At 38.8% G+C, this 115,534-nt stretch overlaps 2 protein-coding genes across 4 annotated transcripts; one reads left to right on the top strand and one right to left on the bottom strand.

The window, feature by feature from the left end:
- Positions 1–9,885: 9,885 nt before the first annotated feature.
- METTL21C (methyltransferase 21C, AARS1 lysine) lies at positions 9,886–18,310 on the top strand. The gene is made up of 4 exons (XM_012440987.2): positions 9,886–10,015; positions 13,409–13,560; positions 17,245–17,362; positions 17,855–18,310. The coding sequence occupies exons 1-4, from the start codon at positions 9,886–9,888 to the stop codon at positions 18,247–18,249; spliced, it is 795 nt and encodes a 264-aa protein (XP_012296410.2). The 3' UTR covers positions 18,250–18,310.
- A 4,398-nt stretch (positions 18,311–22,708) lies between these two features.
- On the bottom strand, positions 22,709–101,334 carry TPP2 (tripeptidyl peptidase 2). Of its 3 annotated transcripts, XM_012440957.2 has the most exons (30): positions 101,155–101,334; positions 92,760–92,888; positions 84,192–84,287; positions 82,290–82,394; positions 79,150–79,274; positions 74,993–75,156; positions 71,152–71,306; positions 70,341–70,417; positions 68,589–68,716; positions 68,039–68,138; positions 64,232–64,380; positions 62,537–62,652; positions 61,844–62,012; positions 61,020–61,177; positions 59,954–60,030; positions 57,562–57,668; positions 54,871–55,025; positions 53,593–53,709; positions 53,255–53,355; positions 51,765–51,861; positions 51,140–51,277; positions 49,375–49,619; positions 49,042–49,120; positions 47,202–47,240; positions 41,445–41,596; positions 34,769–34,865; positions 33,578–33,708; positions 28,231–28,438; positions 26,518–26,637; positions 22,709–24,789 (listed from the first exon to the last, which is right to left on the bottom strand). In XM_012440957.2, the coding sequence occupies exons 1-30, from the start codon at positions 101,317–101,319 to the stop codon at positions 24,700–24,702; spliced, it is 3,789 nt and encodes a 1,262-aa protein (XP_012296380.2). In that variant the 5' UTR covers positions 101,320–101,334; the 3' UTR covers positions 22,709–24,699. The 3 variants fall into 3 exon arrangements, with proteins under 3 accessions (XP_012296380.2, XP_012296381.2, XP_064227845.1); XM_012440958.3 differs by lacking the exon at positions 47,202–47,240; XM_064371775.1 differs by lacking the exons at positions 22,709–24,789; positions 26,518–26,637 and having other exon boundaries at positions 28,319–28,438; positions 33,567–33,708.
- Positions 101,335–115,534: the final 14,200 nt, after the last annotated feature.

The raw sequence follows: 115,534 nt of genomic DNA, 5'->3' as shown, positions 1-115,534 counted from the left end.
GGTAAATGTCAGAACCAGGTGGTTTATGATAGCTCATGTTACTTCTATCCCACTGTAACAATAGTATTTATTTGAAGCTGTCTCTCCATCAATTACCGGGAAAGATCTTGAGAAAAAGACAAGTTTTTGTAACATTTTTCAATATAGTTATTCCATGGTACTTTAGAGTTTTTGCTATACAGCAAATGGTATATTTTAAAAATTACTCTTTCTAAATTTTTATTGTTGGTGTATAAGAATGCTGTTTTTGTACAGGATCTTATACACACTTGATTAAACTCCTTCATTAGTTCCAAATAGTTTGTCTATAGAATTTATTGCATATTCTATATAGAAAATCAGGTCATCTATAAACATGAAACTTTCCAATTATTACAGCTCTTATTTCATTTTCTTGCTTTTATGTCACTCTCCAGACTCATATACAATGCTAAATAGGAACAGGGACAGTGGATATCATTCTTTTTCCTGTCTTTGTAATTTTCCTCCATTGAATGTGTGTTTTGTGTATAAATAATGAATATATTTAATGTGGGCTTTCAATGGACACAGATCATGTTTATGAAGTCCCCTCATATATATATTTATACTATATGTAATATAGTATGTATTTTAATATCTTATATATAGTATGTATTATACATATATTATATATAATATTATTGCATATATTTATATATTATATATGTGTGTGTGTGTGTATATATATATATAGAGAGAGAGAGAGAGTCTTGCTCTGTCACCCAGGATGCAATGCAGTGGCACTATCTTGGCTCCTACAAACTCTGCCTCCCAGGTTCAAGTGATTCTCCTGCCTCAGCCTCCTGAAGAGCTGGGAGTATAGGCACCTGCCACCATCCAGACTAATTTTTGTATTGGTAGTAGAGACGAGGTTTCACCATGTTGTTCAGGCTGGCCTCAAACTCCTGACTTCAAGTGATCTGTCCACCTCGGCCTTCCAAACTGCTAGGATTATATGTGTGAGCCATTGGGCCCAGCCAAAGTCCCCTCATATTTATGTTGGTTTAAAAATATTATGAATGATGTTGACTTGTACCACGCCTTTTTTGTCCTTCAAGATGATCATATAGTTTTTCTTCTTTAGTCTGTTAAAGGGAAGAATTACAAACAAATTCCCTCTTTATCAGCTCCCACTAATGTCACAGGACGTGCCTTGTACTTCTCTTCATGCTTATAGAATCATCACTTGACAAGAGTGTACACACAGCCACACATGCACGCACACACACATAAACTACCGGTAAGGCTAGACTAGAGACGTGTGATAACAAACCTCCAGCATCTCAGTGGTTTGTCTCCTAAAGCTTTGTCTTGGTCATATAAGACCTGCAGGCAAGGGGCAGTGGTTGACTATGAGAAGGTACAGCTATGGAGGCAGCTGCCTTGAATCCGGCTTCATTATTTCTCCACCCAAAGACTTTGCTTTTTACTAGAGAATGGGGGAGAAACAGACTGGAGAAGTTGCCAGAGGCTTTTCCTTCCTGAACTGTGGAGTGGGTTTGTGAAAGGTGTTATGTCTCTCAGAGATGAAGGAAACAGAACCGCAGAGCTGAAGTGACCCACCTAGGCCACTCATTTGGAAAGGGGGAGGTCTAAGCTTCCAAGGAATAGGCAGCTCTTTTCTGCTGCTTCTCACCTGGATCGATATTTAAATTATTCATCTTATTTCCCCCAAAACCTTGACAGCACAGCCTCATGGGAGAACATGTCTCTCCAACTGACTCTGCCCTAGAATGGGGGAAGGAATGAAAGGAATTCCATGTTGTGGCGCATCCCAGAATAGTTCCACCAGGTAAACACATTCTTTCCTAATAGAAATCTGTTGGGAAAAAAATGATCTTTCTGAACAGTGGTCAACTGCTGTTGCTAAAATCAGAGTATGATTAGTTACAACTAAGTCCCCTCTCAAAAGCGTCACGTCCAAGCAGCAGACAGCTCTGTGGAAAGAACGGACAGCGTTGGAGGCATCTGCTCCTGGCTGATAGTCGTAGGGTGTTAAGAGTCATGGGGCAGCCTCTTCTGCTGCTTCCCAGGCCTCATGGTAAAATAGGAACCGAGGCATCCCCGCCCCTCCTCGACTTCAAAGATGACTCACTGTGAATAGATGGTGTTTCCATACTCATACATTTATTTGGCTTCATTTATCTTAGGATTAAAGTGAACTTCAGAAAGGTATCATTTATTAAAGGGGAAAACAGAATAAATTTCATTACCGGAGTATCTCTTATTTCAAGCACATTTTCTGTGTCAGACTTTTTCATCCAGACTTGTTTCCCAAGCACAGCGTTCCTCCATGTAATTAATATCACATGCTTATAGCTCAGCTGCAAAGCATTCTTGGCTATTTTGATAACATGAAACCTGACAGTTACCAGTTGCAGTTGGAGATTTTTCTAAAATTACAATAAAATTTCTTTGAGGGGAAGTCTGTTTTAAGGATTGGATTGGGGAAAGAAAATTGAAGATAGAAGTGAACAACTAAGTATGTATCTATTCTCCAAAATGTATATAAGTCCATCAGGGCAATGCATTGGCCTTTGATCAGAGCCACTTTACAAGGCAGATGATTTATGGAGAGCCAGGACGTCCCCTGCAGTGAAGCATGGGGCTTGAATGCTTAGGGACAGGCATGTGCTATTTTTAAAATATTTTAAAAATAAAATGATTATAACTTCACTGCTGTTTCCAAACCTATTGGATTATTTTACTCTAGAGAGAAGAAAGAAAGGAGGGTTATTCTTTCTTTCTTGCTTCACTGGTAATGTTTATCATCTAAGATGAAACAGAAGTAAAATTTTCCATGTCTGACAAATTTTAGTTTACAAGTCTGACAAATTTTAGTTTACAAAATTCCTTTCTCTGCAGGTGGAGATTTGACATTGTACCTGAGTGGGTACAGGATGTAATTGTTACCAGAGCCAAATCCAAGGCAGGAAGAATCTCATCTTAAGATCCCGAGGCACAAGTGTTCTATGTGGCCTCAATCTTTGCATCCCACAGAGAAGCAGCTGGCACTCTCAGGGGCAGACTCCCCAGAAGTCTGGCTAATGCAGGGCTGGGTGGGGAGGCATTGCAGCAGCCCTGGACCATTTGACAGAAACAGTTCTGACCTTTGGGCCACTGTGTTACAAGCTAATTGAGGGACCACAAGTCATGAAATTGCATGATTTCACTATGACCTTTTCTCCATTACACACTGAAAATCACACACATTGAATGTTAGTGGTTCCCAGGGTTCTTAAAGAATGTCTACGTCTCCAGTGAAACCCTCACTTCTCGGAATGAATTCCCACTGAGTCTCCCTTATAAGTAAGCATGGTGGATGTGTCTTTCATTTGTCTGATCAGTGTCTCTTCCTTTGTGGAACTTTTGGGAAAGATCAGTGTGGAAAGCAATGAGCCTCCTACACATATTCTGGGATGGGAACAGGAATAACAGCCCATGGCAAGCTGTGGTGAAACAGCCAATCAAGTTATTGTCAGTGGTCCCCTGGGATCATGTGCCTATTATGGAAGAAACAATGGAACCAGGGAAGAAATGGACATCATCTAGAGGTTTGGACCTGGGGAAGTGCAACTCCATTCCCTTTAGTTGCAATAGCTGGAGGAGACTTCAGGTTATTTTCCCTTGTAGAGTGGGTGGGTCTCCATTGTGAAATTATATTTATGGAAATAAGGAAATGTGTATGCACAGGGTGAGAAGAAGGGTAGGAGGGCTACTATAACCCTTGCTTCTTATGGGTTATGGCCCTGCATCCCTTCTTTGAGTTGCCAGCCTTCTCCTCGTGATTTGGTGCAAGGCTTCCCATACAACCCAGCCCTGATTACAGAGGTGAATTTAGGATTAAGTTAGAGCACTCAGAATCTTTTCCCCTAAACATTGAATCTTGACCATAAACACACAGCAATGGTGACTGCAGTTGTGACCTTCAATCACAATGTTTAAAAAGAAGGTCCATGAACTCTTGCTGCTGAGAGCTCTGGAATCTGAGCCTCCGTGGACCCTTTATATTTAAAGGTGGGATGTGTTATAGTACCAACAGGTTTATATGTCCACTGTGTAGTAGCATACCAATATGCTGAGACAGCAGGGAGGCAGCAGAGAAAGAGTTTAATGATTGCAAGGCTCCTAGCGAGGAGATAGAAGGAGACCCTTAAATCTATCTCCCCAAGACTTCTGAGTTGAGGTCTTAAAGGGGATCTTGGAGGGTGAGGGACTGGAAAATTGGGGTCATTGATTGGTCAGAGTGAGGAGGATGAAATCATCAGGATGTGGAACCTGTATCCTTTGGTGAGTCAGCTTCTTATGAGGTCCTTCAGACCTGCTGATGTCGGTGGTTTTAGTGGCATGCAGGTCGTGAAAGAATATGTCAAAGGGAAAGAAACATTTCATAAGGTTCCAGTGTTATCTCTAGAGCACATAAGGGAATCTATAATCTTGTAACAGGGTCTAGGTGATTTTAGGACAACAGACAAACAACTACGAGGAAGCGGGTCAGAGAGCAGGCTGACCTCATCATCAGTGCTGGACATGCTGCAAGCTTGTTTAGTCTCATTTCCCTACCTCCCTTCTCCCCTGATTACTTTAATAAAGTTTCTTGGGACAGTTTCAGATGCTCAGCTTTTCCGTATGATTAGGTGAGCGATTCAGGACCCTTCCAAAGAACGCTGTGACTCAACCCTCTGCTTGAACAACATGCAAGATGATATGAGACATTTACTTATTGAGGACCTTCTGAGCACCTGGCACGGTGCCAGATTCTTTCAGATATATAAAATTTCACTTGCTCCTGATGATTCTGGAAAGGAATGATGGCATCTTATGAAGCTGCAGCAGATGCTATTCTGGCCTCTCTCACACCTGTCAGACGTGTTGGAGTGCCCTGGCTGCTGCTCTGCACGTGTAGCTGAGGTCCTGGTGGAAAAACACCACAGGAGCTCTCTGAAGCTGGAGTGGAGCAATTCTGAAGTGTATGTTCTGCCTCCTTTCCCAGTATCTCCCCATGGGATTAAGCTCTGGTCGCCTGCTGCTGTTGTTGGTCTTGTGGCACACATGTGGCAAGATGTCACCTTTCCATGGGTTGCATCCACTTTCCTTGCTGTATTATTCATACTCTCTAAATTAAATACTTTCACTCAAATCCCTGCCTTTGTGTCTGCTTCTTCGAGAAACCAGACTAAGTAAGGTGGGGGCTGCTGGGATGCTTGGAAGATGCAGCTCAGGGTTGGTCCCTGGATCAGTGTGAATCCACCTTCACCATATGGATGAGAACGCTGAGACACAGGGGAGGTGGGAACAACTCACCTGAGATCACTCAGTCAGTAGACACCTAGGATGGCAACTGGGGTTTACCCTTCATGGCAATGCCGATCCTTTGCCTGTCCCAAGGTGGCTTGATCTTTGCACTGTAGACATTGTGAGCCGGGTAATTCTTTGCTGTGAGGGGCTGTCCTGTGCATTGTAGGAGGTTTCACAGCATCCTCTATTCACTAGATGCCAGGAGCATCCCACCTGCTATTGTGATAACCAAAAATGTCTCCCTCAGATTTGCTGAATGTCCCTTTGGCAGAAGGGGAGTCTTCTCCCTTGAGAACCACAGCCCAAAAGAGCCAGATTCCATAGGAAAAAGGGCAGTGCTCATACTGATGGACAGAGGCGAGTGACAGCACATGAACAGCCTCCTTATTGAGCCTTTGATCCAATCTAGTATCGTCTGACTCCAAATCTGGCCCACTTTCCATTATGTAGGCTTCTTGTGATCAATTGTTCCATTGCTCTACTTGTTAGATAGAAAGTTCTTTCCTGTTGAGCCCAAATCTACTTCCCGGTAACTGACTTAATCAGCGTGCCCTCCGGAGCTGTGCGAGAGGACTAATCCTTTTCATGGGCTGCACTTCAACTATTTGAAAACAACTTGTGTGTCCCTGCTCTGTTCCCTCCCTGCCCTGCCCCCCACCAACCCCTCCGTGAACCTTTGGAGTCTTCCCACGGCTGCTTGGGTACTCAAAGCTTTGCTCAACAAGAAATTCAGCAACTACACCACCTATTATGTGCCAGGTGCTACCACATGTCAGGAAACAATTCTCAGACAGGGAATTCAAACTTCTTGGTTCCTTCTCAAACCTGTGAACAAGAATTGCCAGAGTCTAGAGTTCATGCACGTTAAAGCTTCCGGGCGATTTGGACCATGTGAAATGTTGTTTTCTGTTTAAGATGTTCCTTGACATCCTGCATGCCAACAAAGCCACTGGCATCAGCAGGTCTGAAGGACCCCACAAGAAGCAGAGTCACCAAAGGACACAGGTTCTACATCCTGATGATTTCATCCTCCTCACCCTGACCAATCAATGACCCCAATTTTCTAGCCCCTCATCCTCCAGGACACACACACATGCATTCATTCTACAAGACTGTCTACATTTAAGTCCAGCATTTAAGAGCCTTTGATCTACTGTGCTCGAGCTCCAGGCAATAGAGCTCTGATATCTTAAAGCAGCTATGTAAAAGATGACTTTGAAGAAAGTATTAAAAGGAACTCTTAATAGGATGCTAAGCTAAAGAGGCAAATGTTTCTATCCAGTCACATTTTCAGTAAAATCGCTTTTAAAAAGCTTATACCAAAAAAAAGCCTAGAAGTTGACCCCCCAAAAAAAAAATTAGTGAGGTTTCTTTCTCTAGATAGTAGAATTAAAGGAAATTCAATATTTTCCTTTGTCCTTTGCTTTATTTTAAAGCTTGTAGAATGAATGCAAATGCGTGTCTGTGTGTATATATGTATATAAACATATACACACTATTCATGTACATAGCAATCAGTTTTAAAAAGGTTTTTGTAAAATTGCACTGATGACCATCTTTTTACTATTTCCCATAGGGACTGATGATACCTGGAAGAAATAAGGGATAGAGATGCAGAATGCAATCATAGAACTGGATGCATTTGGGGACTAAGAAAGTATGGAAACGACAGAGCTGGAACAAATGCCGGCTCATCCCTCATCACTGAAGAATGCGGGAAAGATGATTTATATGGGGCCGCAGCTCATCTAGATGAACATCCTGAGTGAAAGGAAACTGACAGAGAGAACACAAAATAGTGACACCAGAGAAACGAGCACCAAGGGTGGGTAAAAAAACAAAATGGGCTTTTATAGTTACTGGAGTTAAAACACCATTCGTCCAACTCCCTGGTTGAATGTAGCCTATCACAAATGATGCTTTCATTCCCATTCGTCTGCGGCTTTACTTTACATGACCTATATTCTATTTTAAGGGTTTCTGAGCTTCACAAATGAGCACATGACATGATTTTCCTCTTTCCCTTTGAACTTTCCCTTTTTCAATTAAATAAATCACAATGGCTTACTTTTTCTTGGAAGAGCTTTTCTGATTTCCTATTTGCTCTGCTCCTTCTAAATCTCCCAGATTCAACTTCAAGCCTTTGACTCCTGTCCCTTCTCATGGATAGATGTTCTCCTTTCTTCCTCCCAGAAGCATTCCCTTCCTCTTGGTACATCCTTGTGTTCTTTCTGGCTGCCAGGATATGGGTCCTAGGCAGAGGCTGGGCAGGCATGTCCTCCCTGTGGCTACCGGAGTTTGGCAAATGAGCACAAAATTTGCAGGTCTGTGCAACTGCCCACGCCCACTTCTTTTAAAAGTGAACTGGAAGTCTAACGTTTCCAGCCATGTCACACCAACTGGATGCCACGGGGCAGCCTCTGCTCTACTGGAGTGATATTCCTGTATCTTTTGAGGGCAATTCCATTTAATGTTGCTAGGACTGTGCGTATGTGCTTGTGTATGAGAGAGAGAGAAAGAAAGAGAGAGAATTCTAGCAAAGTAATGTGTCTATGAGGACTGGTAGATAATGCTACCCTAAATAACTTGGACTTCCACTGGCTGGCTTTTGTTCATAAAATGCTAATCCTTTCAGGTGTAGGCCTATATAAAACACTGGGGATTAAAGGGTGCACAGAACCCTGAAATCTCATCTGCCGCATAAGGTAAAGCTATGTTTAAACTAACAGTTCAAAATGATTTTGGGCATACTAACAAGGAGTCATTGCTAATTCTTTATTAAATACAAATGTGATGTAGATCATAGATGTGCTGAAGTAATAACAGTCAGTCAGTAGATTACAGCAGTTCTTTTCTAGATTGCTTTTCAATGCACAGCTGTCTTTGGGAAAAATTAATTTATCATGTCTACAATGATGGGGAGGTTATCATTTCATTTCACGAGGAAAACTGTCACTGGCATTTGACTGAAAATGGTTCTTTTCTTGCATGAGAAATGGAGATGTCTTAGATTTAACGTGCAGGGTCCATGGAGTCAGGTTGAATTCGGTATACAATGTCATGCTATGTGTCACCTCTGTAACGGTGGGGACGATAACAGCAGTCGATATTGTATGTGCAGGAGGCTTTGCATGGGCTTAATTCCCACAACCATAGTATGAACCAGGTGTCACCATCATCTGCATCATTTACAAGGATTGTACAGGCCACAGCCAAGAGTCAAAGGCAGGCAGGTTTCTCACCACAGTGCTGAGATGTCTACACTGCGGACCCTCCAGGTACTTTCTAACCACCAGTCTGCTAATTTCTAGGGGAACAATTAACTTGCTGGAGTTATGGGAAAGCTGGAAAGAAGGAGCAAGTGAGCATCTGCAAGAGAAACAGATTCTCCTGTGAAGCACAGCCTGGTAGAGCATTCTTGGCTGGCTTGGTGAGCTGGAAAATTGGGGTGAATAGTTGATTGTTTGTAAAACTGTACTGATGACCATCTTTGAAATGCCACATTACTTCCACCACAGTCACATTTCTTTGAAATCTGTTGTGTAGACATGTGTGGGGCATGCGGTCTCCCAGGTGTAGATGGAATTACCCACACAGTGGGGGCCTGGCTGCTTTCTTGTGCTTTGTTCCCCGAGGGCAATTTCGAGCCTGAATTTATCTCATCTGAGATAGGCGTCATGTCAGTGTCTACTTCATAGGGTTGTTGTGAGGATTCAATGAATATACACCAAGCCCTTCAAGAACTATGTGCAGCAACAATGTGGGAATTCCTCCAGCAATGTCAGGCATTGTTATTTTGGGACCAATCAATGATCCCAATAGCTAGGTCTCTTGTTCTGTGCCAGGTACCATTTCCTGTACTTTAATCATCACGTTCACTCTTCTGTGTCTCACAACGGCCTTAGGAGGTAGGCGGATATTATGATCGCTTTTTCACTGATGACAGACTGGTCCCTGAGAGGACTGAGTGAGTTGCCCAGTTTTAGGGCAGGAGCCAAATCGAGCTCCTGGTCCCAGCCCCAGTGCTTTCCACTGTCTTGCAACAGAGCCCCGAGGAAAGCAGAGCAGCCTTGTGTTTGCTCCAAAATCCAGCTTCTCATCCATGATGTCATTAACCCCAGAATCCACACGTACCACCAGTGGCATGCAAGTCTGGACAGATTTCACGATTCAGTCCAAAAGTTATTAGAGACACAGTTTCGAGTCCCAGAACCTAGTGATGGGCTACAATATTTGGAGTGGGGAGGAGGATGGCAAAGAATAACTTTTCAAAAGAACAAAAACTTGCTATAGGCCCCTGAGCAGCATAAAACCAGTTTCCAGGTCACAGCTGCTGTTTCTTCACGCACATAGGTTCAGTAATGCTTCATGGTTTCCCTGTATCTTGCTCTGGGAAGCCAGGATGACAGCTCCTTGGGTGGCTGCTTTGCTCACTCAGAGAAGTAAGCTGAAAAGCAGGCGTTCTTTTCAGCTCAGATAAGCTACACCTTTCAGAGCCCTCAGGGAATGTCTTGGGCTGAGCGCCTCGGGCCCTGTCCAGCTCTTTCCTCTCAGCAGGCTCCGGCTATGGACGTGTGTCTGAGCTCTGCACAGCAGCCTGAGCGCCAGGGGGAAGAACCGAGCTCGCCGGGTGGCTGGTTAGAAGTCGAGAAGAAGGGGGTTCTGCAGAAAGACAGCACCGGCGGACCCGTAGAAGGTAACCTCCTTCTTCATCACCTCAGCAGTTTTCCTCAGTTGCTTTCCTGGCAACGACGTTCTCAAGTAAATTTCAGTGACAAGAATTTCAATTTCCTTTTACCACTAGATTTTTTACTATAATGAAGCTTAGTGGAAAAATGATGTTTTGCAAGCATAAACATAGCATTAAAAGTAATTCCTGTTTTTTCATGATTTACTTATCAAAGTTCACACATTTGTTTTTTTCATACGTATAGATCTAAGATTGCTATATTTTTGTAACAAGAACTTAAAGGAAAAAATCTAGATTTGTTTCTGTTTTTCACCAAAATGCATCTTGGCAGCTTTGTCAGACAGTGAATCTTTATAAATCAAACTGTGTTTTCCCATTAGGACAATATAACAGTTTAGGGTTACATTTCTGGGCATGAATTCAGTTGTAAATAGATAACAGACATAACAAATGATCTAATAAAAGCCGAGATGCAACATTTAGAGTGTTTAAAATTAAAAGTGGTAAAAAAATATATCCCAACACTAATAAATGGGAATGGTGTCTATTTTTACTGAATTGTTTACACAAAAATGCAACCCTACCTTATCTGAAAATCTGATTTCTATAAAACTATCAGAAGAGTCCAGCTAGAATAAATGAAACTGTTTAAGGCGCGATAAACATACATTTGTTTATCTTTGTAGAACTTCACAGGGTCTTATAGAAGACGTGCACGTCCATGTTTCTTTACAGTGCTGATTGGAAAAGTGTAGTTGTCAAGCTTAATTGTCAGTTTATTTACCTCTGAAATGATGAGCCATTCAAAATCAGCCCCCTACTTACTTTTCCTAGTCTCTAGAGAAAGATAAGTCCCCAGATGGTGACATGTGGGAGGAGGGACAGGCATGGCTTGGATGAGAGTGGGGCAGGGCAGGGAAGCTGGCAGGGGCTGGTACGGGTCCCTGATGCTTTGAGCCACCACCCAGTGGTGTGCTGGAGATGGCTTGTATCAGCACTTGAATTTCAGCAACTTTTCCAGCTGGTTGTTAATTATGATCATCATTCAATTTAAGTTAGAATATTATGATTAAATAGATTATATCAAAGACGAAGGCATATTAAAAGCAAAGGTGATAAATACTCAAAACTAATCATCAATTATTCTCCTACATCTTCCTAATATCTGTGCTCTCGAGATTAATCATGTATATGGTGTCTGTATGGTAGGAACCCTACATGGTGGTGAGGTGCTGCACGTCTTTTCTAAGTGACGTCACGATGCTCCTCTGAAATTGGCCAGGGTGGGAGTATTTACTCCAGAGCAATGATCAAACCCTGTCAATCAACGCTTCTTTCCCTCCGGCTGAACTGGTTATTAAACATTAATCAGCCTATACTTTTCTGCCTTCTTCCTGCCTCTAAGCCAGAATTCAGGGTCATCTTCTCAGCCATGTGGTGGGAGCTAGGGTTCCGTTAAATATCAGTGGCTTCCCAAAAAAGGTGGGGAAAGCTACAGGGCTCCCTCCTTACCCTACAATCTCCCTACAACCTCCTAGCCGGGCAGGTGACAGAAAGGACAGGGTCTCAGGACTGAATTGGCTACCTTTTATAGCGGGGTCTTGCAAGTTCACTGAGGTCCCAGGTTTCTGTCAGGGCAGAGAATTCTCCTTCAAAGTGGTAGGACATACTAAATCAAAGTCACAGCCAAAAGCAACACTCCGAAGAGCGGAAGGCACCCGTGATGCTCATTTACAAATGAATCACTTCATTCATATATTTTTTAGTGTGCTGCACACTGATACTTTTGTAATATAAAACAAAAATGAATTTCTAGGGAAACTAAATGAAAATATATACAAACATATAAAATACAAGCTCCAGGTTTTGTTCTTAATTAGATTCAACAGACATTGTCAAATGTTGTGACTATTTCTAAAGGCTCCCTCCAAATTCCTCTACTTACTGTGGAGCTGTCAGCAGCCTTTGCAGAGCGGTGGCAAGGAACCGTTCCAGTGTGTATGGGATGAGTGAGACTTCAAACACCCGGGGGGCAGCCGCCCCCGACCTGGGGAACGCCCTGCCGACCGCGTTTCTTCCAGGGTCCGCTTCCCTTCGCCTCTCATTCACCTCCTCCTGCCTTCCGCCTTCCACCCGGAGTGTCTATTTCAGATTGAAACACTTCCAATGTTCGCCGGCTGCCCCTTCCAGATTTTTTCAAAGCTCATATTTTACCCCCAGTTAAAAATTTTCCAGTCATATCCCAGGCCACAAAGGCAGGTTTCATGCAAACAGAAGTGACCTTCTTCCCTGCCCGCTCCACTCCGTCCCCAACAGTCTCCACACTGTTATTTCTTTCCCACCGCTGGGACCAACACCTTCTCCTCTGCTCCTGATCCTTCTTCCCCACACTTTGACTCACTGCTCTTTTTATTCCAACACTCTGGGAAACCTGCAAACACTTGTGATCCCATGTCAGCCCGATCAGGTGCTCTTTTCCTCTCATTTTATATGCCATTTGAGAGCTGCTAGTGTGTGTCATGGGTTTAAAGGAGTATTTAAAGCAATAGTAACTTAATAGCCAGAGCTCAGCTGCCAACCTCCCCCAGGGCTGTGGGGCTGGCTGGGCTTGGGTGGCCTCTCCCTTTTGAGGGGCAATTGTAGGAAAGGTTGAAGGAACAGGCTCCAGGCAACATGTGGGAATGTTACCTCACTTCAAGACCTAAAAATAGGCAGGTCTGTCTGGGCGTGGTGGCTTATGCCTGTAATCCCAGCACTTTGGGAGGCTGAGGCAGGTGGATCACATGGTCAAGTGTTCAAGACCAGCCTGGTCAACGTGGTGAAACTCTGTCTCTATTAAAAATACAAAAATTAGCCGGGTGTGGTGGTGCATGCCTGTAATCCCAGCTACTCAGGAGGCTCAGGCAGGAGAATCGCTTGAACCCGGGAGGTGGAGGTTGCAGTGAGCTGAGATAGCGCCACTGCACTCCAGCCTGAGTGACAGAGCAAGACTCTGACTCTAAATAAATAAATAAAGGCAAGTCTGTGTTTACCTAGTTCCTCTGTATCCAGACAGCTCATTCGTGCCATTTTGCTGGTAAGTTTGCCATTTTTCCATCAGAAAAACATAGGTTGGGAGCGAATCCGTACCTCTTCTATCCTCCCCTAAATAAGGAAAAGGCCCAGAGCATCCTTTGGCATTTTGCCATTCTATAAAAATGTCACATTCAAATTTCATGTCCCCATCACCTCATAAAATTCGATTTTATGCCAGTTTACAGCCATTCTCCTTCGCAGCATTATCCTCTCTGTTTATAGGAAGATCGCTGAATCTAATGCCATCTTAGCAATTGTACCAAGTGTGTCTTTGCACTGGATTTTAACAAATTATAAACCCCATTTTATTTTTCTGCTTCACAGATTCCAACAAGATAGAACAATCTCTTCATAGCCTCCAGAAATTTGTTCCTACAGATTACGCCAGCTACACTCAGGAGCATTATCGGTTTGCAGGAAAGGAGATTGTCATCCAGGAATCCATAGAGAGTTACGGAGCGGTGGTGTGGCCAGGGGTGAGAGAACTGTCACGTTTGTGATGTCAGGATTTCTGGAGATAACAATTGCGTACTTCCGAGTTGCCTTGGACAATATGTCAAGTTCCTTCATATCCTGTGTCTCTCAATTTGAGGTTCAATTGCTCATGCCCTGGGGGATGTTGGTGGTGTGCATGGGATCAGCAAAAACAGTATTTCTTTCAGAAGCACTAGTTTTGCCTTAAGCTCTGTTTCTTGAAATATTATTTTTATATTAAACAAACTCAGCTATATGAGGAAGTGAATGCAAAATTTATATGAACTGTTAAGAAAAAACCCAGGGGTTTAGAGTTTAGACTTTGCAGTGGGCATCTCCGAGCCACTCCCCCACCGACCCTCAGCCATTCATCTCTCTCTCTTTTTTTTTTTTTTTTTGAGACAGAGTCTTGCTCTGTCGCCCAGGCTGGAGTGCAGCAACATCATATTGGCTCACTGCAACCTCTACCTCCCTGGTTTAAGCGATTCTTCTGCCTCAGCCTCCCAAGTAGCCAGGACTACAGGTACCTGCCACCATGCTTGGCTAATTTTTGTATTTTTAGTAGAGACAGGGTTTCACTATATTGACCAGGCTGGTCTTGAACTCCTGACCTTAAGTGATCCTCCCTCCTCGGCCTCCCAAAATGCTGGGATTACAGGCATGAGCCACTGCACCCGGCCAGCCATTCTTCTCTTTTCGACCCAGGCTGTGTCAGTAGGGACGTTTAGGAGGCATGACTTCGTGACATGTCACTGCTGCCACAGCCTTGAGAGCATGGCGCTGAAATGGGGGCAATCCTCTGGATTTTGAGTCGGAAAAGCTTTCATTTCCAGCCTGGGTGGTCACAAACGTTCACCTCACTTCCGTTTGCCTTCGTTACTATTTTTAAAACTAGGGTAGTGGTAATGCCTGCAGCACTCCTGACGTGATTCTCAAAATTGCAAGAATTAATTTCAGGTTGTGAGATTAAATGAAGTCCTAGTGTAAGCTCACATGAGCTGTGGTCGTTAATGTAATATTCTTTCTTTCCACCTTTCAGTTGAGGAAATGGGGATGCAGGCCAGTCCGCTGGTGTGGTACAGCTCCTGACAGGGTGCAGGGCAGAGCCAAGCTGGGCAGTGGCCCTTGGAGCCAGCGCCATCGCTTTTCCCATTGCAGACGTTGTCAATGCTTAGAGAGGCTCCAGATCAGAACTCAATCTGCAGTCTTGTTAAAATGCAGATTCTGATTCAAGAGGTCTGGAGTGGGGCGCATTTCTTACATGTTCCCAGGTGATGAGCATCTGCTGGGCCACAGCCGCCATATTGAGTAGTCCTGGTTATCGGTTCCATGGAGCTCCCTCAGGAACCCCGTGGATGACACAGGATGGGGAGAAGGGTAGCAGAAGGGCTCCAGGCTCTTAGGGGGTCCACCTTCACCCACTCTCAAACAGGAAGCTCTATTTTTACACCTTATGCATATAATTTCCTTCAACCAAAGGCTTTTATTTGCCTTGAAAACAAGTTTGAAAATCAAACAACTCACAGCTTTCTCTTATAATACATTAGGCAAATAGACGACAGCAGTGGTGTATTGACAAAGTGGCGAGTGAGAGATCAGAGGCCGGGCGTGTGGCTTACGCCTGTCATCCCGGCACTTTGTGAGGCAGAGGCAAGAGGACTGCGTGAACTCAGGAGTTTGAGACCAGTCTGGGCAGCACAGTGAGACCCCCATCTCTCTTAAAACAAAAAAATTTAAAAAGAGATCAGAAATTAAAAAAAGAGTATTTGCCCACCTGACTGTTTCATTCTGAACGAGGCATGATTCATGCACCAAACACCAGCCTCTCACGAAACCTGTTTCCTGAAAGCCACACAAGAAGGTTATCTAAAGTGAGACAGTGCCCTTTCCGTGTGACTTCAGGTGCAGCTCTGTGAAAAGATCCCTTCAGAGTTTGCTAACAGGACTAGGGGCTGGGGGAGAATGGATGTCAAAAGACATGGCTGTCCCCAAGAAAAGCTTTGTCTCCAGATGACACCCCTGGGGCCAGCCTCTCCCAGGACAGGGCACCAGGAAGGAGGCCTGCGGCCATCTGCAGGAAGTTCCTCAGAGCTGCCCTCTAGATGGCTCTAGGTGACACTCTCTTCCTGATATTGACTCCTTTCCCTCAGCCGCCACAGCAAATACTTACCTTCTCTCCTTAAGGACCAAAGAACTCTTTTCTCCAAAACTTCCCTTCTAAACTCTGGAGCTCCTTGCAGCTTGCTGCGGTTGGTGCTGGAAGTTGGCCCCGACTCCTCGGCGGCTCCGTGGAGACCCCTCTCCCCTCACCCTGCTGTATGCCTCCTCTCCAGCACTTACCTGCCGGAATGAAGTTTGTACTTGGCTTACCTGGCCCCTCAGCCCCACCCCTGAGTTCCCAGACAGTCGAGGTGTTCACCTTTGCCTGTGGAAGTTCAATATGAACAGATGAGGATGAAATGGAGTGACTTACAGGGTCAAGTTGGCAACTAAACCTCCCGTTGGTAATCCTAGGAGGGGCACATCTCCAATCATCCTGGCTGCCCCCACTCCAAACTGGGCCCCAAATAGAAAGTAGAGTCCAGAGGAAGATGGGGCATATCTTTAGCTAGGGCCTAAATGGATAAGTAAATTATAGAGTTTATTGTTTTTTTAAATCACAGTGTTCACATTCCTGACTCTAGGCTATTCATACTCAAATTTAAGTAACTTTGTCATCTTCTTCTCATAACTCTTCCTAATCTCTCAGGTCCAGGGCACTGCTAGTTGATGCCTCATTGCCATAAATGTAAACATCTCATCAATCAATGCAAATCAAATACTCTTTACTCTTCGCAGAAGGGTTAGGGGAAGGTGGAGGCAGAAGGGAAGGAATAAAGAAGAAAGGGATGTTTGATTTCCTGTATAAAAAACTAACAAGATTTTTCATATATAAAACATTTTAAAAAATCTCCTTGCTACTACTCAAAGCGCTGTCCGTGGGCCAGCAGATGAGCACCATGTCAGGGCTTGTTTAGACGTGCAGCATCTGAGCCCCATTCTCAACCGACTGAATGAGGATCTGCATCTATAACAAGCTACCCAGGGGATTTGTTTGCACACTGGAGTCTGAGAAGCAGTTTCTCAACAGTCTGTTTCTTAGATGAACCACTTAAAAAGTCACTGCCCCATTGCTCCAGACGCCAATGCATTAGCCAACCTGAATTTTGGTAAAGGAGTCAAGAAAGAGGTGGTCAAGTTTATAAATGACATTAAAAAATTATTTCTATAATTTAAAAAACTCTCTTACAAGAAAGAAGTCTAATATAAAACAACATTCTTAAAGGAGTTGGAGACCCGACACGATTAAACCAGAGGAAGAAATTGCTGTTTCTTTAGCCCAACATTGTCCTGATTGGAAAGAGCTGAGCTGATCTGCTGTTCCTCCTGTTCTTTGGAGATTGAGCAAATATGATGGAGGCAATTTAACAAATCTGCTTCCCCAGTTCCTTAGATGCAATTTACTATAACTTCTTTATTTCAGAGGTCCAAATATGGCATTGAGTGCACATTTGGGTTCTTATGAATATAAACTGAACATATTTAATAACGTGTCTTTTAGTATTTAAATTTGAGTGCCAGAAAGGGTTGCTACTGGTTTCCAATGTTCCAATGCCCACATGAAAAGTTATAATTATTTCTTTTAGGCTACAGCTTTGTGTCAATATTTGGAGGAACATGCTGAGGAACTGAATTTCCAAGATGCAAAAATACTTGAAATTGGTGCTGGACCAGGCCTTGTTTCCACTGTGGCCAGTATTTTAGGTTTGTTTGTTTATTCCTGACCTAGTGTCCAGAACTTTACTGTAACCTCACAGGTTGTGGTTTAGGTGCCTGGCCTTGACTTTACTCAGTGAATTTTCCCCAAATGCCATGTGGCAGGAATTACTGTTATCCACAGAGATTATCAAGTCTCAGGGAGGTTAATCTCTAATCAACCAGTTTTCATGGGACAAAGCTGAGTCCAGAGGCATGACTCTGATCTCTGTTGTCAAGCCCGGGGGTGGGTGAGGTGGGGGAGCTACTGACATCAGGTGGTTGGAGGCCAGGGAGGCTGCTCACCGTCTTACAGTGCACAGGGCAAGAGTGCTCACAAGAAAGTTTAGCCAGTCCGCATTGAGTCACACATGTTCAGCCCACCCAATACAGCCAAGGCTAAGGAATCCAGTTGTTTCTCCTGTTTCTCCCTGGGTATATGTACACTGTGGCTGCCCAACTGTTTCCAGATCATTATTGCAATTTTTCTTTTTCTCTTAGGAGCTCAAGTCACAGCAACGGATTTGCCTGATGTCCTGGGAAACCTTCAATACAATCTTCTAAAAAACACGCTACAATGTACAGCACATCTGCCTGAAGTGAAAGAACTGGTATGGGGTGAAGACCTAGAAAAAAACTTTCCCAAGTCAGCTTTTTACTATGATTATGTCCTCGCCTCGGATGTGGTCTACCATCACTACTTCCTGGACAAGCTGCTCACCACCATGGTGTACCTTTCCCAGCCAGGGACGGTGCTGCTTTGGGCAAACAAGTTCAGATTCAGCACCGACTATGAATTTTTAGATAAATTCAAGCAAGTTTTTGACACAACACTGTTGGCTGAATATCCAGAGTCATCAGTCAAACTTTTTAAGGGGATATTAAAATGGGACTAAATCCAATCTTTGGAGTAATGTGTTAGAAATTGCTTTGGTAATAAAGACTTCTTTTATAGGACTGAGGAGGTAGTACAGAGAAACAACTTGTATACTTAGAACAAATGTAACAATACTGCAGAAACCTTCTCAAGTAACTTATTTAAGAGGATCTGGTTAATCTAAATATCTAGAAAGAATACCATAAAAATATGAAAGTAGCTTTGTTGGTTCCAAAGTCTTGGTTACATCTTTAATAAATCTTACATGGATAAATTACTAAGTAAATTTCTTCCCTATTTCTGCTATAGTACATTTTTAAACTTCTCAATATATTGTCACATGCTTTTTGAAACTGGGCTTGACAGGGTCACTATATTTAAGTTTGAAGAATCTATTTTTACAGATTTTTTAACTGCAGCAAAAAAAAAAAAAGGATATTGAGTGATAGAAAAGTTAATAGGCTTAAAAGTAAAAAGTAAAACTGCTAAAATGAGAAAATGGATGTTGTTTTAGGAACTTCTTAAGATAATTTACAAATACTCTCCCTCCGTGTCAACTATCTTTAATAATTTCTAGTTAATTTCTGTATTGTCTTTTTTTTAACAATAAATATTTTAGGCTCTCCAGGGCACAGGTCACATACTGTTCTACATCAAATTCTTTTTCTTTTACAACCATTTATGAAATGGTAAGAACCTTTTTAGCCTGTTAGATTTGGCTCACAGTGCATAGTTTGCCAACCTCTGGAACTGCAGGCAATCCACATTGATACGGGAATTTGTAAGAGTTTGGCAAAGTGGCCAAATGTCAATATTGAAAGCTCAATTTTATTTGTAAATTCCAACTACAAATAGAAAATGAAGTTTAAATAAAGATACCACTTACAATTGCAATATTGAATACTTAGGAATAAATCTAACAAAGCAAGAAGTTCATGCAAATGTATCTAGCATTATTGAGGCAAATTAAAACTAACCTAAATGGGGAGACATCAAGTTTGTGCATTAGGAGACATTGTAAATATGTCAGTTTTCTCCAAATTGATCAATAGCTTATGTGAAATCATTGTAAAAATCCCAATATACTTTCCTGTGGAATTTGTCAAGCTAATTCTAAAATCATGTGAAAATAAAAAGGCCAAGAAGAATCAAGACACGCCTCAAGACACTGGTGGGAAGATCTGATTCACAAGAAGTAGTACTTTAAAGAAGTAACTGAGACAGCAATTAGTATCATTTACTAATGTTCATACATATTGGTATACTGGTATTTCTTAGTGATCTCTAAATCTGCCTGTAAAACAAGAAGTACCTGTAAGTTTAAGGAACAAATGGATATTCTAGCCATAATTCCAAATACTTGTCTCTATTTTCTCCTTTATTGATAATTGCCTACTGAGAATATGAGCCTATGGGTCTCTAAGGTAAATTTGGTGATTCATGTTTTTGAATACTCTTCAATTCCTCTGGATGGTGATTTTCTCTCTCTTTCTCCATACACACACACACACACACAACCAATAGAATGGCCAAAGTTAAGAAGGTGATATCGTCAAGTGTTGCTGAGGATGTGCAAAGCTTACAACTCTCACATACTGCTAGTGGGAATGTCGAATGGTGGACATTTTGAAAATGGTCTGCTAGTTTCTTACAATGTAAAAAGAAATATACCATGTCTTGGCAATTTCATTCCTAGATATCTACCCTACATTACTTTAAAAGATATGTCCACACAAAGACTTGTAAACAAACGTTCACAGCAGTACAGCAGCATTATTCGTAATAGCCTCAAATATAAACAAACATCCATCAACTAGTGAATGAACAAAATGTGGTACATCTCACAATGCAGTATACGCAGCAGCAACAGAGAATGAACAGATACACACAAAGTGGCTGAAACTCAGGAACACTACGCTAAGTGAAAGACAAAAAATTACATATTGTATGATTCCGTGCATATGAAATTTCTAGAAAAACTACAGAATTAGAAAGCAGATCACTGGCTGTCTAGGGTTAGGGGTGGGAATGTAGACTGGCTACAAATGAGCTTGAGGGAGTTCTTCCAGATGATTGGCAATTGCTAAAAACCCAGATTGTGCTGATGGCTGCATTCTAGACATTAGACTGCACAGTTGAAATGGCTAAACTCTATGATAGGTACATTACACTTCAATAAAGCCATTAAAAAAATCCGATGGTTTGTCCCAAATGTTATGCAAATTTTTCTTTCAAATCCTCTACCTTTCAAATACACAATGCAGAGGAATCTATTAAGAAAATTATAGCAATGAAACTCAATCCCTTAAATCTCTTCTCAAACTTTTCACATTTCCAGGGCAAAGGAATATGATCTTATGCTTATTTTGTAAATGAAGTGTCCTTTTAGAATGGCTGAATTGATGTTCTTTTTCTTTACACTATTCCAGAAATTTTTAAATAGAGGAAAATAGGCTAATTGTACATTTTAAATTTGTGCGGTTTATTATATGGCAACTATAGGCCAATATTCCGCTAAATAAGTACATTTCAACTTATGGAAAATCATGCTTAATCTAAACCATTCCTTTCTCTGTTCCCCTATTAATCTGAATCAGATAAATCACTCCTTCTGTAAATTCAGCTTGTATCTATACAAGATACATAATCATAATACTATCACATCTAAAATATTTTATATTAAATATTAAGTAATGTATTAAAATATGCAGTGTTCAAATGTTCAATTGTCTCAAAGTGTTATGACATTTATTTTTAGTTTCAATCAGAATCCAATGAGGTCCGAATTGGATTAACTAGTATGTCTCTGAAATCTGATCCTCATCTTAGTTTTTTGTAGAATTTCATACTACTGCATTACGCACACTGCATCATTAGAGTGCCCTCTAACTTGTTCCTCTAGCCTCTGCTGTTTCTGTAAATTGTACATCTTAATGACTCAGGCTTGGAACCATCTAGCCCAAGCCCAGTTTAGATCTGCCAAATTCCAGGCATATGACTTACTAGTGAAAATAAATTACTGTAGACAGCTGAGTTCTGAGGTGGCTTAAAATCACAAAATGAAATTACAAAATACATTTTTAGTTGCTTTTTCTTCTATTCGCATTTTGGGTAAGACCTGGCTGATTCTAGAGTGAATCTGGTTTACGTGACTGGGTATGCAGGCAGCCCCAGCTGCACAGTGAAAACCTGACCCTTGGCACTGACACTGGAACTGTAGTTCTATATGTTTGTCCCTTGAGAGGAACGACTCAGCTTGAATTCACTGTTGTTTGAAATCCTCTTACAAAAGCAGGGGTTTTAAATGAAACTAAAGCAGTTTACTTGCAGAACTGAGTGCAGAGGCATTTTACAGCAAAGTGCTGGCAGGTACTGCACCATCACATCCTGACCTGGCTCTCTCAGGGTATCAGGAGGGCAGGTGGAGATTCTGCTGATGGGATGGATGCCCAAGAACCCTTCATGTTAGAGCAGCACTTACATCTTTCTATTGCAGCTTCCAGGGTTTTACTTAGTCGGCTTCCTTTTTTCAGTTTACCACCCATGACTACTGGTACATTTTTCTCCCCTTGGTTTACTATGTTCAGACTCAGACTCATGAAGTTGTTTCCCACTTTATTCCTCAAAACCTTTTCTCCATTCAAGGTTTCCTCCCCTCCCACTTCAGGGGAGATGGCAAGGATACCTCTTATTTATCTCCCTTTGCAGGCTTCTCTGATTTAAATCCTACACGGAAAGACAAAGACGCATGTATTCTGAATGCTGGGTTTGTAGGGAGGACAGAGAAGGAAACACAGTGGAGGAAAAGACTCAGTTAATTCAAATGAAATAATTTTTTAGTTGTAACAGACACATTGAACCCACACCGTAATTTTCTTAAGGAGATTCACGGGGGTCAAGTGATTTGGCTTGTCAGAAGAGACCCAAGCTGCGGCTTCTAGTCATCCAGCCCCTGCACATTTCATTAGAGCTGGGGGTAGAGGGAGAAAGGGTTTGAGATTTGTGGTGCCTAAGAAGAGGAGCAGGTGGGACTCTTCTGGGGTAAAGAGAAGTTCTCCCAGGAAGCAGGCTAACATGAGGAAGGAAAGAAATCCCATGAGAGGGGACCTGCCTCTTATCATTGGAAAGGGGCCACAGAACTAATACTAGGCACACATTCTGTACTGTCTCTAATATTTCTTTAAAACGTTATTTTTACCTAGTTTTTTCAGTTGTTTTCAGTGGGTGTGCACAAACATTGGCTACTGTGATCAGAAACAGGAAAACTGCTTGACTTTTTAAAGTACCATCCTATTGCTTGTGTTATTTTTAATGTAATCACATAGAAACAGTAATGATTCTACTGAGGACATCTAGAACTTACTTGGGTCCACTTTCACCACAGAAATGCAGAATGATCCAGACAGGAAGCAGGAGCTAACATGGCAGCTTTGTGTAACTGCCTCCAGTTACAGGAGTCATAAATGAATAGGCATGGCTCTGTTCCAATAAAACTTTATTTACAAAAACAGGCAGCAGTCCAGTTCGGGTTAAAGGGCCAAACGTTACTGATTCCTGCTATATGTAGTACTTACTTGAAATAGCAAAACCTGGGTTATAAAACAAGGTCTGTAACTAATTACCAATCAGTCCATCAGCAGTATAACCTTGGGAAGTCATCCTACCTTTACTGAGCTTCTCCACTCTCTTACTGGACTAAATCTATACAAATGGGGATCTGTATGTTTGTAAGGTGGAAAGTCCATGAATGCATGAGACACAACATGCACGTAGCTGTTCATGGATGGAATTTAGGCCCTAGATATCCCAGAAGTTGTGTACAATATACTTATACGTGTATTTATTTTTCTCATAAAGGCTCTAACAATTTCATGAGATAAAGCAAAAACAGTTATGAATGACTAGACAGGGTTACTGGTAGGCCTTTTGCAGGGGTAAATTTGAAAAGAACAAGATTAAAAAATCATACACACACACACACACACACACACACACACAATTTGCCATTAGATAATGGATTATAACCTTTTGAATATTACTTGTATCTGTTTATTCGGTGGAAGAATGATGAGAGATGCACATGTAGTAGCCAAAGATAAAAATAATAAAAAGTGGCCGGGCACGGTGGCCCATGCCTGTAATCCCAGTACTTTGGGAGGCCGAGGCGGGCGGATCACGAGGTCAAGAGATCGAGACCATCCTCGCCATGATGAAACCCCGTCTCTACTAAAAATAGAAAAATTAGCCGGGTATGGTGGCGCGTGCCTGTAGTCCCAGCTGCTCGGGAGGCTGAGGTGGAAGAATCGCTTGAACCCAGGAGGCAGAGGTTTCAGTGAGCCAAGATCGCACCACTGCACTCCAGCCTGCAGACAGAGCAAGACTCTGTCTCAAAAAAAAACAACAAAAACAAAAACAAACAAACAAACAAAAAATAAAAAGTTAGATGTACACAAAAGTTAATCACACGCAACAATTGGAAATATATTGAAATACCTGTAAGCCTATAAGAAACACTGTAAAATAGATTACCTTATGTTTAACATTTTTTGTCTATGTATTTAATGTATTATTTCTGTTATAACCCCAAATTTTATTTATGAAAAATTAAGGCCAACTTTAAGAAGCTTCAATATTCACTTTTATTATTTGTAAAAAAAAAAAAAAAAAAATTAAGGTACCAGAGTGCATATGGTGTACTGTGATCTTGGTTTTGCACATTTACTCACGTGTTTTACATTATTTTAATTTTAATAAACATATCATATGTGTATCTTTACAATACCTGATAAAGATTCAGCTGTCTGGCACTTACGCATGTATTCACAGAGTTCATTCTGATGCTTTGCACTTCAAGAGGATGTGAAAATGACTTGCCTGTAATTACCCCAAGGTAAAGATCCATTGAAGCAATTGTGCTCCAGCAATTGCCACTCATTTGTGCTGGTTCTATTTTTTCCCCTTAATTGAATGTAAACATTTGCCAAAAAAAAAAAATCTGGAAATGAAGTTCTGTTAATTTTTAGTCCAATAAATAATTTTAGCTACATTTAATGCAGCTTTTTTAAGGCCTTCACACAATTGAAAAAAACTAAAGTTGAGTATGTTAAAACCCTGTTCATTTATAAAATAAAAAATAGAACTTTACAGGTTTGCAGTTACAAGTTACCTTTCAAAACCTGTCATGCATGTAATAAGCTGCAACCCAACTCCAAGGCCTACGTACTGGCAGGTAGGGCACATCCCTGTGCCAGCAATGAGAGGCATTAAGAAAACACCATGATGTCAGAAGTCTAGATTTACATGTATTAAGCCACACGTCAGTGAATTCTCTGATAAACATACGCCATTTTAATAATCAGTATTGGATAGTGGATGAAAACATGCATTAGACTAAAAATGCCACAAATTGTTCTTATATCCATTCACTATAAAACTTTCTTTTTTAAAATTTAAAGTCTTGTTTCCTATTTTAGAATACACAATAATCGGGAGGATACATGATGGGGAGCCAGTTTTCAGTGAAAGATGCACAATGGGTCCATCCAAGTAACTTCATCAGCTACAACAAAATATAATAATATTTTTAAAAAAGTGACAGTTGAAAGCTCAATGTTTAGAATAAATTCTGTATTAAATATTTAGTAACAATAAGGTAGTAGCACACTGAACCTTCCTTCCACTAACCAACTGCTACCCACGCACTGATCTTCCTTTCCAGCAACCAACTTTCCTACCAACCAGCCAACCAATTCTTCTCATTTTATCCTCTTTCCCTCTTTCCTATTAACCTGTCTTCTCTTCTTCCTTTCAACTTAACTTACTAGTTCCTTTACTTCCTACCAACCTAATTTCCTTTCATTCATATTTTCTGAGTTAACTATCATGTCAAACATTGGGAAAACAGCGCTGAACAAATTCACCTCTCATTTTTAGGGAGAACAAAGAATAAGCAAATTAATAAACAGATGAATAAACAAGATATTTTTCAGGTGTACAGTAGAAATAATATTTGATATAAACTAAGTGGGGAGGAGTCAGATGGTTAAGAAAGGATCTCTACGGAGGTGACACTTAAGTTGAGTTTGAATGACAAGAAGAAATCTGTGTGAAAATCTGGGAAAGACATTCCATCTGGCCGGAGCAGTTAGTGCTAAGGTCCTCTGGTAGGAAAAGGTATGGCTGTTTCTGCCAAGCAGAGATGCTGGTGTGGCAGAAGCAGAGTTGAGAGGGCTAAGTATGATATGAAATAAAGCTGGAGAGGTAGGCAGGGGGCTTATGGGCCACAGGGGAGTGTTTAGATTTTATTCCAAATGTGATGGAGATTCAACAGTAGGGGTCAAAAAGCATCTTTTCCAGCTGCTGTGTGGAGAACAGGCAGCAGGGGGGCAAAGTGGAGGGTAGACAAGTTATGAAACACTCCCTGATGTGAAAGTCTGCAGAGATCACTGGCTTTACAAACCTAAGTGCTCACGGATCAGGTTCCATGTGATGAGAACCACATTAGACACATCAACACCTCGTTCCAGAAAGAGTTCTCTCAATCTAGTCAAAGATCCGAAGGAGCTAATTTAAAATATCTTACAATTTGGACTGACTGGTGAAGGTTAACAAAAAGCTCTCAGAGTAAATATGAACTATAGCTTACTCTAATTATCAAACATTTTCTACTGGTCAGTTTTACATTCAAAGCATGCCTTACATATAAAGTATAACTGACCTACGCTTGCCCTTCTGGAACCACCAAACTCCCCTGCCTTCACGTATCCTCTAGGTATAAACCAATTATGTATGTACAAAGACGAGGTCAGACTAAAATAATTTCTGTAGAATTCAATTACATTTTTTAACGTGACAACTAACTTGTGCAGAAAGCTCAACTATAGAAATTCTCTGCACATAATATGACATATGGTAAAATAATTTTAAAAATGCCTACCATCTCAAATGAAGAATAAAATCAAATATAAACTCCAAAAGGAACTGTTTTCTTCATGAAGAAAAACTGGCTTTTACTTCTACAAAATTCACAATGCATTTTGCCCTTGTTGAAAATATTTAAGGCTAATATCAGTTTTTTGGATAGCAGTGAACAGTGTTTTTAAAATTTAAATAGCATATTTACTGTCTCTCATATATTTATTCTATAGTTCACATTACTCTTATTAGTGTAATAACTGCTCACAATAAAACCAGCATTGCTGTGTCACAACCCGAATCCTTTCTACTTATCTTGTCACTATGCAATATCAAAGTGATGCTGAACAGTGACATTGTAAATACCACTTACTTGAATACAATTTTTCCAGTTTTCTTTTGTTGGTTTTTCTTCCACAAGTTTAGTTGCAAATTTAAGGCCTCTCCCATACATTTTATTTACTAATGCATGCTTATATGCAAATGTCAAAACCTATAATATAAAACATGATAAAGCTTGTTTATAAAATAATTTACATTTTAAGGCATTAGCTTTAACAATAAAATTAAGACTTTAACAGAAGTGTAGCTTTTGAAATAAATACGGTATATCGAGTACAATTTTTAAAAATCTGTAAAAAGAAAATTAGTATTCCATAGATGGAACCATGTTTTTTTGGGGGAAGAAAACGAATATGAGAAATTATTAGCTGTGGAAATTCATTTAAAAATACCTCTTCATGCATAAGAAATCAGAGCTAACATAATTACAAAGATGCAAATCAGGATAGAAATACAAAAATGTAGAGTCAGTATAAACTGCCAAAACTGCAAATGAGGATAGAAGTCAAAAAACAAGTATTAGATTATATAAACATGGTTTCTTTGGTACAAGGTTTTACTTGTAATTATTGCATCTGTCAAATATACCTGTAGTCATTTATACATATTTTTCGTCTTTACTTTGGAATGTGGGGAATGTACTCAAAGAAAGTCCTATGACACTGATTTGTACTCTAAAGCCAACTAAAGTATTCAACAATTGTTGCCATAAACACAGTAAACAGACAGGTAATAGAATGCATAGCCCCTAATACAGTAGCATTACTGCAAAAATAGAATGCTCTATAACAATTTTATTATGATGGTCATCAAGTGTTTTTCAATCTCCGTTACATTTCTCAAAGACAGAAACCAGGTTCTTATTCATCTTCATGTTTCCAGTAGTAAGTAGTGTTTGGCACACAGTAGGCCTTCAATAATTGTTCGCAATAACAGCAAGTATGTTTGGGGACCTTGCATGTACTTAATACCCATTCATCACAGCCTATGGAAGACTGTGTAGATAAGAAACTAAGGTATCAAAATTTAGTAACTTACCTAAGGTCACATATAAAAGTGGTAGAGGCAGGAGCCAAACTCAAGACTCAAGGGGTCTAATTTCAGATTCAAATTCCTAACCTCTGCTGCAATACTGGCTCCTTCAGTTTCCCAAATATAACTGAGTACCTTCTCTAAGCGTACCACTGCACTGTGCTGGCAAAATCCGAAGCACAGAAGAATCTTTTTTCCCACTTCCAAGGTTCTTTACTGCAAATTACCAGTTAGTACTGAGAACAAGCACTTGTCTATTAAAACAAAAGGATGGTCTGTGATAAGTGAGGGGAATCCTACTGACTCCATTTACCTTCTTTATTTCCACAGGAAAAGAAGATTCAAGAGTCTTGAGGAAAACAAGCAACATCTAAACTAACCAGTATGCCCCCTCAGCCTGCCCCCAATCTCCTACCACCAACAAATTGGCACATAAATAGAGATGGGTAGGCCTGAAGACATTTTCTAGAAGACTTGCTTAATTTAGCTACATACATAACTGGTTTAAATAAAAACCGACTACATACATTCTCAAACTGGTTTTTAAAAAAGGTGAGACAAACATGAAGTACTAGGCTACATATAACGTCACACTCAGAGCCCAGCTTAGCCTCCTTCCCTTTATCTTCACTCTTTTAACCAGCAACGGGCACAAGAGAGGTCTGTGAGGTAACCCCAAAAACTCTGCTGAAACAAGAAGCAGAAAGGTTACCTTATTGTCAAAAAGATCAGTCCATTTTGTAGTTTCCCAAAATGTTTCTGCCAGAGAATCCAAAGGACTTTCTCCCTCCTCCTCCTTTCCTTCTGCATCAGTGGAAATGGCTCCATCTTGAGCCTGGGTGTGAAGAAGATGGTCTGCCAGGGCACAACCTTTTCTACAAAGGGCATCTACGAGGGTGGATTTTTGTTTGTCCATGTCACTGTACAGCAAATTTAAAAATATTTCAGATATCAGTAAAATGTCTTTAAAGGTACAGTCTTATCTGAACTTAAATTCATGTATTCTTTTGCCTAAGATTTATAATGCAGAAATACTGTATATTCAGGTACATATGTTTGTATTGCACATCAAATAAGATGCCTTATTAATAAATATCAAATGAGCTACTATATTACACATATAGATTAAATGAGTTAGGGCAGCTGCACCTTGTTGAAACAGAATGCCAGAAGCAACAGACTTGAAAGGTTTGTTACTATTCTGAATTCTGTTAGCTATATAACTCTTAATCAGGCCAATGTCTTTTGAGTTTTTAGATTTCTTATAAATAGCAATTACTATACATTTGTCTGTGTGTATACACAGGTTATGTCTTAAAACTTTCATTCATGGCTAGAGCAAACAAATATAATGCTGTACTCTGAATGTGCCAGCAACTGTCTTAGCATTTTAACATACTAATTCACATTCAAAACAATTCTGAGTGAGATACTATTAATTACCACCATGTTGCAAAGGAGGAAACTGAGGCCCAAAGAGACTATGCAATTTGTTCAAGTTCCTCCAGTTAGGAAGTGGCAGATCCAGGCTTCTAAGCTTAGCAGTGGGGATCTGTAATCTGTGCATAGTGATTACACTATGGCACACTACCTTGATCCAGGGCAGCCATCTTTGTTTTCTTCAACGCATCCCAAGTGCCTAGGACAATGCCTGGCACAGAATGGACACTCAATAAATCATTGCTGAATGAAATACAACCACCACCTACATACACGCCAGGGAAAAGTGTGAGTCTCCAGCGTGCTTGCTTATTTGAGGCATTCTGTCCAACTCATGTCAGATACATGTGAAAACAATGAGGACTAAAAGTATTGAGAAAATGATGATGAGGCATTTAGCTGTGGAACAAACTAACAGCTAAGAGTGACTCTGAAAGACTCAGAGTAAAATGTGTAGCATGTGTAATCTGCCGGGACTATACCACCAATAAGGATCATCAGTAGCAAAGACAACCATCAACCCAACAACTTGAGGGCTCAAGGGCTCACCCACACTATTCCTGCGCACCAAGCAGTCCTGTTAATTTAAGAGGCAGCATGACAGGGAACATGAAGACTAAGCACCATGGAAAATGCTGCTGCTGAAACGTTGCCCAAGACTAGGGTATTCTCAGAGGTTCAAAGCCCATTTGATCCGGTACCTTGAAAGTGAGCAGGGAGGCAACGTGGGTAGCAGAGCTGCTGAGAAATTCCTTCACACCGGCAGAGGTCATCAAAGAGGGCAGATTACCAACCTCAATACATTTGCAATGTAAATGAAACTGCCTAAAAGATGCCTCAGTGCTTCTCAGCACAGTTTCAAAGCTTAAAGAACCAACTTTCACTCCTTTTTTGTGGAGATGTGTCTGGATACTGCTTGTTTACTCTGGACTTAAGAAAAGGATTTATGAGTAGCCTTTAGGAACTTCTAAGCTGTGGGACATCTGCATGGCTTGTCATTGCCTGAGCCACCCTCCTTCTCCCTCCTCTTAGATGCTAGGCGCTATCCTTAAATGTCTTCTAGGCAGTCCTTTACTTATGCCTTCCAACAACCCTAGGTGTCAGGCACAACTACTATCCTGATTTTGTGAAGGAGAAAGGGGGCTTGGAACAGAAATGGTTGATAAGGCAGGTTTCCATACCTAGGCCAATGCTAACTGATGGGTCCTGGCTGCTCAGGGAAGAGCTGGAATGATGCAGAATCAGGGGGTGACACAGATAATCTGCATTTGTCAGACCTGGGTTAAATTAGCTGTACAATCCTCTTTGTATTTTAGCATCCTCTGATCACATATCTAAATTCTACATATCTGGAGTATTCCTTTCCGTTCCTTAGGCTTTGTACTGACTGGCTCAGATTGAATACCTTTTTTATTTTTGAGACAGAGTTTCACTCTTGTTGCTCAGGCTGGAGTGCAATGGCACAGTCTCGGCTCACCGCAACCTCTGCCTCCCAGGTTCAAGTGACTCTGGTGCCTCAGCCTCATGAGTAGCTGAGATTACAGGAGTGCACCACCAGGCCTTGCTAATTTTTGTATTTTTGGTACAGATGGAGTTTCACTATATGGGCCAGGCTGGTCTTGAACTCCTGACCTCAGGTGATCTGCCCACCTCAGCCTCTGCAAGTGCTGGGATTACAGGTGTGAGACACAGTGACCGACCTGAATACCTTTTTAATACATGAGGCTTTTTCCACTCAGAAGAAAGTCAGCTTTTCTTTCTACAGGCTTTTACAATTTGAAATATCTATTTAAAAATATTTGTATTTCATATCTCTTAATCACTTCCTATCTGGCAATTTCATCTTCTATATTAGATGGTTAAGTTTCCTAAGAGTAGAGACTATCTCATTCTTTTTTTTTTTTTTGAGACAGAGTCTCACTCTGTCACCAGGCTGTAGTGCAATGGCGCGATCTCAGCTCACTGCAACCTCTGCTTCCCGGGTTCAAGTAATTCTCTTGCCTCAGCCTCCTGAGTAGCTGGGACTACAGGCATCCGCCACCATGCCCGGCTAACTTTTGTATTTTTAGTGGTTTTCACCATATTGGCCAGGCTGGTCTTTAACTCCTGACCTTGTGATCTACCCGCCTAGGCCTCCCAAAGTGCTGGGATTACAGGTGTGAGCCACCGGGCCCAGCTTATCTCATTCATTTTTTAAGTCCCAGTCAGTGATGCCTTACATAAAGTACTTGCTCAATAAACACCCTGAAATCCAATCTAGTTAGGTATCCATCAAGGTAACAGCTACATTTTAGGAAGCAATTTAATTTGAATCAGTATTCCAATGTCTAAATAAGTGCAGTTTAAATTTAACTAAAACATGACGTTAACAAAAAGTTGACATCATTTTTAAGATTAGAAAATGGCTATCTTACAATTTTTGATGTGACTTAAAATAATTTTGCATGGAAATGAGAAGTTAATGCTTGAGTTGGCTGCTACCTGCCCATAGATGACATCTGTAAAAAATATTAAATATTTCCTGATAACACCTTGTATAATATTTCAAGTCTGATTATAGTCTTCTGTCCAAACACAAGCTGGTCAAAGTCTATTTCAGTCAGGCCAAAGCAAGGGCCTGGAGAAAAATTCTTTAATTACAAGGATAGACAAGTTGACCGAGTGTTGCTAAAAACTTAAAGCAGCTCCACTCTTAGCATTTTTACAAAGTTTTACGGCTTCTTCCTAGTTTTATCTCAGCTTTTTTCCAGTAGCCCTGACAGTCAGTGTCTAGTAATCTCCAAAGAGTAGAAATTTTTTAAAAAAGAGATTAAAAACAGTGAGAAAAAAAGATCAGAAAGAAAACAAAACTAATATTGTGTTAGTTTATGGCTCCCTGTAATCTAAGATTGAGTTTCCTCTGTGAATGGTTAAATTGGGAAAACACAGACCTTGGAATTTAGTGAAATTTCAAAATGTGCCACATGCGTTATTTCATGTAATACCTGAGTTTGAGAAAATATATTATTTTCACAAAGTATAAAAAATAAATGCTAGAAAGCATAGGGGATAGTTAATGTCAGTTGCTGCAGAGAGTTCAAGGAGATGCAAAATGGGCCATTCTTTTTAGCAACTGGTTATCACTGGTGATCTGCGGAAGACAGTTTTAAAGTGACCAAGGCCAGACTCCTCTTGTAATAAGATTAACAGTGATCACCCTGAGACAGAAAGGATCACAATGAGGATGGGTGGGAGGCATCACGGAAAAAGAAAAGCTCCTTTTTCTGTGGGATAATAATGTTATGTTAACCTTTACAGAGAAAAGAAAGGGCACTGGCTGTGGAGGCAGATCCTGATTTGACTATGGGCTTTCCCACTTCCCAGCAGCCTGAGCCAAGTCAGCTAACCTCTCTGAACTCCAGTTTTCTCTTCCTTTAAGAGGGGGATACAAACGCCCCTGCTTTTCACGTTGTTTGGAAGACAAATTTAAATAAGACAACGTATTTAAAATGCCCTCAATAGTCCCTTGTACATAATCAGCACTTAATAAATGGTGGCCATATTTTCTATTAGTATTAACAACAACAACAAAATGGCAATGTTTTGAGACTATTCTTTTGAAGAAGATGAAAAGGTACTAACAGTGGCCAACAAACCAATTTTAAATCCATTCTATCTCACTTGAAAATTATTGCTTGTAATAGACATAAGATCCCCTAGTATGAATATAAATGATGTAATGGAAAGAATTCTAGCAGTTCGGAATCCAAATGTTATGTAGAAAAAAATACTGAGACTCATAAATTTTTTAAGAAAAATTATACTATTTTCAGGCAGTCTGAAGAGTTTTGGTTATTTGTAATAATAACCACAAAAGAATCAGGATATTTCTACCCTTGTAAGTTAATGATCTCCTAAGTTGAAAATAAACAGAAGTGATAAACAAGTAACTGATATTGGGAGAGCTACCATGAGGTGATGGTTTAAGAGTTCATGGAAGGGTGAAAGTGACCAAATGGCAGCTTGGTTCAGAGTCACTGGACCATTATTTCAAAATATGGAAATCACACTCCTACATGGAAAGAACCAGACCAACCACTCATAAACCCAGGGAAGCTTCTCTGTTTACATACAGCATTAGGTTTTACAAAGGCTAAACTATAAATTCTCTCCTCCCTATTCTCTCCAAGTAATACTATAAAGCCAGTTTCATAAAAGTTGCCAGATAGTTTTAACCTAATTTTATTTTTTATCATATATTTCACTACAAACCAAATACTAGGTTTTTCATGTTATTGGACAATAAACAGTTTTAAAATTAATTTTATAGAAAGTTAATTTTTGTCTTCCTGAAACCCTCAAGTAGCTGGACTGCTTCATCACAGCTATTCAAATCCCTCCACCTCGACAGCACTTAATGGTACAGAAGGCAAACTACTTTTCTTGGGCTTAGTCTTAAAAAGATTGGACAAAATTATTTGAAAATGTCTAAGGAAGGAGTATCCAAACAGTGATAATTCCCATTATAAGGATATAATCAAACACCAGAAAAGCAGAATCCTCTATAATATTAGCCCCTACTTTATAAACAAGTTAACTAAGAAATGAGATGCAAGAAAGATTATTTACTGGCTAGGTACTTTTTTATAGTAGCTGCATCAGGCCTGGGATCAGTCTTCATTGCAATATAAACTGCTAGGGCTGTTTGATCTATATGAGAAATAACAGCATTTGCCGCATCAACAATTTCATTAAGTCTTTTCATTCGTTCCTGGAGAGGAAAAAAGAAATAATAAAAATAGGTAGATCAATCAGTATGAAAGCAATTTCACTTCTGCTGTCTCAACCTTGAGAGCTACAACTGGAATATGAGTGAACTATGTAATTGACTTGTAGCCCAGGGGCTCAGTGCTATCTCCTATTGTGATTTTTCTAATTGCTGGTATCTCTATAAAACTTAAGCTCAGATACAGAATAAAAATACCTTATTTACATTCCCTGTTGGAGTACCATGGTGAGAGTAAGCAAAACATAAAGTTCATAAAAATGTAAAGTTTTTTTTTTTTTTAAACAAAGGCAACTCCTTTTCTATATTTCTTAAGATTTCAGAATTGTGATTGGCTATTATTACTCTAGCTGCACACTACCTGAAAACAGAAGTTAGGAAAAAAAAAAGCCCTAGCTGATGAAACCAGTTGTGATCCATCATGAAAAACACAAAGATGAGAGTAAACATTATAATCAACAGAGTCTAACTGTGATTACCATGATGTTCTCAACAATTTGCTAATTTGCTTCTCTCTTATCAAAGTCTTTTAAGAAATCTTCTTTAAACACCCTCTAGTTCACACTAAACCCTTGATGATTTTTAACTGATTAGGATAGCACTTTCCTACTGCTACGATTACTAATGAGAACTGGTCCATCTCATGACAGACTAGAACTATGGCCAATTCTCACAAATGAGAATCATTAAGAAAGTTAATACGAAGAAATTATTTTAGTGAAGGTGTTTAGATTTCCAACTGGCCAGGACCATTACATTCTGCTCCTTGCCCTTTAGGTTAAGGTCCTGAAAGCAATCCTTAGGGTATCTTCTCTATTACTAATCTCACTGACCAAGCATGAGCAAGAATCCTAAACTAAACTCACAGTAGTGGCCAGGTCTTACAATAACCTTCATGAAAACAGCTTAATACAACATTCAATTTGCAAAAACATGTTTTAGTTAGCAAGAACAGAAGAGAAAGATAGAAACGCACTTTTCCTCAAAACGCAAATCTTATCTAATTACAAACAAAATAAGATATATTAGAATGAACACGTCTAACCTTTTCAGCATCCAATTGATGAAGTCGTGCAACATACAGAGGAAGATAATTAGGATATGTTTCTTTCAATTCGTTATAAATGTCACTAGAATCCAACCTATGTATGTAAGAAGGAGAGAAACATTTACTTTTTTTCTTTTAAAAAGTGTATTTCTGTCTTCCCTATTATTTAACATTGTTTGGACGTTTAAATCAATAAAATAAGTCATTAATTTGAAATACAAGTGTAGTCGTTGGCAAGGATTATCATTATTAGCAGGTAGTATAAACACTTACCTAGAAAACAAAAATAAATCAAACTGAAAATTATTTCAATTAAGAGTTCAATAAGATACCCAAATAAAAATATGCATCAATAGCTTTCTTACATACCAGCTATTATTAGATTTATTTAAAAGAAAAGCACATTCACAAATACCTGGAAAGATTAAAAGATTTAAAAATGTCTAAGATCTATTAAACTTTTCTGAAAATTATTTTTTAAAAAAATGTAAAGTTTTCTGAAAATTCTAAAGTCTTGAATAAATAAAGAGTTACTCTATGTTCCCAGATGGGGAAGCTGCATAAAATTCTCAATTCTTCCTGATTATATGTATCAGGATAAAAACAAATAAACATACAAATGGTAAGTAGCACCAGAGGCCGGTAACTTAAAGTCACTTAATATATTAACAAAACCTCACAGTACTATAAAAATAAGGCTGACTGGGATTTTGATACGATAACTTTCTGTGAAAATAAATTTAACTTGTAGACAACAAAATTTATACTAATTCTTAGGACAATAAAAAAAATTAAGTCCTGTTTTTCTCTTTTCCCTCTCTAAAAATTATACAAGGGCAAAACCAACACTTTCATTTTATATATTAAACTACTGCACCTTAATTATAAAGAAGTTTTTTTTTTTTCCAAAAAAATATTCTAAAGGTTTTTTAAGTTCTGCAAGAGAACTCTAATAATTTTTTTGCCGTTTTCTTCTAAAACACCTAATGGGTAAACGACCTTTTCAGTTTTTTCTCCTTCATGTTTCTGAATAGTCTAACCACATTTGTTATGACTTTCGAATAATTTGTTTAGTTCTTTAACTTCATTTGCATCAATTTCTTTAAAATTTGCATGTTTTTCAAGTATCTGCAATTTCACCTTTTAAAAACACATATTCCACATACCTACAATTTACCCATTTTAAGTGTGAATTTCATGGTTTTTAGCATAGTAACAGATACATGCAATTATCAAAAGTCAACTTTAAAACATTTTAAATCAACACAAAAAGAAACCCCATACCCTTTAGCAGTCAGATCTCCCCAGACTCCCCAGCACTAAGCAACCACTAATCTACTTTCTGTCTCTATAGATTTCCTCATTCTGGACATTTAATAAAATCATATAATACATGGTCTTTTTGTGACTGGCTACTTCCACTCAGCATACTATTTTCAAGGTTCATTCATGTTGGAGCATTAATCCTATTCATGGCTGAAGAGGAGTCCCCTGTATGGATACACCACATTTTGTTTGTCCAATCATCAGCTGATGGACATTCCACCTTTTGGACATTATGAATAATGTTGCTATAAACTGTCATGACATGTTTTTGTGTGAATACAGGTTTTTAATTTTCTTGGGTATATACCTGGGAGTGGAACTGCAGGGCGATAATGGAAACTAAGCTTAATCATTTGAAGAGCAGTCAGATTGTTTTCCAAAAAGTCTGTATCATTTTTGTATTCTTACCATCAATGTCTGAGGATTCTGCTTTGTCCACATACTTGCCAAAACTCATCATTTGACTTTGTGATTCTAGCCATCCTAGTAAGTGTGAAGTTATATTTCATTTGATGTATGTTTCCCTGAAGACTAATGATTTTGAGCATTTTTTCATGTACTTACTGGTCATTTGTATATCTTTATAGAAATAACTATTCAAATTCTTCACCTATTTAAAAAATTGGGTCATTTGCCTTTGTATTACGAAACTGTAGGAATTATTTATGTATTCTGGGGACTGGGTGTGGTGGTGGCTCATGCCTGTAATCCCAACACTATGGGAAGCTGAAGCAGGAGGATTACTTGAGGCCAGCAGTTCTAGACTAGCCTGCGCAACACAGTGAGATCCTATCTCTTAAAAAAATTAGCTGGGCACAGTGGCATGTACTTGTAGTCCTAGCTACTTGGGAGGCTGAAGTGGGAGGATCCCTTGAGCCCAGGGGTTTGAGGCTGCAGTGAGCTATGATCATGCCACTGCAGTCCAGCCTGGGTGGTAGAGTGAGAGACCCTGTCTAAAAAAAATAAATAAGTGAAGAGTTCTTTATATATTCTGCATACGAGCTCCTTAAAAATATATAATTTGCAAATAGGCTGTTCTTTTCACTTTCTTGATGCTATGCTTTGAAGCACAAAAGTTTGGAAGCTTGATGAAATCCAATTTTCTTCTTATGTTACTTGTGCTTTTGGTATCTTTAAAAATCATTTGCCCAATGAAAGGTCATGAAAGTTTACCACTATAACCTCATTAAGGAGTTTTATAGATTTAGCTCTTTGATACATTTTGAGTTAACTTGTATATATGATGTGAGGCAAGGGTCCAACTTCATTATTTTTCCATATGGCTATCCAGCCCCAGCACCTTTTCCTGAAAATACTATCCTTTCCCCATTAAATGGTCTTTGCATCAGCACTCTTGCCAAAAATGAAAATTAGCTACCATAGACACATGATTTTATTTCTGGACTCTTAATTCTATTCCATTGATCTATATATGTCTTATCCTCGTGCCAGTATAACACTGCCTTGTTTACTGTTGCTTTGTATTTAAGTTTTGGAATCAGGAAGTGTGAGCCCAACTTTGTTCTTCATTTTCAAGACTGGCTATTCTGAGTCTCATGCAATTACATATAACTTTTAGAAACAGCTTGTTAATTTCTACAAGAAGTCTTCAAGGATTCTGATGGGGATTCAATTCAATTGTTTGATCAATATGAAGAATACTGTAATGATATTAGGTCTTCTAGGCCACAGACATGGAATACCTTTTCCATTTACTCAGGTCTTTTTTTTTTTTTGAGACGGAGTTTCGCTCTTGTTACCCAGGCTGGAGTGCAATGGCGCGATCTCGGCTCACCGCAACCTCCGCCTCCTGGGTTCAGGCAATTCTCCTGCCTCAGCATCCTGAGTAGCTGGGATTACAGGCATGCACCACCATGTCCAGCTAATTTTTGTATTTTTAGTAGAAACGAGGTTTCACCATGTTGACCAGGATGGTCTCGATCTCTTGACCTCGTGATCCACCCGCCTCGGCCATCCAAAGTGTACTCAGGTCTTTTTAACTTCTTTCAACAATGTTTAGCAGTTTTGACGTATTAAGTGTTGCATCTCTTTTGTTAAACATATTCCTACAATTTTTTTCACTATTATCATAAATGGAATTCTCTTAATTTCCTGTTAACTTTAAATTACTGATATATTTTTGACTTATGTCTTCGATTTGACTTTTTATTTTTGATGTATCCTGTCTTTTTTGTTTCTCTATTCCTCCTTTACTGCTTTCTTTTATATTAAGTGAATATTTTTAAATGAGCGCTTAAATTTATTTAATGTTTTTTCAACTTCAGTTTGTTTAGTGGTTGCTCTAAGGCTTACTTTATACATCAATCAGGTTCAGATTTTTCCTAGCTTAATTTCAATGAGATATATAAATGTTATGCCTTTATAGCTCTATTCCCTTCTCCTCCCTTTTGTCATATTATTATTCTAGTATTTATTACTGTTATACATCATTTAACTGTTATTACAACAATTACTTTACTATCTGCAGTCAATTCTTTAGCCCAGTACAGTTTTGCTCCTTAGTGCTATTAGCAAATATGTATTACAGAATATTACATTTAAATATTATATAGGCCTAATATATACACAGTATTTATAGAACTGTTTTTAAATTAGTTAACAGAAAAAAATGAGAACTTTATGCTGTCTTTTATAATTCCGTAATAATTAAGTTTACCAGTGTTTCTTTCCCCATTTTCACCAATGTGGATTCAAACTACTGCCTGGGGTCACCTGCTTTCAGGTTTAAGAACTTCTTTTAGTATTTCTTATAAGGTGGGTTTGCTAGCAACAAATTCTGTTTTTGTTTATCTGGGAATTTTTAATTTCATTTTCATTTTTAAAGGATAGTTTTGCTGGATATAGGATTATTGGTTAAGATTTTTGAGCACTGTGAATAAATTACCCCACTGTTTTCTGACATGTCCTGTTTCTGCTCAGAAGTCAGTTGTTAACCTTTCTAGTGTTTCCTTGTAAGTGATGAGGAGTTTTTGTCTTGCTCCTTTCAAGATCTTCTCCTTATCTTTGACCTTTAGTATTTTTAACATGCTATGTCTATTTGTGGATTTCTTTGCATTTATTTTACTTGGCATTCACAGGGTTCCCTGGATATGTAGGTTAATGTCTTTCAATAAATACAGGGTGTTTCCAGCCATTATTTCACTAAATATATTTTTGCTTTCTCTCTGCTCTCCTGGTACTCCTGCTCCATGGATTTTGGTGCATTAATAGTGTCCCACATTTCTCTGAGGCTCTGTTCATTTTTTTCATTCCTTTTTCCCCCCACTGTTTTTGAGAGAGGCCTTAGGCACATGAACTTCTACATCTTCTGTTGCAAAAGAAGTCAATTCCTTCCGGAAGAAATTGGGAGCTATCCGTTTTATGAACTCTTTAGGCCTCACTGGCAAAATCGCTAAGCCCAAGCTCTGGAACAGAGGGTGGGATGTTTTATAGAAGAATGGCATGTTTTACTTTGAGTGACACCCACACTTTAGGAGCTTAGCACTCTCCTATGGTCTTCTCAGCTTGCCTGGTGTGATGTGAAACCACAGGCTCCTGGGCATTGGGGCCCCAGTGTTCCCAACAGTACTTTACAAGTAAGGGTGAAGCAGAAGAGAGTCCCCACCTCTTGACAGCACTCAGCTGGAAGTGAGCCTCCACAACTGGCAGTGGGGCAGGATAAGAAATGATGACATTCTGCTCCTTCCAGGAGGAAAGCCTTCCCTCCCCCAGAAGCTGGGGCTTGTGAAGGCAAGCTCTGAAGTTTTTGGCTCACTGAACTGGGAGGGAAAAGGGAGGACTTGTTTCAAATGTCACAGATTCTTGTTTTCTTACCCAATTTTTGTAGGCATTTTTGAATAAATGTTTTTGCATTTGCTGTATGTCCTTTGGACCATTTCCAGAGGCTTTTAAACGTTGTTTTTATTTAAAAAAAAATTATTTTCACTAGTTTTACTGGGGACCAGCATCATGAGTCTCTTCAGGCTGTCATGCCAGAAGACAATTTCTGCAGTTTCACTTTTGAAGAATTTATATGGTACTGTCAACTGTTTACGACAACCTAAAATCAGGCAGAGACAGACCTGAAGACTTTGACTTCTAGTGGAGATACAACTTAGTTTTAAGTGGGAAAGGTATATTTGCATGTAAACTGACATTACAATGGTTTAATCTTTGGGAAATATTTTCACATCATGATGACTTCTATTTCCTCTAAAACCATATAACTGCAAAGATGCATACATAATCAGCTAAAGAGGACTCCCACAGAATATCAGCAGTAAAATAAATATTGCATAACAGATGGAAAAAGCAACTGACTTGACTATATAGAGTAAATTTCAAGTAAAAAGTAAGCTCAAAGTCAGAGTAAGCTAGAGTAAAATCTGTGTCAAGTACAGAAAAGCATTAATATCTTTTATATAAAAAGTTTTAATAAATAAACGTCTAATGTCCGAATAGAAAAAAAGGTGAAGAATATGCTCGATTGCCAGGAGCTATACTAATAATGAATGATACCATCTAAAAAGCTCTCCTTTAATAATAACTAGAGATGTAATTAAAGACAGTAATAATGGTTGGTTTTTGCATTGTGTAGTAGCACACATACACAGCTAGATGAAGTGTTAATTATTATACTCATCCCAGAAAGCAATTTGGTAGAACACAGCAAGATGAGTTTTACTTTTAAGATGCAATATGATGGAAATTTTAAGAAATCACCTTTATGTAAAAAAGGTTTATCACAGCATCATGAAGAAAACCTATAAACACATATATGCAAAATAAAATGTTTAAATAGATTATATTGCATCCATAGACCATATAAACACAGACATTAAAAATGGATTTTATACGACTGTTAAATAATAAAAAAGTAACTGAAGAATGGAAACTAATTTTATTCACACTACTACATGCACAAACACAGAGGAAAAAAATAATGTGAGGACAATGACTATTTTTGGACTGTGGAGCAAAGTGATTTTTTTTTAATACTTTCCAATACAATTATCTTCCAAGAACAAATCAGAGCAATTAAAATAAAAATTAAAACATTTAATCACAAAACTATAAATTTATAATTTATATAAATTACACATTTATATAAATAGAGGAAAATTTAAAAGCATCTATAATTTAATCACAAAATTATAAATTTATGATTTGTATAAATTACACATTTATATAAAGAGGAAAATTTAAAAGCGTCTATAATACCTGTTATCCTAAGTATAATCCTGCTGTTACATTTTTAAGTATAATCTATATATATGTACACAATATTGTTATAGTTGGGAAAATAGAACTAAACATTTAAAGAATTAACATATACTTGAAAACCTACTTTGTCATCCACTGAATTTTAAGATCTCGTAATGCTTCAGTAAACTCTTCTTTTAAATCTTTCTCTTTTTCTAAATCTTTTTCTTTATCTTTGTTGCCATTCTTAGTCTTTGTTGGTGGAGGTATTAGGTAGTAATGAACAGGGATTACATCCTACAAATGTGGAGAGAGATTCTTAGATTAATATGCTTAATTTTACATACATCAAAATCATCTTCAATAGCTACATCTCATATAACATGAGCTGCACCTGAGTTGTACTGCACTGTATTCTAGATTCTAAGGGTCACAATACATCAAAAATTCTAATCTCTGATCACAGTAAGTTTCTCACAAACTGATGCTGAGTACTGATACTTCAAATACCACCTTTAAAATAAAACAGATAAGAACACACCTTTTCTCCATTTGAGTATATCTGGCATTCTTGGCTTTACTTGGCAGACTGATAACAAAAGTACACTGACCTTTCACATTTTAAATCTGAGAAGGGGAGGAATAAAGTTCAAACTAAGAAAAGATCCTCTTTCTAAGTAAATTTAAGGGGATATTTACACCTTCATTCAACCAACAGGACTTACTGAGTCCCTGTGATGTGCCAGGTAATGCTTGAATAGGTAAAGAACAGACCAGAGGCTGACATTTGATATGAAGAAAACAAAACAGAATAAAAGGATAGAGTGACTGTCAGATAACGAGGGGGAGCTGATGTACACAAAGTGGTTACAGAAAGTCACTCTAAAGAGGTAATATCTGATGCAAACAACCCTAAATGAACAAGATGAGTAAGTGCAAAGACCTGAGCTTGGTATAAAGCAAGCGCAGCTATATCTCCCGAGAAGGCGGGCAGCAGCCAACTTAAGCACGGCTTGACAGAATATAGTTTAAAAAAGAAAAGAAAAAATTCTCTCTCTCTATATACATGTAATCTATGTGCACTAAGAAGCATACCAGAAGAGTTTTATGAAAGATTGTGACATTAAAGACTTCTGCTTTTTTTGTAATGACTTTAGATCCTGTATGGATTAAAATTTTGGTTTGTATTCTTTCTGGAGAACAGATTATAGAAAACCCTACACTGCATTGGACTAAAAAACAGGTCATAGAAATGGGAAAACATGAATAGATTTGAGATCTTCTTTAAAGGTAGAATCAATGTGTTTGCTGACAATGTTGAAAAATATGTGGATGAATGAGGTCAGTTGGGGATGGGGGATGGAAAAAGAAGCTCTGTGAGTGAGAAAGAGAAAGCAAAAAGCCTCTAGGATCATGGAAGCCGTGAGGAAAAACCACCATGAAAAAAGAGAAAATGATCGACTGCCCACTTAGCCTAGAGGCAGCATATGACATAACAGTAAGTAAGCGAAAAGCTGGCAGCACAGCCTGCTGATGCCCTGGACAAGAACAGTGTCAGGGGACAGTGGAGCAGCACAGGCTGGAGAAGACAGAGATGAAGAGAGAGAGAATGGAAGTCAGTATGCCTGTGGTTCTTCCGAGAAGTTTTGCTTTGAAGACAGCAGCAGAGAAATGGAGAGTAACTGCATCTATTTTATTTGCAGATAAGTCTTGACTTGTGAAAAGTAAAGCATTATTTGGGAAATGAAATCATATGCTATACCTGCTAGATTTGTTTTTGAAACAATAACTGGGTGTCCTTAATTAAATCATTATTTATTAAGTCAGTTCCTCAAATTTTATCTTCGGATTTATATTTAAAATGCTGCTAAATTAAAATACTATATTCATTTTAATTAACAAAGTTCATAAAATTGAAATAAATGTTACCAAAAAGACATTCACTGAAAAAGTTTTATATAGGTTGAGTAAAAAAATAATACTGCAAGTCCACAAGTCCCCCCAAATTGGATTTTTAGGTGTATATACTACACAAATATTCCCATTTTAACACATTGCACAATTAAACTCAATTTGGGGGTATAAAATGATATGGCAGTAAACAATAGGAACTACGGCTGTAGTTCTAATAGTATTCCAATACAAAATAATAACTCCTATCCCCATACTGACTCATTTAAAGCACAGAAAACCACTTTGCTGTCAGATAGCCACATAAATCCACTTGAAGCCATTGGTTGTCATTCTCCCTCTAAGGTCAGCCAGCCAGAACCTGTAAACAAAGGCCTTATGTGAAGCATGAGACTGGGAAAAGGAAACAAGTCGACTACTTGGGCTGGCTCTTTCAGGACCCGGCTGCCTGTCCTTCTCCTCTCCTTCTCCAGGTTCACTCTCTGGGTGGGCACTGCCCTGAGCAAAGCCAAGGTAAGGGCAAAATCTGAGCTGACCTACCACCAAGTTCTTATGGAGACAGACTGCATCAGTGTCGTCCGTACAGCAAAGACAACTCATCTAGGAATTAAAGGGCTAAGTGGCCTCCAATATTGACTTTCTGTTAATATAGCTCCATTCTCCTTGGAATCAAGCTTCTTTGCCACCCAGTGTGCTAGAATGAGCGGTCTCCAGTCTTTCTCCCTGAGCTTCCCACACCTCCTTGCTGTACCTGGGAGAAAGGTACGCTGCTCTTAGGTAGGCAGCCTATATGTTGTGAGGAACTTCCTCCTCAGACTCAGAGGTATTTGCTATTGTTTTAGTATAGATAAGAGAAAAGAGAATTTAAAATGAGCAATCTATTAAAATTAATTTAGGATTTACAATTAATTCTAACAAAGACCTATAAAAAGTAGGAAAAAAGACATCCCTTAAACTATCATTAAAAGCAAAAAAGAGACAAGGAAAGTTTATGATGAATTATCTTAGGGAAACAAAAATCGAGGTTTTGTAACCAGCATTTTATGTATTAAATATATCAAATTAACAATTATAAATGGTAGTATAATCTTACAAAATGTTTTAGGATAGGAATTTTTTATTAGTAAAAATTATAAACCTGGCAGCTTTAATTTCTAAGCAAAAGAAAAATGGCGCTATTTTTCACTTGCTGTATCACAGTAATTTGTTCTTTGTGTCAATAAGTATTAGTATTTTTCTGACAGTTCTCAAGGGCTTAATATAGTATCAATTTAACAGAAATAATTTTGTATTTTTAATCTTGAGAAACCTTGATTATGGTTTAAAAAGACAGTCAAGAAGAATCTTCAAAGCAGAAATGCTATGAAGATTTCTCTACGGTACATACTTAATGGTAAGATTAAAAAAATATTCCAGCTATTCATGAAGTATTTCTTTTCTTTTCTTTTCTTTTTTTTTTTTTATAGACATGATTCTCTATCTAGAAAATATGAAGTATTTCAACAGTGTTCAAACTGAACAGTACTATCTAGAAAGTCAAACTCACCTGCCAAACCAGTAACTCTTAGGCAACATAATGCACTATGATTTCAACTGTGGTCCACAATAGCAGTTTCTTTAGTCCTTAAATTATTAGTAACTGTATATTCAAAATTCTAAAAATGTCACGTAACTATTTTGAAGATTTATATAATATTTGAGTGCTATTTATGATGTTAAAGGTGACAATATTCAGGCTGGGTGCAGTGGCTTATGCCTGTAATCCCAGCAGTTTGGGAGGCTGAGGCAGGAGGATTGCCTGAGGCCAGGAGTTTTAGACCACCTTGGGCAACACAGGGAGACCTCTCTCTATAAAGAGTAAAAATTAGCCAGGCATAGTGGTACATGCATGTAGTCCCAGCTACTCTAGAGAGACTGAGGTGGGAGGATCGCTTGAGCCCAGGAGCTGGAGGCAACAGTGAGCTATCATCATGCCACTGTACTATAGCCTAGAGTGTAGAGTGAGGCTCTGTTTAAAAAAAAAAAAAAAAAACCAAAAAGTAACTATATTATTGCATTTTACAAGGAATTTAAAAAAGGAATGTCATACCTTTTTAAATCAAGTCACTGAAACCCAGAGAACAAATGTATTACGAATTGTATACAAAATGCTATTTATCTTCATCAACTACAAATTATACATGTATTTTTTTCTTTGTAATGTGATCATAAAACTCTAATACTAATTATTTCTAAAATAAGAGTTTTATTGTGTACTTGTGTTGATGACAGAAAGGAACAAGCAGAGATAACTCTAGCTGCCAAGTTCTTCAAATGAAGCTTTACTAATCATCAAGTAAATGCCTTCCTATTTATGTTTTTCTAACTATACAACCTAATTCAAACAAAATCCACCAAAACTTGCAAAAGGTCAACCAAAAGAAGAAAAATGATTGACTATGGCCTTTGTCATAAGTGCCTTCTATTTTTAATGGATTCCTAGAATACCTTTTCCTTGTTCTCTAAAGTAGTGACTTGTAAACTATTTTCACAATGTCCCAAAGACATACACATTAATACATAAAATGAAATTACAGTTTTAAGAGTCTGATGAACTGACATTTCCTAGTTTTTTTAAAAAAGCTGTTTATATCCCATTATGTGGCTACCAAATTGGTTAAGACACCTGGTTGAGAAATACTAATCTTTAGATCTTTATCCAGAAAGATGATTCCTAGTATTTGTATTTTGTTTGGACAAACTGTTTACTATTACATAATAATATGGACATTTCAGAATACATTTTAATAAAGGAATTTAAGCTATTATAGAATGGTGATTTCCAGTTCCATATCACTATGAATTGAGAAATATAAAGTTATCTTTTGTTTATACATTAGGACATTACTGATTTTCCCACTGTAATTCTTTTTATTTAAAAAGAAATCATGAAAATGATGAATGACATAGCAGGTCTTCACCAGAAAGCTTATTAAATACGTGGTCCTTTTCATATCTATCTATCTATCTATCTATACTCTTGTTTTGTTTTGAGACAGGGTTGGTCTCTGTTGTCCAGACTGGAGTGAAGTGGCGTGATCTCGGCTCACTGCAACCTCCGCCTCCCAGTTCAAGCGATCTTTCCACTTCAGCCTCCCATAGAGTAGCTGGGACTATAAGCGTGTGCCATTACAACTGGTTCATTTTTGTATTTTTTGCAGAGATGGGGTTTCACCACGTTGCCCAGGCTGGTCTCGAACCCCTGAGCTCAAGAGATCTGCCCAACTTGGCCTCCTAAAGTGCTGGGATTATAGACTTGAGTCACTGTGCCCAGCCCTAAAATATATTTATAGTAGAAATTTTCTTTTCTGGGTTAAATCTGGCCCCAGCAGTAAATCAAAGATTGCTTAATATGCTGCAGGGAAGCTGATCAGACCGCTCAGTAGTGACGGCCTTAAAATCTGTTTGTAGTCTTAGCGTAAGCTTTAATTGTCAGTGAACAGTCCTTATTTCTGTTCCTGCTACGTCCACTGCTTTTTTGTTTCTGCTCTTTCAGAACCAGAATTGATGCAAGAGCAGGAAATAAAGTTCACTTTAAAAAGGTGGAACATTTTATTAATCAAATCATCCAATTGAAAAGTGCTTTTAAAATAATTAAGTGCTTTAGCTTATATGGCTAAAAATAATCACATTCATCTCGCTATAAAATTTTAAATATGAAAAATTTCAAATGTTACTTGTTATATCTGTAGCAAAAAACGAATAGCATTAAAATCTTTGTATATACAGAGAAAACGAGTGTTGCAGGAATTTATGGTGGGGGAAAAAACCTTTAGAAAAGCAGTATGTCAACAATGCTTTTTTAAGTACAGCTAAGAGCACTATACTGCAGAATGCAAAGAAAGGAAACTAAGGGAGACTTATTAAAAAAAGGTTTATAATAGTGACAGAAAAAAGTTTAATATGCAAATAAGGCTTTAAGACATCTTTTTTAAGAACTGACAATCAGTACCTTTTTAAATTTTCCTTGTCGTTTTGCTGCAGACTGCCCCTGGGAGTTAGAACGACATTCTGTAAGAAAACATGCACAATCTACACAGGATGGAGACAGCACCTCTGTCTAATTGTCTCTCAGTTTATGTTCCACCTGTGGTACAGCACTCAGAAGCTCAGGTCTGTGATCAAGATGGCATGCTTTTAAAGAAAGCAACATTGCCACTTTAATTTCTTAAATAAAAAGAGTACTCAAATATGTTACTACTAAGAGTACAAGTCAACTGCTTATTGAAAAATTTAGTAGATCAAAATCCATTAGTTATGAAAGCATTTCTTAAAATAGTAAATTTAGTTGATGGTCTTGAGTCTGATGAAAGGGTACCACAACAATCCCACAGCCTATGTATTCTTATAAACTATATGGAAGTCAAAGTGAAGTAAAAGGTACCTTCCCAGCTACCAAAAAACAAGAAATGCTAAACTACTGATAAAAGATTTCATAAACAATGTGATGGAGTTATAATGAACTCAACAGCTTTAGGTTACCGCTTTCCCCCAGGAAAGTCTCCCTTGATAAATAGCAACCATGGTTAACACCACACGTTTATAATTTAATTTCACAATTGTCTCCTGAAACAATATAGCCAGGAAGTAGTAACTATTTCTGAACTGCTAAAAGAACACTTTTACTAACACCGCTTTTCTGTGATACTCTTCACAAGTAAGCGAACTCTTCAGAAGTGTCATCTGAACAAAAATCCACAGCTGAAGCTCAAAAGCTGAAGCAGCTATGCTTCCCATGAAATGAAATCTACAAAAAACACTACCAGTATTTCTCAAATCAGTGCATGTATTAACTACAAATCATTAACAATTGATTTACTTCAAATTATACTAAACTATGTATGTATAAACAGTATAAACTGAAATGAGATCAAAGAAATGTCAGGATAGGCAACTTTTTCTAAGCACAAATTTCCCCCATTATGCTTCAATGACAGTAAATAAATGGCCTTTGGTTCTACAGTGGCAAGAAATATGTATAATTCTTAAGAGGTATGAGACCTACTCATTTTGAGAACAGCAGTTACGCAGCAGGTTTACTTAGCTCTGTAAGAACACTAAAGACAAATGCAAAACTGTTAAGAATGACAACTTCTACTGGCATTGAGCCGAAACGATTATTATGACAAAAGGTGATAGATCTATATAAACACCACTCTCATAATAAATTTGTAATGAAAACACAGAAGGAAAAAACAAAAACAGATAGGTACCTGTAAAATTTTAACATTTATCTCTAAACTACAACAACCAGAAAAATTTCTAACAAAAAGCATAATTTTGAAACTAAAAGGCAATACCAAAAGAAATATCTCATATTTTCCTAGTTAACCAAGTGAAATTCCAATGAGAAAGGTCTGTATTAGTGTGAAGAAATATATTTAGAGTGATACTTGTTCTGACTACTTTTTAAAAGCAGCCCAAGATAATCTGATTTATTCCTATGTCCATAATCTGATATTGGTTAAATTTCTGTAACATGTTCTAATCTTAAACATCCCATTTATTTAAGCTAAGTTTTATTTGTATTTACATGTTTCGCAGGAAGTTCAAGGGCCTGAGTACGTAGGCTTGTGAAAAAGAAGCCTAAATATTTCAGAAGTAGGATACGTTTTAAAAGACAACCAAATATTAACTCACCTTCACTAGTAACCTGGGGAAAAAGAATTAAATTTTTTTTTCCCAGAGTATCTTCTCTTTTACCCATTCTGAAATATGGAATTAAGTCCTATCTTTAAAGAAATGGAAATTTTGAAATAGGTAATTTCAGTGTTAAAAAAACTGATACTTACAGCTTTCTTTCCTAGCTCAGTCTTTGACAACGTTAGGGATCCTGCAAGATAGCATCCAGGTCCTGCGCCTTTAGGTATTCTAAATAAGAGAATTCAGAGAAAAAAGCAACAAAAGAGAAAGTTTCACAAAGACAAGTAAGGGGAAAAACATGAAAACAATTCCACATTGAATTCATTCGCATAGCTAAGACTTTGAAATCAAAGGGAGAAATAACTTCAGCCAAAATGATAAGTGACAGCTTACTCTAAATTTAGCCTGGATGTCATGAACTTGCATTAAAAGGACTACAGTGTATAAGATGCGCAGAAAGTATAAGCAATGTTATCACTTACTTATCGTCAGGTAAGGAAGTAACAAAGAATGGCTGGTTATATTTGGGTGGTAGTGTCAAACTGCTTGATTTCTTCTTCCCTAGAAGTGCAAAACTATGATTTTCATGAATATCTAAGCTCAAGGTATTAGATAATCTATGAGAAACAATAAATGGAAGGTCTTTAAGGCGTTCCAAGTCACTGATTTGCTCATGGCGAATCTGCAGTCGAACTGTATAATCTCCTTTCTCCAGTTTCAAAGAATACTAAAAAAGAAAACATTTGGGAAAAGTAAGTTTAACTAAGTCAACTAAAATCACAGAGAGAGGATAAAGTGAAAGTTACCATTTACAGACTTGCTCATAATATGTGAGGTACGGTGCAAGTCACTATCCAGACGTTCACATACACACAAAGTCCCTGGTATGCTGGTGAGCAGACAGGATGAGGGACATCAAGTGACTTGCCTAACGTCATACAACAGTCAAGTATAAGACAGCTGAGGTCAAATCTGACTCCAAAGCCCTCATTCTTTCCAGAATAATAGAATACTCCCACATTTTTAGCAAAACTCAGTGTTTGCTCGAGAATGACAAAAGCAATGATTTTCTAGTTCATGGGTCCCTCCGAGACACATAAGAAACACCAAAAAACTTAGCAAAATTAAGGCGCCATAGAATATATAGAACAAATACACACACAGATGTGTAACATATGACTTCTGATAATCCTTACTTACTTTTAGAGACAGGGAGTCACTATGGTGCCCAGGCTGAAGTACAGTGGCTGTTAACTGATACAATCATAGTGCACCATGGCCTAGAACTCCAGGGCTCAGGTGCTCCTCCCATCTCAGCTTCCTGAGTAGATGGGACCACAGGCATGTGCCACCATACCTAACTGATCTTCAAATTACAACCAAAATGTCACCCCTTTATTACAGACAGGAAAAGCAGGAAACCAATAGAGATCAAGGAATACAAATCTATCACCCAGTTAACAGGTTCAAGAGGATAAGATGCTGTATCCTGTGTCAGCCACTTTTACTGAGATTTGAAAAGTAACCAAAGTAATAGCACTGCAGTAAGCCAGTCTGTAATGAGATGTGACTGCTACTTGCTTAGAGGAAAAAAGATATCATTCCTTTAACAATTAACTGAAAAATATCTCCATAAATTATTTTCATTTTTCAGCATAAAATTGTAAATGTTACAGGAAAGATCTCATTTCTTTGTAGTAATATCTAAGGGATGAAATGTCTATAAATTATGTGATTTTTTCCCCTTCAATAAAACAGCACAAAGCATAGTGTATGTAGTAAGTGCTCATTACAGAGCTGTCCAATGAGGAAGTAAATTTAAAAGTACAAATGAACTGAAGACATGTGGCCACTGCTGCAGGGCTCTCTTTAGCCCTCTCAGACTTAGGATCGTTTCAAGAGACTCACTACCTTTGATGTATGCTTTGATGATTTTCCCTTCAGATAGGTAGACTCAGTGTGTAGGAAGGAGAAACACTACACACTAGAAGAAGTTACACTGACCAGTGTCTGCAAGCTTCACGCTTGTCCTCTAATTCAGCACAACTGTGTAGTGAAAAAGTTGACACAACCTGTTCTTCACCAGCTACAACAAACAACAGCTTCTCACGGTTTGCAAAAGTACTAAATGCAAAGTTATGGAGTTTTTTTTTTTAAAGTATGAACATTACCATAACAAGAAACCAGGATTTTGTTAGTTCAGAAAATAGCTCCTGTTAATTCTAAAAATCACCATCAATTTTATACCTGATGTGGATAGGCATCGCCTGAACCCATCTGTCTTTTGTTCTGGTCAAAAATAATCCACAGTTGGCTGTCAAATTCAGATTCATATAATAGTTCACAAAGTAATGGGCAGCTTGGAGTTACTTCCCCACTCTTGGGCTATAAAAAAAAAAGTACTTGGCATGATTTGCATATAATTTCTGATATAAATTTTTAATATTGCTATTGACATGAGACTTTCATTTTAAAAATATTAAAAATAGTTGTGGTAAAATTTATTGAAAATACAAAACATACAGTATTTTGGCACTCATAAAATTCACTGCTCTCTTACTACCATCAGAAGGCAGATGGTATTTCTGAGGCATCTAATAACCCCTGGGTCACCACTGGACAGCTATCAGTGATTTTATAAACTAAGGCTCAAGGCTTGGTCACCACTCAATTACATTTTAAGACTTTACAACTCAATGGTACTTAACTACAAATTATAATTTCCTAAAGAGTAATTTCAAATTAACCAATTTTAATTGATTCTGTTTCACATATATACCATATACACTATCCTTCCATTTTTGACTTTATGAATCATAAATAAAACACAAAAGTTCATCCTAAGGGTATAATTTTCTAGGCAAACACTTACTTGATGAAAGTTATACGTCAGGATCATCTCATACAGTTGACGGTTATTTGGCAAAACATCTCTTGCTCCTAAAGGTTTTGTTTTTGCACTCACTGGGCTGTAATAAGAAAACTACATAACTGATTTGATTCAAGTTCATTAAATGACACAAAACCATAAGCAACAAAATTTGTAACATACCGCAAAAAGTGACAGATGAGCCTTCCTGAGAGCTATCCTTTTCAGTATATTCTACAATATTTTATTCCTTAACTTACATAATTCTTTGAATCCCATCAATACATAGTCAAATATTGCAATAAATATTACAAAGGCAATCTTTTCATGACAAAAACATTTTCAAATGTCAACAAATAGCTCTTAACGCAACCAAATCCCAACACTAGGGTGACAACTCTAAAAGCGTTGCAGGACAGGTTCTGATTTGGACCCCTTGTGCAAACTGCTGACAGTGCTGGACTGTGCACAGCACGGACCACCCCAGGTCCCTGCTGCTCACCACAGTGGAGCAAGGGCCACACTCAGCCCTCCTCCTGGCCAAGGGAATGGTATTTCATATTTTTAGTAGTCCTCTGAAGCAAGTTACTAACATACAGGTTTCATAAAGGAAAAAACTGACACTGAAGAGTAAGTTTTAAATATAGTTTAAAATGTCAGTGAAACATAGTCTACTTCTTTAAATTTAGCTCCAATTTTTGAGATTTAGGAAGAAGACATTAAGATGATATAAGTTGGATATACCTTCAAAAGCTGGAGGTTTAATTTGTATTGATAATTCTAGGAGGCAGCATATCTTTAGGCATTACCATGTCACTGACTATTGTCCCTAATTGGTTATTTTAATGCACTTATGACTAGGCTTCACGCTGATGAGTTAAGGTCAGACTAAACAATAGAAAGCAGGTATCTTTATGACACAGTGAGTGTGTGAACACAGGTCAAGGTGCCCTGCTTTTCTAAGGGGAGCTTACATGCAGTGCTAGGCTTCATGCTGATGAGTTAAGGTCAGACTAAACAATAGAAAGCAGGTATCTTTATGACACAGTGAGTGTGTGAACACAGGTCAAGGTGCCCTGCTTTTCTAAGGGGACATGCTGAGGCACAAACAGCAGACTACAGTACTTAAGTTTCTACCATTCAATAAACATGTCAGTATTGCAGCTTCTAAAAATGATTGCATTAGGATTCACAAAATTATCAGAAAGAATGTTAACTTGTTATTTTATGGCAAGAAATAACAAGGTTAACGTCCACTGATCCTAACTAGCCATGACTGGGATCGGCTATCCACCATCTTTGACTTTGCTGGTCAGGTGGGAGAGTGAGGCTAGAAGCTGATACTGGGGCTGCCTTGCAGAGATCTGCAAGGATAAAATTCTCACCACTAGCATGCTGGTTGACTTTTTTAAAAAAAAGTCTCTTTTATAAGAGGGTAAGAGATCCCCCCATCTATATTCAATATTTGTAGCCCCTAAAACATTGAATGATACCGTAGTGTTTGGACCCAGCTCTTCAAAGTTATGCAGGGAGCCAGATCTTCGTATTTCAAGGAGGACTGAACATCAAAACGGTTGATTCCTTCCGATGCATGCTACAAAAGATATTTACCAAATTACTTTCTCAAACTTTACTAAAAATAAGCAATATTTTGTACCTAAAATAAATGTGTTCGATATAAAGTTTATAAGTACCCACACACAAGACTACTGTTATTTTCAGAACCATAGGTACTTTCCCCTTATTAAAGTTTAAATCTCACCAATGAAATTATTCTCCAGTAACACAAGTAACGGACATTAAAAATCACGGAAAATGTTGGGGAACTTACAATGTTTAACTGAGGAGCAGTACACACTATCCCATGGAAAGAAATGGTATAATCAATGTTGACATCACTGAGACTTGCCCACCAACGAGCAATGCAAAATTCAATTGCTTTTCCACCCTGCAAATAAAAGTCAAAGTAAATAAAATATATCTCTTTTTTTCCTCAAATTACAGAATATAAATACTAGCTGTTTCAGAGCAATTCTGTTTTCAAACTTTTCCTATTTGTAGCAAGAAAACTCGAAAACCTTTTAACAGCTATGCTAAAAGTTAGACAAATCATTTGCAGAGATATGGTGCAGGTATTTAAATATACACAGTTATTTACTCAAAATCCTATGCTTCTTGTCATAAAAGATCCTAGGCAGCTCCTGAAAGCAGATAAAAGTAAATGTGCTTTTCTTATTTCAAAGTGGAATAAAAAATTAGGACCAAAAGAAAAATAATCAAGAATAATGACACAAGGAAGATACAACTTTGTAAGGCATATTCAACAGGCACAGTTGAGTTTGGGCTCACAGCTGCCTTGCAACCAAAACAAAATGATGTTACAGTCATTTACATCTTTCTCCCTTTTAAAAAATAAACATAAGAAAAGGAGGAAAAAACCTGTTGTTCACACTGAGTTTTTAATTAAGTTTTCTAGTAATCAGTGAATTTAAAAGTTTAAAAAAGATGGATCATGTAACACTGATCCATGGAAGAACACAAATGAAAATAACCAGAAACAAAGAGATACTGGGAAAATCCCACAACCACCTGAAAACACAAAGGAGCGAGTTGAAGGAAGAACATCAGTACTTTCACCTTCCATGGAAGAAGGGCTAGTCATTTCTAACACCACAGACAAGAATGCAGATCTGCCATCATTTGAGATAACTCAGACATGAAGCAGTAGCAGTTTCCCTATAATGCAAATTAGCCTCATAGCTTCTTAACAACCTGGCATTAGTAAAATAAATTAAGTGACATGCAAACAAGTCTTCAAGGAATAATCTAAATCAGGATCCAAACTACAAGGCACCAGAATCTACCAGACTAGCATGTTTCTTTGACTACACTATTCAAGAATTAAAGAGATGAATATTTACCTCCAACTTGGTTTCAAGTACCCTAATTAGATTATCTATCTTCCTACTTCATTTTTGTAGCATTAAAAAAATACATAATTCCAATGTGCTAAATACAAACTATAAAATCAAATACAAATACCTAGTCTTAGCCCACACCAAAAAGGTAAATAAATTGTTTTAGGATTATAAACTGTAATTAAACTTACTAGGACAGGAAAAGCTTCAGTCAGTGTTCCTTTCTCTGGAAGAGAACAAAACTTATAGAATTCATGGCTTCGATATGCTCTTTGCTTCACAAGCTGGACTGCATGAAGAACAAACTTTGCTGACACCTCAGAAGAACACGAACACACTGTCACTTCTAAAATAGGAAGGAAAGAAGCAAAGCTTTAAACTTGTAAGACCTAAAATTGACATAAAGTGGCTTGAATAATTCCCATTTAGGGAATTAATAGGGATCAAAATAAAATGATATACTCAAATGAAATCTGCATATATTGCCTTAAAAACAATCAATAAAATATTAATAAAGTTAGAAGGGCAGCAAATTTTCTATGGGAAAGAAAGAAACTGGTGTTAAAAAGAACCACTATGATGCTGCAAACACCAAGAAACAGCAAACTGTCATAGATGCACAAGCAATTATATTAATTGAGTACCTTTTAAAATCTCTCCTTGTTTTAGCTGAAAACCTATCAATTCCTGATAAAGTAAGGAAGGTTATATTTTTGGAAACCTCTATTTGTTATCATGCCTCAGTTCCTCATTGGTAACTTTTCCTAACCTCTCCTTTCGGTCTACTTGTGTGCCGTGTGCTTCTGCAAAGCCTGACAGGACTACACATGCTTAACTTTACTCGAGTCAGCGCTGGAGGTAAGTCACAATCACTGCAGTGCCGGATTGGAAGCTTCTCTAAAGAACATCCAAATGAATACAAGGGAACTAAAGCAAGGAACAATCCCATGGTTCACAAAACCAAGTGGGCACAGAGCTCTCAGAACCTAGTCAGTTGCTAAGAATACAAAATCTAGTGTTATGACAGTATTTCTAATTATTTGAAATAAAACTAAGACTGCTAAATGCTTTGAACTATTTGCATTCGGCTCATTTGATCATTTTTATTTAAAAAACAAATTATTTTCAATAGCAACCTAAACCAATCAAAACCAGGGCATTATAATGACTGCCATTTATCACTAAACAAATACCCAATTCAGTATTAATTAACTATAGCTTTGGATTCTTTAATTTACAGTGCACATTTTACCAGAGCCTGGAGCTGTATAACTCCAAGGGACCCTATGAGACTGGTACCCCAGAACTGTTCAACGCAGCAACTCTTGACTCCACCCCCCAAAAGTACTGTCAAGTTTGAGTATAATCCCAAAGAAGACAAGCTATGTACCAAGTACTCTATAACATCTCTAATCCTTACAACAGACTAAAAACTATATTTATAGTTGAAATAGAAGTTCGGATCATTTAGAAACCTGCCCCAGGTAAACATTAGCGTATGGCAGAGTGTGGATCTGAACCCAGACTTCTCAGTTTCCAAAGCCTGTGCCTTGCTACTACTCCATGCTGCCTCCCTCTAATCCAATTCTCTTAACTCAGTATCTTGGACTAGATGCTCCTAAGGCCTCTGGAAGCATGGTCCTTGTCTAAGCAGCTCACCACCTTAGCCCATTGAAAAGGTCCTGGCATACAGATGGTACAGAAACAGATGCTTAGTGAATGAGTCTAGTACAACCCCTGATAATCCTTAGAAGCCTCTCAATGCTGCAATAGCTCCATTATAACCCATTGTGCAAATTAACAGGCTATATTGGGTGCTGTTTAATTCATTGCTTTAGCTCTCAGCTTTTGCTATTATTTTGCCCTTACCTAGTTCCATAAAACAAGAAAAGTCTTGCATTTCCTGTGATACTAGGTGACACACAGACTGCATAGAGATAGATGACCAGAAGATGGTAGGAAGAACCAAATACAACCAGCTCTTCCCAAACCAGGTCACACATGTGTGATTCCAGTATTTCATTTTCAATCAAGTCTTAGATGTAAATATATCTGTACTTTCATAATAGTATAGAAAACACACTCCTAAGTGACATATAAGCCATTTTTACTAATAACACCTATCTACCTTATAGGGTTCTGCTGGGACTAGACAAGATAATCTCTGTAAAGTGCTTAGCAGAGGGGCCAAATCCAAGAAGTATCAACAATGCTGGCTACTAATTTAAATTGGGTGACACTTTCTTGACTGCCCATATTTGCCTCCTTTGAGTGAGCTTTGACAGCTGACATACCACCCCGCCACCCCATACTGACTGCTAAATTGTAAACTTAGGACATATAAATTGTGAAGGAAAATATGTTATTACCCACAGCTCTTGCATAAAAGAATGACATGAGCACTCTCATAGGACTGTAACATGTTAATTCAAGAGCACTGTTTTAGGCAATCATTTACCCTCAAAATTTCAGAGACACTGAAGTGAAAATCTTTTATAAACTTCTAATTTGATTATAGAGCTTTAAAGATTAAACTTCTATTTCTAAAAGTCTAAGATTTTAACGGTTTGAGGTTTAAGCAACAGCTGGAATTAAACTGATTTGTAGTATTTTAAAAATCATTACCTGATAAGGCATTATTCTAAACTAAGCTCAAATCTTAAATATTAAAAAGATCTTAAGATGTCCTAATTTGCTGTATGAACCAATGCAAAATAGTACTAGATCTTAAAACGTTTTGAACTTTATGGAAAATCTAAGGTGCCCAAATACATATAGTAGTATCAGGGAAATACATGTTACAGATAAATGAAACTCGCATAGTTATAGTCATTAGAATGTAAACAGAGCTAAGTGGTCACGCAGATTTTAACTTTACCTACCAGCCCATGTTGCACCCTCAGGAACCTCAATAAAATGCCTTCGAATCTGACCAGGTTTAAAGTGTACATCTGTAAAGGCTAGATCATAATGTGATGACTCATTTACTCTGAAAATTAATAAAAGTAAATAATTAAATGTAACACTCTTAATACTTTTATATTTATAATAAAACCACAGAAACTCTAGATTTTATTGGATAAATGCAAAATAGCAGTTCATTAGAAATAAACACAGGGACTTAAAAGCTGGTTACAAGGGCCGGGCGCGGTGGCTCACGCCTGTAATCCCAGCACTTTGGGAGGCCGAGGAGGGTGGATCACGAGGTCAAGAGATCGAGACCATCCTGGTCAACATGGTGAAACCCCGTCTCTACTAAAAATACAAAAAATTAGCTGGGCATGGTGGCGCGTGCCTGTAATTCCAGCTACTCAGGAGGCTGAGGCAGGAGAATTGCCTGAACCCAGGAAGCGGAGGTTGCGGTGAGCGGAGATCGCACCATTGCACTCCAGCCTGGGTAACAAGAGCAAAACTCCGTCTCAAAAAAAAAAAAAAAAAGTTGGTTACAAAACAGCAGGTACAGTATTATCCAATTTTTACAGTAGGTTAGCAGAGATAACCTCTGAAGAGCAGAGTATAGATGATTCTACTTTTTGTCTATTTCATGATTTCAAGATACATTCACACACACTGTTAAAAAAGCACTCTCTTTTTTTTTGTTAAAGGCATTCTACAACATTCACAGAATTTTCCAATTACCAGATTCCAAACTACAGTGAGTCCTAGATCAAAGGTAAAGTTTTATGTCACTGATATTATAGCTATGAGATTAGTGTTAAATTAAGCTCCCCCTGTAGCTTCAAAACACTCCCATGACGTAAAATAGAAAAGAAAGGCAAACTACTTTCAAAGCATTTTTGTAAGAAATCTATGAAACATAAAGTTCAAGTGTATAACTACCTGCTATGGAAAGAAATTTTATGCTAGAGACAAATTCTTGTCAGTATGACAGACACTTAAATGAGTGCATACTACATATGAGGCACTGTTATTAGAAGCTAGACACATCACAAAGAAGAAAATATGATTCTTTGCCCTAGAAAATCTGGCATGGAGAAAATCATCATCAGAAACATTTAACATAAGATGCTCCAGATAGACAGGAAGAGTTAGGGAGCCTGGGAAGCTTCCTGAAGGAGATTGCATGGCAGCTGACTCCGGAAGCTCTTACCCATTACCTTGTCTAAATTCCTACTGGACTTCTAGGGAATATATGGCTGAGAAATTAAGTGTTTGTACATTTTTTCCATGTGTATACCACTTTTAAAATTTATTCTCCTCAATTTCATCCTATGTTCCTCATAGGCTGAGATCTGTTGCATACTTACTATTTACTGGAGTAACTAACTCAACAGAACTGTTAGTTCAGCATTTCTGCTTGGTTTCTAGGACTCTCACAATCCCAATCTCACCTTCACCCAGTAGACAATTTATTTTGTACATCCTGTATAACAGTAGTCCCACGCCTTCAGGGGGCTGACAGTCAAATGGTGTAAATTAAATAAAAAATTATAACATATTGGCTAAAGTCTCTCCAGGGGCATGTAAAATGTGCCACGAAGCAGGAAGAAGGGACTCCATTCACCCAGGGATGACCAGGAATGCGCCTGGTCATTAACTTAAGAGACAGGAAACTGAAACCAAGTTATCAGCTGTGCACACGCACAAATCCTGAGAAACCTAGAGTGTCAAAATCAGTGATTTGGCCAAAATACGTGATTTGGTGTAGGAAATGACAGGAAACGCTGGCTAGGGCTATAATTGTGATGGAGCATTGTCTGCTATTTTAAGGAGCTTGAACTTGATCCTTGAAGGTGCCACTGATAGATTTTAACCAGGAAGTAATATAATCTGCTGATTTCTTCCTTGGTTCCAGGGGAGTGAGATGGAAAGTTAAGAGTCTGTTTCTATAGCAGGTAACCAGAAAAGTGCAATCATTAAGAGAAGAGAATAAATCCCAAACATGAGGGAGACTAAAAAGGCAGGAATGGAAGGGAGTGAAGTACTATTGTCAAATACTGCATTGGGATCGGGTAAGACAAAGGATGAGTTATCCTCTGCACTGGGCAATGTAGAGCTCACGAGTGACTCTGGTGAAAGTAGTTTTGATGCAGAGGCAGGGCAGATGCCAGGTGCCATCAGTTATTCTCAGAGTGCACAAGAGACAGCATGGCTGACTATATGACACCTAAAAATGTTAGCTGGGAGCAGAACTAAGATGAAATCCTCATTACCTGGTTCTGGATTAGTGATCCTTTGAAAGTCCACAAGACTCCATGAATAGCCATTAAAACCTTAGATGTAACAGTAAGCGTTGAATGACCTGTTACTTACTTTGCTGCTATAACTGCAGTGATCGGAACTCTGAAGAGAGGACCTGCGTTTGGGGATGCTATATCATAGCCACATACCTTGAAAAAAGAATTGATAAACTTCAATATCCATAAACAAATGTTTAAAAGAGGGGGAAAGGTCTAAACTATTAACAGAATAAATCAATCTATTCTTAATATGTCAAGGTCTTAACCACAAATTGACACCAATTTCCTGACACAAGGTCACATAATTAATAGCAAACAGCCCAAACAAACATATAGCAACATTTGACCAGTTCAAACGGGAAAATGAGACGTCAACTACAAAACAGGTGAATTTTAATTACCCCCAACTGAAAATGAGCTCAAACTAGTATTATAGACAACTTTGGACGTAGAGATACTGTTGTGATACTATAGTATACCTGGTTTATAACTATTTGTTTAACAGAGGCTTTCTTCATCTGAGTATTAAAAGGTAACGGGCTCGGTGTGGTGGTTCACACCTGTAATCCCAATGCTCTGGGAGGCCAATGCAGGAGTATCACTTGAGGCCAGGAGTTCAAGACCAGCCTGGGCAACACAGAAAGATACTGTCTCTACAAAAATAAAAGAATTTAGCCAGGCTTGGTGGTGCATGCCTGTTGGCCCAGCTACTCAGGAGGCTAAGGTGGGACTATCAATTGAACCCAAGAGTTCAAGGCTGCAGTGAACTACAATCACACCACTGTATTCCAGCCTGGGCAACAGAGCAAGACAAGACTCTGTCTCTTAAGACAACAACAACAGGTAACTGCAGCTATGTTTAGCTGACAAAAGACCAGTTAGAGGGAGACCTAATTGAAAGGTTCTGCTGAACCTCTTCTTTCCTTTTACTTATTCATACAAGGACAAAAGAGGATTCTTTAGAAACTTCAGTGCTTAACTGAATACAGGCACACCAGAAGAACTGTATAATCTGGCAGGTGGCTAGGTCTAGTTATTTCTTAGCAAGAAAGCAGTACGTTGCAAATATACTTGGGATTTTTGTTTTGTTTTTTACCTTTTAAACATTTTAAAGAGTAAAAATGAAGAAACATCAATACCTCTGTATAATGCAATCCTTCTCTTAAGCCCCTGGGATCCACACGTATGTTTATGTGTCTACATTGATTCATGAGTTCCAAATGGCTGGGACACTGAACCCAAGATGAATTTGAAGTCAGAGCTAAATGAAGCTGAAGGGATATTTTTTCAGAGTTTTCTGGCATGAAAAACACCAAAAATTAAAGATGAGTATTTTTCCTTTTTTCCATTTAAAAATGTTCTATCTTTCAAAAAAAAAAAAATGTAGCAACTTAGTTTGGCTGGATGTAAATGTATCTAAAACACAGATTAAATAAAAGTCAAATAATCTTCCTCACGTTTTAGGATACTCATGATCCATCTGTACTTTCACCAAGCACTGGTATGATCTTAAAATAAAAAGTTTTAGTGTGTTTTTCATTACTGCACGCAGGTAATAGTAGTCAACTGAAATGATGACAGCCAGATAATAGTGAGGACTATTTTTATCCACACCTAATTGAGCTGCAGTTTTCCCTGACTGCTTCTATTTCTCATTCTTCAACTGCAAGTAGGTAAAGTGGAAAAAAATTTGATGTTTTCCCCAATTTAATAAAACTGTGGGTCACTGAAGGCTCATTCTATGGTTTTTCTTGGTAGTTTAAAATGCTAACTAAATTGCCATTGTACCAGGACCCCAAATTGCGCTAATATTTTCTCTTATGTCTATGAGATTTAAAATAATCATACTGTCAATTTGTGTATTCTCTTCATTACACTGGCCCAAACCACAATTCTTTATTATGATACTATTCATTCAAATCACAAATGTGAATACTTCAGCTACTGGTAGCCTATTACTGACCTGTGTTCTCTGGAAATACAGGTTCAATGCCAACGCCATGATCTGAAGGTGCAGCCACCTGAACAGGATCTCGGAGGTAGATGCCACGGTTATTTCCAACAGTAACGGTAAAACCTAATTTATTAGCAAATGATGTATTCTGAACGAGGTAGTCATAGGCTTTATCAACCTAATGAGAAGAATGTACACAGTAAGATATAGATGGTTGGGGAAACAGAATATTTTGTTGCAAATTACCAACCAATTTGATTTCAGTTGTAAAACAAAAAGTGTCTGTATTCATTTCTCAAAACTACCTAGTATCCTAACTAAGAAGAAAATTCTACATTTTTACAAACAAAACTAGTCACATATTCCACTCCACTCTATTCACGCTGTTATTCTCAAGTGACCAAATTTAGGAACTAATCCCTATGCCGTTACGATTGGCCAGTTTTTGACCTTGATTTCTTTGCTTTGAATTTCTAACCTCTACATGGCCTCTATCTATTATATTTCTCTATCTTAGTGTAACACATTTGTCTTAACTACAAAATTTGTTTTTGTATCCTTTTTGCTTAGCTCTACTATGGCCATATAATCCGTAACTCAGATATACTAAATTCCTCTCATAAAACAAAATATTAGCCAGTAATATCTAAGATATTATCTTAATGATGCTTTACAATCCAGTTTTTATATAGGCAACAATACCTGAATAATACCATGTCCTTGAGCAAATACTTCTATATTGTCAGCCTTCACTGCAGTGTTTTCTAAAGCTCTTCTGACCGAATGAACTGTGTAGTCAATGTTATTAGCTTTCAGACCTAGAATGAAGAAACAAAAACAAGTAGCGTAGAACTCACTATCTGAAACCTTAGCTTCCCACCCGTACGATCACCTGTAGACTCTCTGGTTTTAATGTCTTGTGTTTTAACACTCATTTTAAAATCTTTTTTGAAGACCTGAACTAACAGTCTGACTCAAACTGCTTGCATCATACGAAGGCTTCATTCCACAAAAATCACTGTGTGCTCATTATGCAGTGGCATTAATGCAGGTTTTGCAGCACAGTATAAATGTACAAAGCAGATACCTAAAGGCATGTGAATGACATTTTCTTTAAAACACTGCTGGGTCAAACAAGATGGCTACTGACTATGGTATTCAACCCAATTGTACGTTACAAACCCCAGGGGAACTCAAGCAAAAATCTGCTGAGGTCTCATGACAGACCAATTAAATCAGAATCTCTGAGGATTGTCCCAGAGATTGCATTTATTAAACACCTCTCAGATGATTCTAGGGTGCAGCCAGGTTGGGAATTAGTGTTTTATGGAAAGAATATGGAGGCTACCAATTGATAAGATGAGTAGTGTATGATTCTTGTCCTCTCCAGAGCTCATCAAACATAAATATTTATGATGTTATCAGAAACAACACAAGCATGGAAACATTATGATGTTATAAGAGCAAATCAAGGAAGTGACCAGTTTTGTCAGTGAGAATCCAAAAAAGATGAGCTCCAGAGGAACTGACAGATGCCACCTCTTAGATAATGTACAGGAGTCTGCAAGGCCACAATGTGGCAGAAAGGACTTCCAGGCAGAGTGCAGTACACCCAAAGATGGAGGCCAAGAGGCCTTGACATACTTGGTGAGGCTGAATAGAATAGAAATGAGGGTCGAGTCATGTTACGATCCATCCTAAGAGTGTGGGCTCAATCTAGAAAAGGATGTAGCACTGACAGTGGCACATCAATCATCACAGGCTTATCCCGGTAGCGCTCTGGCACCAGTGTGGACGGGCCACGCTGAGGAGATGTGGTGGGCAGAAGAGACTGTGGTGTGGGTCAGAAAAGGGATGAAGAAAGGAGGCAGAGGAGAGATAACTTACAGAGGGATGTTTCTGAGGTGGAGCTTCATAGCAGCTTGGCCACCCGAAGTGTGAGTCCTGGCTGAACTCAATGTCACTCTGTTTAATCTTGTGCACCACTCTAGAAATCCCTACTTCTCTTTCTACCTCATTTTGCTCATAGCATCCATCAACTGTGCAATAGCAACAGTTTCTTATTTTGTTCAAAGTCTGTTTATCCTAACTATGATATAAACTCCACTCCCAATTATGATATAAACCACATAGGCAGGTATTTTTGATGCTTTGTTCACTAATTTAGTCCCAGAGCTGAAATACTGCTTGATAGACGTTAATAGCAGACAGCCAACAAATACACTGCTGAATGAATAAATACATTCAAATTATCATTATCACATAAGTTATTAGTTACCTTAAATCTACTTTGTGCCCAGGGAATTATCAATTTTACCACATGTTCTTACCATGAGAAGTTCAGAAAACAAAAATATCAGTGTGCAATAATATAAGAGCGATAAGGTACGTGCTTACCTGAAAGGATCAGGGCAATGCCTCCACATGCGTTGGGGGAAGACATAGATGTTCCATTCATTAGCTGTGTCCCTCTCAATGTCCAGTTAGGAACAGAAGCAATGGCTCCTCCTGGTGCACTGATACTCACACCAAGGGCCCCGTCGGCACTAAATGGAAAGCCATTGAAGTTTGCTTAAAATGGTGAAAGCTGAACATACATGGGCATTTTTAAGACAGCCACTGGCTAAACCCAACAGTGTAACACTATGTACTAACTGCACTCATTACAAATAATGACAAAGATATTATGATAAAGAATCAATAGGGAAAAACACCCAGCATGGCCATTTTCCCATAGGCGGCATTTATTTTTTCCTTATATGTGTACAGAAATCACTCTGTGTATGTACGTATCTGGGCACGTGTGACAGGCCATAGTGTCGGGTACATTTAGAGAGAGAAAATAAATGTCACTGTTCTGAATCTTCGATGAATGTCATTCTCTCTTATCTGTAATAAGAAGCTTTCCCTTTGTTTAAGGTCTAATAAAACACTGTACAATAGAAATATAACGTAGGCCATATAGGTAAATTACCATTTTCTATAAGCCACACTTAAAAAAAGCTAAAAAGGCACTAATGCAATTAATTTTAATATGTTTAACTAGACATAGCAAATGTTAGCATTTCAACATGTAATTAACAGAAAAAAAGAAAAATTAGTTTACATTTTTTCTGGTACCAAGTCTTTGAAATCTGGTGTACATTTTATACTTACAGCACATGTTAACACAGGCTAACCTCATATCCCTGACAGCTGCCATACTGGACAGCTCAAGTCTAACAGGACTGCCCAGCTGAGGGCTTCAACCAAGCAAAGTCTGATGAGTTAAAGCCGTTAGAGTTCATGAGCACATTATCATCCAACAAAGCTCCGTCCTCTGCCCCAAGTAAAGAAGGAATGGCACAGAATGGCACACTACTTCCACTTCACTGGCAAAGTGGCCATACATTCCCCACAGATGGTGGCAGACTCTCCTTATACCATTCTCCCCCCAAATGAGTGAGCTATTTTTATTCTTGGCTAGAAATACTAGGGGAATTTGGCTTTGCATTTTTACAGAGAACTGAAAGCCATATGTATATGTTCCTCCTAAAATGGGCTGACAGCACCTCTTTTAGGAAATATCTTAGAACAATTATTATAAGGTGATTTTCTGTTGACCTGTAAAGATGTTCACAATGTAATACTGAATGACAAAGGCTACAAAAGTGCCTGAAGAGTGTCATCTCCTACTGATGCACGGGAGAATGACTAAAAGGATGTTCACCAAAATGTCACCTGTACGTGTCACAGATAACAAGGTTCAGGGTGAGTTTTTACCTTCTTGTTTGCACTATGTTGCCTAATGGTGTTCAAAATGAGTATTGGATATTTGATAGCACTGGAAAAAATAAGTTGAAAGAGTCATGAATTCTGATTACATATTGCTCTTTATTAGTTTTCCAGTAGCCTGTTAAAGTGGTAAATGATAAAGCATTTCTAGATGTTTAAATCAGTATTCCAGAAATGAGTCTCGGCTGGGAGTGGTGGCTCACACCTGTAATCCCGGCACTTTGGGAGGCCAAGGCAGGCGGATCACAAAGTCAGGAATTTGAGACAATCGTCTCTACTAAAAATACAAAAATTAGTTGGTTATGGTGGTGGGTGCCTGTAATCCCAGCTACTAAGGAGGCTGAGGCAGGAGAACTGTTGGAACCCGGGAGGCAGAGGTTGCAGTAAGCAGATATCGTGCCACTGCACTCCAGCATGGGTGACAGAACAAGACTACATCTTGGAAAAAAAAAAGTCTCATGAAACAAATGTTTCCCTAAAATTTTAAAAAAGCCAGTAATATTTTTTTTCTCAATTACAATATATAATAAAACTTCACAACCTGTTTCCTCAGACACTGGTAATATACGTCTTTTTTTTGAGACACAGTCTCAAAAAAAGGTGTACAGTGTCTTATCTCAGTGATGGGATTACAGGTGTAAGCCACCTGCCCAGCCCCGACATCTGGTAATACATTTTTAAGAAATATGCCACACGTGCAAATACCTGCAAGTCAGTAGATGCTGTGTGTCTCAGTCAACAGAGAGGCAGTGTTTTTCCAAGGTTACAGAACATGCTCTGTTCAGTGACCTTTAGTCAATGTTTTAGATTTTGTATCATCTAATGTAATAATTAAACCAAATTATTTCTAATATTTCATGTTTATTATGAAAAATGAAAGAAATTCAATTCTTAGAACATCTGGTTTGTGAATCAACATCTACTTTAATCCAAGCTTCCCCCATGAATCATGAACTCCTTGGTGTTTTCTTAAAACAATTCTTTCAATGCTCTACGGCGAACATCGGTAAAAGCTGGTTTAAACATTCTCTAATGCTTTGTTTTTAAATTGACAATAAGATAAAACTTAAAATTCCAAAATCAGTTTTAGAAGAAAATAAGTTTAATAATTTTGCACTTTTATTAAATGAACCTGAAACACATCAAGCTTTGCTGACTTTTGGCTTTTATACTTAGTCACTCTTTCTGAGTGTCTTTAGCTAGGCTGGCAGGGGCATTCCACAATGACAGTGCAAAGCAAAGCTTTCTGATCCATACGGATGTCCACAGCCTGGCTGTTTTCAATGACATTTTATAATAAGCTACTAAGATAAGTTTATTTTTTAAAGAGAAAATTACCTAGAGAAAATGAGGAAGATATCCATAACTCAACGAATAGAACATGATCACATCTGACCTGATCACAATCAAGTTTTCTAATCTTATCTTCCAATATTCCCCACTAATCTTATACTTCAAACATACTCAATTACTAGTTATTTCCTCAAAAACTTTACACTAAAACCTGCTCATCTTTGGGTTTATGTTATTCTTGGCATACAGAAATCCTTTCTTCTGTCTCTCAACATCCTATCCATCCTTAAAGGCCAACTCCAATACCATCTCCTCCATGAAGAGTTCACGTGATTGCTCCCACCTCTGGAGTCCCATCATCCTAAAATGGCATTTGAAACTCAGATCACAAACTGTTCATTTATACCTTGCCCGCTGTAGGCACTAAGGTATTTGCTGAACTGAATTCAAAGTCTATTCGTTCTCTTTATAAATTAACTCCAAAGAGGTAGAGATGAATGAAAATAGGCTTTATTTTTCAGAAGGTACATGCATTCATTGATGTTATAATGAAGAATTACTTAAATTAGGACTTCATATACTTCTTGAGAAAAACCAGTTCCCAGAATCAGATAAATATAGCTTAGAGGGCTTCAGGGAACCAAAAGAGATAAACTTCGTTTCTCAATCAGAATTTGTTTACTTATGGATCTCACCTAAAATTGCTCAAAGTAAGTTATAACTTCAAAAACATGAGCCACAGGTATGCGGGCCCTATAACTGTGATGCTTTACAAAAGCTTAGGGCTTTTGTTTCACCAAAGTTCAAGTATCAAAAATTATTTAAAACAAGGCTATCACTACTATTTAAAGATACCCAAGTCCCTACTTTTTCTTTAGATTCTCATAAATGAAGGATTATAAATATCAGAATAAGAATTTATACTCAGAGTAGGGATGTTCTCCATTTAACAATGAAATGATACCATTTCTTTTAATTATCTGTCCCTGAGATGAGATTGTTAATCAAAATGAAAATACTGAGAAAAGTAAAAATCAACAGAAAAAAACTAGCAAACTTATTTATAACTCTGCGCTTCTCAATCATGTAAAGTTTAACCAAATAAACATAATGGTCCCATGTTCTACCTGCACCTACCTAGGTCCTCTAGAAGACCAAGTATATTGATTTGCAGGTAATTTCTCTCTCAGTGAATACTCAGCAACCATCATATCAGGAGAAACATAAGCACCAACACCTGTGGGATGGATTTAATCATTAAGAAAAGAAAATAAAGGTGGACCTGATTCTAAATCCACTGTTCACTTGAGTAAACTGCCTAATCTCTCAACACCAGTCCCCTCTCTTATAAAAATGGAAGAATAAAATTTAATAAGGAAAGTATACTATGTACCAGACATTCTACTAAGAACTTTGCTTTTGGATATAAAATACCTATCTCCCAGGATTATTTTATAGATTAAATATGCTAATACACCTAAAAGCATGCATCTGTATTTCTATGAAACCACTTATTTCGGTACACTTTAAATTACATTCAATTCTAGATGTGCTGGTTCCCCTACTAGACTGTAAGTTTCCTGAGGACACACTTAAGGTGTACAATGTCTTACATGTAGTAGCAATAAAGGTAACATTTGATTAACTATTGTTATTTGTTTGCTTGTTTCTAAAACGGGAAACTAACCTATTACACTTGATGTAGTTCCACCTGGACAACCAACTGTAGACAGGCACGGACCATTATTTCCAGCACTTGAAACATAAATTATGTTATGTTTCCATACTGCTTCATTAATTACTTCACAAATTCTCCTGAAAAAGATAGAATTCCTCTGAACATATAATCAGTCTCTATTCCCAAAGTGTATAAAGTCCTAAAACCTTGTTTAAATATATGGTTACATAAATTGTGGTGGATCCACCCTTAGTGAAACATGATACAGCCATTCTAAGTGATACACCCTACTTGGGCTTTAGGGTAGGGAAGCAGTTATAAAGCCAAATTAAATGTGGGAAAAATGCTAGATGCAAAACAATATATATAGGAAAATATACTATGAAGTAGTAAAATATTAGTGGTGACTGGGGCAACAGGTGGTTCCATTTCCATCCCCCACTTAACATATTCCTGAAGATACATCTCAGAAGATTCACACATACTATTGAGTAGAAACTGTTTGCCCAAAAGAACTAGTAACTTTTCTGGCAAAGGTAATTAAGGTACTAGGAAGAACTTAAGAGCAAGATTTTAAAGTGTAAGAAATCTGCTTAGAGCTTGATAGCAAACAAGAAAAATTTACTGACATTAAGTAAAGGAGATGAAATTAGACCATGAAGAAAATGAAGTTAACATTAAAAAGGTACAGGGCCATGCAAAGGACCCTTTAAAGTTGTTAAGTGTCAATATCTGAGAAATGAAAGAATATTAGCAAAAGAGGACTTCAAGAGGATGAAAGTTAAGGTAGAGAAAGAAATACACCTAGGTAAGGAAGAGAATGAAGTGAGAGAAGAGGGAAGAACGAAAAACACTGATGATAACAGGTTGCATGTTATAAGGGCAGTAAAGTGATGTCTCCCCAGAACCTGGAACCAGGTATTTGAAAAAATTAAGTTATTTGGTAACAGAAAACTAGAGCCGAGCTTGATAAAATTTCCATTTTGGTAGGACTTTAAATAAAGAGCCTCAAAAACCAGATGATAGCTTGGTGATGGGAATGTGGAAGAGATGATCAGGAAGTAATTAAATACTCAAGGTAGTTTCAAATAGCTATTACTATGAAGAAAAAAGGCACAATAACATAAGGTCAAGACCATGACTCTGGATTCGGTAGCAAAAGACAATAAAGGCAACGAGGAAGGAGGGGAGTTGCAGTGCATTCTAGACACACTAGAATGGATTCAGGAGATGTGAAAACTGAATGAGTCAGTGAATACACACAACCAACAGTAAGTTTTGCAGATGAGATGCAAGTCACTAAGGAGAACAGCAAGGTTTTGGCAAGTCTGAGATCAGTCTGTCAGGCATGTAGGTACAACTGAGGATAGCTTCAGAGTGCTTGTGGAACTAGTCATTACAATGATAAACACACTGTCAGATCTAAACTGCCTGGGAAAAGAAGTGAGGATGCAGAACATCTGACAGTGAGAAAACACCAGCAGAGTCTGCGGGTTGCACACCTCAGAAAAACTGTGAGGGAGACCTAACCAAGGAATAGCCCGAAAGGATAGCACAGGAATGTCAGAATTGAGACTTCAGGCATGGTGCAATGAATGTGACCATAGGAATGGGGGCCCAAGGCCTAAGAGACACACAGTTACCATCTAACCACTGCAACTGTTCTTTTTACCACTGTGACATTCAATCCACTTATGAAAAACGTCTAATACTCTGCACTGGCTAAGGTTCTGTGGCTAACGACTGTCAAGGAACACTCACCCAGAATTTGGCCAGTGAGTTGCTTCTCCGTAACTGTAGTTGACAAGATCACACTTATGATTTATAACTTCTATCATCTATTAAAAAGATAAGAGTCTAATTTAGGCAGCAATTTATAGAAACAGATTAGCCAGTAAAATAAGGGTATATATAATCCTATAGTTTCTTAGCCAATCATATTCTAATTTATAATTACCTCCAGGCATATCACCATATACCCAGACATATAAGCACATATATGTAAACAAACACATATAAACAATAAACAATAAACACATACAAACAAACACAAAAAGGTAGGAGGAGACACATAATACAGTAAGTAGTAAATAAAAAATAAAACTAGCATTTCCAGAAAAGATTGAGGTTAGAAGCGGAGAGCGGTAGAAGGAATGGAATGGTCCTTCCTAGGTTAAAAAAAAAAAATCACTGAAGTTAAATATACTTTCCCATGTTAAAATGAAGTATAGCATATTAGTTGAGGTTTTAAATTTCTCTTAGGCTGATGGAGCAAGCTGGCTAAGAGGCCTTTTTTTTTTTTTAAGTATCTCAAAATTGCTTGTTAGGAGATTTGCTAAAAATGACAAGTATAAAGTAAGTAATTTTTTCACAAAGTCTAGGCCAAATAACTTATCCTAATAATATTTAATAATTTAAAAACAAATTAGTAAATATTTTTGCTTTGTTAAACAAAGTCCTGTATACTATATAGTTCAAGGTATTCTTGGTAAAGCAGGAGCACTTATAAACCTAAAAATATGCAAAATCATTAATCATTAATCTTCTGAACCAACAACTCACAAACACTCACAGCTCTTATGAGGCCTGTGCCTGTTTCCATTGTGCTTAGTCTTGTATCACCGATCTTGATAGAAAGAATTTGAGCACCAGGAGCTACCCCATTCCGTTCAGGTTCTTCTGGAAAGTGTCCAGCAGCTATACTAGCTACATGTGTCCCATGAGCTCCTAGAGGCACAAAGGTCGGGAAATGACAAAACATACTCATAGACTGAAAGTTCATTCAATTCAATTTGCATAGTATTAATCATGATAAAAATATTACACATTACTCTGCTACTGTGTCATTGAGAGCAAAAACTCAAGTCACAAAGGAAAAGTATTTGCAACATATATAGCTGACAAAGAGCTTATATCCAGAATACATAAAAATCTTTCAAATTCAAAAGAAAAAACAAAAAGGGAATCTCCCCCTTTCAAACATTTGAAAAAGCATTTTATAAAAGAAGATATCCAAATGGCAAATAAACACATGAAAAGATGTTTAATTTCATTCGTCATCTAGGAAACGCAAATTAAAGCCACAAAAAGATTCTTCTATATCCCTTTTGGAATTGCCAAAATGTTAAAGGTGACAAAACCAAGTGTGGATGGAAGTACATATCATACACTGGTGTCTGGAGTGAAAGCTGAACACAGCCTATGAGCCAGCCACCTTACCTCTGGCTACATACAATACAAAATTTGTGCAAACGCACCTAAGACACCCACAAAAATGTTCATGGCAGCACTGTTTGTAAAATTCAAAATCCATTAATAACCTCAAGATCCATTAATAGCAAATGGTTACATGGTATATCAATTCATAGAAGTGAGAATGATACAGCAATTAATATAAACTAAACTATATACTATGAGATAAAGCTCACAAAAATAAGGCTGAACTAAAGAAGTCACATACAAAAATGAATATATAGTGAATTAACTTTCATATAAATGAAAAAGGCTGAACCATGTGAAACTGCCACTATTTTATCATTTCAGATCATAAAAACAGCAATATCATATGGTTGGAACTAATGTGGCAATGGAGATCAGGATAGTAATTAACTGTAGGAGGTGGGAGGGTAGGTTACTGATTAGGAAGGGGCATGATGGGTTTCATAATATTTTATTTCATGACCTGAGCCATGGTTATAATGAAGGGTTCACTTTATGGTAATTCAAAGAGTTGTACAACTTGTGATTTGTATATGTTTTTGTACATGTTATATATAAAGTAATACTAAAACAAAAAACTAATAAGACTTTTTAAAAAATTGTTTCTTAAAAAGACACGAATATAGAGAAATACACCACTAATGTCAGAAAAACAACAACACCAGCACAGTAATAAATGACAACTGGCACTGGACCTTAATGTTTGGGGACTCTAGTGAGTTGGAGCTCCTGGAGAAGTAGGCAGGCATCTCTTTGTGGCTTTATACAGGGTCTGTGGCAATGCTGAGACTCCTCTGCTCTAGCCAGCTGCTGTCATGCAAGAAAACATGCACCCAATGTTGCCAATTCTGGCTTTCTCATTTTTTTCCCCAAATAAAATTGGGAAAGCACAATTTTAATGTGACTTTTTCCTCCAAAACACTTTACATCAGTTAGAATGACTACTATTAAGAATGACCACAGCAAATGTTACTGAGGATACAGAGCACCTGGAATTCTCATACACTGTGGTGGAAGTGAAAAGGGTACAGCCCCTTTAGATAACGGCTTGAAGTTTCTTAAAAAGTTAAGTGGCTAGGGGTGGCATTTTGGGAGGCTGAGGTGGGTGGATCACAAGGTCAGGAGTTCAAGACCAGCCTGGCAAACATGGTGAAACCCTGTCTCTACTAAAAATACAAAAATTAGCTGGGCGTGGTGGTGCATGCCTGTAATCCCAGCTACTCAGAGGCTAAGGCAGGAGAATTGCCTGAACCCAGGAGGCGGAGGTTGCAGTGGGCCGAGATCGTGCCACTGCATTCCAGCATGGGCGACAGAGTGAGACTCAGTCTCACAAAAAAAAAGAAAAAGAAGAAAGAAAAAGTTGAGTACATATTTACCATCTCCAACTGGTTCTCTCAGCTATTAGCCCCAAAATAAATAAAAATCTATGACCACACACTTGTACACAAATGTCAAAACAATCTAAACGTCCATCAATGGGAAGCAGGATAAACAAACTGTGGTGTGTGTATCTATATAAAGAACTATTACTCAGAAATAAGGAGCCAACTTTATAATTGCAATATGAATGAATCTCAAAATCATTATGCTGAGTGAAAGAAAGAAAAAAAGAAAGAAAACCTTAGTTTTTATTCCACTTACATAAAATTCTGGAAAGTATGAAATAATTTGGAGTGACAGAAAACAGATCAGAGGCTCCCTGGGATGTGGGTGGAGAGAGGCTGGATAATAAAGAAAGCAAATTTTGGGGGTGATGATTATGTTCATTATCTTCATTGTGGTGGTTTCCTGGGTATATTTATATATTTACATAAAAGCTTATCAAATGACATATATGTATGTATGTGAAATTTACTGTACTTTAGCTATATCTCAATAAACTGGGAGGCAGGATGAGGGCGTTAAAGAGTTAAAGAAAGTCATCCCACTTTATTCTCCTTTTTCCCCCCATCCATGGAGGGCGAACTTCCCCCAGAAGTAGCCACCATCCAGGAGCTGGTGTGTGTAATCATTCCATCTATATATTTAACATTTTCACCATACAAACACACATATGCATAAACACTGCATAGTACTATTTCGCATGTTTTAGAGGTTTACATGTTTTACCATCAATATATGTTTTTTCATTATTATTTATGTATTAGGGGTTTATATACATAGCATTTTGATTGCTATAGAATACATTCGGCCCTCTGTATCCACAGGTTCTGCACCAACCAGATGGAATTTAACCAGATGCAGATCAAAAACATAAATAATACAGAATTGTAGTATAACAACTATTTATACAGCACTCACATAGTGTAAGGTACTAGAAGTCATCTAGAGATGACTGAAAGTATATGGGGGAGCATGTGTGTAGGTTATACACAAACACTACGTCATTTTATATCACGTACTTGGGCATCTGAGGGAGACTCTAGAACCAATCCCCCCAGATACCAAAGGATGACTGTGTTTTATAAGAATAACACAGGGTTGTTTAAAAAAATCTATTTCTTTGTTAATAGGTATTCAGTTTCTAACTTTTTTGAAATCACACGGAATGTCGTAGTGAGCATCCTTTTATTTGATTCTCTGTACTCATGGGTGAATTTCTCAAGACTTAAGGTTACAAAAAAATTACTGTTCATAAGAAGAATTCTATTGATGGAATTTTTTTTTTTTTTTTGAGATCAAATTTTGCTCTTGTTGCCCAGGCTGGAGTGCAATGGCACAATCTTGGCTCACCACAACCTCTGCCTCTCCCAGGTTCAAGCATTTCTCTTGCCTCGGTCTCTTGAGTAGCTAGGATTACAGGCATGTGCCACTGCATCCAGCTAAGCCTTTTGTGTTTTTTTTCACTAGAGATGACCATTTTGGTCAGGCTGGTCTTGAACTCCCAATCTCAGGTGATCCGCCCGCCTCGGCCTCAAGTGCTGGGATTACAGGTGTGAGCCACCACACCCAGCCTACCGATGCATTTTCTGATGTTGGACCACGCTTATATTCTTGGACTGGATCCTACATAGTTATAACCTTAAGAAACAACATCTTGCAGGTGAATCGAATCACATTTATGATTCCCAACCTAGACCTTTAGCTGGGATCTCTAACTTAAAATTCTCTAGAAGGTTGCTGTGGGCTACAGCAATGTACCCCTTTATCACCTCATAAATCTATATGTCATTGGTCAATGTGAAATTGAATACCTCCACTGGTCACAATGGAGAGCAGGTTTCCATCATCATATATATTAACAGAGTAATTCAACATCTCAGCTGTGCCAAAAGAGCCATATTCTTGGGCTTCTTTGTAGTTTCTCAGTACAGTAGATTTACTCAAGTCCCCATCTTCATTAGAATCAATGCAGGCTCTGTTAATTAAAAAGAAATGAAGACAGTAACATTTATTGATTTCTTACCTTTCTAAAAATCATGTAACATAGTCTCTCTGCTGTCTTACTACACTACTACTTCTACCATAACAAATACAATGACTGCCTAGGACCAATCTAGAACCAATTCAGGCTGTTTCAGAGCAGCAGTAAAGATTAGGTAACATAGCTTATAGGAACCAGTCCTTAAATCATGAAGAAAGTGCTTTAAAAATACTGTCCTTCATAAAACTCTAGGTTGAAAACCACCTGACCTTTTGAGAATTAGAGCTTAAACCTGGCTTAGAGTTTTAGAGCAGTTTAGGATAGTTCAGACACATAGCCTAGGTCTAACTTCCTGCTGCTTTTAGTGATGGCTTCAAGAATCTAACAGCTCACACAAGCTCTTTGAAACTAGGTGAATTTTACTGAGCTTCAGTCCTATAGTTACAACAGACTTATATTTATTTCTCACAAAAAGCATTTTCTACATTATTTTATAGTTGTCTTCCTTCATGTTCTTTTTCCATTTTACTAACATTTTTGTTTTTAAATTATATTCCAAACACGTTAGAAGACAGCCTGATTAAAATAAAATACATGTAACATTCAAAAAGTCATAAATGAAATGAACATCATTAAAAGTTCAATACTATGTTTTTAGCTGTAAGAACTGTTTCAACAAGCTATGCATGTCAGTCAAAATTGCCAAGTAAATTAATGGAAGCCTATTTCATTTAGTATTTATGAAGCACGTTCCTAATATACTGAAGCATGTTTCATTAACAAATTACAACACTTTGGAAAAAAGGATTCTTAAAAATTTGTTTTTATGCATACTCTAATATGACTGATGTCATTTCAAATAACACAGAATATACCAAGGTATAAAACGCTAAACACTTATGGAAAATAAAGCAAGAGCAAACAAGGCTTAAAATTAGTCGGTAAAATGCATGTCACCAAATCTTCCATATGCTACAGAAAGTAGCACACTTGTCTCCAAAATGTATTTAATTGGCCAGCATCCAACCTGGAAGTCATCTACGAAGCCCTCCTCTGCCTTTCTCCCAGCCCATCTAACCATGCAGTCCCATGTCCATAACATGCCTGACTATTTCCAGTCTCTTCCTTACCTCTGTTGCCTGATGAGCTGATGATGGCCTGCTCTGCCTCCACTTTTCACTCCTGCTTTTAAAATCTTCCATGTCTTCCAATGGCTCTTAACATTGAAACTCCAGAAAAGGCCCCTCATAATCACTCTACTCACCTTCCTCACCTCCTGCTCCCATCATACCATCTGTAGTCACACCAAACATCTCACAGTTCCTCCCACATCCTCTGGACCTTTCCCCTAAGCTTTTGCCACCCTTTCTACTCTCTCTGCTTAGTTAACTGTGATGATCCTTCAAGTCTCAATTTAAGATGTTAATAATAATTCTGGGAAATCTTTCTTGGTGCTTCCTAGACTGGCTCAGATCTTCCCAATACTTGCTTCCATGGAGTCTAGAGTCCATGGAGTAGCTTCTATAGTGTTAACCTGGTACAGAGAAGGTACTCAATAAATATCTGCCACATGATGAAAGAATTAATGAATCACAGCAAATACAGTGACACATTCACAGGTCAGTTTCTTATAACCACCACCATTGGAGTGACTCAACAATACAACCATCACATCAAAACATAAATTATTACTGACTTCCCTAAATAACTCGACAGAGGACAAGTATGAATGCGGTGCAAGGTTATAACTTTCTGAAGGTCTGGTTGGGTGAATTCAAGTACTTAGAGAAAAAAAATATGAAAATGAGGTTCAAACATAGAACAGAGTACATGTGAGTGGGGAGGATGACGAGGAAGGGCTTTTGTTTTATATATTTCTTGACCTTTTCACACATCTCTCAATTTTCTATGGAAAGAATCTACAGCTTTCATCAAGAATCTAAAAGGAAACATGACATAAGCAAGGTCAAAATCCACTGTAAAGAAATCAATTAATAGCTTCTCCTTTATGTAATCCTCTGTAAACACTGTTTCTCTCAACCAGTTTTTGATCCATTTGGAGTGACAGTGAGTCTGAGGTTTTGCGTCCTGACAGATGCTCAGAGCAGAGTCATCTGAGGCCACCCGTTAAGTGCAGAGATACGTGCTTAACAATTAGCAGAAATGTGGCAAGGAGAACACAGACTGAACATTCTTCATCAAACAAAACAAAACATCCCAAGGCACTTAAAGAATAGGTCACTTTACCCCCCCTCAGAAATACTTGGCATTTTTGAAATGTGAAATGAGAACATCTGCAGACAGAGCTGGATTAACCTTATGTACGTTGGGATCTTCAAGATTCTCTTCAAAAAATTTTGGATCTAACTCTGAAATCAAAGCCCTATAGGATATACTATATTATGCAAAAAAAGTTACATTATTTCTAGTACCACCTGAAAGTGTAATCATGCTATATTTTTCATTTATTATAATAAAATGTCCTAAAATGTTACTCTGAGATTTCAGATTTTATTTCATGCAATGTTAAATTTCATTTCTAGCTCAGAAGTTCCAAACAAAACCCTTAGAATAGTTGTCAACAAACTGCTACAAGTAAGTCACTTTATCAACTACCTTGAAGACCAAGGAAAACTTGTGGAAACATATACTGGCACCTTGGACAACTGACTCCGAATTCCTTTTCCAGGACAAAGTAATCTGGAGTGTTTTCAGAACCCAGAGCAAACACTTTAAATGAAACCACCTATTGTCTCACTACTCAATTCCTGCTAATATTTTGGTATTTCTTTAAGTCTGTTTGTAGTATATACTTTCCTACATATACTCATTTTTGTATTTAGTATTTTCCTTGAATTTAACCTTGCCTCCTTTCCCACACTAAAATGCACCTAAGGCTTATCACTGAGTGTGACTGTATCATGTTACCCCACATGGTGGATGTACCAAGATTTAGTATTCTGTATAAAGCCTCTGGAAAAGAATTTTTCAAAATGTGTATGCATGTGCACACAACAAAACATATGAATACACACAAAAGTGCATATTTAATATCATCTAGATTGGAAGAGTTATGTGCAGATATTTTATTAACATCATCCCCAAATTCAGCAGAGATTTCTCCTTCAACTGAACATTTTATATACCCTTGATCTGATTAAAGATGAGTTAGTACCTGCACACGTGGGAGGAGACCGCTCCTTTAAGAAGGGTGCATTGTGAAGGTGAACAATTGTGAAAGCAGTGATGAAATAGTCATGGCATCATCTGTATCTGCCCCATCTTATAAAGCAATTCTTTGCATATAAGCAGGGACACAGATTACACGTAATTCTTGACTACAAGTTTTAAGGCATGGTCCCCGTTTTTTTTTTTTTTTTTTTTTTTTTTTTTGCAGAAGTCCTAAAGCACGCATATGGCTAAATATCTGTATTAACAATGTCTTCCTGTTTTCATGCAGATAGTAACTCAAGAAGGCAGCCTAACCAACTCCAAGGACATACGCAGTGTAAAAAAACTGAAAAATGTACATGATGAGTAACCTCGTATAAGTCATATTATTATTAGTGGTAGTTTCAGTAACAGAAACAGCAGTAGCTATAATAGCATACATTGATTGCCTGCTTAGTATATCTAGAAACATCAAATTTAATTTTCACAAAGCCCTGTACTACTATCTCAATTACCAAATGAGGAAACAGACTTAAAACCATTTCCAAATATACGGATGGTCAACATACTAATAAATTATTTGTGAAATAAGTTTATTTAAAGTCAGATAAAAGTCAGCTTTAGGGTCAAAAATAATAACCAGAAGTTCAAGGGGCTTATCCAAAACTACCCAGAAGTCAATCTGGCCCTCAAATAGTTTTGCTAATTGATACCATCACATAACCAAAACTCTGTGCAGCTCTGAGCATTTAAAGTTTTTCAGAGTAGTTAAGAAAACACTTGTAAATGAAGATCTACAAAATACATAAAGTTTACCTCCAGACTTCGCCATCATGCCATACCAAGCAGTCATATACAGGGCCAGGATCACTGTATTTCTTCTCGAAAGAATTTAGCAATTCCACTTGACTTTGAAGCTCCTCCTTGATTAGTTTACTTGCCTAGTAAATTGGAAAATTGACTAACATAAGTACATTCTGGCCTTCTGAAAGTTGTATTAGGATACAACCAAAGATACAATGTTGATCAATAGTAAAATTATTTTACCCTGAAAAAAATGTAACAAAATTTTGTTTCATCTATGCAACTTGTCATTCAATTCAATGAAGCAGATATCCAATAACATGGTAACGATTTTAAAAAGTTATTGTACTCAATCTCATTCAACCACTCACTAGGCCTGCTTTGGGAAAGACACTGTGTTACAGGTTGGTGATATCATTTAGCCAAAACATGTTTGTAACATATATGTAATCTGTCTAACTCATTTCCAAAAGCAACTCTAAAATAAAAGTGCTACAAAATAGGTTATCTATTGACTTTTAGATTTTTATATCAGGACCTTTTCTATCTCAAATTCATTTCTTAAGAACCCAAATAAATAATAAAATCCATGAATCATCTTATCTCTTTTAGAATTTTCTATGTTAAATAGAAATACCTAATAGAGGTAATTGAAACCTTATTTTAGCTCTGTGGTCATGAATAAGAGCAAGTGCCTTATATTAGATTATGTACAAACTAGACGACAACTGGCACTAGCATGTATTACCTCTCCAAAACATGTCTCTAACGTCGAGTATTAAAAAAAAATAAGGTAGGCACTCAAATAATTAGGAAAATGACTGGCTTAAACAGAAATAATCTGGGAAATAGAAAGGCATATAAATACTGAAATTGAGACGAATAATACCTCTAGACTCACTATGTTACTATATTAAGATCCAGCAGGAGTTGACAAATCTTGGTGCATGGGCCAAATATAGCCTGTGACATAGTTGTGTAAATGAAGCTTTACTGGAACATGGCCTTCCTCGTTCAGTCACATATTGCCTATGTTTTCATGATACAAGGGTAGTGCTGAGTAGTCATAAGAGAGTACTAAAAATATTTACTATTTGGCAATTTACTGAAAAAAGTAGCCGTCTATGATCAAGAGCACTTAATATTGCTTAAAATCCATTCGCCTTCTATAGCGTGGAATTAGTATTAACCTAGAGGGAAGAAATATGGATTCAAATCTCAATTCAGCAACTTAGCTGTGCAATCCTGAGCAAGTTTTTGTCCTTATGATAATCTTCTGAGGCTGTCACATCAGAAACAAGTAGGGTAGCAAATTCCTATCTTGGCCAATGATTACTAAATTTCACTGCAAATCACAATCACGTAAAGGCTATCACGAAGATAGATGCCATGTATTATCCCACTTAGTACATCAGAATTATTAGGGGATAAAGCCCAGAAATCTTGATTATGTTAAAAATAATTCAGGTAATTTAGAAATAATCAATCAGTTTATCACTATCAGTTCCACAAATCAGTATATGGGAACCAAAGATTATACCTTCCCATGTTTTGAAACAAGGACCATGAGGTCTAATACATGAAGTGAAAAATAAAGTATTTTGAAAACGCTTTTTTAAAAAGTGACAACACATATAGAATACATTAGATTGAATCATGCAAACTTCTGCTATCCAACTATTTTTGATCTACAAAAATGGCAATTTCATATGCTTAAACCCAAGTTTTTAAAATAATATACTCTATATTCACCTAAATTGTCCTAGTGAATAAAAATTTGATTTTCATATATTCCAAAAATCTTGTTTTGTTTCATTTTAATTTATTCAATATATTTAACATTTACTCCTCCTCAAAAGAAACAGCCAAACAAATAGGCATTTTTGGTATACAAAATGTAATAAAATGGATAATGAAATTCAGAACCCTCTTTCATAGTTAGTTGTATATATGTAACACCTGACATACTACATTTACTGTACCTAGCAATGAAGTTGAAAAAGTAAAAATCCTGATTTAACAGAAAAGTATACAGGTGTTTAAAATAGATGATATACATAGATTAAGTAAATAAAAGTTAAATTTGTCTATAGGTACACATAGACCAGCGGTTCACAGGTCAGGTTCACGTTAATGAAAGCTCCTGAGGAATTTAAAAAATGCCTATCTCCTCCACAGGGTTTTAAGTTCATTCCTCTATAGAACACAAGTAATGGCAGTTTTTAAAGATCTTCATGTGATCAGGGCTGAGAAACACTGATACAATCCAATTTTTCATTAAGAAAAGGAACACGCATGCATTAAAAGAACAATTTAGAAGGACAGACACCAAGCTGTGGTGTTCATCCCTGGCAGTGGCATGATGAAGGCTTCTCACACTTATGATGTCCAAAGATGCTGCAACTAGCACATACTATTTCCTTAATAAACCAAGACATTATTTTCATCTTATAAATTAATTCAAAAAAATTTAATGGTTAAACAACGGGAACTTTCATATACCTCTTGTGGAAATACAAATTGTTACAACCACTGTATGACCTACCAAATGTTTAAAACACACAAGCATTTTAAACACACACATGAATGTTTAAAATACCATTATTCTTAATAGTAAAAAATGAAAAACAAAGCAGATATGGGTAAATCGTGGTATATCCAAATTGTGTTGAATATCATGATGAAAATGAATACCTCACAGCATGGATGAATATCGTAATTTAATGTTGTGAATATAATTCAAATAAAATAATACATACTATATGGTTTCATTTTACAAAAATCAAAACAGGCAAAATCATCTGCAGTGTTAGAAGTCAAGATGGTGGTTGTCTTTGGGAAGGAGGAAGGGAGCCGTGATGAGGAAGGGGCACAAGAGAAATTCCCAGGTGCAGCTTTCATGGGAGAATTCATAACTAAACACAATTTATGTACTTTTACCCTATGTGTATTATATGTTAAGTTTTAAAAATTCATACATATGTATATTGACTTGAGGATAAATAATAAAGGAAAAATTAGTAAAATTAACCAACTTAAAAGAAAATTTGTGAAACAAGAAAACTTGCAAAAAAACAGTCTATTAGTTCTCTAAAAACTCTATGGGAATATGGTTCTAGGGTAATGTTTAAATGAAAGCGACTAGCACCAACTTGAGAAGAGCCATTGTTGGCAACATCAAATTCTTCCTGTTTTCTGCAGGCTTCTGCAAGGGCCACTCTGTGAACAGGATCCCAGATTTTTTCCTTCCGTTCTTTCTGCAAGGACAGAAAAATTTCTTTACAATTAGGCTGACAAATACTCAGGTAAACCTAGACAGGCATTTATATGTGGACTTTGTTGCGACAGCCGTGGTGCTACACAATTCTCATATACAGGTTTTACAAAATCTTTTCTGGCTGGGTGCGATGGCTCATGCCTGTAATCCCAGCACTTTGGGAGGCTGAGGTGGGCAGATCACCTGAGGTCAGGAGTTTGAGACCAGCCTAGCCAACATTGTGAAACCCCATCTCTACTAAAAATATAAAAGATAGCCAGGCATGGTGGCAGGTGCCTGTAATACCAGCTACTTGGGAGGCAGAGGCCTCTTGAACCTGGAAGGTGGAAGTTGCAGTAGGCTGAGATTGAGCCACTGCACTCAGCCTGGGTGACACAGTGAGGCTCTGTCTCAAAAAAAAAAAAGTTTCTAATGAAGGAGATAAAGCCACGGATCACTTACCAAAAACTGGTTAGTCAATTAATTGCATGTAGGTTTTAAGAGAAGTTTACCAAGACACAACCAGATGTATTTTTATGTATCATATTCCCCAATTTAAAACCTTCCCTTCTCCTAGAATATCTACTATTACATCAGAAAACTGACTAAATTCCCAGTCATTAAAAGTAAGAAAATGGTATTCTGGGCCCATACGTAATTGGGAAATACCATAAGCCAAGTGTAAGCAGAGGACTAGAGTAAGACTACAGCTGCATTTTAACAGACAATGCAGGCTTCCTCAATTTCCTCCCTATTTTTTTTTTCATCCCCTTTGACTTGATAAGGTTCTATGTTACTGAAATTAGTTTTAACCTTTATCTCCAGTGTCTTTAATTCATAGTATCTCCCAATGCAGCTAAAGGAATGGTTCACTTTAATTTAACCACACTAAATTTGCATATTAAATTGTATCTTATCAACACAGATTAAATTTAATATACTGTACATTAAATTTAATATACTGTATAAAAATGCAGTCATATAATGGCTCACACTTATAGTCCCAGCACTTTGGAATAATGAGGTAGGTGGATCACTTGAGCCCAGGAATTTGAGACCAGCCTGGGCAACATGGCAAAACCCTATCTCTATAAAAAATAAAAAAATCAGATGGGTGTGGTGGCGTGTGCCTGTAGTCCCAGCTACATGGGAAGATACCCTGGGTGGGTGAGGCAGTAGTTAGCTGTGATCACGCCGCTGCATTCTGGCCTGGGCGACAGAGCAAGACCCTGTCTCCCAAAAATTAAAAAACAACAACCAACAACTCATATTTCTAACGGCACACTGGTGTTCTTATACTACAGCAGTTTTAGGTCTGATTAACACTTAATACTAAATGATGATTAACTGAGAGCAAGAAGGCTAGTTAAACCAAAAAAAAAAAAAAAGGGGGGCGAGACACGTCACAGAAACTACAGGAACAGAAACGAAAAGGTGGTCTGGACTTTGAATCAACTGTCTTTAGCCTTTTTCAAGTAAAAATGTTCTCGAAAATCCAGTGAAAGGTATATCCCATCTCCCAGAAAAACACAAAATTCTGAATACAACTTCAGTGTATTCACAGATTCCCTAAGCTTAGCTATATAACCAAGATTAAGAATCGCAACTTTAAATGGATGACATTCCATTGAGCAGAATCTTGAAGCAGTCATTGTTTAAAAGCCATCAATCTTCCCAAAAAACCCAAGAGTTAATGAAATTTTATGAAATATTTCTTTTTCTTTAGTAGGAATAAAATCTGAGGAAGAAGACAAGTCAGAAGAATACAACAAGTCATTGGTACCGGATTGTACATTACCTGTATCCTTTCCTTGAGAGCCTTGGGATAGAAGTCATAGCCATTTTTGATGCCAATATGATATTTGCCTGAGGGATTTGTCCAGCTTGCAGGAATCTACAGAAAAACAAAAAGGTAACCTGTTCATTCACTAAATGCTTTCCAATTCCAATGATGGACTACTGAGCAAAAAAGTATATTAATTCTATTTTAATAGGTTAAATCGGATAAGAAAGCTCACGTATGACAACATGTGTTTAATACTCCAAGCAATCACTTAATATCTTTATCACTTCTTTTTTCTCATCCATAAATAAGATAATTCAACTAGAATAATACCTTCCATTTGTACAATGCTTCATGGTTTAAAAAGTGCTTTCAATATACACTATCTCCATAAACTGCTAAAATCTTGTAATAATCTTTTAAACTCTCTCAAAATATTTTAAAACACTAAACTTTTAGTAGAGCGATGTAAACAGGATGCCTAGTTTACAAATAGAGAAAGCAAAGCAGCAAAGAGAAATCAAATTACTTACCCAAACAACAGGAAGGTTGAAAACTGGAACCTAGCTCTCTCATGGAAACCAAAAATTTTGTATAAAGGATATGGGATTTAAAGTCAGATAAATCTGGCTGTGAATACAAACTCTATCACTAACTAGAAGGAACCCACAGGCTTCTACTTCTTTACCTGTAAAAGGAAGAAAACCTCTACCTTATTCTTGTGAACAACAAAGTGAACTGAGCACCAACCAACTTGAATCATCAATCAAGAAAAGATAGGGACCACGGTCATCAAAATCAGCTTTTAAATACATATAAATGATAAGGCTGAAACACTCAGAGCTGGGAGACTCATCAATCCTCACTTAAGCAATACCTTTAACTCATCCCCACATCCTTCATCCAATCACTTCCCAGGCAGAAAACTTTTGGATGAAATTTCCTCGCAACTAGAGGGAAACAATCATTTACAGAGCTTCAGGAGCTATTAATACTAAATAGTGACCTTTTAAATGCCTATGTGCCATTAATCATTTCCAAATCAACTGGATGTCTGGAGAATGTGAAATTTCAAATACACTGGCACACAAGTTAGCACTTTTCACTCAAAACTTATCAACCTTCTTTAGAGAACAGGAATTCTGAACTTTAATGTTTTTGCAACAGCCCATGGCAAAGCAATAGTAAAGCACTGCAGCAACAAACAGGTAAGTAATCACCAGCTTCTGAATTCAGAGCATTTATTCACTAGTGTCCCACTACACAGGTGGCTTAGTAACCCTTGGCTAGTGACTTTATACAAAGACATTACAGAAAATCATAAAATCCCAAAATATTAAATGAAGAAACTAATTAAAATAACTGCAAAATAGAAAGGGGCTAAGTCATATTTAATCATACTTAAAAAGACATATAGTACAATAAAAATAATCCAATAGACATAATTTATATTTAATCATAAATGAGATCAAAGTCTGCACAGTCCACAGAACCAGACACTTCTCAATTCATAACTATATATTTTCCTTACTGCGAAGGCAGACTAGTTACAAAAATTACACTAAAAAAAAAAAATCAGATAAAAATTATAATCAGGGCTATCTGGTCTGACTTTAGCCAAGATAAAGCTAACTTTATGAGGCAATTATGAAATTTTATTTTGCATATTTGAGTAATCTACATAAAGAAAAGTTATTTTGGTACCTCGAAGAATAAAATCTTTACATTTGACCATTTTAAGTTGATATCTTAAAAATGATTCTAATTACACAGTAACTACAAGTATTAAGACTGATTTTCATGCTATATATAATCTTTGTCATTACCAATTACACCTCATTTCTCTGACTCCCTTAAAGAGAGGATGCCTAACAAACGGAACATTTTTCTTCATGGGCTAAGTGTCATCTGAGAGTTATGGTGCCATGTATTAAAGCCCATTCAGAGGCTTTTTTTTTTTTGCTTCAAAATGATTTCAGCCTTGCCAGCCTCATCGCACAGGCCAGTGCACATGCACACCATTTCCTTTGGCTGTCACTGCATCTAAGTACCATGCTAAATCTGGCCAACTCATTCATTATGCCTGGATTTATCTTTTTTTTTTTAAACCCAAAAATATTTAAGGCTAAGTATTAATTTTTAAAATGACTTCAAGTTAAATGTGGTAAAATGAAAAAGGCACTGTGCTTCCTTCCAAAATGCTACTAAAATTAGAATAAAGGAAGTGGAGGAAACATACAAAAAGGAAGGGACAAAGAAAAATATGAAGGAGACTTTAGAAGCTCACCACATTTTGAAGGGTGCCAAGTGAAAAGAAGGCACCAAAAATTAGAGTGAAAATTGTGGAATACATGGTGTAGGGACAACTGGGTCTTCTCATGGAAAAAAAGAAATAGAACTCTTTTCAAACTAAGCATATAAAATCAATTCCAGGTGAATTCTAGAACAAACAGAAGAAAAAAGCTGTGAAACTTCTTAGAAATACAGGAGAATATCTCTATGACCATGAGGTCAGAAAACAGCTATTACACACTGCTAATGGAAATGTCTTTTTTAACATTTTTTTGAGAAGCAGTCTCTCTGTCATCCAGGCTGGAGTGTAATGGCACCATCTCAGCTCACTGCAACCTCTCTGCCTCCCAGGCTCAAGTGATTCTCCTGCCTCAGCCTCCCAAGTAGCTGGGATTACAGGTGCATGCCACCACGCCCAGCTAATCTTCATATTTTTAGTAGAGAGGGAGTTTTGCCATGTTGGTCAGGGTGGTCTTGAACTCTCAACCTCAGTTGATCTACCTGCTCTTGGCTCCCAAAGTGCTGGGATTAGAGGCGTGAGCCACTGCGGCTGGCCTGGAAATGTCTTTTAATACAAACACTTGATCAAGGAGATGTCCTGTCCAATTAAAAAAACAAACGCGCACACACACACTTGGAAAAACTGTTTGGCATGACCTAGTGATGTATCTCTACAAACAAACAAGCAAAGAAATGATTATCACAAAAGTTGCAATAGGCTGTGATTCAGGAGGATGCAGGAAGTTTCTGATGTACATCAATGTTCTTTATCTTGATCTGCTATAACGATTCATAAAACTGTACATAATGGGTTTATGTACTTTAAGTATGCATATTTTACAATATAAGGTTTTAGAGTTCTATTCACTTTTGTACTTTGATCTGCTCATGGGAGTACCACAGGCCATAAGTAACTTACCACTGGTTTCTCAAGGAGGCCTAGGAATACCATCCTTTGAGAACGAGACTACTGAAGTGTTCAAAGCACCTATTAGTTGATATTAAACTGACAGAAAAATAAGTTTGTTAGCAATTTATGGGCTAAGTGGAAAAAAATAGACTATAAACATTTAGTTCACTTCAAAGCATGACAGCCTGGTGCGGTGGCTCACACCTGTAATCCCAGCACTTAGGTAGGTTGAGGTGGGTGGATCACCTGATATCAGGAGTTTGAGACCAGCCTGGCCAACGTGGTAAAACACCACCTCTACTGAAAAAACAAAAAATTAGCCAGGCATGGTGGCAGGCACCTGTAATCACAGCTACTTGGGAGGCTGAGGCAGGAAAACTGCTGGAACCCAGGAGGCAGAGGTTGCAGAGCTGAGATCGCACCACTACACTGCAGCCTGGGCGAAAGAGCATGTCTCCATCTCAAATAAATAAATAAATGCATGACTACATCAAAGAAACTTGAAGCCTTCATTGTGTTGCTTTCTGAAAACTGTGTACTAAAAGAGTTGCAGAGATCCAACTAGTCAGATCCCAGTGATTAGTAATTCTTCCTTTTAATGACTACTGCAAAATATCTAAACACCTGTACATCCCTGAAAAAAATTAAACTGAACATGTGTGTGAGTACATTTTATGGATGGATAGAGAAGACAGTTCTAACTAAGAAGACTGGTGGAAAATCTGTATAAGGAGCACTCCCATTGCTCCATCCCTCATCCTGCCCAAACTTCACCAACCAGGCAACTCTCCAGAGAAAATCTAACATGTCAACTTTGGCAACACAGCAAAGAAGAGGTGATAGGGTTTGGCTCTGTGTCTACCCAAATCTCATGTCGAATTATAATCCTCCCATGTCAGGGGAGGGGCCTGGCGGGAGCTGACTGGATCATGGGGGTGGATTTCCCCCTTGCTGTTCTTGTGATGATGCATTCTTACGAGATCTAATGCTTTAAACATGAGCGGCAATCGGGGGCAATGGCTCACGCCTGTAATCCCCGCACTTTGGGAGGGTGAGGCAGGTGGATCACCTGAGGTCAGCAGTTCAAGACCAGCCTGGCCAACATGGTAAAATCCTGTCTCTACTAAAAATACAAAAATTAGCAGGGAATGGTGGCAGGCACCTGTAACCACAGCTACTTGGGAGGCTGAGGCAGGAGAACTGCTTGAACCTGGGAGGCAGAGGTTGCAATGAGCCAAGATCGTATCACTGAACTCCAGCCTGGGCTACAAGAGCAAAAAAAAAGCGTGGCACTTCACTCTCACCCTTTGCTGGCTCTGTCTCCTGATCAACCATGAGAAGACATGTCTTGTTTCCCCTTCACCTTCCACCATGATTGTAAGTTTCCTGAGACTCCCAAGTCAACGCTTCCTATTAAGCCTGCAGACTGTGAGTCAATTAAACCTCTTTTCTTCATAAATTCCCCAGTCTCACACTTCACAGCAGTGTGAAAAAGAACTAATCTAAGAGGGATGAGACATAAAAATGAGTCTGCATGACATTGCTCCAGGCCCCTTGCATGGTGTGGCTACCTGAATACCTGCAGCCAGACTTCTTGCTCACTCCTTCCCTAAACCCTAGGCCAAATGGGCTAAAGACTTCTTTCAGATAACTTGGGCAACCCAATGGAAAAAATATAGTGTGTGCTGATATTATGGGGGTCCCCCCAAATCTTATCATTACTCTATAGTAAAACCCACCAAAAGAACCTACACAAGCAGAAGAGCTTCCAATCACCTTTTCTTGTGACTTGCTAAAATAAGACAGCCAGGGATGATTAGACACCTAAATAAAATAAAGTAAAAAGCAGAGAACAAGGAAGAGGAGGAGGTGAAGAAGGAAGAAGGAGAGGGTGAAGGAAAAAGGAGAAAGGAGAAGCGGAAGCAGAATAGGGGACTAAGAAAGGAGAATGGCGGAAGGGGAGGGAAGAAACAATGAAATTAAAAAAAAAAATTAAAATGTATCTCATAGAGATAAATGTTGCACACATGATACAAAAATATGCTCCAAGTGAAAATGAAGGGGCTTTTGCAATTAAAAATAGGCAAAATTTAACAAAATTCACATGAGGGTTACAACGTCGAGAAAATGCTAGAAATCTCTTAGGAAGGTGAAGGATAAAGGCAGTGAAGAAAAGGTGGAAGGAAATTTAAAAATTGGAGGATCAATTCAAGAGGTCGAATGTTCAATTAACAGGAGTTCCAGAAAAACACAGAGAAAACAATGGAAAGGATGTTATCTAAGAGATAATGCCAATTTCCTGGAAGTAAAGGACTTGAGAGTTAAATTCTCTTCTTTCACATATTAATTCTACAAATAAAGACATAAGACTATACTAGCATGTTATTTTAAACTTTGAAGAGAATTTAATGTACTGATGGTCGTGTTGAAGCAGAAAACAGTAGGGAGAGTTCGGACAGGGGATTGAACTCTTCTTATTAGAAGCCTTGTAAAAATATGTCTTTTTAAACTATTAAAACATACTGAACACAATTAAAAATTAAGTTTAAAAACCCAAAATGATGGGCTAAGAATACTTAACAGTAGAACTAAAGAAATACGTTGCCAAGCTGAGAAAAGAGGAACCTTATAATTGTTTTGACTTTGTTTAATAGCAGTATATATGGTACATATATAATTCTACCTGTGAGCACTAGTGATCTTATTAGTTCATGTGGTTTATCCAAAGCAGGGGTTACTACAGTTGTTTAAAAATAAATGAGGCCAGGCGAGGTGGCTCATGCCTATAATATTAGTACTCTGGGAGGCCAAGGTCAGGAGTTTGAGACCAGCCTGGCCAACATGGCAAAACTCTATCTCTGCTAAAAATACAAAAAAAAAAAAAAAAAAAATTAGCCAGGTGTCATGGCGCATGCCTGTAATCTCAGCTACTCGGGAGGCTGAGGCAGGAGAATCACTTGAACCCAGGAAGCAGAGGTTGCAGTAACCCAATATTGTGCCACTGCACTTCAGCTTGGGCAACAGAATGAGATTCTGTCTCAAAACAAATAAATAAATAAACAATCAAGTAATACTTTATATGGCTCTAAGCCTGCAGAACTTACTAGGAATGCTCTTTAGTTTCCCAGAGTACCATAACTCACAGGAATTCCAAGTTTCCCTTTGAAATATATTCTAATAACAAGGTTGACTTGGGGGAAGATGGGCTGAATGCTAGAGTAATTCAGATGGCTGAGCATTTCTAATCCGAAAATCTGAAATGCTCTATTGACCATTTCCTTTGAGTGTCATGTTGGCACTCATTTTGGAGCATTTCCGATTTTGCATAAGGGAGGCTCAACCGGTATATACAATGAAAATATTTCAAAATCTGAAAAAAAATCTGAAACCTAAAAGTATTCTGGTCCCAAGTGTTTCAGACAGGGATTCTCAATCTGCACCATAAACTGGATGACTGACAACAGAAGGTGATTTTCTCATAGTTTTAGTGGCTGGAAGCTCAACATCAGGGTGCCAGCATGGTTGAGTTCAGGTGAAAACCCTCTTCCTGGCTTACAGAGGCCACCTTCTTCCATGTCCTCATATGACCTGGAGACAGGAAGCTCTCTGGAGTCTCTTCTTACAAGGGCACTAATACTATCCTGAGGGGACTCCAAACCTCATCTAACCCTAAATACCTCCCAAAAGCCCAACCTCCAAATACCATCACACTGAGGGTTAGGGCTTCAACATATGAATTTGAGCAGGGGGTGGGGACACAGATATTCAGTTCATAACACATGGAAAAGGAAGTACAACCTAGATATTAATGGCTGCCAGCTGTCCAAGATGGGCAGATTCTTAAGAAGACCCAAGCCTTTGCATAGTCCCTCCACTAAGTGAAGGTGGGATCTGTGAATATAATGACATGTCACTCCCACAATTACATTATGGTATGTAAAGAAGGTGAAGCGATTTTGCAGATGCAATTAAGGATTCTGAGCAAATCAAAAGGGAGATGATTCTCAGTGGGCCTGAACTAATCAGGTGAATTCTTTAAAAGAGAGACTGGGGTCATCACCAAAGTTGGAGATTCTCTTACGAGCCTTAAAGAGGCAAGCTATCACAAGTTTTACAGCTGCAATGAAATGAATTTTTCCATCATGTAAACTTGGAAAAGAAGCCTGAGCCTCAGCTGAGCCTTTAAACTTGACTGCAGTCTTGTGAGACCCTGAGCAGAGACCCACAGAAAGCCATGCCTGGACACCTACCCCATGGAAACAGTGATATAATAAATAAATATAGAAATATACAAGGTTTTAAGCTGCTAAGTGTATGGTGCTTTATTACATGGCACAGAAAACCAATATGCTGCCACAAAAAGCTTATCTAAAAGACAAAGCCTAAGTATAATTCAGATAGACAGTAAAAGATGGGAAAAGTTAACTAATCATAATTTTATATTCCAAACTAATTCTGCTTATTGCTTTAAACAATAGAGTACAGGATCACAAATTCTTGCCATCCTCCATGTTCCTTAGCTCATGAGCTGCTCTATGCTTGCTTTATCATTATTTTTTACGTTGAGCTTGCCCAGGCCTTTCTACCAAGGATACAGAATGACATAGCATAAGATAAAGCTGGCCATTTAAGTTAACAGCGACTATAGCCTAAGTATTTCTTCATGGTCAAGTTCACTGGGAATACTATGAAGAGACAGCAAAAGATGAAGGCAAAACTATCGTGGTTACTTTCTCCATCTTTGTATTCAAATCGTAAAATAAAATTGGGCAACCTCACTGAAAAATATAGCCCAAACTAGGTGCTCCACCAAACAACAAAATCATGGCTTCTTCAAAAATGGTTCCAATGATTCACTTCTCGTAAAATCCCTTCCCTTTAAGCGTGTGCTGGATTTATTGACTCACTTCCAATGAGCAGAACATAGTCAAGTGATGTGTGGTCCCTTCCAAGATCACTTTAATAAAAAGACGGTGGCTTTCATCGTGGGGACTTCCTCGGCTCACTCCGCCAGGGCAGGTGTGGCTGGGTATGGCAGCACTGTGGAGAGGCCCACATGGCAAGGAGTCGAGGCCTGTCAGTGACCCTCCAGTGAGCTTGGAAACAAACTTCCCCTTCCTCTCCCAAGCTGAGCCTTCAGATGAAGTCAGCCATGGCTGACAGTCTGCAACCTCAAGGAGGATTCTGAACTAGAAGCACCCCAGATTCCTGACTCACAGAAACTCTGAGGTAATAAATATTTGTCATTTTAAATCATGAGGTTTTGAGGTAATCTGTTATGTAGCAATGGATAAATGTAAGGTAAAAACATTAGACACTTTGAGGCAACAGTAAAAAAAAAAAAAAAAAAAAAAATTCAAAAAGAATACAAAAGCTCTGACCTTAAGCACTCTTCCTGAAAGGCCAACAATTTCGCCATCCTTTGGCTCCACCTCTGTAGCAGTATTCACATCACCACTTCCTGTTGTATCAATAATATCAACGATTTTTGGTTTTTCATCAGTTGTAACCTGAAAATTAAGAAAATTAAATTGTAGATTTTAGGTTTTCATTTCTAAAGAAAACAATGCAAACCCATATTTTTATGTGTATATACAAAATCTGCATTCACTTAAAAAAGAGAACTGAATTGTTTTAAGCCAAAAGCCTGGACAAATACTAATAAGGAAATTTAATCGTGGAAACACCCCAGAATCCTTCAAGTGGTTTCATACATTCAGTTAACAAATATTTACTGAGCATTTACTATAGACCACACCCTATTTTAGGTGCTGAGGATATGGCAGTGATCCATACGCAAAAATCTCTGACAATTTTAGAGTGAGGAAGCAGTTCAGTTAATAAAAAAGTAAAATAAAGAACATGTCAGATGTACTATCACCCTGGGCATTAGGGAAAAAAATAAAAAGAACACGTCAGATGATGAGAATTAACTGTGGAGAAAAATTAAGCAGGGACGGGAGATGGGTGGTATGGGGTTTTCAATACAAATTTGGCTGCTCAAGGAAGGCCTTGCTGAGAGGGTAACATTTGAGAAAAGATCTGAAGACGGTGAGCCGTGGGCTAGACCAAGTATAGAACTTTAGGGGGAAAAATGTTAATGGCATCATTGCTGGATGCCACACTAGTGCCTCAAACTCAACAAGTCCAAAGTTCAAGCTTAACATTCCCCCGCCACCTGATTTTCTCCAGGCTTTGCCATCCCAGGAATCCCCACACCCAGCTGCTCACACCAGAAACTTAGCAATCCTCCTCTGATTCTTCACGCCAGTTAACTCCTCACAGTGAAGCTATCAGGAAGTCTTGTTAATTCTTTATCTAGAACATAGCTCAGATCCATCGCATCTTCACTACCACTATCCTGATTCTCCAAATCATCATCATCTCTGGCCTTTCTGAGGACAATCACTTCCTAAGCAGTCCCTCAGTTTCCACTGTTGGCCCTACCAAAAGTAATACAGGCTGAGTGTCCCAAATGCTCCAAAATCATTTTGAGAGCTGACATGAAGGGCAGACGACATGTTCATTGGAGCCTTTCAAATTTGCAATACTCAATGTGTATGAAAACAAGCTGTATTTTATCAGTCTTCTTCTTTAAGCCCATCAGTGTATTCACAGAGCACTCAGAATACTTGCCTAAAAAGCTTCGCACCATGTGACCCCTGCCAACCCGATACTCATGACTCGAACCACACCAACCTCCTTTCAATTCCTGAAACATGCCAAACTTTTTCCTGCCTCATGACTTTTTAAACAGGTTCCTCCTGCCTGGAATTCCTTCTCTCTTCAGTTGTTCCACAGGATTCCATCTTCTCTCAGTTTTCTATTAATGTCACTCCACAGAAAGGCCTCCTCGATGACCTCCATTAAGTAGCTGCCATCCTAAATTTGATCATTCTTTCTCACTGTACCTCATTTCCCTCACAGAACATAATTCTATTTCTAATTATACAGGCAGATGATTCTTCCTCTGTCCCCGCCCCCCACCCATTAGAATAAGAAGCTCCATGAGGGCAAGAGCCATGTCTATTTTATTCACCAACATATACCCACTACCTCGCAGTGCTTGTCAGGCAGTCAACGAATATTTAATTTTTGAATTATAAGACACAAGTTACTCATCAGTAAGACTGATTTTCAAAGGTTTAATCTCCCACCAGTTCACAAATTTTCATTTGAGCCCATAATATGATTGCTACAAGTAACAGTATATATATTTATACATCTTTGTGGGAAAAATAATTTCTGGGCTCTTTCTGGGCTAGCTTTCCAAAGGGAATTTGTTGCATTCGGGGATATGTACTGAGTTACCAGCAGGAATCAGACAGAAAACAGAGACACAAAGACTAGAAAAAAAAAAAAAGCTCCATCCTCAAGAAAGAAACAGAAGCACAAAAACTGTCAGTAATATGAAAGAGCACAGTCTTCAGACTCCATTTCCACCTGGGAAATTTACACTGTTTAAGTCAAAGCTGGTTGGGCACGGTGGTTCACATCTGTAATCCCAGCACTTTGGGAGATGGGCGTGTGGATCATGAGGTCAGGAGATTGAGACCACCCTGGCCAATATGGTGAAACCCTGTCTCTGCTAAAAATACAAAAATTAGCCGGACATGTTGGCCGGTGCCTGTAATCCCAGCTACTTGGGAGGCTGAGGCAGGAGAATCATTTGAACCCAGGAGGTGGAGAGGTTGCAGTGAGCTGAAATTGCGCCACTGCCCTCCAGCCTGGGTGACAGAGCAAGACTCTGTCTCAAAAAAAAAAAGAGACAAAGCCTAATGTCCGCTGTTCTAGGTCTTTCTGACCAATATGCCCCTTTCCCCAACACCAAGTGTTTCCTCTGCAATATCCTCCAAGCTCTGTAATTAAGGTATACCCTAAAGAAGGAGGCAGAAATTCATGATGTGGAGAAAACAAAGGCATACATGTTTTTTTCTTTACCAGACAAAGCAAATGGGTGGCTGGTGGACCCCAAATCTCATTTCAGTCTTCTTGCCATGAAACAACTGAGGGCCTGAGAGCTGAAGGGGCCATAAAGGCCTCCCAGGCACAGCTGTTATTTTCATGTATGGTAATTCTCAAGTAGGATGTTTACTTCTTAGGAACTGTCCTATAATAGTAGCAAATGAGAATTCTAATAGTCAGAAAGTTCAAAGTCATAATTCATAAAAAAATCACCGTGGGAATCACACCAAACCCTGAAAAAACTACACAACTTAAATAAGATACTGATTTTGAAGAGATAGGCTATTTGTCTCGAAAATATAATTTAAAAAAAAGTAAGAAAATCTACCAAAATAAAAATGGAAACAAAAGAAAGTTGATACTACTCTATAAAATTAAAACTAGATAGGTCATGTACTAATCATCTAAGAAAATAACCTATTTTAAAATGTATTCCAAATAAACACATAATTTGAAGACATACAGTAGCACTAAGAACCCAAATTACCTATCTTCACCTCAATGAGAACTTGGGTGACTTGAGATGAAGAATAACAAGAGAGCACTAACAAGTCAGATCCCTCTCACGAGAAACCTCATTATCAATGCAAGAGCAAAGGAAAAAAGTCTAATGGGATTTAATGGCTTATTTGTCACCTATTTCCACATCTTACTTTACTTACAAAGATCTCTCTCACAGGCGGGCGCGGTGGCTCACGCCTATAATCCCAGCACTTTGGGAGGCCGAGGCGGGTGGATCACGAGGTCAAGAGATCAAGGCCACCCTGGTCAACATGGTGAAACCCCGTCTCTACTAAAAACACAAAAAAATTAGCTGCGCGTGGTGGCACGTGCCTGTAATCCCAGCTACTCAGGAGGCTGAGGCAGAAGAATTGCCTGAACCCAGGAGGCGGAGGTTGCGGTGAGCCAAGATTGCGCCATTGCACTCCAGCCTGGGTAACAAGAGCGAAACTCTGTCTCAAAAAAAAAAAAAAAAAAAAGATCTCTCTCACACACACACAAATATTCATTACAAATTCTTATCCGTGCAATTTTTCTATCCATTAACTTCTTACTTTAATATTAGATAAAGAAAACCACTTCAATGGAAAGAAAAAGACAAAAACAGAAATGTAGGGTCAGAGGAGGGTGGTTGTTTTTTTTTTTTAAAAAAAGGCAAATCCCCTAACAATTTTGCCATGGTGTTTTGAGAGAAGTAAAGGAAAGAAGGAAGGTGAACTACTAGTAGTGGAACTATGTCCCTCATCTCTGAGAAAGGGGAGGCTTCACATGGGAAAGAGGGGCTGGAAACATGCATGAGTTAGTACAGGTGGAACTTCGGTACTCAATCCTGGGTCGGGGTAGGAGACTGGGAAATGCTTACTGGGCTATGTTGGCTGGATGAAACAGAAATTGCCCAAAGCTTTTCCCAAAAATGTCAAGAATCTAAGTTACCATATGTCTCGACTGTAACCATTAAGGTAGAGAGGCTAGTGAAGGTTGGAAGATTTGCCAAACATTTGCAGAGAGGACCAGAGCAATCTATCTTAAAGGACACAAAGTTAATGAGTTTACTTAAAATTTCAGGAAAGATACTGAAAATATTCTTTTAGGCAAAGAAAGATTTAATAAATATTAACCAGTGACTTTTATTCTGGGAATGTAATGATTAACATAAATAAGACGATCTTTGCTTTTGAAAAGCTTACTATCAGTTGGGAAGAAAAATAAGTAGAGAGATGATGACAAAACAGGACAATAAATAATAGAGGTCAGGCCAGCCTGGGTAACACAATGAGACCCTGTCTCTACAAAAAAGTTAAAAAATTAGCTGGGTGTGGTGGCACATACATAGTACCAGCTACTGCAGAGGCTGAGGCAGGAGGATTGCTTGAACCCAGGAGTTTGAGGCTGAAATGAGCGGTGATCCTGCCACTGTACAACTGCCTTACAGCCTGGGTGACAAGAATTAGACCCTGTCTTTGAGAAAAAAAAAAAAAAAGAGGTTAGGACACTATCTATGAAAGCATATAAAAACATAAGAACACAAAACCCAGCTTGGGGGGAATGAGGGAAAGCTAACTGAAAGAGATATAAATAAAAATTTTAGTGAATGTGAAAATAGATTTTTATGAAACCACTTGTCACCTCCTCAAACCTCTTTTTTTCCTCCATGAAGAAATTATATTCATTCATTATGAACATATATATTTTTTCCACAAATAAATAGCTATAAGAGCAAAGAGACAAAAAGCCTAAATAACTCTTAAGAGGGACTGGGCCTTACTCACCTCTGAAGTTGCAGGCCCTAACATAATGGCAAACCCACACATAAATATGAGGTAGGGGGTGGGGGGCGGCGGAGAATTAAATCAGTTCCCAAAAAGTAATGGTATCAAGACCCAACTGGATCTTAAAGGATGAAGCAGGAGTTTACAGGTGATAGATGGTAGAAGCTTGACAGAAGATGAAATGCCAAATGCAAAGGCATGTATTGGCAAAAAGATCTGAAACATCTGAGTGAGTGAAAGAGTGAAATGTTCAAGGGGAGGCACGGGATGAAAGGTGGGGATGAAGGGGCTATGGACATAGGAAATGATGAAAACTGAGGCTACACAGGAGGCCAGAGTTGGATGGCAAAGGGCCTCATATATGTCATTCAATTTTTTAAAAAAATTTTTACACAAAAGCAATTGAGATTCCGAAATGGTTTTGTTTTAAATGAGGGTGTAATACAAGGTTTGTGTTTTTTTTTGAGATGAAGTCTCACTCTGTCACCAGGCTGGAGTGCAGTGGCACCATCTCAGCTCACTGCAACTTCTGCCTCCCGGGCGATTCTTCTGTCTCAGCCTCCCGAGTAGCTGGGATTACAGGCATGCGCCACCACTCCCGGCTAATTTTTGTAGTTTTTAGTAGAGATGGGGTTTCACCAAGTTAAACAGGATAGTCCTGAACTCTTGACGTCATGATCCGCTGGCCTCGGCTTCCTAAAGTGCTGGGATTATAGGCGTGAGTCATCTTGCCTGGCCACAAGGTTTGTTTTTTTTTTTAAGGAATCTAACTCTGGAAATGTGAAGGATGGATCAAAGAGAAATAAGACTGGTGAAGGGGACACCTCCTGGCCACTGCATATGTATCTCGGGTATAGTCCAAGTTCCATCTGGTCTGTGAAACCTGACCAGTCCAGCTCTCACTGGCCAGTGCTGTTCGCAATCCCTGCCCCATCCCCCCAGGACCTTTGTCAATCTCTGTGACAGTGACAGTTTACAAAACTATAACATTTAACACAAACTTAGGCACCTGGTAGGTGCCTGAATATCTGCTGAGGAAATATGAAATCACTTACATAATTATTACTCTTCTCACACCACCCACACTCCACTTTATCATCCCCACAGAGCTGTCAAAATAAGAAACGGGCCCAAGGGAGTCACCCAAGACTGACACAATCCACAGTGTTCTTCCAAGTTTTCACTTGTGCCTCTACTCCTTTGCTCAGACCCCACCTGGCTTTCCAAATGGCCAGTTCAGCCTCGTCTTCCTCCTATTTCATTCTTTCCTTTTTATTTCTATCCATCCTCTAATCTTAATGTACACATATATCTACAAAATAAATATGTTAAAGGTACAGGAAAAGAAAAAAACCCTCATGTTTGCAAGCCACCTTACCCAATTTCTGTGTTTAGACTAGTATCTGAGTCAAGGTTGTTAAAAGATAAGAGTTAATGCTTTCATTTGATTTCAATGTTATTATCTGAATATTTATCACACGCAAATATCTAATATATATTCATCCTCCAAATAGTTGGTGATGAAAGATCCATATTAACTGTTCACTTACGGTAGGAGCTAAACAATGGGTACACAGGGACACAAAGATAGGAACGATAGATATTGGGGATCCCAAAGGGAAGAGGAGGAGATAAGGCTGAAACACTACCTCGTGGGTACTATGCTCACTACCTGGGTGACAGGATCAATCATACCCCGAATCTCAACATCAGGCAATATCCCCATGTCAATCTCCTGCACTTCTACCTTCTGAATCTAAAATAAAAGTTGAAATCATAAAAAAAAGATAAAATAAATGTCATTGCCAAAACAGTATTTTTCTTGAGCATTTTAAAAAGTCACATGTAATTAGTCCTTTTATAATCAATTTTCACAACAACACTATGGGTTGAAAATTATTATTACTTTAGAGAGAGTAACAGAAGAATGTGAGAAACAGATCTGGAAATTCCACCAACAAATTCTACCAAGCAGCACTTCTCCAAACTTTTCTGACCCTCTTATTATCCTGACAAAAGAACCAGTGAACTACTTATCCCAGCTGTTTTCCTCCCACTCATCCTATAAAAAGTAGACACACTCCACAGCAGAATGGAAAGCATTATTACTACTCTGTAATAAAGCCTCAGTGAGGTGATAGCTGTCATTGTTTTAAGTCTTTAAACTTAAAGACTTAATACAACTTAAAGACTCATTAATACAACGACAACTATACAACTCCAGTTACCGGGAGGGAATTCATTATCTGCTCCTCTTCTGATTCATCAAAGGTGTGCTGTACTCCAGAGTGGTGCTGAAGAACACACGCCAGCAATTAAGATTCCCAGGGGTTTCTAAACATACAGACTCCCATTCATTACTTCCAAAATGCTACTTCAATAATCAGAAAGCACAATAAAGGATCCAGAGGGGAAGGAACACTGAGGGGAGGAGAAAGAGAGAAAACATCAGTGTTTAGTGTAGAAAGAAGGATAAGACAGCCAGGGCTGATCAAGGAGAGATCAGCATACAGTAGGATTAGTAAGGATGCTGGGAGATAGATCTTGAACAATGGCGAAATTTTATTACTGGATTTCAGTAAAGGGCTAAATGTACGAAAGTTAAACTTTAAAGACTTTAAACAGAATGCTTTTAACGAGAGACAACGTACTTAAAAAAACTACCTTCTGGTATGATACCCTGAATCTAAAGATTTTAAAGTTGCCTAAGGTAAAACTAAGTAATTTTTAAAAACCGTCTTATGTTTTCAGGGTGTTTTTTCTTTTTTTAAAGCAGCATAATTTCATAAGGTCTGAGAAGCTCACCAAAACCAAACCTAACTGAATTCTCCTTATGTAAACGAAGACTAAGCCACAAGATTCAATGACCCTAAGCAAATACGCTGCAGAAGATCGTTTAAAAATAGAATACACAAAACTACCACAGGAAACAATTCCGGAAGCCGACTGGGTTATCTTCTGGAAACCCAGCTTTCGTGCTTAAAGACAAACTATTCTTCCCCAAACCAAATCACTCGAACCCTGAACATTAAGTTCTCAGAAGTCACTTGCCTATCTGGTGTCTTCACCTCAACCCAATGATAAAAATTGTAAAATTCTCTTTGAAAACGTCAGGCAGGGACCGGTGTCCAAGGCACGAGGGGTTGCAGAGGAAGGCGGCATGGAGGGAAGGAGCCCGAGGGGGCCGGCCTGGCAGCGCCGAAGCGAGAAGGAAGGGGTGTCTCTGGGGCCACAGGCGGACCCAGGCTCCTCGAGCCAGCCGCGCCGGGCACGCTGCTTTTGTTGGGCCGGGAACACCGCCCTGCCTGGGGTCCCCGCCCGCGCCCGCCCAGCGCCCCTGGCACCGTGCGCCGTTGAGTCCCCCTGGCGGGCGCCGGTTCCTCCCGCGCCCGGCTCTGACCTCTGCCCACCCGGGCTTTGCCCACCCCGGCCCGGCTCGGCCGCAGAGCGGGGCTTCGGCCTGCGGGCTCCGAGGCTGCGTCCCCGATCGCGTCCCCGGCCGCCCGCGCCCCCGCGCCCAGGCCCTCGGGGGCTGCCTCACCTGCATGCCCGGAGCCCCTGGGTCGACCCCCGTGTCCAGGACGGCGATGAGCACCCCACGCCCGTCATACTCCGGGTAGCGGCAGAGGAAGGAGGAGGCTCCGGTCTCTTTCTTCGGCAGGAGACCGTGAAAAGGGAAGGGCTCCTCGGTCGCAGCGGTGGCCATGGACGCAGGATGGAGGACGAGGAAGCGGCAAACTGCCAGGCTGCGCGCGGACTAGCAGCGCGAGGACACCCGGGCGGCCTCGGGCCGGAGGCGGGGGCGAGGGGCGGGGTCGGCCCGCCGCCCACCAATCCCGGCCTGCCAGGGCGCGGTGGCCAGTCACGTGCTGCTACGTAAGCCAACGGCGCCGCTCTCAGGAGCCAGGCCCGAGTATTGCCCGGCCTGCAATCAAGGAGGCGGAGTCTGAGGACAAAACTGGAGGGTTCGGTTCTCGAACCTGGGCTCTTAAAGAGGCCGGCGTTTGGGATTTTTAGGTAGTAGCAGGCCTCCAAGCGAACAGTCCTGAGGTCCCGGATCGATTCACTCTCCGAGAGACGGGCAAGGAGATGGACCGCCAGCCAGGAATAGCGGGAACCCTCCGCTGGGCAAACGATGGTTTCCGAACTTAAGGTTGTGGATGAAACTTTTTGGTGCGGCTGCTGCAGGGGCCCCAGCCCTAGGGTGCTGACCCGAGGCAAGGGAGCCGGCGCAAGCACGCTTAGCCCCTAAGAGCCTGCGGGTGTTGGTGAAAGCACCGGGCATGATTTTGGAAGGTGTAGGTTTTGGGTTCCCCTGTGTTATGCCTCTTTGATGGGAGTGGGGTGGGGAGGGGGAGCAGTAGGGTGGGGTCAGTCAACAGGAAGTGGGTTGTTGGCCATTCCGTCGCCTTTGTAAGCCAGTAACAAAGCCCGAGACTGAAATGCGCCCCACCTATCCTCTTTGCTTGTCCGTAGCTTCCGGGATTTCTGAAAAACATTTTTTTTTTCTTCTTACGCTGAAGTTTCTGATTGCTCCATACGGCTTTCCACCTAATTCTAGAGCCATAATTTGTAGTTTTCCAAATTCACAGTGCCTGCCATCAGTGGTCCTCTAATGATTTTATGTCTGTGCTCGTGCCAGGGTAATCTTGGCCTTTTATTGTGCCAAAGCCCCTTTGGCAATCTGGTGAGGCCTGTTTCTCAGAGCAGTGTTTTAAAATGCATATAATGAAATATATAGGATTACCAAGGAAATGAATTATGTTTAAATACAGTTATCAGAAATATTAAGGGCAATTTTGTTATATAGCAATAGCTTACATGTGTGTATATAGTTATAGATGTGCTTCTTTTGCATTACATAACAGGAGCTAGGACCAAGGCCGATAAACTAGTAACTTCAAAATAGTGAAGAATATGATTATTTGGAGATATCGGTAAAACTCCACTATGATGAACTATTTTTTATTCATAACTGGTTATTTCCTATATTCATACTTGATGGGAAAAAAAATTAAGAGGTTTATGTCTTTTATCTACAGAAGTTTTTGAACCCCTTCGATTCTGTCTATGGACCCCCAGTTAATACCTGGTATAAAGAAAAGCCTTATGCATGTGGTTTCCAACCCCCTGAATTTCAGAGATCCTTCATGAAGTCTCAAAAATTATTCTCATGGCTGTGCAATGGTTTCAGCTGATTCCTTGATCATTTATTCAGCCCATAAATCTTAGAGAAAGAAGCATGTTCTCTTTAGTGCAGAGGAAAAAGAGAAAAGTTGAATGTTTTAATTTTTTATTCTTCTTCCCAACTGTTAACATTACTTCTAGAAAAGAATTTCAAAATAACGCAAAGGAAAACACAATGACAAACTCTCAGAAGACATTCAGTATAGAGCTTGTGGTGACAGAATAGAGTGACTCCCAGTTTCAAATGAACCATAGTCCAATCACTTCATTTTACAGATGAAGAAACAAAGTGAACTGACTGTGATGGATTACAAAACAGGTTAATGAAAACACTGGATTTGTCTTCTTGCAATCTCTCCCCAGTCTGTTCTACCACATTATGTGCATGCCTTTGCCAGAATATCACTGAATGAATAAATGGGAAAGGAACAGTTCATTATGAAACCTAAGTGGCAGACTTTTTATTGCCCTGCTTTGTAACAATGTTCTTTAGATTTTTCTTTTCCGTTGCACAGGCTGGAGTGCAGTGTCACAATCTTGGGTTACTGAAACCTCTGCCTCCCAGATTCAGGCGGTTCTGCCGCAGCCTCCCAAGTAGCTGGGATTACAGGTGTGTGCCACCATGCCCAGCTAATTTTTGTATTTTTAGTAGAGATGGGGTTTCCCCATGTTGGCCAGGCTGGTCTTGAACTCCTGACCTTAGGTGATCAGCCCACCTCATCCTCCCAAGGTACTGGGATTATAGGCATGAGCCACTGTGATGGGCCAGATTTTTATTTCTTTCTTTCTTTTTTTTTTTGCTTACATATCCCATAAACATGTTTTTTTTTTTAATGTATCCCTTTGTACAGTTTTAAAATGAAGTCTAAATTTGTCATAAGTTTTAAACATTATGAAGGATATAATTTCCAGCATAGTATAAATATCATCATTCTTTAATGAAACTTTAATGTTTTTTCATGTAAATATGCCTAGTTGAATGTAACTGATACCTACAATCAACTATTTATAAAATATCTGAACATTTAAAATCAGTGAGACATTTTACCTTGCTATTTCTCCTGCAACTTTTTTACATTCTATACAGAATTTTACCCCAATGTAATTATCATTTATAATGGAAAGGCATATGGATAATTTATTATCATCTGCAATAAAAATATGTTATTTTTAAAAATTTTCCTGGAAGAAAAATGTTAAACTTAATTCTTTTGGTTTATCTTTCAGTTGTTACTAAGTTGATTAAAACAACATGAGTAAGTCTAAAGCTTTGATTAAAAATTATAGGACAAAAAAATTTTTATTAAAAAAACAGCTTTTAAAAAGGTGTGTGGCATAAATAAGTCATGCTTCCATTAATGACAGGACTAGTTACAAGGACAAAATTTGTATGTCTGTGTCTCTTGTAAAATTGAATCATCAATTCTTAAGAAGCAAAAGCAGGATATCAAAGTATTACATAATATGCCCAGAACGTGATGTGAACAAAATTCAGAACTATGTTGAAACGCCCATTTTAAGAACCACTGATGTGACAAATGTCATATTTTGCTATATAATCTTTCCTTAAATTGGAGAAAAGATGGATTTAATGAGACAAATGAAAAGTGGTTTAACCTAACACACAGCAGAGCATATGCTGTTATGCTTTGGAAGAGACAGATTTAATGAGACAGGTGAAAAGTGGTTTAAGCTAACACACAGCAGAGCATATGCTGTTATGCTTTCTTTGGTGTTTGTTCCCTAGCCCTTGTTCCTCATAATAGATTCTGGGATGTTTCAAAAATGCTGTAACTTTTTTTGCTAATTGTGGTCTTAATAAAAATTGTTCTTGATTTAAAAAAAGATACATAGGATTGGTTATTGGGCTTTGATTTTAAATAGTTTTACTGACAGTATTCAAATTGTCACTTTATTTGATGCCCCAGAGACTATTACACCTCCAGGTGATATACATAATAGTAAGATTAGGGATGTGTTCTTTTCTCTAAAAAGTTGGAGACCCAGGAGTGAAATAGGTGCAAAAGAGAATCATGTCTTTCTACCCTAGGCACGCCGTCAGGCAGATAAGCTTAGAAAAAAGCGGATGACTTCAGGCATCTAGAAATTGATTTCTCAAAACTATCCATAACTTTGTACTAGTTTGAAACCCACTATTTTATATAACTTCTGAAATCACTTTAACTCAATACAGTCATTTAGTGTTTGTCTTCAAGCCAAATATTGTGCATATTATATGTGCTTACATGTTTTCCTCCTTTGATTTCATGACATTCTCACTGTGGAGAATCTCTAATGCTAAGTCAGTTTGAGTGACAGTTCATTGGATATTGGAAACAAGTAGAGAATACAAGTAGAGAAACATGAATAATCTGTAGTAATAGATAATAAAACAAGGGCTTAGACATAGGAGGAGGAGAGGGAAAAAAAAGGTCAGTAGGCCTAGGCGTCCGTCACGTTACGGAGGGTAAAGTATTAGTAATAGGCTGGACGCACAGCAGCAGCTTCTCCCACTCAGCATTGTTCAAAGCACGAAGTGCTGAGTCAGATCTTCCTATCATCTGCCCCGTTTGAGGCTGCAATCCAAGGCACAGGTGCAGTGGAAGGCAATAGCTGTCTATGAATCGTCTTTGCAACTTGCTGCATCCTATCGTTTAAAGAATATTTAAACATTTAATTTCCCTAAACTCTAGAGATTGAGTAAGCATCCAACACGTAGCAGCTGCTGGGCTTTGAAATCTTCCTCAGCAATGCAGCGAGGCCGCACCTCCCATGGCGGCACCCAGCCCGTTGATTGATGCGGGAGGGATGCTAGAGCGGATGTGTTCCGGGAGGTGGGGAACTTCGTGGACGGCTGTCTCAGGCTCCAGGACTCCCCAACCGACTTTGTCAAGTTGGACTGCGTGGTGGTCCAGGGCGCTTCCACTCAGCCGTCTCTGCCTCTCCTCCTTACCCATGGTCAGGCTTGCATCGTGGCCTGATGCCTCTCCCAGCCTTCTGTGGACCCTTGATTACCTGACCTCTCGCAGGCACTAACGTATATCCTTGCTCTTTAGAACCCGTCTGCTCCCCGCAGGAACCGAAATTAAAATAGCTCACCCCCAAAGAAACAGGTTTGATGCCTAAGGCTTCGCCACTGCTGCCCTCCAAAGGCAAAAGCCGTTGTTACCATTTCTAGCAAAGAAATGACTCCAAAAGTCAGGGCGACTTGATGAGCAAAGCTTAAGTCACAAGGCTGTGCTTGGCTGTACAGAAGCCTGCGAGATCAAGTAGTTCTAATCTCTTACATGGAGAGCAGGACTGAAAATGTGGGAAATTCTATGAACATAGGAAGGTTTTCCAATGATGCCAAGAAATCGTGACAAATATCCACTATGCTGACATATATATCTACAAACTAAACTATACAACATCAAATTCCAGGTACTTGAGCCTCTGGTAATAAAATGGTAAACTAAGAAATTTGGACCAGGCATTCTGGTGAAAGAAAAAACTGGGCAATGCATGAAAAATATCTGCTTGAAAGATACCTTCCTGAAGGATCAGAAAGCCAACAGGGTGGTGAAGAATTTACGTAAAAGACATAAATTCAGAGACTTAAGCTTAACATTTGAGACAGCTTTGCCTTTCAGGGCTTCTGCCAGTGCGTAAAGAGGTAGCTGAGAGACAGAATTTTTTTACAGCATCCCAGGGCTGTGGGTTCAAGAGGCTTCCAAGAGCCTTTGGAGGCCAGAGCCTGCCAAGAGTGGGAACAGTCATGGAAAACCTCCTCTATTTTGGGTTGAGACTGCAAAGTCCACACCCCACAAGTAGGAATGAATTGAAAGTAAACTTAGACTGGCCCTCAGAGGGATATCACATTACAAATAATATTAAGTCCTGAACTTGGATCAAGGTGATTATTCTCAATGTTATATGGTCATTGGAATCATCTGGAGAACCTTAAAAATATTGCTATTTGAACCCACAGATTCCCAGAATTCCAGATATTCTGATTTAATTGGTCTGGGTTTTCACCTGGTCATTGGGGTATTTTATTTCTACCCAGCTTATTCTAATGGGTAGCCAAGGCTGAAACCCACTCAGCTAGTGCTGCTTGGCAGAAGCAAAATACTTTAAAATACCTACATTTACTCCATTCAGGAAGATAAAGATATAGTTGAGCATTTGGGCTGAAAATCAGAAACTTAAAAAAGACATAGCCCATTTAGAAAGAGCCAGATAGAGATTTTAGAACTGAAAAATACAAAAGCAAAACAAAATTAAGAACTCGGTGAACGAGTTTCATAGTTACTGTCATTTAGCCAAAAAGAATTATGGATTGGAAGAAAATACTAAAATGTATCTGGAGAAATAAAAGGATGAAAAACAGAAGAGATGAAAGAGCAATAGATGTAGTAGGGGAAGTTCTAACAAGCTTTCAGGAAATGAGAAAGAAAATGCTTTAGAAGCAATACCTGAAGAGATAATTCATGAAAATTTTCCAAATTGGTGAAAGCTTATATATTCAAAAAGTCCAATGACCCTGAAGCAAGATAAATTAAAAAAAATCTATGTCTAGGGACATCATAGTAAAAACAAAAAAATGAAAAGGCAAGAATAGCTAGAGAAAAAAAGATTACTTTCAAAGGAGCAGCAATTGATTGACAACTGAATTCTCAACAGAAATGAAGAAAACCAGGAGACAGTGAGTTGACAGCTCCCCCATGCTGAAAGAAAACAATTGCCAACCCAGAATTGTAGCTAATGAAAACATTCTTCAGGAATGAAAATGTAATCAAGACATCTTCAGAGACAAAAGGCCGAAACAATGTGTCACCAGAAAGGCAGCAATAAATAAATACTAAAGATATTCTTTAGGCAAAAGAAAAATTGGCTGGATGCAGTGGCTCACACTTGAAATCCCAGCACTTTGGGAGACTGAGGTGGTTGGATCACCTGAGGTCAGGAGTTCGAGACCAGCTTGGCCAACATGGTGAAACTCCATCTTTACAAAAATTAGCCAGGTGTGATGGGGGTACCTGTAATCCCAGCTACTTGGGAAGCTGAGGCAGGAGAATCACTTGAATCCAGGAGGTGGAGGTTGCAGTGAGCTGACAGTGCACTCTAGTCTGGGCGACTGAGTGAGACTCCGTCTCAAAAAAAAAAAAAAAAAAAAAACCCAGACACCCCAAAAGCTATATCAAATGTGAATCAATTTCAAAGTGGTCCATCCTGGCCAACATGGTGAAACCCCATCTCTACTAAAAGTGCAAAAAATTAGCTGGGTGTGGTGGTGCATGCCTGTAGTCCCAGCTACTCGGGAGGCTGAGGCAGGAGAATTGCTTGAAACTGGAAAACGGAAGTTGCAGTGAGCTGGGATCTCGCCACTGCACTCCAGCCTGGCGATAGAGCGAGACTCTGTCTCAAAAAAAAAAAAAATCAAAGTGGTGTTCTTTATTGTCAGTTAATGCAAGAAAGTTTTTAATATGCCTTACCAAGCCAGAGATGGGCAGATGTACTTTTAGCATAATAAGGCTAGCATTATTACTTTACACACAAAAAAAGTCAAAGTTATGTAAATAGAAGAAATGTGATTTTTTCATATAGAAAAAGTAGGTGCTTTTGAAAGGAGATTAATACTCAGAATGGTAAGATGTGTTTAATTTCAGATATCTCGCAAAACACAGTGAACATCTCTCACCATTTCCCTCTCATCTGTGGGACCAGAGCTGCCTTTTCTCCCTTTCTCCCCAACAGCTCTGAACAACTGTCCCAGGGACCAGAGGCTCACCCTTCCCTCTGCAGAACCAGTAGAAACTGGGCAGAACAGTAAATCCATTTACTTCCAGAGGACACTAGAGACTGTAGGTTTAAACACATAAGAGAATGATGTGGCAGATGGCCTTGATTATTTGTGTAGGGCAGGTGGTATGTGTGGGGAAACAGAGCGGGGGCTTAGGCAAGGGCTTCCCTTCGTGGGCAGCGCAAACAGATGAGAGCTCAATCCTGGGCAAGAAGCCCAACTTTATGCTCCTCTCTGTTGCCTTCCCCAGCTGTGAGACAGTCACTGGAATTTTCAGTAAATACCTGGCTTTCAGTAAATTACCAGGAAATAAGTCCTGCCAGTCTGTCTCCCACCTCATAGATACTCCATTACCAATGTTTCACTAGAATGAAAACAAAGTGGACATCAGTGAGGTTGTGGTGGCAGTCAGGACCACCCAAATGGTCCTGTGTGTCCATCCACAGGACCTCTGTGTCAATCAAGGATAGTCCAGGCTATGCTGTGGCAGAGCGTGAGTCCAGATTCCAGCGAGCTAAAAGACATTGCCCATGTCTACTCATGCAGCATCTCTGCTCCCAGTTGGCTGAGAGCTCTGCTCCAAGTTGTCATACCCTTGGATCCAGGTTGAAGAGCTGCAGTGTCTGGAATGTGGCTGGTCACCACGGCAGGAGAAACAAGAACGTGGGAAACATGCGTCAGCTTTCAGAGCTTCCATCGCTTCTGCTCACATTTCATTAACCAAAGCAAGTTTCATGGCCAAGGCCAAGTTCAAGGCGGCAGAAAGTGCAGTTCTATCATGTGCCTATGGGAACAGTCTTAATCCATTCAGGCTACTATAACGCAGTATCATAAACGGAGTGGCTTGTAAATAATAGAAATTTATTACTCACAGTTTTGGAGTCTGGGACATCCAAGAGGAAGTTGCAGGCAAATCCAGTCTGGTGAAGGCCCATTTTCTGGTTCATAGACAGCTGTCTTTTCACTGTGTCCTCACAGGAAGGGAGAAGAGAGGAATCTGGAGCCTCTTTCACAAGGGCGCTAATCCCATTCATGAGGGCTCCACCTTCAAATACCATCACTTTGGGGGATTAGGTTTCAACCCATGAATTTTAAAGGAACACATATGCAGTCCATGGCAGGAGCAGTAACTTGGACATTTGGGTGGTCCTGATTGCCACCACACTGATGTCCACTTTGTTTTCATTCTAGTGAAACTTTGGTAATGGAGTATCTACGAGGTGGGAGACAGACTGGCAGGACTTATTTCCTGGTCCCAGTGAATGAGATGAAGAGACTGGTAGGAACCAGCAGATGACAAAAGTGATCCCTAGCTGCCCTCATTGTTCATTGACATAAAAACAGTCCCAGCAGTGCCATGACAGTTCACAAACGCCATGGCAACAACCCAAAAGCTACACCTCTTTCCATGGCAACTACCTGGAAGTTACCTCCCCTTTCCTAAAACGTTCTAAATAACCCAACCCTCAATTTGCATTAACCCACCCCTTAATTTACATGCAATTATAAGTGGGTATAAGTGAGTATGAACACAGTTGCTAAGAGCCCATATAATACTCACTCTGGGTGCACTGCAAGGAGCAGTACTGTTCAATAAAAGGTTGTTAACACGACCGGCTTGCCCTGCAATTCTTTCCCATGTGAAGCCAAGAATCCTCCCAGGCTAATCCCCAATTTTGTGCTCTCGTGTCCTGCATCATCTTCAACAGGAAGTGCCCCCCCTCCATGGTTAGTGTCCTTGTGTGAACTGCTAGACAGACAGTGGGAGTCCTCTACTCATGGATAACCCTCTGGATAGAGGAAACCGTACGGCAACTACCCCAGGTCATCTGAGAGTCCTATCTTCCCAACTGTATCCCACCTAGCGCAAGAGTGCTTCAGAAACAGTGGTTGAACTATGCCATATCCTCCCTGGCTAAAGAATTGTGTTCTATGATACCCAATGATGTCTCACACCACTTCTAACTCAGAATAAGTTCTCAAATCTTTGTGCATTTGCCCAATTTGTTTTAATATCAAACGTTTACACTATTTGGTAATCACTAATTGTATAGTCTCTCTAAGTTTATTACTTTGGTATTCTTATGAGTGAGAAAAGAAAAATAATACAGAAACAGGATAACATTATGTGTTGTAGTATCATAGAGAGATAGGAATGGCCAAGAAACATTGCAGTTTGAAGAGTGTAAAGTTCTGTAGGCTTAAATTGGGCATATAGACTTCCAGAAATGTTGTATGCATACAAAGAATATGGTGTATATATTTCCTCTTTTCCTTTTTACACAAATTATAGTATACCATACTCACTGCACTTTATTTTTTCTTTGTTTTTTGCTTCACAATATTCCCTGATGAATATTAGTACGTGGATTTTTATTCTTTCTTTTAAATCATGCATACTATTAATTTGTTTGGATATATCAGTTTATTTAACTCTATGGGTTTGTTTTTAAATTTCTTGGGAAGCTGGAAATGGATACTTTCTTGCAAGTACAGTTGTTTCCAAAACATAGCCTTTTGGGTAATAAAATTCTTCATTTTCTTTAGTTCTGACAAAGTCAAATGTCTGTATGTGGCTTATGTAATTTCCATTCCCATCCTTAGAGGCATTCAACCCACAGTCCCTGCTAAGTGGACAGGAAGAACGTAACCCACTTACCTTCTGGCCATAGACGATGGACCAGGAGTAGAGTCCTGACCTGAGGCAGAGAAGGAGCAAATGGGTATGTAGTGTGTGATGGGGGCTTAGAGTGAGCTTCTGGTCCAATCAGCTTCCACTTTTAGGTTGACAGGTGATTCCTTTCTATCCTTACATTTGACATTTTTATTTGACATCATTTGAAATTTTTTCTTAAAGGACCTTTTGCTAGAACAGGGCACATAGTACTTGTTTCACTTCAATTTCTGATGTATATTAATCAACAAAAACATTCACTGAGTTCTATGACAATAAACCACGCTGAGGATGGCAGACGAAATCAGACAATGAAGCCATCGTTCAAGGTGTAGTTCCTACCCTGTAGTCTTTCACTCGATGGGCTCATGCCTGGACCTGCCTAACTGGGACTGTTGTCATTTGCGGCACCTACGTGGGATTTCACAAAACCTGTCCATCTGCCCACATTTGGAGTGCCAGAAATACTAGGTTTAGGATTCCAGTTAAAGGTGAATCTCAGTGATGATCCCCAGCATCCTGGATTGAACAAGATAAACCAACAATATTGTAGCAAAAGCATTTGGCCAGGTATTAAAGGGTTTCGTCTTCTAGTCTAGTTCTGCCACTAATTAGCTACCTGACCTTTAGCAAGCCCTCTGTTTCCTCTGCCATAAATCTGGAAGTTATGTAAGAGTTACATGAGACTGGGCATGGTGTCTCACACCTGTAATCCCAGAACTTTGGGAGGCTGAGGCAGGCAGATCACTTGAGACCAGGAGTTCAAGACTAGCCTCGTCAACATGGTGAAACCCCATCTTTACTAAAAATACAAAAATGGGTGTGGTGGTGCACACCTGTAATCCCAGCTACTCGGGAGGCTGAGGCATGAGAATTGCTTGGGACCAGGAGGCAGAGGTTTCAGTGAGCAGAGATTGTACCACTGCACTCTAGCCTGGGTGACAAAGACTGTCTCTAAAAAAAAAAAGAGTTGAATGAGAAAAAATAGCTTCCATAGTGCTAATAACTATTTACTATTATTAGAATGTGGCTGTATGTAGTAGAGACTCAATCAACAGAACGGAAACTGGTCAGATTTAACATTCCATCACCTCAAGTTTCTAGAATCTAATTTTTTAAACAACAGACATGTCTGATCTTGCGGCACTATTCTTTTTTTCTTTAATAAAATAGTGACAAATGGAGAACTGATTATAAAAATCACTCTGTGGGCTGGTGGGGTGGCTCATGCCTGTAACGCCAGCACTTTGGGAGGCTGAGGGGGGTGGATCTCCTGAGATCAGGAGTTCAAGACCAGCCTGGCCAACATGGTGAAACCCCATCTCTACTAAAAATTAAAAAATTTAGCTGGGTGTGGTGGCAGGCACTTGTAAGGAGAGGCTGAGGCAGGAGAATAGCTTGAACCTGAGAGGCGGAGGTTGCAGTGAGCAGAGATTGCACCACTGCACTCCAACCTGGGCAACAAGAGCAAAATTCCGGCTCAAAAAAAATCACTTTGCATGTGTATTCATGTGAACTGGAGTGATCACATTTTAGGGTGCCAGACAGAATTCTCTGGAGTCTTCTAAAATTGACTGTTAAGTATTCATTTAGAATGAGCCAATGCCCAATAAATTCATATAACTTTTTAAAGGTGTTTTGGGGGTGGTTTGAGGAATATAAAAAGGAATTAGGGAGCAGGTAGGAAGGAAAGAGAAGAAGCTTTATAAAAAATTAAAATCTTTTTTATTAATTGATTTTTTGAAGATTTTGAATGTATATTTTTAAAACAAAATGTTTAACAAAATTATATAGTAATGTGTGTATATAGTATACAATGTATAAAATACTTATACACACATTTACACGTGCACACACAGACTCCATACACACATTAAAATCAGGATGTGCAAATATCTATTACTTGACTGCTAAGAAAAATATTTCCTAAACCAGTGTCTCCAACCCTGCCCAAAGATCTGAATCACACAGCACTCTTGCTAAAATACAGTTTACCTGGGGTTCTGCTTCAGACCTACGGAATCAGAGGCTCTAGTAGAAATGTATAATCATTTGTGTTTTAAACGAAGATCCTGGGTGACTCTCGTCATCAGGAAGTTTGGAGAACACTGAGCTAATCCATATTTATTTGCGGTACTTAGTTCTGGTATAGCGCTACGGTACAGAGAATTAAAACTGGGAAGTTTCCTTAAGATATTTTTATTCCATGGGGCAACGTGCCAGTTGTCAGCTTCCCACCTCTCCTCTTCAAATGTACCTTCTCTGCTCTGCTTTTAATACTGGAGCTGGACCCTGTAAACTTGTCTCCCTTCCCAGATGGCACAAGATTAAGCTTTGCTCATTTTTGACATGTGTTTTCTCTAATTTTCTTAAGAATCTACCAGGATGAGTTTCAGCTTTGAAACTGTTCTAGGGCCTCCACACTGCTGACTCATCTTTTAAATTGGCCATTGTTTGTAGCATTTGACACAGCTGAGCATTGCTTCTTCCTCGACAGACTGTCTTTGGTTTTGAGAACACTGCTGATGTCTTTCTGTTTTGTAGTTTCAGCCTCCTTGGCTAGTTCCTCCTTTTTTTTTTCTGACCTCTGAAAGTCAGCAGGCTCTAGGATTCAGCCCTTGAACCGCTTCTCTTTTCTACCTACGCTTACCCTCTTGATGATGAAATCTAACTGCATGGCTCTGCGGACCATCAGCATCCTGAAGATTCTAAAACGTGAGTCTCCACTTCAACCTCTCTCCTACATTCTAACTGCCTGTTTGATATTTCCACTTGGATGTCTAATAAGAATATCACATTTTACTTGCTCCAAACTTAACTGCTTGTCTTCCCCAGATATGTTTTTCTTCTAGTATTCCTCTTCTCAGTGGCAGGAAACTTTTAAGCTTCTGGTTGCTCCGGCCAAAAATCTTGTCTCCTCACTCTCTTGCCATCCATCCAATCCATCTGCAAAACCTGTTGGCTCGATTTTCAAAAACGCTCAGAATCTGATTACTTTTCATCACCTCCACTGCTAACGTTTTCATCCAAGCCAGCATGATGATTTGTCTGCGTTATACAGGCGCCTTCTTTATCAGGATAGGCTGGGTTATGTTGCAATCAAAATGACCCCCTAATCTCAATGGCTCCCAATCTTGTGTTCGCTCTCTCCAGCATGCTCATCAGTGATCTCTTCCCTGACATCTTCTGTCCAGAGTCTGGCTCACAGAGCAGCTGTAGACTAAAACATTGCTAGACGACCACGTGGTTAATGGAAAACAGGGCATAGTGAATGATACCGTGCTCTGAACACTCTGCCTGGATGTCACACATGTCCCTTCTGCTTCCATTTCATTGGCGAAAGCATGGACATGCCCGTTCAATGTGACAGGGAGGTACGGCTAATTCTTGTTAGTCATGGTAGTTATATTCTTTAAGATTGCAGCAAACACTGCATTAGCAAATACTGAACCATTCCTAGCTCCTATGCTAGGAAATACAGGACAAGCGTCCTGTGAGCTTCTGGCTGAAACATTTTTGTCAACTGAGATGCCATCCTATTAGGTAGGTTTATTTGTCAATTTCCTTATAAAACAAGCCAGGCTCACTGGTGTTCAAAACCTGCTCTTCCACACAGCCCTTTTCCTGTATAACACTTAGCAGGTATTTGCTTTTATACTGAGGGAGTCGAAAAGCTCTCAGCCTTATCCTGGGACTGAATCAATGGCAGCTTCTTGTTCCACAGGGTTAGGGGAGACTATAAGGAAATAAAAGTTGTTTGGAAAAATCCAAATGGCATTGCTTTGTGTGTTGTGATGGGGAGAGGACTGAAGGGAAATGCGAAGGCCCGTCACACCTTCCATCTCACCTCAGACTGTGTCCTGGAGCTCCGGCCAGAGAAGCCCCACTCACACGTCTGCCTCTTGAGATTACTGGTGGCTGTGTAGTGATGGAGAACAACAAATAAGAAGAGCAAGCCGCCCGGCGTGTTGGTGAAGACGGTTAGCTGCACTGTTGTGGTTGTGCTGGTCAGCTAGGCTGGGACACTGTCTGAGCACACACTGGAGGCAGGAAACCTGGACAGCATTGCTGTAGACCAGTCGAGTCCCAAGTGAGTCACTTCGGCCTCGTGGCCCAATCAGAATGGCCTCTCCAGCCCTGCTACCTCATCTGCTCCAGCAGAGGTTTTAAAAATTCTTCCTCAGCCTCTTAATCTGCAGACCCTGCCTCGGCTGCAAGTTTAACATCTCACACCATCTGGCCTTTTGAATGAAAAATGAGTGAGCCAGCCAGTAG

The sequence above is a fragment of the Aotus nancymaae genome, unplaced genomic scaffold (assembly GCF_030222135.1).
Source record: "Aotus nancymaae isolate 86718 unplaced genomic scaffold, 86718_ANA_hifiasm-v0.15.2.pri h1tg000161l, whole genome shotgun sequence".
Taxonomy (NCBI): domain Eukaryota; kingdom Metazoa; phylum Chordata; class Mammalia; order Primates; family Aotidae; genus Aotus; species Aotus nancymaae.
The sequence above is the reverse complement of the archived record's forward strand: the minus strand, read 5'-3'. Positions and strand labels throughout refer to the sequence as shown.

Excerpts from the sequence above, each read along its gene's own strand:
- METTL21C (XM_012440987.2), top strand. The coding sequence starts at position 9,886 with ATGGACGTGTGTCTGAGCTCTGCACAGCAGCCTGAGCGCCAGGGGGAA. Across the intron at positions 13,561-17,244 it reads GAGCGGTGGTGTGGCCAGGG|GCTACAGCTTTGTGTCAATA; the intron begins GTGAGAGAACTG and ends TATTTCTTTTAG. Across the intron at positions 17,363-17,854 it reads CACTGTGGCCAGTATTTTAG|GAGCTCAAGTCACAGCAACG; the intron begins GTTTGTTTGTTT and ends TTTTTCTCTTAG.
- TPP2 (XM_012440957.2), bottom strand. The coding sequence starts at position 101,319 with ATGGCCACCGCTGCGACCGAGGAGCCCTTCCCTTTTCACGGTCTCCTG. Across the intron at positions 60,031-61,019 it reads AAGGATTGCATTATACAGAG|GTATGTGGCTATGATATAGC; the intron begins GTATTGATGTTT and ends TCTTTTTTCAAG. Across the intron at positions 47,241-49,041 it reads CTGAGCTAGGAAAGAAAGCT|GGGCAGTCTGCAGCAAAACG; the intron begins GTAAGTATCAGT and ends TCTAACTCCCAG.